The sequence below is a fragment of the Pteronotus mesoamericanus genome, unplaced genomic scaffold (genome assembly GCF_021234165.1).
Source record: "Pteronotus mesoamericanus isolate MK-2021 breed Mesoamerican mustached bat unplaced genomic scaffold, CSHL_Meso_final contig_94, whole genome shotgun sequence".
Taxonomy (NCBI): Eukaryota; Metazoa; Chordata; class Mammalia; order Chiroptera; family Mormoopidae; genus Pteronotus; species Pteronotus mesoamericanus.
Window position 1 is genome coordinate 36,723,373 of NW_026555285.1, and position 144,179 is coordinate 36,867,551.

Consider the following 144,179-nt stretch of genomic DNA (forward strand, 5'->3'; position numbering starts at 1 on the left):
TCATGCCAAGATTCTGTATCAAAATCTCTGACACAGTAGTTTTTGGAATCCTGAGGTCAGCTTCCAGTTCTCACAGTATCAGTTGCTGACCTTCTTTGATAGCAGCCCATACTCATTCAACATTCTCAGGCATTGTGCTTGTTGAAAGCATTCCAGAATGTGGATCACTTTCAACAGATTCTTGACCATCTTTGAAGCATTTGTGCTACACTTTTATTTGCTCTGTACTCATTGCATCATCCCCAAAAGACTTCTGAATCTTTCTAATAGTTTCCAAGAAGGAATGGTCAAGCTTAAAGCAAAATTTGATGCAGATTCATTTATCTGTTCACACAATCATTTTGAATGTGATGGCCATACAGTGCACATACTCACCCAATGGCCCCTACCACCCCCACTGACTAGTACAGTGAAGTCATCATTGTTCAGCATGTATATTCCAGACCACTCTCCTTCACTGCTAGGCTACATCAATGTTACACAAATCATTGTTGTTACATTAACAATAGCTGGATTTTTTCCAGACATACTTCATATACATTAGAAGAAAGTGACTGGATATGTGCATTCAAAAAGGAGTGAGTCTTTTAAATACGATGTCAAGATTTTAAAAAGAAATAAAAATAAATGAGCTTTATAATACAATTGCATTTATACATTTACATGAGTAAAACAATTAAATACATAAAAATATGCATTTTGTAAGAACATATAATAAGACACTAACTGCATAGCAGAAAACTTCTTACAAAATGACATTTACTTAGAGTGATAATTGCAAATAGAATAAAACAAACACAAGAAGGGTCTTACAGGAATCAATGGTCAAAATATCTCATTAAGAGGGTGCTGATATTGACTCAATATCTGTACACAATATGCAGTTAAAGGAGGAGGAAGAGTGAGAGGGGGTGAGAGAAAAGAGAAAGAACACACACCTTTGAGCTTGCCCAAGGGGAAGCCTAGTTAGAAATTTTCATGAGTTAAACCATAGCCAGCATTAAATGTCTATTTAATCTGGTCTATGCTCTCACAAAAATATAATTTTTCCATTATGAATACTTCATTCTGTGGAAAATTTTAATACTCATGTATATTCCTCAGTATATATCATACATTTAATTATTCCAAAGTCATACGTTTTGAATATGTTACGGATATTATAGTGATGCATATACTAATTCAGGGTTTTAATTTTTTATTTTATTTAGATGCACCACAGTTAGTAAACTATCTTTGATTCTCAATTGGTGATGTAAAGGAAAAGAAGGAGGCTGTAATTGAAGTGCTGGGGGAAACAAAAGCCCCGCCTGTACAGCCAAATATCCTTTTAGCCTATGGAAAGCCACAAGAATATTTATTGCACAGGAATAGAATTATAAGTTTATCAAATTACTTACTTTAAAAACAACTTTCCTAAAAAATGCAATATTTGTCAATGTGGGAAAAAGTCCAAAAATACTCTTTCACAGCTAGCCTCAGCTTACATGTAGATGCAGTAAAGATTTGATGAGTGAATAAATGAATGAGTGTGTATATTACAATATTTGAAAGTATATACCATCTTTTCTCTGTGTTAGTATTTGGAAGTACTCTGAACAAATTTAATAAATGACAAGTAAGGCAAAAGTAAGGTGAAAGAACAGTTGAATATTTAACCCTCTTTTTAATCAATTGTATATAATCTTATGAAATGCATTTTTGAGTGCAAAATTTTTTCTGCATTCATCTTATTGGCTAAACTTAGGGCAATAAGATAAATGTCCTTATTTTTCTTTTTAAATATTATCTATCTACTTACATACCTACCTATTTATATATCCACAAAACATATATCAACCTATTTTTGTATATATTTAACGGTCCCACTTCAAATTAGTTGCAACAATGCCAGTTAAAAATAAACAAGATTATATGTAAATAATAATGATTAACATTTTCTCACTGCTTATCATAATTTAGGCTCTGTCAATTTAAATGCACTTTTCTACTTATTTCTTACAAAATCCTTTGAGTAATGGGTTCTTATTGCCCTTCTTTTACAGATAAGCAATTGCACCTTAATGAGACTAAATAACTCCCTCACATTTCTCAATAGAGGAATATAGGCTGGAAGGACCACAATGGATTTTTAGTTAACACGAATACTAAATAAAGTTTAAGGTATGGATCAGGAAACCAGAGTGAATTCAAGTTGTATGAAGCCTCAGGGAGATGCAGAAAACTATAAAACAAACCTAAATAAAGCAAAACTAATACATTTATGAGAAGGTTGAAAGGGTCATTAGGTTATACATTCCAGACTGCTCAAACCTATCTAAATAAAGACCACCAGGGGCAAATCTGAAGCCTAGCAAAACATGATTACTTGATACATTGCTTTCAACATAGAATGCATGTCACATGCCCATGATGAACTCATGTAAGGAAGCAAGGGCAAGAAGCATTTTTGGTAAGTGTGGGGCTTGCCACGATTGATCCTAAGAGGTTAGGATAGGAAGAATCTGCTCTGGGTTGACTGCAGTTTCTAAGGTGGGAGTAAGAGAAGTAGCTGGAGCACAGGACTCATTTCTATCATGAGTGATTGGAGGCCAACAACTGAGAATCACACTGACGTTGATAAGGGAAGAACAGCAAAGTAGGGCTACAGTGCTCTCTCATTTTGACACCATGTAGCTACAGTTAGAGAAGTAGTGTTTCTTGTTATGTTTTCAGATGACTTTATGAATATGTTATAATAGACCAATTAATTGCTGAATTTACTGTCTCTGTACTGAAGAGTTTTTTTTTTTTTTTTTCCTCTATCGATTTCAGGCTGTTTTGCACTCCTTCAGAACTCACAATTTATTTATTATTTAAAAGGTGGAGTCCAAAGCTAGAGAGTCTAGAAGTGAATCCCATCACTGTTACTACCAGACTGGGTAACTGAGAAATTCACATCATCTCTTGGTGCTCCAGCTCTTTTAAATATAAAAATGGGTATAATAACTATACTTTCTCCATATTTAAAACATAAATTTAGTACAGTGTATGGCATTTAGTAAATGTTATTTAAGTGCTATTATTATGGTAACATATTCAATTGTAGGTAAAATATTTCATTTATTTATTGATTGATTTTAGAGAGAGAGACAGAGGAAAAGAGAGAGACACAGGCGGAGAGGGAAACATTGATTTGTTGTTTCACTTCACTTATGAATTCATTGGTTGATTCTTTTTTTTAAAGATTTTTAATTTATTTTTTGAGAGAGGGGTAGGGTGAAAAAGAGAAAGAGAAACATCAACGTGAGAGAGAAACATTGATCAGTTACCTCTCTTCTGTGCCCCAACTGGGGACGGCACTGGGAGCCAAGCACATGCCTTGACCAGAAATCAACCAGTGACTTTTCACTTTGCAGACAATGTCCAATCAACTGAGCCACACTGTTCAGGGCTTATTGGTTGATTCTTGTAGGTGCCCTGAGTAGATATTGAACCTGCACCCTTTACATACTGGGGCGATGTTCCAACTAACTGAACTACCTGGCTGGGCAGATAAAATATTTCTTAATGTCCACAGAATATTTGCGATGTAGACAATTTTTGCAAGGCAAAATTTTTGGAAATACAAGGCAATCCATTGTATATATAAGATCCACAAAATAAATGTGATGGGCGAGAACATAAATGTGATAATAGATAGACATTTAGCTTTTAATCTACTTTTCTGTATTTCAAATCAGTCTCACTGATAGAGCATGTTGTATACTAACAATGTGGGTAGAAAATCTAAGTAAAAGAGTAGGTCCATAGCCTACTAAGAACTCAAACAAGGCTAGATAGAACTCTTTTCATAGATGCAAAACTATGACCAAAGTGCACAGACTGTGGCTATCATGAATTTCACTACATTTCAAGTGAGGAAACTGAGGTTCTAAGAGGTTATATGAATTTTACTTTATGATCACACAGCGGTCCTCAATTTATAACATCAAAAGAGTAATGTGGTTGAGTACAAATATAAGAACATCTTGAAATTATAAAATTATTTTAAAAATTTGTACAAAGTAAAACTGGATCACATCTTTAGGACATAATAAGCAAACTTTCTAATTTGAAAGAAGACGTAATGTTGAGTTAAACAATAAACTCACTCTTTTACTTGAAATATCAGTTCTAGGTAAAAGCAATCAGGATCAAACCCACCAATTATACAGAGGTTGGAAAATCCATGTGAGTTTAAAGCATAAACAAAGTTATTTATAAGTATATATTAATTTTGTTAAAATTTAACTTGTAGAAATCCTTCTAGAATAAAAAATAAATAAAAACTAGATGATTAGCCAAAATATCTGCTTGAAACTTTTTAAAAAAGATTTTATTTATTTATTTTTAGATAACGAGAAAGGGAGGGAGAGAAGCATCAATGTGTGGTTGCCTCTTGCAAGAGGCCCCTACTGCGCTTCTGGCCCACAACCGAGGCATGTGCCCTGACTGGGAATTGAATTTGCAACATTTTGGTTCACAAACTGGTGCTCAATCCACCGAGCCACACCGAGCCACACCGAGCCACACCAAGCCACACCAGCCAGGTGCTTGAAAATTTAAAAATGTAACGATAAAACAGATGGACAAATGGAAACTGCATTAGATAGAATGATGACTGCAGAGTATGATGGAATTCTCTTAATATGATTCTAAGGTATAATAATTATATTTTACCTTGACATAAGTATAACAAAACTCTGGGAGGGATGGTGACTATATATCATATATTATGATTTAATTGGTATAACTTAACATAAAATAAGAGGCACTTGCTTGTCAGTATATTATTTTCTGTTTTCTAACCATTCCTAATGACTGTTATATTTAACTCAGATACTCCTCACAGTAGGTTTAAAGACCATAAAATAGTCTCACAATTCTTCCCCACATTTTGTTCAAGCTTTGATTATAGCTGCACTTTCTTGGGTTAGCTCACTTATCTATTTTTCAAGGAATTACTGAAATTGACATATCAAATAAAAAAATACTGCTTTGATACCAAATCATGAAGTCCTTGGATTTTTGTCCATCAATTCAAGAAGTTTAGAAAAAGAGAAAAGAAATATCTGTTACTGTGAAAATGTGTAGCACATTTAAGGAAGCATACAGGAAATCGATCTCATTATATTTTCCACTTCTTTTCAGGAATCCTTTCTTTTTAAAATTCCTGAAGATAATTTTCCACTAATTCCTTTTTCTTAGGATCTTTTTTCCTTATTAAAGACAGATTTATAGATTGCTCTGTTTCTGAAAATGTAGCAAAAAAAAAAAAAAAAATCTTAACAAGGCAGCAATTTTCTGACGTTTGCCTGAAGAACAGATGACTTATCCTTCAAATGACTCCTATGATTAGGGAAAATAAATGAGCAATATGTACCAGGCTTTCAAATACTCCATTTTCTTGTCATTATGGCACACTAAGCTTAACATTTCTAATTGTATACATCTATAACATTTATTCAAGGCTCTTATCCTTTAGTGAAAGAATCTAGCTTTCTCAATCTAGCTAGTGACAAAAAAATACATTTTTCTAATCTAATTCTAAATTGGATTAATTGAAAAACAATTGAACAACTGAATAAAAGATTCCATTCATCAAATCTACAATTGGATGAATCAAATTTTTAAATGTAAACTATGATTATTTATGTGATTATAAATTTTATTATACATGTACTGCTCCTCAATCTTAGAATCGCTACCTCTATAAAATATTTTAGCAGTTTTACATATATCAACTATTATAAATTTCATCAGAATTATAGCCAATTAGTAATATTTATTGACATGTCTGAAGATAGATACATTTTACCAGGTAACCAGCTTGGAAGTGAGGCAAGTGGAGTGGGCTTTTGAGTGTAGCTTACATTGATGCACTTTTTGTATTGTGCTGTTTAGGCATATGTATTTTAAATTAAATTACAGATTTTATAACATTTAGTTGACATATTGTGAATGAATCCTCCTCTGTAATAAAACAATGAAAAAAAAGCAGTTACTTATATTTTATATTAATTCCTTTTCCATTATAACAGTGGAATGTGTTATTATATAGTTAGAGATCATCCTTTTCATAGAAATCACTATAGATTATCCAGAGTTCATGCTTGAATATTGGATGGCAATACTGTAACTATATGAAAAAAACTAAAGGGTCAGTCAGTTAATAATTGTTTGTAAAAGACCTTCAAATGCTCACTGATTTTACAACTTATGGATGGGATTAATAAAAGAGAATCTAAGGGATGAGCTAAATCTGTTAGAGGTCTTGAGGAGGGAAATGGTGTGTTGGCAGCCTTGTCTATGTATGTAACTGGACATAAATCTAAAATATATAGCCTGAGACAGAAACCAAATAACTGAAATCCATAAGAATAGGTGCTGTCAAAGAGGAAGAGGAATCATGTAAGCATAAAGGATTGAAGCCAGACTGTCCAGGTCAACCTCAGATGCAATAACAATGACTAAGTACTTAGAAACCTATCAAACTCAAAGAATATGTACAGGTAGCAGGAAAGCAATGATCTCCACACACAGAAAATGATACAAATTCTTTCAGACAAGCAGGTCACTTTTTAGCTATCTTCATCCTGATTACTGACATCACAATGTTTTCACACTCTGATCCTAAATTTTCCTCAAATGGCCTCTAAGAGATAGCAGAATAGAATTAGCAGCCACAGGCAAATCTTGTTTCTAACAAATATAATTATTCCATGCAGTCCCTTTAATCTATTGATAAATTTCTACTGGAGAAATGGCTGCTTTTAGTACTTACACTCCAATTCAATTGATTTCAACCACCCTTGTTATTTGCATCAACCAAGACATTCAGTAACAATCTAGAAGTAGTTCTAACTGATACTTATTCTTTTGAGTCTTGACTGGGAATTAGATAGAAGTGATGAAATCATTTATATCTCCTTGGTAGTCAATGAATAGTGAAGTTAGAGATTGGTTTCCTTGTTTATAGTGGAGGCAAAGAGGTACCAAAATAATTTCTTTTTTACATAAGACCATTAACGTTGAAAAAGTGATCTATTCACTAGTCTTATTTTGGAGACAATTTGATTCAATTCCAATGGATAGTTTGAATACCTACTATGTGCCCACTGCATTAATCCCCAAAGTAAGATGGTAAATATGCAATCCTAGATTTTGAAAGTTGCATTTCAGCAACTAAATACAATATAGTGTCCAGATTGTTGGCACTGGAATGGCTTTATATAGTTTGGAAAAAATTTGCTTTTACAAGTTATTTGATAAATTCTAAATACTTTGAGTTTATCAAATTTAATATTTTTTAAAAAAATGGCTATCATGTGTTAAATGAGCTCTCATGGTATTATTACTCTGTGCTTATACAGTGATTAAAAAATTTAGTCAATCTGACAACTCCCTGATATGGTAGATATTATTATTCCATTTTACGTGCTTAGAGAGATTAAAGTAACTTTCGTCTTCACACAGTCAGCATTGAATAAAGGAAGTTAAGGTCTGATCCTATTTCCTATTACCATTCACTAAATCAATTTTTTTCTGACAAGTACATGTTAAATATCCAATATTTGTGGACACAGTTCAAGGAACTGGAGATACATCTACAAACAAAGACAGGCACAAAATACTGCCTTTCTGGAGCCTAACTCTGTGAGCATCACAATATTAAGCAAGAAGCAAAATAAATAAATAAATGATTTGTTAACATTAGATTATGATAAATGCAATGAAAATAGTACAGCCATATATGTGGATTTTGGAAGGGGAAGATTATAGTTTTAAATAGCATAGCCATATTAGAATTCATTGAGAGGAGAGCTGTTAAGCAAAGATGTACAGGATAAGCAAAATAAAGCCATACATATATTTAAGGGGGATGTTTAGGCAAAGGAATTAATCAGCACAAAGGGTCCAGCTCGGGAGTTTGTGCAATATTAAGGAATTACAAAAACAGAAATCAGTCTGGGCCCAGGTGCAAAACAGACAATTAATTGGAGGTAAATAATGCAGGAACTTTCAGTATACAGTAAGGTCTTAATAGGTTTTTCAAAGAGCAATGCCAATACATGGAAGCATTTTGAGAGTCACAGGCATGGAACCACAGAGACAAATTAAAGTCTACTGCATAATCCAAGTGAAAAAGCTATAGTGGTTTAGGTCAGGATGGTAATAGTGTAGGTGGGAAGAAATCATTAGAGTCAGGATTTATTTGAAAGTAAAACCAATGGGAAAATTTGACCAATTCATTTTGAAATGAAGAGATGTGAAATGGGTCCCCAAACTGAGCCAGGTACATTATGAAATTGTGAAGTCTGAGTAATAGCAACAACTAAATAAGATGAAAACCAGACAACGATGGCACCAACGATGGATGCCCTGGAAGCCTAGGAAGATAGTTTGTCAAGGGGAAAGGGTTATCGACAATGTCAATACGACTATTGGGTACTATCCATTGAATTTAGTGACAGAGAGTTCATTCGTGACAGTGAAAAAGTGATTTCAATCAAGAGATGAGAGTAGAGTAGAAGACAGAATAGCAAAGCATCAAACTACAATTGGAAGAAAAAGAATAGAATCTCTAAATATAAACATTTTTTCAAACTATTATACTATCAAGGGAACCAAAAAATAACAGCACTCTATATAATGAAAGAAATGATTGGTAGAGAAGTAAAAAATAATAATATAAGTGAGATGAAGAGGAATTGCTGGAGCAACTCCTTTAAGTAGGTGTGATCGAGATTACAAGTGTATCAGTTTTGATAGGAGTGTAAACAGCTAATCTGCAGCAAGAAATAAACAGAGGATGGAAGTGCATTTGTGGTTAGATGTCCTTGTAAGAGGCTATGGAAGTTCTCTCTTGACTCATTTTGTGAAGAACAATCATAATATGGTTGAGGATAGAACAGGAACTGTTACAGGAACAGATGCCAGAGTCATCTAGGAGAAGGGACCAGTAATTGGAACAGGGGAATATAGAACGACTACAGGACAACCAGAAGTCAACATGAGGTTTATGATTATGAATTTAAGTGGGAAGAGTGCCTGTGGGGGCAGGTTTCCCCGCAGCCACAGTAAGCTGCATGGTGCAAGGATGAGGTAGGCAGAGAGTAGGGTTTAAACAGGGCTGTGGTTTTGTCAAGTGAGCGTGACAGAAAATAAGAGAGGCCGTGAAGTTCGGGTGTAAGTAAGATCATTTTACGATTGATCATGGGGTGTGAACTGATTAAAGACAGAAGAAAGGACATCAATGAGTTGTGTGACAGCCAAAAGCTGATGGGACCACGTTCATGGCATCCTGGTAGAGAAAGGTCACAGGGATCAAAGAAGATGTTAATCAGAGAAAGAGCTGCATAGAAAAGGGACAGTGGAGAGTTGAATTGTTGAGAGTGACAAGGGCATGATAGAGGCAGACGCAGGGCAAAGGTAATGATAGAGGAGAGTTCGATAAACTGGAGCCGTAAAGCAATCACCCAGGTGTACTGAAGTTACTAAGATTTTTAAGGAGGAACATATGAGAATAACTTGAAAGCCAATATGAGGTATGCAGAGCCATCGATCCCACATTGAGTCATTACATTTTTAATTGCTGAGCTTGCTTAAAAGCAAGGTAGCCTGTTTAACATAATGTTCCTATTACAATGTAGAAATATGTAAGAGTATTGAATACCCTTTCACATATAAATATTATCTTATATTTTAAAATCTGTGATTTCACTCTTGTTATAGTTCTTCAAGTACCTTCAAGATTATTTTCAAAAAAGGCTTTCCTGAGCCTTCAGCCTTTTTACAGTTCAAATGGTTCCTACATTATTTTTTAGTACATTGCCATGAATGGCTCTGCTTTTCTAACCTGTCTAGTTAAACACGGGGACTGTGTATCCTTTCCAGTTCTCACGTACCTGGTTTCTTATGTCAACAGCTGTGCTTTGCTCACCTCACCTCCCTGCTGCTGTGAACAAGACAGCAAAGGCTAAAATGGAAAACACAGAGTTCCCATTCACACTCCTTTCCCATGAATACCGGCATATTTCAGCCACCAACTCTGTGGCAGCTCACAGTAATTCAATCTTACTCTACACAAAGAAAGGAAATTTTCCAGTTTAATTTAGAGTACAGAAGATAAGAAATAAGACACACTATACAATTAAAAAGAAGCAAACTTAACCGATTCAGTGAAGGAACTGACTGCCATCTCAAAGGGAAAATAAGAAGCTTACATCTTCTCCTGCAGTGTTTTATTTCATTCCAAAAAAAGGCCCTGCCATAGATTTCATTTCTCCATTAAGAAGTAAGTTTCCTTTCCAGAAGAAGAACAAATATATGATATGTGGTTGACAAGCTGCCCAATAACCCATAACTATTTATTACCAAGAATATCATGCAAGGCAGTCTAACACAATCACTGCTCAAGATTCCATGTTCTGCAAGATTGACGAGCTTTTTGGAGAGCTTCCTAAAAATACAGAGACATAATGTTTAATATATGCAGCCAGTTTCTATTTCTGGCTAGTTCCCTAATTACCTGGCTTGATCATTCTGCATTCTAAAATACATAGCAAACCTTCAAGAGTAATTCATAATAAATTCCATAGCTCAAATCAATAAAACATGTTTTAAACTACCCTGCTCTCTCGTTTCTTAATTTTGCATAGTTTATAGCCATGTAGTTCTATATTTGTCTATCTAAAAAGTAATACCACCCACTTCATGGATTTCACCACAAAATATCTGTTTTGTTTTTGTATCATGTCTGCAGAACTCTTTATCTTCCTTTTCTCTCTAGTTTTACTAATGAGTCAAAATCAGAATGCTTTAAATGAGTTTTTAGGTTTCCGCTCTTAGAAAACTTCATTCTGACAATAGTACCATGGCTTATTTTATATTTTCTGATTTAATTGTTTTCTTTTTCTTAGAAAATTACCTATAAATTATCATATGAATTTCAAATCTGTGTGTTTAAGTGGAGAAGGCTTATGGGTGCAAATGGGGCAGTGATAGTTTTCTAAATTAATTATCTCAACAGCGACACCTGGAACTTGGATGCAAGGCTGAAACTAGAGGATAAATATTCTCTTCCTGAGTTCTTGGCTGGGATAGAGAACACTATCTGTGCTTTGAATAAAAGAGGGGTGGGAAACAAAATTAGCAATATGCATTACCGTGGGTGCACGTACATCCATTTACTAAATGCTTGATCTCTGTTCTTGTGAGGTAACATGATGATTCCATTCCAAGGGTTTTGATCCATTGCTCTCCCCTCCCCAAGGATACAATAGAACAAGGAAGGAAGAAATCATTTTTCTTCTTTTTCATTTTGCCTATTTAAGTATAGTTATTAAAAAAACAGAATTTTGTCCTCCATATAATTAGAAAAGCAGATGACTAAAGACTATCTCTTCTTTTCATGGTATCCGTTGGTAAAAATACCCTTCTAGGATCCTGATAAGCTACTGTGAGAATGAAAGACCTGTCTGCACTGGAAACCCTCAGGGTGAAGGAGAGAGGAGACGCCATTCCCACTCTGTTTTAAATTTGACTCTGGAGGGTATTTGCTAGAGCAGGAGCTGACTTCTATATTCCCATTTTTCTTATGTGGAATATCAGTAGTGCTCCAACTTTCTTTTTCTTTTTTTTTTTTTGAGACTATTACAAATGCCCTCCATCCACCGCCCCCTGCCCTCTCCACACAACCACCTCCTCCCCGGCCTTCACCACATTGTGGTCCGTGTCCATGGGCTATGCATAAATGAATGTATGTTTTTCGGCTAATCTCTTCCAGTTACCCCCACTGCCTATCCCTTCATTGCTGCAAAATAAATTACCCCACAATTTAGGATCTTAAAACAATAAACACTTTTATTATTATTATTATTATTATTGTTCATTATTTTATTCTCACAGTTTCCGAGGATCAGGAATGTGGAAGTGGGTTAGCTAAAGTCTGCCTCAGGGTCTCTCGTGGGATTTCAGTCAAACTATGCCCCAGGGCGGCTGTCATCCCAAGGCCGGTCCGGAAACCAGTAGAAGCTCTTTGTAAGCTTACTCAATTATCTGTTTGTTAGGCAGCACGTTCCTACATGCCTACGTATCAGAAAGTCCTGTGCCCCTTCCTCTCAGCCTCTCTGTAAGTCTTCCTGTAACAAGGAAACTGTGCTTCTTCCAGGAAGGGAAAGAAAGATGGAGGAAGGGGAAAAGGGGGAAGAATGGGGAAGGGGGAGGGAAGGATCCCAAGATGGAAACCAAAATCTTTTATAACCTAAGTTCAAATGTAAGATATAGTCATAAAATTATATATCACATATATACAATATTTTAAGCATATGCTGTTGATCACATAGATCAACCATAATGGAAGAGGGAAACATTACACTACAATATGGAAACCAGGAGGTAAAGATCCTGGAGCCATCTTGAAGGTTGGCTATTAGAGTTACATATGTAGCTAAGCCTGCTCCCTTTATTTTTAAAATTAGATAATTCATATTTATGACAAAAAGTAGCAAAATAAAAACTTAGGTATGTGTGATCAAATAAATAACAAGTGGAGTTAGAACCACCTGTAAAATTAAAACATTTTATAGGTATTAAGTGTATTTACTTAATATGCAATAAATTTTAAATGATTTTAATGAGATATAAACAGCAATAAGCTTTATTCACAATTTTGAATCTGTTTAAATAGAAGTCAAATTACTTATTTAAAATTTTTAATATAGAATTATATGAAATATATATATGGATTCTAGATAAGTCAAACTCTTTCAATCAAGGGCAAATTACAATCTTCAGATTGCTATGAATTCTATTATTTACACTCCTGGCTGCAAAATTAGCAAGTTGTAATGAGGTTATAAATATACAATCATACACATGCATATAAATCTCACACAGAGATATCTGAAAAAGACCAAAGATGCTGCAGGTAAAATAAAAATATTCTATTTCATTGTAAAGATAAAAAGAAAAAAATATTACACAATTCTAGAAAAAAAATAAATGTCAAATTTTGCATAATATCTATATTCAATCCAACCATTATAGAAAAACACTTCATTTTTGTTTTTAGAAGAACTCAGTATAAAATATTATAAATCAGATAATATTTAAAATTGAACTTATTTTTCTTATTTTAATTTTGATGAAAAATATCTCAATAGGAAATATATCAAAGTATTATTTTTTTCTATTATAAATTTTGCAGGGTATTAGTCTCCAACTATTTCTCCTTTTGCTAAACACATATTGTCTTGCTAATAGGTTTAGAGGGCAGTCAATTCTTGCTGCTTCCCTTATGCCCTAAACTGGAGCAAATGAAGACTATGTGTCTTCATAACTTCTGAAGGTGTGAGTAGTGAAAGAGTTTAGGAAAAGTTTGACTTTTTAATGGCATTCCTCAACCTATTCCATTTCCTCCCTTCAGGATATTTTCTATCTCTGCTCTCACATTGTAGTATTTAATAAAGGCTCAAGCTTCTGGTTAGTTTTTATCCTCCCATATTCATCATGCATATTAGGATACACATAATACACTCAACTCAATCACAGTTATACACACACACACAGACAGACATGGATTAGGTATATAAAATGCTTAATCTACCATTAAGTAACAGTTTTTATACTCATAGCTAGATCACATTCTTGTAACAACTTTCTTTTTTTCATTAGCCTAGACTACCCTTTTTGAATCATTAATCTTGAAAGATTACTTCAGTCTTTCTCAGTCATATTTTAGCTGCATTTCTGAATTCTTTTGTTTTAGTTATTAAAAAAATGTAACCCGAAATTTCTGTATAAAAACAGCAAGTCGTTTTTTGGGGGTTTTTTTGTTTTGTTTTGTTTTACTGCTACTGCTATATTCCTGATCCGTTTGATATAATCTTGACTATATAATTTGTAATTATTTTACCATGTTTTCCTTTGCCTCAATTTCACTTGCTTTTTTCCATGGTATTGAGTGTGTGTGTGTCTGTGTGTGTGTCTCCGTCAGCTTCTTTACTGCTTCGGGCATTTATATTCTCTATGTAATTCCTAAGTGATAATCTTTAAATTTTTAAACATGTACATTAGATTCAAGACAAATGAACAAAATTAATATTTTATTATCCTCCCTAAAAAACAAATACCTTAAAATTATATAATCTTATACTGTTTTCCATTCCTAAGTTCCAGTTTTAAGAAATTCCTGATTTGTCACTATTACATAGTCAATATTTATGTGTAACTAGATGTTTACCGTTATGTCTTATTCAACATTGCTGTTCATACTCCTGACTTCAATTTCCTTTTTCTGGGGTTCCTGTCCTGCAGTGCCCCATCAGTAGTAAAGGCTTTACTCTTTGTTTTTGAAAATGTTTTAAACTTTTCTATCACACTTTCATCATTTTAGCTGAGCATATAATTTTCAGTGTCTCATATCACCTCAGAAGTCTCATGACCAGGCTCTGCTTTTCTGCGGGCTCTGCTGTGGATGACGAGAGATCAGTTATCAGTCTGTCATTGCTGTTGTATAGCTTTTCTCTCTGATTGTTTTTAACATTTTCTTTTTGCCTTTGGTGTTCTAGCTTTTCAAAACAATATCTGAGAGAAGATGCAATTTTATTTTATGGACTAAAGACATCTCGATTTCTTGTTCCTCGTACTGAATTGGAGACAATTTCTTTAAGTGTATTTCTAAGCCACCAATTTGCTACTCAGCTGTTTATTCTACCAGTTGAGTTTTTAAATCCAATAACTATATTTTTCCACATCTAGATAGCTTATATCTTTTTAAATTTTGATTGTTTATAATGTGTTATTCTTTAATTATAATGTGCCTGTCTTCGATTATCTCTTTAATAATGTCAAATATACCCAAATTATATGTATATTCAAATTAATTTATATGTATAGTTTTGAGGGTACCATAACTTATATTTCCAGTATATCTTTAGTTTAAAAAATAAATTTGATTTATTTACTTTTTTTAGAGAGAAGGGAAGGGAGGAAAAAACAGAGGGAGAGAAACATCGCTGCCAGAGAGAAACCTCCATCAGCCGCACCCCCCAGTCCCTCCTCCACCCCTAATGTACCTCCAACCTGGACTGAGCCTGTAACCCAGCATGTGCTCCAACCAGCATCAAAGCAGTGGCCCTTCTCTTGGTGGAACTGTCACAGGTGGGCACAGGTAACCAGGTTCTTGGTGATCGCAGACAAAAAATGGAACCGAACACACAGAGTTTATAGCAGAAAGCGAGAAGCAGATTTATTAAGCCACACAGAACTTGGGAACCGGCCAACTCTGAGCAGAGTGGATCAGAGAAGAAAGGAGAAGAGCCTGACAGCAGCAGCAGCAGCGCAGCAGCAGGGGCAGCTGGAGCAGCTGGAGCAGGGCAAGAAAAAGGGCGGAACTCAGGGGCTAGAGGACTTTTATTCCTTAGGGTGGGCCTTCCTGTCCTTGATTGGCTACTAGGAGGAGGGTCCCACAATGCTAATTCATTATAATGAACCAGGGGTCAGGTAGCATCTTCTGCACAGGGGCAGTCCTGATTCACTAGGATTCAATGCTTCTCCAGATGCAGAAACTACCAGACTTAGGACAGGGTCTCAGCCCTTTATCCATGTTCTTTATCTCCTGGGGCACCTCTGGAGTTTCCTCCTTCCTGACTATCTCCTGCCTCAGAATAACTCATAGCTGAAGTATCTCTTTACTTTTATTACTACTGTTGTTTCTTCTGCAATGCAATTTTTTTGTTTTGTTTTTGTAAGCACACTTTCAAATACTTATCTTCTCCCCCCACCATGGAGACTCTCCAGCAACAGGACTGTATCATTTAAGTTTATACCTCCTCACTGCGGACTGCACACACCCAATGACTGGCTTTTGCATGGGGTACACAGACCTGGATTTCTCCATTCAATTTTAGTCAACTCTGAAGTGTTATCTCAGCTTCAGTTATAACTACATAATGGTTCAACTTCTCCCTAGTCCAGTCTTGCTTCCTGTGCTCCCTCATTGGTGTTGTTTCTGAGAGCACTCTCTAATTTCCCTGTAAAGACATCATCTTTTAAGGTTTTTTTATCTTGGGTACTCTGACCTAAAATGTTGAGAAGTGATTTTAGGATGTAGACTTTAAAATGGGACCTTAGAACTCCATCAAAATTGGTCAGATGGCAATGAGATTTCTATCATTAGTAACAGTTGTGTATGGGAAACCCCTGAATGTTGTATCAGTGGGATTGTAAAAACTTTCCCAAGTAGTGTCTAGTATGGAGTGTAGGTGAAAAGCAATATACTGGTGGGTGTAATAGCTCAGATATTTGATAGTTTAGGGAAGAGGTACATTTTAATTTAAATTCTGTAAAATCACATGACTCACCTAGTACCCATCAGTACAATAGACAAAGACTTTGATCAGTGGGGGTAATTATTTGAGAATTGTTGGTGAGTTTATTTGAGCCACACTAATGACAATTGCTGGGAAGCAACATCTCAAAAGATTGAGAAATGCTCCGAAGAACAGCACTTTAGCACCTTAGGAAAGATTTTATACGTAAGAATAAAAGGAGGAGCTGTAAGGGAGTTACATGAAATCCATTGGTGATAGATTAGGGAGGCAGGAGAAAGCAAAGTGGGGAGACCTATGGGCTTGGATAAAAGGTAAAATGATAAGCACATACTCCTTTTACATAGGTGGGTAAAGGACAGTTAACAATCAACAATTAACAATAACAATGAGGGGATCTGTGGTCTCAGTTTGTGGCCAAGGGGATTGGGAAAAAAGGGAAGTTACCTTGACATTCCAAAGGGGTGTTACCATAGATACAAAAAGACAATAGACAGGCTCAGTTAAGGTAAAAATTGACCTTTGTTAGGGAAAAGTACTGGCTGTGGACATGACTATCCCCCATGAACTGCTTTTAGTTAGTAAGCTTTTATTTTAAGCCATCTTTTGTGGTTACTTTAGGTCTCTGAGTTTGTAAGCTTGCCTTGCAAGCCTTCCTTGAGCTTGTCAGGTTAATATGTGGCCCCCCTTTGATGGGGGATGCAAGAGTTGGAAAACACTTTAATTTCAGGTAATAACTGATAATCTTAGCAATCAATGTATGTAAAAATTTATTGTTTCAAGAACTGAAGGTATGACCTACCTTGACTCCAGGAGACCAAAAGCAATTCCACCTTTGTGCCTCAGGAGGACTGCAAGTAATCAAGATGGTATCTGAGTCATTATGCTCCAGGGTGAGATGTCCACCACCCAGAGCACAGATAAAGGCCACACCCCAGGACACAGATGAAAGAATGCTGCAGCTTTTATCTGATTAGCTTTTCCCCTGAATACCAAACCCTTTACCTACACTTTTCTTCCCCTTTTATAAAAAGGGTCAGTTTAAAATGGAATTTAAGACAGTTTGTTAGGGTACAAATCCCTAGTCTTCTCAGATTACTGACCATCTACATAAAGCACCCACAAAGATTCAATCCCTGTCTGCTTACTGGGTGAATGCTTGCATTTCCAGTTTCATTTTCTTCCAAAAAAAAAAAAAAAATGAGGCAAAATGTGACTATTTTAATGGCTCCACTGGTGGTATATAAACTGATATTCATCTCTGTATCTGTAAGTAACAGAAATCTGTGTCTAGACTTTATTAGACTTCATACAATGTTAAATTCCAGAACCTCGAATATTGGTTTTGTCAAGATTATGGACCCAGTTGAGTAGGAAGTATATTTAAAGACTTGAGATGTGACCATAAATACTGATGTGCTCAATAACGTGAAAATTCAGATTTCCTAAACCTTCCAGGCCAGTAGACATAGACTTCTTTTTTTTTTTTTTTTTCCTAATAAGATGAGCATATTCTCTTGCTTAATGATACTGCAGAAGCTTATTTCTGCCTTGCAAGACAGGTGGCATTCCTCTCTAGATTAAAAACCATCTTAAACACTGCACAGCTATCAGCACAGCTAAAGTCAAGTCACAGTGTAGCTAAGCCAAGGAAGTACTGGGCCTATTAAGCTAAGAAAGAAATTGTAAATTGAAGTACCTATACGACCCAGCCAATGCATACTGGTAGAAGCTGGGAGAGTATATGTGAAAAAAATCTTGGTAGCTAGAATACAGAGAATGGATTATAAATTTGGGTAATTATTGACATAGAATTACTCTCTTATCATAGAATTTAACACCTTGCATGTCCCTAGGAGATAATGCTAATAAATAGTTAATTTGATTCCTAAAAACTTGGAAAAGGCAATGGTCTTTCCAATACAAAGAATGCAAGAATTACCATGAAATGGCGCAGATAGAAATAAAATGGTTCAGAGAAATGACAAGCTATGGTGCATATACTATGAAGATCAGAAGAGCCACTACCAAACTCTGTTCTTTAGGAGGAACTGAACGTCACTCTTTATGAGGGTGACAAAGAATATCCTGATGAAAGGGGCACCAGCAATTTTGAGAACCTCAATAGCGAATGCCTTCTGTGCTCTGCAGTTGTAAAAGAGTACTACTGCCTCCGGATGCTGACTCCCCGAAAGTGTGAGAGGGAGACAGGACAATCATAATAAGAACAGAGATGGCATAGTAGCAGCCAGTGGGGACAGGCATGTGAAGAGACATGAAGATGGTTACTAAAATCAAGGCATCATAGAGAGAGCCATCAATACTATTTCCCAATTTATACTCAAAATAGTAAATTATGGAAGATCTGAGGCTGGGGAAAAGCCAATGCAATAAAAATCAATTATCCTTTCTCAGATTCTGTGTTTGAGCTCGTTTAAGACCTGGTATAGCACTGACTAATTAAATGACCAAGTGTCCAAGAGGAAGGAACCTGTACTACCACAACAAGTGCATATAGTTATGACTCACCATCCTCCTACAAAAGAGACCTATGGACATTCATTTGGCCAAACATATGCTAGAGAAGTGAGAATACAGATATTTCAACAGAGGCTAAATCAGCATCGACACCCATGGACTCAAAGTGTCATCAAGTGGCATTATGGCACCCCTCAGAGTAGAAGCCTATTAGAACAAATGACAAATAGAATCCAGCCATGTCCTGAGTATCTGCTTCTAGTGAGTCCATGAACGCAGTCAAAAGTTATTTCGCCAGTAGATATGGTTGGGATAAGGATACACAGTCATTGCCCAAACTCCCCCTCTGTGTCCCTTGCCCTGTGGGTAACAGCTATCATACAGGAGAGGTCAAGCAAAACATCTGTATCCACCCAGCTAACAGGGTAAATATACATTGAAAAAAAATCTCATTCTAAGGCAGAAATGACTGGCACCTTTAAATGTCTCAAATATGCAGGGGGAGTGACTCTTATTCCTTATTCCTGATTTAATTTATCATTTATAAAAGGATCTACCTGGCACTTATAAAAATCAGGATTCTGAAGGATTATAACGTATTACTGCAAAGTAGTCAAAAGCATATAGTAGCCTCAATTGCAGCCGCTGTGCTAGATGTGGTATCCTTATTAGAGCAATTAACAAGGCCTCAGGAATATATCTGTAGCAACTGCTAGGTGAAGGTGTTCTTTATCATCTGCATCATGAAGGAGGGCCAAAATAGTATATATTCACAGATCAGACCCAGAGCAAAATTAAATCCCTCTTCCTCTGTCAGTCATGATGTATTTTCAAGGGACCTGACCCTCTTAAATATTCCCCAGGAATTCCCATCAGTTTGCAGTTTTGATAATATTATGTTAATCAGAATAGAGAAGCAAGTAGACATGGACTCATAAGAAGACTTGTAATGAACAAGCACTTTAGAAGCTGCAAGATAAGCACTCTGAAAATTCAATAGCCTGCTACATTAGAGACGATTTTAAGAGTCCAGTGGTCTGGGGTATTCCAAAGTCTCTCCTGCAAATTATAGGACACCGTGTGTTTTAAGTCTCTCCAAATGCCCTCCACATATAGTTTATTTAATTTTTTTTCTCTTACTCATTCCACACAAGGAAGTAAACAAAGCCACACTATCTTAAAATTGGATTCCCAAGAAACAAACTCTGATATCAAGTCACATGAAGAGAAAGTGTCCTGGGGAGTTCTCTAAGGAGCACGTGTCACAGAGTGAGCGAACACAGGAAGTGACTTTGAACCCTGATGCTCTATTAATAAAGGTCTCCCCCTATTAGTTCTGACGGTCCCTCAGAGTTACCTCACACAGTGGGCTGGACCATTCTCTCTCATCTTAACTTGAAAATCTGTACAACGACAGAGGCTTCAGTGATAAGATTTAACTTTAATACTAATGTATCAGAATGGAGTTACCTTACAGATTACTTTACACACAGAGTGGATTCCGGGCCATGAGATTTTCTCATAACCTACAATGATGATACATCTCTGAGGCTAATTTAAAATGATAACATTAAAAATTGAATTCCTATTATTAACGCTCATAATTTAATTTTCTGCTCACCAAGAAATCTTCCAAATGTGAAGTCTGGCCTTTTCTACTCAGTGCCTTCAGGAAGAGATTATGCATTGAATCCTTTCCTATTTTATTTTTCACTATAAGCTAATTGTATTGCTATTTTTGTTAATTATAACAAGCTTGGTTTATCTGCAACTATCTCAGAGAATTAGAGACCCTTGATGTTTACAATTAGCCAGCCTTAGCCTCATAAGAATTCTGTACTGCGGTTAAAGGTTTAAGTTAAGGCTTAAAGGGGAGGCTTTTCTGGGCAGCCAGCCAGTCGCCCTCAGGTATAACTGAATGCTCCAAACAACTTTTCTTGAATGTTCTCCAAGCAGAACAATCATAAATGATTTATTTAATCAACACTGATAAACACTGATAAAGCCTGTCTCCTATGACAGAGTGATTCCGACTAGAGGCTCCGGACCTCCTGCTTGCTGCTCACTTAGCCCAATGTGTCAGCAATTGGGGGACATGGGACGTTTCTGCATGGTTTTATAAATTATCATTCTAATCTTTAAATATTTTTTCCATAGCATTATGGGAAGATTAAGTTGTTAGCGGTGAAACACTTAGAATAAGAAATTATACTGCAAAGAGATTCAATGCACTCCAAGCTGCGGAAGGCGCTGAGGGAGGCTCGTTGTTAGCATCATCCTCCTTATCATCATTATCACCATCACCATCGTTCTATTATTAGTACTATTATTACTGCACAAAGCCCAAAGATTGACATATAAATAAATCTTTTCCCTTAAGAACAGATAACCACATGTTTATTCTGGGACAAAAGGAAAAACAGTAAGTTTAAAATGAGAATAAACAGAGTATTATAAAATGCAGATAATAGTGCCTACTTCACAGGGTTCTTATGAAGATTAAATCCAAAAACTCCCTGACAAATGGTGGATACTCAGAAATAGTTATTGTTATAACGATTGCATCCAGTTTTATTATAATGTCACAAAAAAATGGTATCAGGTTTTTTTTTAAAGTTTTAAAATGACAGCCATAAATTGCTTTGGCAAAGATTAGCCCTCTCCCATAATATGTTTATGTCCGTGGATGCTTCTCTATAGGCTCAGGAAAATAAAATAGAAAGTGTTCAGCAGCAGAGACTTTGTTCTGCTGTGGTGCCTACACTTCCCCTGAGGACACAGGGGTTCTCACACAACCTGGGATCAGCTACTATAAGAAGGAGCAACGCAGTTCCCACAGCACATCTGTAGGCTCGGTCCGTTATCAGTGAGAAAGCAAAATGAGGTCTCAATATCCTGCTCCAGACCAGGGTTTCTCAACCTCAGCACCTCTGACATTTTGACAGGATCCTTTTTTGTTGTGGGGAGACTGTAATGTTGAAACTGGAAAAGTGGGCTTTCATGCAGTTTGTCGCTACCCGAACCAATAACTGGAGATGAAGACTGAATCTTTACAGGCGCTTTATTCAGAGGCTGGTGATCTGAAAAGATGGTTCTTTGTGTACCCTCAAAAACTGTCTTAACATCTCATCTCAAGCCAACCTTTTTATAAGGAGAAGAAAGGGTAGGTAAGGTGTTTGGAAAAAAAATGGTTAATCAGATAAGAGTTGCAGTTCTGTGACTATTTTCTTAATATTTATCTGCTGAACAACAATTCTTGATCTGCATCACAGAGATTCCCTCCCTGGAACACAAAGGCTTGGATACCATCTCCATCTCTTGCAGACCCCCTGGGGCACAGAGGTTGACTTGCCTTCCGACCCCCTGGAGTCACATAGGTCACATATTCCAGTCCCTGGAATAACAGCCCTCCATGTGCATTAATAACCTAAGCCTGTCAACTAGGATGGAAGCTAAAATCTTCAACTCTTGAGTTCCCCTCTCCATGTGACTTACAGGATGTTCAGCAGCTTCTCTGGCCTCCATCCACTAGATGTCAGTAGCACCTTCCCTCTCTTTGAGAATGGGAAGCAGAATGACTTAAGATTGTCAACTTTTCCCCAGGGGACATAATTACCCCTAGAACTTTTATTCTAGGCACATATGTCTATAAACTTGTAAATGTTTGCTTCTTTCATTACCAAAATAAGCTGTTCAGTTATCTTCACCTGGCATTCCAATTCACTATTATTATACGGTTTTGAATCATTTGAAAAGTAAGTAGTTTAGATTTAGATCCACTAGAAATAGTTTTTGCAAAAAGAGACATTTGTGTGAGGCTGGCAGGATTTTGTGAGGTAAAGAGCAGGAAGGGTAGAGACTGGCTGTGTGAGGGGAAATACAGCCTTGAAAAGACAGAGCTAGCAAAGCCCAGGATCTGGGAAAATTCTTGCCTTGTTTGGTATATTCCCAGTAAATATGTGTGATCAATGCTTAGGAAGTGTGGGATCCACAGAGGCAAGTACATGTACTATTAAGTATCTGAGGAAAACAGAGTAACGCAAAATCTTCTTATTCAACAGAATATGTTCTGTAGGATACCTGCACCTCCCTCCCACAAAAAAAGGGCAGTGAGCCTTCTCCAGAACAGAGGTTGATTCTAATTTATGAATCAAGGTCAATCCTGACTGGGTCATAAGGAATATTTGATCACTTCTATGTCTTGTTAGACAAATCAGTTAAACATCACATATCCAAGACTTACCGTAACCATTTACTGAGTAGATATTATATGCCAGGATATGTTTATTAATGAGAGAGAGAAATATCAGTGTGAAAGAGAAACATCCATCAGTTGTCTCCTACATAATCCCTGATGGAGGATAAAATCCACAACCTAAGTATGTACCTTAACCAGAAATTGAACTTGAGATCTTTTAGTGTATTTAAACTGAGCCACCTGACCAGGGCTTAAATAATCGATTTTTACTCACCTTTCTCCTCCTTTCTGAGCCACCACTAAGACATTCAGAACTTCTAGAGTACTCTGAGATTATCTTTTTTCTTTATTAATAAGCCCCCTTCATCATGTTTGGTTCACAGAATTTATTTGTAAAGAGTTCTGTTCCTTGGCACCAGATATTTATTAATCACAGAAAGAAGATATAATTTTATGTATAAGCCAATTTAAAAATTGGCTCCCACAAATTAAGTCTTCCCCATGTAAAAATGTCCTACAAGAGCAAGGGAGGTGGAATCAAAAGTTTAACAGAAAAAAATCTATTATATTAAATAATGAAGGATAATTGTTTAATTATGAGGAATGTTAGATTACGTCCATTCACAAGAACATTTTAAACTACCTTCTTTGGATTTGTAGTCTTTGGTTTTTTTTTTCTTCTTTTTTTATGTTAGTTTTACTTCAACCTAATAATGCAAACAATTATAATAACTTACCCCAGATTTGTAGCAATTTGGGAAAAGAATATTTCAAACACACAGTGTCAGGCCAGTTTCAGATTTGGTATATTATGTTCATTTTTTTGCCAAAACCTAAAGCCACTATTTTAGTCCTGCTTCTCATCATTGATTCAGAAATAAACCATCTATATTTTGGGGTATTGTTTGTGAGAAAAGACAATGCCTTAGGCAAAACACCTCTTTTTGTACTTTTTGAAGCCAACAGTTATTTAACTCTATAAAAAACAAGCAGCCTGAATGAAATACTACCCATAATAATTACTTTAAAAAGCCTATGAGCCTTTATAAGATGTTTTGTTTGACTGGTAAGAATTATTGTAAGAGAAATTAGATCAGAACAGTAGTAACTAAATATTTCATGGAAGACAAGAGATGTGAGAAGTCCTCTAGGTCTAGTCTGACCAAAGGGAGTCAGCATGAGTAAGAAATGACTAAGATGAACAGCAAACATTGTGCACTGGAGTAAAATGTGAGTTAATGACTTTTTATGAAATGAGACGAAAAAAATGTGAGGCAGAATTTTAGAGAGCATGAATCTAAGTATAGTTTTGCTATTTAGATAGTGAAGGATTTATATTTTATTTATATTCTGAATGTTTTTTCTTTGAATTTAGAATTTTGACTTAATCATGCGATTTAGAATGTGATTCCTGAGATTTCTTCATAGGAAGAACTATGGGCAAAAGAATGAAAGGGATGTTTGGGATACACAGTATTGGGCAGATTTAGTCTTTTATTTGTGTTCTATCCATAGACAAGGTAGTGAAATTAAATGGGTCATTTTTTCATGCTAACCTATCCTCTTTTGTTTCTGCTTCCCAACATCATAATATAATGCTGCTTTAATTGTTCATGAGACCTAAATTTGGAAAATTGTTCACAATTGTTTATTTAACAGGGCTGTATTATAGGGTTTGTATATCTCTGATATTATGCCTTATATTAGTCCTTTTGTGACAGATTTATGTCATTAAGCACAATGTTCTCTACATTTATGCATGTTATCACAAATGTTAACACTCTTTTTAAGACTGAATGATATCTCATTGTATGTATATACCACATTTTCTTTGTCTATCTATCTAGATAGACATTTGGATTGTTTCTGTATCTTGGCTATTGTGAATAATGCTACAATAAATGTCAGAGGGCAGATATCTCTTCAAAATCCTGATTTTAATTTTTTGGCATATATAATCAAGAGTCGGTCATAGTAGTTCTATCTACTAATTAAAGATAGTAGTTCTATCTTTAATTTTAAAGTAATTCCCATAATAGTTACATGTTGTGTTTGTACCATTTTACATCCCCAGCACCACTGTACGAAGTTCTCAATTTCCTTATATCCTCACCATCACTTAGTATCTTTAATTTTTGAATAGCCATTCTAATAGGTGTAAGGTAATGTCTCACTGCAGGTTTGATTTGCATTTCTCTAATAATTAGTAATGTTCATCACATTTTTATATACCCATGGATTATTTGCATTTCTTCTCTGGAAAAATGTGTATTCAAGTCTAAACTTGTCAAATTGCAGACATATATATATACAATTCTCCTTAACAGATTATAAGCTTGCTGGATTCCCCTCAGTCTCACAGAATTTAGTATTCTCTTTTTATATTTTACCTAAAATAATGATTAGAAGTGGCATATTTTTATTGATATAAGTATATTTATTTGAACCTGAATATTAGTCAGGATTGATGTAAGTTTCATAATAAGAATATTAATCTTCACAATAATCAGTTTTTTCTTGTCTTTTAGTTCAAATTTTAAAATTATGTTAACATTTTAATTTGTTTCTATAATCAGAAAAAACTTAAGTACTCAAGTTTTGTTTCTGTAGGACTTTGCAAAGATACTCTATTAGCTTCTCCCTTAAATAACATTTACTAGCACATAACAGCTGTTACCATTTACTTAGAATCTCTTTGAATTATGTTCATGCGGATTTTCTTTGTGGAAGCCAAAAGAAATAAGATATGCAGGAATATGAAAAATTATGGTGGCCCCAAAATCATGTATTTTGGATAACTGATACATCTTTTTGTTACTTTAATGTTACCAACAGAGAAGACTTCTATTTAAATTCTTTTGAGTCAAAATTATCTTTTCTATGTTAATTAGTTCAGTCCACTAAATTGGTAATGGTAGCACAATAAGAATTTTTCATTCAATTAAAAATTTTAGTTGTACTTCATGTAAATGCTAGTCCATTCAAAATCCTTAATTCATGATCATTCTAAACCCAAAACAATTTTTATTTTCTAAATTGCCTAACATTAAAACATTAAATTTAGACACCACATTTCTTTTACTCAAACACCTCGTTTATTATTGAGTTTTTTACAAATTCTCACAACTTATTATTTCTTACAAAAGTACTGAATTTAACTACAAAAATACTAATATTGTTGATAAGTGGTATTTATTGAGCCTGTATTAAGTGTAAGAAAATATGTTAGGTATTTTCTTGCATTAACTAATTTAATCTACATGGAAAATTTTTTGTGGCACACATAAATACCCTTTTCCTTTTTCAGATTCAGAAACCAAAGGACAGATGTTTGAAAAAATCTTGTTTTTTAGTAGCAAAATTTAAAAAGTGTGAAAGCTGAACTCTAAGTCCAATCAGTCTGAAGTTTGAGGGTATTTTTTTTTCTTAAATTCTGTAGAGTGATATAAATTCTCATGCTTTAACACTATTTCCTTTTCCATCTTACTGGCTGGTCTCCTACATCGTAGGTGTTTTAGGCAGAGACACTAGTAAACCTGACAGACAAGAATTGATGTTATGAACAAGAAAGCTTTCCACATATTTTGATTTTGAGGTTGCATGTCTTTTTCATTTTCCCATTCTCTCTTCTTCTGTTCTTGTTCTTCAGAAATTTGTCTTTCTCTTGTCCTTTTTGACCGACAGGGAGAACCTACTTTGCAAAAGTTGTCAATGTAAGCAGACGTACAAACTAATAGCAAGGAAGAAGCATGACTAGATTTACATCAGAAATAACTGAAAACCACTGAAAAGAATACTTTAGAATCAGTTATTTGTTTCTGATGGTAAAATGATGTGAAGGGAACAATTCAGTAATCAAAATGCTGATTTTTCCTGCCTGGACTGGCTGAAACAATGCAGTGATGAACCCCATCTCAGCCTTTCTTTTTAAACAGATCTATAGAGTAAGCTGCTTCATTTGGATACAAATGTCTAGCTAAATAAGGAACAGAAAGAAGGTGTAATAGTTAAATACCAATTCAAGTACTATGGCATTCTTGACTTAAAATCAGAATACAATTTTACACATGAAAATAAAACAATAACTTATGTATGTCTTGATATACGGGTTCAACATATCATTATTCAAGTTGTCTTAAAGGTCTGTTTTGATCTTAGACTCTTTTGACATGAGAATGATATGTTCTGTTTCAGTAAATTAAGGTATCTTTCAATTATCATGCTCAAACATTTACTGTCTATTGCTCTTCTGATTCATCATTTCTATAATGGTATGCTTATAATAATAATGCCTAACATATGTTCTTATGAAAATTAGTGATGTGATACATGAATAACACAGGATTAATATTAGATAGTATTTTCATTATTACTGCTATTTAATTGCATGAAGGACAACACAGTATGGCAATGTAAGAAATCATCTGTTCACTTGCACCTATGACCTCTCAGAAGGCAAAGGGAATAAAGAAAGGGATGCAAAACAATGACAGCAACTTTTGCTATTATAACAGCAGAGGTTGTCAACATAGTAAAGCAAACTCTGAAGAGCTGGGGGCAGGGAAAATGTTCTTAAAATTTTTAGTTACCTCTCTCATGTGTTGCCCAATCTCAAACTAGGAAACAAAATATCCTTCAAAAAGCATATGGTTCCATGTGTCTTTCAATCAGGATGATATTTAAATTAAGCCTAGAGGCATAAAAACATACATTGTTGAAAAACAAAGCAAATCACAACAAACAAAAGCAAAAGAAAACAGAAATCAGAAAAAGAAGGCTAATGTTCTAAATCCTTTAATGTTCACAACCTAGTCCCATATGCTAAAGTATGTTGTTTTAATCTAAGAAAACATGCAGAACAGATGGTATGTTGGTGGCAGCCCCAGTTAAGCTAATCTTTTGTTAAGAAAGATTGCTGCTGCCCATATTTCTGGTTTATTCCACCCAAGTTTAATATGCATTTTAAATGGCAAGTGTGACAGTAGAAGCAATTAAATATTTGTGCTACTCTAAATCTTGATGACCATTTAAGGACAAATTTGCTATATAAAAAATAGAGCTATTTTCAAGTATGGTTTTAAAATCCAGTCTGTCAAAATTTTTTCTCAAGATAAATCCCAAATTATTCAGTGCTAGATATAAGACTTGTTTCTGCACGTTTTAGGTGTGCATGACCAAGATATGCTCCTCATATTTTTATAGAAGGTATCCTTTGAATTTTAAAATAATTATTATAGTCTCTGTGGTTGCAGCATACTGTCTTACTGCATGTCAGCCACTTGGGAAATCTGCTTTTCCAAATATGTCAGATGTATCAAATATCTATTTTTGTATCACAGTTACTATAAATACGGGCTATATAAGGGGAAAGAATCATTCCTCAAAGTCACCCAAAACTTTGATAAGATAGTGCCCTTGATAGATTCATATCAGTTAAGAGTGCCCTAAACTAATTGCTGAAAAAGAAGGACTTAGATTATAGATTTTCTTTTTCCCATATGATATTTTATATATAACAGCACATAAAATACAAAAACATTGTGATCCTTTAGAAATAGTTTCAAAACTTGGGTTTTCCATTTACTTATCTATACATTAAGAAAATTTTGTGATATTTTCCACATTTAGTATAGTGTACTAACTGGAATTGTTTTTTAAAATAAATTTATATATTACATAAAATTTCTAGTTTATGTCATCATACAATTAAATTACATTAGTTTTTTACATTTCTCTTTTTCTTTTAAGTGCTTCATGCTACATCCCTTCTAAGATTTTTATTAACTTAATTTTCTATTTTCAAAATATACTGAAACATATCAAAACAAAAAATTTATTTTATCTTCAGAATATTTTCTATGAAAGTTCCCAGTAATACATTATAGCTGCTTGGAATTTTTCCTAAAAAGTCAAATATGTGATAATGAAAGGCAACTAGATTTCAAGTGATGGGCACACAGGGGAGTATATTGATGTTATATTACAAAGTGTACACCTAAAATATATGTAATGTTAACCAAAGTTACCCGGATAAACTAATTTAAGCAAATAAAAGTTTGCTTGCATAATTTTAATTAATTTTATCAAAAACTATTAGAATGTGTCATTAAAAAATTTAAACACTGTTGAATAAAAATGATTTCAACCAAGAATTCTATACCCAGCTTAAATATCAATTAAGTGTAAAGATAGAATAAAAAATTTAGGTTGAAAAAATTTAAATAATTTTAGAAATTTATATAAATTTTTGTTGTTATACACTATCATTTTTATTGTATTTTTCCATTATCACTCACACCCTCATACCCTCTTCCACCTCCACCCACGGCCCTCCCCCATGTAATCACTACACTGTTGTTCCTGTCCATGAGTTCTTTCTCTTTTTTCATTTTTGTTTAATCCCTCCATCCCCACAACACTCCCCAGAGCTCTCAGCCTGCTCCTGAGAGTCTGTCTCTATTTTGCTTGTTTGTTCTGTTTGTTCATTAGATTCTATATATGAGTGAAATCATATGGTATTTGTCTTTCTCTGGCTGGCTTATTTCACTTAGCATAATGTTCTGCAATATCTTTTTTAACAGTTTAATAAAATTTTCTCAAACTCTGTCATAAAGAGCCAGATAATATATATTATAGTCTCTGTAGGTCCTATGCAACTCTGTCACAGTTAACATCTACCACTGTAGCATGAAAACAGCCACAGGCAAAACATAAATTAATGGTACAACTAGGTTACAGTAAAACTTTATTTAAAAGCAGTTTAAAATAATGAGATATCACTATACATCTATTAGAATGGTGCAAATAAAAATTTTTTAAAAACTGATAATATCAAGTGCTATCTTTGAAAAGTAACTGAAATTCATTCATTGCAAATGGTACAGCCCATTTAGAAAATAATTTGGCAGATTCTGATAGAACTAAATATAGTCTTAACATATAGTCCAGTTGTCATGTTCTTAGGTATTTACTTAATTGGTTTGAAAAATTATGTCCATCTGCATGTGAATGTTCATAGCAGTTTTATTCATAATTGTTGAAAGCTGGAAGAAACCAAGATTTTATTCAATAGGTACATGGATGAACAATCTGTGTTATATTCATATAATGAAATATTATTTAGCACTAAAAATAAACAATTTATCAAGCCTTGAAAAAGTGTGAGTGAATCACAAATTTATATTTCTTAGTGAATGAAGCCAGTCAGGAAAACCTACATACTATAGGATTTCAATTACATGACAACCTGGGAAAAGTAAAACTACAGTGGCAGTAAAAAGAGAGGAGGGGCAGGGATTGAATAGGCAAAACATGTGATTTTTTTTTTTTTAGGATGCTCATCTACAAGTTCCTCACGTGTCTCGGTTATACTCACTCCATGTCAACTCAGGTGAAATCTCTGAAGAAAGAATTCCTGATTTCACTTTCTAAGAGTGTTCTTTCACATCGCATAATTTATTTCCTCCATAGAATTTATCATATATATATATTTCATATATATTTTTGCTCTCAGTATGTAAGCTCTGTTAGGGCAGAATCATTATCTCCTATTTTCACTACTCTTTTCCTATAATTTGCCATATATATATATATATATCTATATATACATATATAGATATATAAATTTAAACTTGAAGAAAAGTTGCAAGAATCATATAGAAAACTCCTATATACTCCCTTTACCCAGATTCATCAGGTTTGATATTTTGCAACATTGCTTTCTGTCTTTCTGTGAAAGTGCATGGACACAAGCAAAATTCTTAGAAGTTTTTTACAGCAAATTATAGGCATCATTAATCTTACCCCTTCAGTGTGTATCTCTTCCGAAAGATCTTTATCACTATAAGCAAGTGCAAAGAAGAATCCAGTATATTCAACATTATATGCTATTATTTTTCTCAGTAATGAACTTTGCAGCAATTTTAACATTCTTGATATAAAAATGCATTGCATTTTGTTGCCTGATGCATTTCTAGTTTCACTTTAAAACTGTTATAAATAGATGTGTTGAAAAGAAAAGGATGATATTTTTGTATAATTTTCCTGTTTGGGTTTATCAACTTTTCCACCAGATTCTATTCAGATTTTGCATTTTCATGAGAAGTACCACATAAAGGGTAAGTCATATTTACTAAAATGCATTAGGAGACACTTGATGACAATGTGTCCCATTATCACTGGTGTTAATTATGATTATTTGGTTAAGATGAAGTCTGCTGGTTTTCTCCATTGTCGTTAACAATTTCTTTTTTGTAATGTACAAGTGATGTGTGGTGGTATAGCCTGAAGTATTATAACTGTCTCGACCACCTTCAAGCTTTTATCCAGTGGTTTTATCGTCCACCTACAGTTTTACATTACTCTTTCTATATTTATTAGTTAACATTCTGCTATAAGGGACAGTCTGCCTTCTCTGTATTTATTCATATACTGAATGCATTTGAAACAATAGCTGGTATTATACATATACAGAGCACATTAGAGAAAGTTGGTTCATCAAAGAAAAAAATAACACAAAACATGAACAAATGACAAAGAAATGACCCAAGGTACATTGCAGGCATAAGGTCTAATTGGCATAGTGGTACTCAAGTAATTTGTTGAGTTAATTATATTTAAGGAGAATTAAAAAAGTAGTTTTATGGCAGTAAAAGAGAACAAGTTTTAAAAAAGTATTTATGTGGGTCAAATGTTATTGTTTTAGAGGATAATAAGGGTAGAAATTAGCTGTTCCACTTAAGAAAATGCTTGGTGTAACAAATGGAAAATTAGGTATGTGGAATTCGGGGAATAAAAAAATATGTTGAGGAAACCACAAAAGAGTCAATAATAGAAAGTTAAATCAATTAAATTTAGACAAATTTTCCAAGAAATATCATGGTAAGGATAAAGAAAATGGTTGTAGCTAAAAATAAGTGAAACAGCATTCTTTTTTTTTAAGATAAGAAAATAAGCATGTATGTAATCAATTTCTGGGTGTCTGTACAGGCAATGTACTATAGGTAATAAAGGAGTGGAAGGAAAATGCAAAAGCAAAGTCCTTCAGATGTTAGGGGATAAATGAACAGGACTGGCACAATTACAGTCCTAAATTACTTCAATCAAGTGGGAAGAGAGACTTCTAATGAATGTACTAAAATAGTTATATTACATTTAAATAGCCCAGTACAGTTTACATGGTGTTTTCTTTTATCTAAATAACCATATTTAATTACCATAAACACATAGTGAGGGAGGTACTATATTCTTATTTTTACCTGTGCAGTAAATTACACATGGAATTGTAAATCATATTTGGAGTTACAACTAATCCTACATCATATTTACATTTACAGACCATATACTCTAGATGCAGAAGACCTGGAACTTTATTCCATTTTTGGGAGGTGTGCTTGTACCTGTATTGGGATGGGAGGTGGAATCAAAGACAATTCAGCTTTTAAATTGCATTAGAGATGGGAACAATTTCCTGGAGTATACAATGATGGAAAACACATCGTAGAATAGGATGCTATGTGATGAAAAGGCACAGAGGCAGGAATGTGCATGGTGTGTTTGGAGAAGGACAAGGTGACTGCTGAGGCTGGGACACTCCTGCCTCTTTTCTATGCTCCCAGGAGGCTGGGAGTACACATCGGTCACAGTCCCAAAGGGCTGCACCCGCATCGCCCCAGCTCCTCTCCATGCTGAGCACTCTGCGAACGAGGGCTGTGTTTTACTTCTTCTTATCTCTATTGCCTAGCACAGAGCTTTGTACCCCAGGCATATCTGCTGAATAGATTAAAGTAGCAAGAGATGCAGCTGAAAAAGTAATTTGAGGCAAGGGCAAAGTTTCCAGCTTCAAACGTGATTGTGTCAAAAAGTCACATCCTTGCCAATTGTCTTGATTCTAAAGGAGACATTCATTTTAAACTTTACAAATGAGATCTATGGCTTGAGAATATATTTCCATTAAAAGGTAAGTGAAGTGTTCAGAACTGTGGTCCTGCCTATCTTAGAAGATTTTAGTGGATTCACAAGGCTGATGAATTTAGCTCAGTTTTTCTAGAATTCATTAACGATTGAACATGGGAGAATGCAATTTTTAAAATGATACCAAATTACAGTATACTAGTGTAACTAATAATAGTCTTAGAGGAAGAGAATTACATTTTGCCTTCTAATCATTCTTTTAAGAAAAGGCCCAGGCTACAGTTAAAATATAATGATTAAAGGCCATCAGTCTTGCCTGGCCTTTCCCAAGGCAGGGGAGGATGTAGGGGGTGAACTGTAATGAACCAAACAAAAATGAACGTTATGGCTGATAGTACATTGTAAAATTGATTTCAGTTTTCTCGGGATTTCTGCCTCACTTTGGAATTCAAACCAAGGGTTTCAATTAACGCTAAGGACAGGCAACAGAACAGGCAGCTATTTTAAGCAAAAATACTTAGTCTCCCTGGCTGTGTCCCTGCGAAGCGACAACGTGTTCTCTCCAAGGATGAGGTATCCCAATGCTCCCAAATCAACACTCGCAGTTCAGAGCACACCTTAGACGCTGCTGAAGATGTAAGTAGCCATTTTGATTATATTAAATACATCTAAAGTCAGGTAACTATCTATGTTGAGAGAAAGGAAATTACATTATTAAATGAAATGTTCACCTAATTTTGTAATATCTTTTCAATTAAGATAACCAAGGTCTTCTAGCAAAATATTTAATTTGAGATGCCTCTACTGTTGACTTAAAGATTAATGGAAAAAAAACAAAGCTGTATGACTGAAGAATAATGGCAGATACAAATGCAATTATAACTCCAAATATAAGTGACCAAAAGTTTTTATTCAAAGAATATTGACCACTTAGTAATTCAAAGGTTTCTAGATTCATGCTTAAGTATGCTTGAATATTAAAATTTCTGATAATACATTTCAAAGATTAACTGTTGTAACTTAGTTGTCATAAAAATGTATAACTTTGATTTATTAACCCAAAAAGTAGCCAGGGTGAATGTTTTTTAGGTTACTGTAGTAGGCTGAATTCTAAAGATGATACTCCAAGATTTCTATCCCTTGGAAATCAAATCAAACACAAATCTAGGTACTGCTGTATAGGTACTTTACAGATGGAATCAAGGTTCCTAAGTAGCTGATTTTAGGTAAGAAGTTTGTAGGGAATAATCCAGCGAGTCCAATGAAACCTTAAAGATGAGAATGGAGGTAGAAAATATTCCCAAGGAGAGAGAAGCAAAAGAGAGAAGGACAGGTGTGATATTTTTGAGGCTTGGAAAGGATTCGATGCATAATTGGTGGCTCTGAGGGCACCAACTATCATGCAGGTGGCCTGTAAAAGCTGAAAGTGAACCCTGACCAAGAGTCAGAAAGAAAAAAGTGGGTTCCTCAGGCCTAGAGTTTTGCAAGGAACTGAATTTGATAACGATCTCAATTACTTGCCTCCATGGCTCCAGTAAATAACCTGGTCTTGGCGTACTTGCTGAGTCCACATGGACTTCTGACCTACGCACATGGTGAAATAATAAATTTGTGTTGTTCTCAGCTGCTAAGTGCCTGGTGATTTATTATGGCAACAGAAGAAGACTAATGTAGTTACTTTTATTCTTGCACCTAAGAAAAATATGACCTAGTTGAGAATTGTTTCACCAATAAAAAATTGTGGATAATAAAGACTAGCTGATGTTATCAGAAACAGTTGATTATTTCTTAGGGAAAATGTATAAACTATAATTTGACCTCTATCAGATTCATTTCTGTGTCAGGGAGTTCATTTCCTGAGATTATGTAATATCCTTCTGAGATCATAAAAGTAGTGTTCTCATATGCAATGAATTTTTATGTTATTCTTTCTGGGAAACATTTAATAATTTCAAAATATTCCCTGAAATTTGTACTGTACTTAGAGAAGATATGAGAAACCTGATGATACTTAAATTTTTAGACATACAAATCATGAAACTTTGTATTAACAGTTATATTTACCAATAAGTTTTACAGAACACAAAGAATAATGTGTTACAAGTACAATATATGGGAAATAAACAACACTTTATTAATGTAGTATAAAGAATCTATAAGGCTTATACATATGCTCAAAACAAAGTTCTTGCAATAGAGAATTTTTCATTGTATCTAAGTGTTGTCTGTTTATATTATACAATCGGCATTTTAGCAATGGAAACCTGCATAGACACTGAGCTCTGCTATTAACGACTGAATGACATTGGACAAAATGCAGAACCTTTCTAAGATGCATTTCTCATTTGTAAAATGAACAGTGGTAATAGCTCCTTCCCTGGGTTGTTAGAAGGATTAATTATGGTAATGAATATAAAGTGATTAGCACTATGCCTACCATGAAGTAAACTAAACATTCAATAAATATTGTTGAACTAAGTATAATCACGATTAATCATCATTATCATCTACTTTGTAAAATCACCCTAACTTACAAAAACCTATTTTTTTCCACTGTCCTCTCACTATTGTTGTTTATGTAGTTCCATAATGGTACACAGTTGTAAACACAGCAGAGAAAACCTTTTGTATTGGTTTCCTTTTATTTATGTTGTTTTCCATTCTTTATAAATTATTGAAGAAACAACTTACCTCCAAGTTTCCAGTTGTCCTATGGACAGGATAATTTTATTCGTTGTAGGAAAAAAGAAAAAAAAAGACTTTTATAAACATGTCTACACATATACGACTTTGGAAATTGTATTCTAAAGGTAAATTGCTAAGAGTAGAACTTGTGTCTTTAAAAATATAATGTTTGTTTTCTCACTGTGAGAGGAATAGCATTGCTGAATTCCTCCCTCCATTGTGTGTTTTGATTAACATTTTTTGTAAGTACTAGCTTTGTTCATTTTACAGGAATTTATTTATTTTTTGAAATTTTCACAAAACATTTATATTATTCTTATTATAAATGCTATAGACATATATAAAAGGTTAAACGTAATTATATCAGTTGTTTTTCCAAACCTATTTTTATTTTTTAAGTTACTTTTCACTCTGTGCAGGTTTTACAGCTTTATGTAATCCAATTAGTACTTTGCGATTTAATTATTTGACAGTTATCACTGTCACAATACTAATGCAAATAAACTACAAGTGATTTTCTGCTTGTTTTTCTAAGTTTATTTTGTATGTGTTTATATGACTTTCTATATCAATCCTGCCTAACAAAACTTGTTTTTGTGATGGAAATATTCCATATTTGTTGGATTCCACAATCCAACAGACTCATCACCAACCAAAGGTGGCTATTGAACATTTGACATAATACTAATAACTTTGTGTTGAAATCCTTGGTCTTCTTAAGAATATTTACAGTGTGCAAAAAATGTGACTTTTATTTTCCTGATATCAACTCATAATTGATTTCCCCCTTTGAGTTAGAAAATAAATACTACCTTGTGGATGATTACATCTAACATTATACAACTTAAGTTTGTATTGATTGCTACAGTTCTAGCTTTTTCTTCATTATTGTCGTTGATTGGAACATCCAATATGCCTTTCATTGACCTATATGAAATGAGTGCTCTCTTTTATTTATGAAATGTATGCTGATTTATAGTTATGAAAGTGTGGATGCCTCGCAATTATGAACATATATTTTTTCATGTGTTTATCCAGACATGCAATATGAAAAAAATAGAAACATTTATTCAAGAAGACACAGAATCATTACACATAAGACAATGATGCCTCAGTCCCTCTCAAGGTAGATACCTTGGGACCTCACACAGCTCTCTCAATCACCGTCAACTGCCCCATCATATTTCCCTGAATCTCATCAATGGTCTGAAATCTCTCCCCTTTGAAAGGTAATTTTAGTTTTGGGAAAAGCCAGAAGTTGCAGGGCACCAAATATGGGCTGTAGAAGGGCTAAGTCACCTGGGTGATTTGATGTTTCACCAAAAAATTCTGCATAAGACATGATGCATGAGTGGGTGTGTTGTCATGATGAAGCTGCCAATCACCAGCTGCCCTTAGCCGTGGCTTTCTGAATCAATCGAATAGTTTCTGCAGAGGATTGTTCAAGCTTAAAGCAAAATTGGATGTAGATCAGTTGCTCTACTTGTTCAGTCATTTTGAATGCAACAGCCACACAGTACACATGCTCACTCAATGGCATCTACCACGCCCATGACTAGAAGAGTGAAGGCATTATTGTTCATGCATGTGCATCCCAGTGCACTCTCTTTGGCTGCCAGGTTGCATTGATATTGTGCAAACAGTTCTTGTTATACTAACAATGGCTGGACTTTTTCTGGGCAGACCTTGTCATATGTTTATACCAGTGTAGGTTTATATCTATTTGTGTAAGAAAGAAAAAGTAGATACAGAGACCTCAACACTCCAGATATTACAAACAAACAGCAAATATTTTATTTAAAAATAAAAGCTGCTCTGAAGTGGGTGGTTCATGTGAAATCTAGTATAAAAGAATACTAGTCAAATATATTGCAAGGAGGTATAAAAGAAAACTGTTTCCATAGAAGGAAGTATGCACATATGATCTTTTATCCCAAGAGATGAAACTCTGAATAACTTTATTCATTGTAATGAATCAATAATCTGACACAGCAGGATAAATACTGAGTGAGGAAGGAAATGCTGTATTCTTAAAAGTGCGCCTGTGTCCATCCTTGCCTTTGACCCAGAGGAGCTTAACAATATCTTAGCTTGACTAAACTTTAGATAAATTCTTTTTGAACCTAGGAGCCTGACCTTTCTCTTTCAATAATATTTACTTTAGAGAATTTTTAATTTAAATTCTTTCTCTGCCACTTTGAGATATTAATATAGTAATAACATAGTACCACCTTTACAACCCATGAAAGTTTTTTTCCCCCGCAAAGGACTTGGGAGCCATCCATTTAAATGTAATCTATTTCCCTCTTAAAAATTAAATTTATTGGAGTGACATTGGTTAATAAAATTATATAGATTTCAGTTCTATGATGCATTATCTCTATATTGCATTGTGTACTTTACTACCCAAAGTCAAATCTTCATCTATCACCATGCGTTTGACCCCATCTATCTTCAAGGGGGAGAGCGCCCCCTTCTCCTAGGTTCTATGAGAGGGGAAAAGCCTAGCTTTTGACTGTGGGGAGCATGTTGTTCCAAGTTGTAAAACTTTCTCCTGTCATGAAGATATGAGAGTGGTTACTTTTCTCCTCATTAAGGTCAATAAGTAAACACAGGTGGATTATGCTTTCCCCTCACCCTCATCCTCTATTCACCACACTCCAGGACTTAAAACTATCCAACCTTTTGTTTTAGTGGAGTAAAGATGAAACTGAGTTGTGGCCTCTCTCTATTTTATTGCCTTAAATAAAGTCTTCCTTGCCTGTTGCTATAGACTAAACGTTTGTGTTCCCCCCTGCCCAGTTCCTACACTGAACCTAAACCCCAGGTGGATAAGTATTTGAAAGTGGGGCTTTTAAGAGATGTTCCATTATGAAGGTGGAACCATCATGCACAGGGGTAGTTCCATTATAAGACTCCAAAGAGCTCTCGCACCTCTTCAGCCAAATGAGGGCATAGCACGAAGACAGGGAGATGACTTTTTATGAACCAGGAAACGGGTCCTCACTAGACACTGAGTCCACTAGCACCTTGAAGTTCCCTTCTCAACCTTTAGTATTGTGAGAAATGAATTTCTACTGTTTACAAATCACTAAAAATTTGTTGATCCAGCCCAAATGGACTAAGACACCTGTTTAATTTGTCCAGTAAAATTTTTGCTTTGAATGTTTTTCAAATCTACTTTCAATACCTGGCGAGCATGATCACATTAAAACCTAAATCATATAATGCCTGTCCTCTACTCAGTACTTAGAGTGTCTTTGCTATCATTCTGAGGGAAAAGCGACATCTTGAGCACAAGGCCCGCAGCCCCCGGGCGGCCCTTGCTGGCACACTCATAAACGTTCTACCTGCATCACCTCCCCCTTCGCCGCGCATGCCATTCTGTGTGGAAGAACTTAAGAGCCACCTTTGAAAATACCTTCCTTTTAACTCCCAATATCCAGACATTCATCAAAGTCTTGTCATTTTTACTTTCTGCCCTTGTTTTTTTCTTCCATTCACTGTTACCCTCCTGTACAAACTATGGTATTTCCTGCCTGAATGACTGCAGCAACCTTGTAATGTGCTCTTTGAACACTAGCTACTTTACTGCTCTGCACTCTACTGTTAATAGAATGTAGGGACAACATGTTATACTTTTTCAAATAGATATCTGGTCATGTCATACTCACATATAAACTCCTTTTGTACCTTCTCATTGCTATTTTCATAGTTCCTGAATTCTGGAAAATGATCTATAAGGTCTCCTTGTATCATCTGACCACTGATTACCCATCCTTCTCTCCCCCTAATTGATTTTGGGCTCCAGGTCTAGCTCATCTTAACGTCCTTGTAGTTACTCAAACCCTACCTTCAAAACGCATCCACAGTCTGGTTAGCAACACCTTAACTGACTAATTTCTAATTATCTCTCTTTTCTAAGCTCAGATATCATTTCCCCAGAAACATCATCCTCAGCCCATCTTTGCTAAGTCAGTCAAATCTACTATTTTTCCCATAATTTCCATCTTTCATAGCGCTTTCTTCTTCTAATCATATAATGCCATTATAATTTTTGTGATTATTTAATATCTATTTCTCTCGATAGACTATAAACATCTAGAGAAGATGCATTTTGTTTCTTTTGTAAAGATTTTATTTCACAGTAGGCTCTCAAATATTTACCGAATAAATACATCTCCATTAATTTTTACTTAAAATTAAAAATTTCGACTAAGGTGCCTGAAATTTATCCTCAGTGGGTTTTTTTTAACCCCTTTCTCTCCTGCGTTGCATCTCCATGCTGTGTGGTTTCACATGATAACAAGACTATGGGACTATCTCTGGAGGGAGTCATCTGTCTGTCTCTTTGTTCTTCATTCTAGGTTGCAAAGTCCCTATTCCTTCTGGTCCTTGGTAAGTGGTTCAATTGAACTGGCAATTGCTGAGGCATTGTCCCTTCTTCTCCATGAGGTTCCTTCAAGTGTAACCCGCTGTTCTATACTTGAAGATTTGAGACATATCTGTTATTTTGGGGCTCTGCTATAGCACAAAGATTATTACAGTTTTATTTCTGCTTAATCTCATAAGGCAGCTGAGTTTTTCTCACCTCCCAAAGTCTTTGACTGAAAAATGGTTTGCAGGTTCTTTTTGTTCAGGAGCCATCCCCTCTGGTTGGTTTGTGTCACTCTAGGAAAATCATTTCCGGGCTCCTAAGGGAATGCTCCCCCTCCCACTCCTCTCTCTGAATGATACAATTGAGAACAATTATTTGTATAATATTGTTATTACAGCACAATATCCATGATGGATATTAGACATCTTGTTTATATTCCTTACCAATTCCTTTCCTGGTTCCAGGTACCAAACCAAGAAAGGGAAGAAACCATGTGCCTAAAAAGGGCAGTTGAGAGCATGTTCAGTGGAAGAGAAATCATGAGGAAATAAGAAAACTTTATCTTACTACCTATTTATACTAAATGCTAAATTGCATATAGTCTTGCACCACTTTGTTACTAGGAAAAAAAAACACATTAATGCATATGTTTAATTAAAGAAAAATTCTGTTCATTGGATTTAGTAGGTCTCTAAAAATGGGCACCATCATTAGAAAACATAAAACCTGGAAAAGAGTGGGAACTAAGATTAAGCTTTGAGTTATCTTTCTGTTTTTCTAATGGAGACCTCTATTTCCATTATAATAAATGATGATATTATTTTTACAAAACTCATTCTAATGTGTCTCTTTGCTCTTCAAAGATAGACTGAAGATTTTAAAGTGAAAACCAGAGTTTTAAGACAACAAGCACTTAAACTGTTCTGCAAAATAAGAGAAAACATTTTCTTTGGTATACAATGATTTTTATCCCTACAATTTATGTGTTTTATCAAAAGTTTCCTAGAGAAAAGTTGTGATATCCACTGGACAATACCTGATGAGATTCTAATGGGCAAGACACTATATAAAACTCAACTGATGGCGGCGTTGCATGCTGAATACCTCAGACTCTGCAAATAGGACTAAAGAGAAGGATAAATATATCTTAATTGATAACTCTGGTTGCAGTGGTGAAGGTTAAGGGGAGAAGATGGTCAAATTAAAAGAATGGCTAAGGAGGAGAGCTCTTTTCCTAAGAACAGTTATTCCAACTTTCATTCTGGAAGGAAGGGATTTACAGAGAGTGCTGTGGACTAAATTGTGCCAACCCCGCCCCCCCAAAAAAAACTTGTTGAAACTCATACCCTCAATGTAATTGATTTTGAAGATTTGGGGGGCTAATTAGATTTAGGTAACATTAATGTGGATGGGCCATTCATGATGGGATTAGTGCTCTCGTAGGAGAGACGCCAGAGTGCCCTCCTCCTGTTTCCTACCCCTGTGACAACAGGAAGAATGTGGCAGTCTGTAAGCCAGGAAGGTAACCCTCTCCAGAAAGTGACTGTGCTTGGACATTCAGCCTCCAGAAGCGTGAGGAAATTAATATCTATTGTTTTAGCCACTCAGTCTATGTTATTTTGTTATGACAGCCTGAGAGGATTTGACAGGTGGACTATGAGGTTTGAATTGAAAGAGTTGACCCTGTGGAGGAGAAAGATGATGAAAAACTACTCAAAGGAGCAAAGAAAACCCCGCCAGGAGCCAGGCACCAGAGAGATACAGGAGAGTAGGGACAGAAACTTTATCAAAGGGGTCAAAATGTGTGTGTGTGTGTGTGTGTGTGAGCACATGTGTCTGCATGGTATTGTAATTCATTTATGTTAGTTACATACCAGAATTTTGTGGTCTTAGTAAATATTACCAATTTTACATGTTATGGGGAATAAATAATGAATGCATTTATAAATTTATTGTGAAAACACAGACATCTGCAAAATCCGGGGAGATAAGGCAGGAAGTAATCTGTAAATGTGTTCAGTAGCTGGCTGATACATGAAGCTGGCTGAGGTAGAATGCAGAAGTTCAGGTAAATTCATGTTGCATGCAATAATTCATCATGAATTAACTGACAAACATGAATCAAAACTGGAAATGGACTAGATTAGCTAGTGATAAGTGATATCAGATAAGAAGAATGGTGTCTGAGAGCTGAAGAAGCCCAGCATTTTTGGAACAACAAATAACAATCTTATTATTTCAAATCTGGCAGTCATCCTATCCTTGAAGAGGAGACCCAACCTGTCATTAGCATTACTCTCTGACTAAGATCGTGAGGCTGAACTTCACAGTCTGGATTTCTCTGGTCTGGTCTATAGCATTGTCAACTAAGTATAATTTTAATAATAGTGGGCTTTATTTCCATGTTGCTAACCTTTTATTTTTTGGTCAAAGTGAAATATTAAAAATAGATAAGTATGGAGAAACAAAAAGCTCATAGATTTCTGAAGGTTATTTTGAGCCAGGAATGATTACCTGACACTATATTAAAACAGATACAATGACAGTGCAATAATATTAACACATAGAATGCTTTTTGTGTAAATATAGAGTATATAGACTAAAAATGTGCAGCCAGAAATGCTGAATTATTCCATAAAGTGACAATAATGTGTGAAGAATTTTGGGAACAGGATTGAATTTTTTAAGGAAATGTTCATTCAATTCTTATGTTAATCCAGAAGAAAAACATTTTTATTTGGTGAATGGCACATTTGGATTAAGAGTTATATTCTAATTCTACTCTGATAATTCACTTCTCTCTTACTGTGAAGAATAAACAGAATTTGTCAAACCTGCTGGACTGATTCCCTGCCTTTTCTATAGCTATGTCTGGAAGAACAATTGCTAATACAATTCCAGCAGGAAAAGCATATTTAGTCAAGTTAGACATCTTCTCATAATAAAAATAGTTTAGACATAACGATAAAAAAGATTTCAAGCCTGACATCTTTATAGCAATGGAATATTCCAATATGGAATATGTACCAATATTATATTTCAGACTAATAAAAATTTCACACTGTTATATGACCTATAGGAATTTAAATAAATTAGCATCATTAATAATGATAAATTTAAAAAAGAACATTGCAGGCAAAAGAAATTTCATCTACTAAATATCTGATAATACACCTAATATTACATATCTATTTCTCAATGATACATGGACATTTAACCACAAGGTCACATTACTTAAACTTATTGATGAGATTTTATAAGAGAAAAAATGTACTAATACAAAATTGTCAATGTTTTATTCTATTTCTCATTTAAAAAAGGGAACATATAACTTTCATAATACACTCGATATCTATATAATATTCTAAAGGTGATATATTGGAGAAAAGAATATTAAATTTTAATAACTAGGTATTTAAATGTATTGAAAATTATAACATAATGTGATAAAAATAAAAACATTACCTTGGCTTCATCAAACTGGTGCAAGATTCTGACTTGTGTGGAGAAGCTTCTAATAAAGTGCAATTAAGTCAATATTTAAAGAATGAAATGAAACCACTCAACATGATTACTGAGACAGTAGTGGCATATGGTATCATTAACGAATGCCTTACATATGCTAGATGAAGTGCATTATAATTTTCCCTGTAATAATAACCAAAACTCATTGGAAAACCCTATTATTTATAGAGGAAAACAGTAAAAGTCAGAGAGGTATTCCGTGCCAAGGACATTTATATTATAAGTGATAATGTCAGGTATGTTACTGTAGATCAGTCCCCCATAAAATTCCACCCTCCTTGTTGTACATCATATTGTGTGTACCAGTAGGCATTGGAAAATGTCATTTGCTTTAGTCTATATCTGTTTTATGGTTCCCTAATTTGTTTCAGACCAATAGCTTCTTTCTTTTTTTCCATTTAAACTTTGAATATGCAGTGTCAGTTTTCTTTAAGCTTCATTCATAAATAATGATTCACTTATTTAAAGTATATAATACTAGTTTTTAGTATATTCACAGATATGTGCAACAATTACCATAATCAATTTTAAAACGTATTTATCACCTCAGAAGGAAATTCTGTGCCCTTTAACTATCATCCTCTACTCTTCCAGCCTCCCTGCCAAGTTGTCGGCAACCCCTAATCTACTTCCTATGTCATTATGTTTTCCTGCTCTGTACATTTCATATGAATGGATTCATATAATATTGAATATGTAGTCTTTTGTGACAGATTTCTTTCACTTAGCATAATGTTTTTAAGGTTAATGTATGTTGTAATTAGTATTTATCCATTCTTAATTCCTTTTTAAGGTCAAATAATATTCCACTCTATAAATACACTACCTTTCGTTTATCCATTTATCATTTGATGGAAATTTAAGTTGTTTCTACCTTCAGCTATTATGAATAATGCCAAGCACTCATATACATGTTTTTGTGTGATATAATTTTCTTTTTTTAAAACAATTGTTATGAGTTTGAGCCAAACTGACGACAGTTGCTGGGAAGCAAAATCTCAACGGATTGAGAAAATGCTCTTGTGTGAATAATTTTCATTTCTCTAGAGTATATGCGTAGGAATTGCTAGGTCATGTGGTAGGTGGGTGGCCTACATTAAACATTTTGAGAAATTACCAAACTGCTTTCCAAGGTGGCTGCACCATTTTATATTTCCACCAGCAGTGTACACTGATTCCACTTTTTTCCTTATCTTCAAATTGCTTGTTATTATTGTCTTGTTTGATTATAGCCCTTAGCTTCTAAAGAATGCAGACTACAGTTTATCTCTATTCAATTATGCATACCTAGCAAGATTCTTAGCCTGTAAAAATGGCTCAACAATAGGTTCTGAAAAAACGTTTTGGATAGTTCAGCTTAAGAAAATCTCTGAAAGCAAAAGAAAATTTTATCAAAATTGTTATAAAACAGCTTGATGATATGGAGCATGCAAGTAAATGGACTAATAAATTTTATGCATTAGAAAGGATAGTACAATGATAAAACACATTTTGAAGAAAATAAATGAGATTGTTCTAATAGATAACTCTGAGCTTTGTAACATTTACAGAGAAATTTGACTTATGTGTTCCTCTTTTACAGAAAGTACACTGTCCAAAGTTATTGCTGTGTGATCAGGTGACACAAAGAATGGCAAAATCTCACCTCCTCTTTGAATCTGAACTAAATTAATCCATTCTATACTCAAAACAATATTCATGAAGAAAAGCATAATGGCCATAAATACCACAGAAGAGGAGACTATGTTTGTAGAGAAAAATAATAGGTACATTTACATTAAGTCTGTAAGTGAGCCAGTCATTAAGAAACAGATGAGCACCCTGACCAGTATGGCTCAGTTGATGGAGTGTCAGGTTGCAAAATGCAAGGTGGCCAGTTCAATTCCTGGTCAGGACATGTGCTTGGGTTGTAGGTCCAATCCCAGTTGGGTGGGTGTGAGAGGCAACCAACTGATGTTTCTCTCCCTCCCTTCCTGTCTTCTTAAAAATAAATAAGTAAATAAATTCTAAGAAAGAGTCAGGACAGAATAGGAAAAAAATATTTGCAAATCACATATCTGATAAGTGATTAATATACAGAATGTAAAAGAACTAAAACTCAGCAACCTAACAGAAATTTAAAAATGTACAAAGAACTGAATATACATTTTCCAAAGAAGCTATACTTAATCAGCACATGAAGAGAAGCTGACCTCACTAACCATTAGGATAATGCAAATCAAATTCACGGTGAAATACCACTTCACAGCTATTAGGATGACCATTAAGGAAAAAAAAAATCAGAAAAAAAAGACACGTTGGCAAGGATGCACATGCAGAAATTGGAACATTTCTGCATTACTGGTGGAAATGTAAATGATGCAGCTGCTATGAAAATCAGTATGGTGGTTCCTAAAAAAATTAATGATAGAATTGTTATGTAATTCATCATCCACTTGCATGTACAGAGCCAGAGTAATAAAAAATGAAGACTCAAACAGATATTTGTACACCAATATGCATAGCAGAATTATTTTAAAAAATAAAAGAAAAAGTGTATAAAAACCAAATGTCCATTGATGATGAATGATAAAGTAAACTGTGATATATACCACATTTATATTAAATATTATTAAAACAATAATTTTATGTTGTATCTCTTTTACCACAATTGAAGTAAAAACAAACTGACCTTTCTTGAATAGAGAAGAATATGGTCTTCAGTAGGTTGCAATTAAATTAAAAAAATCATCAGTCCTGGCCGGTGTGGCTCAGTGGATTGAGTGCTGGCCAGCAAGCCAAGAGGTTGCTTATTTGACTCCCAGTCAGGGCACATGTGTGGGTTGTGGGTCAGGTCCTTGGTTGGGGGTGCACGAGGCAGTTGATCAGTGTTACTTCTCATGCACTGATGTGTCTCTATCTTTCTCCCTCCCTTTCCCTCTCTCTAAATAAAATCTTTAAAAAAACAAAGAATCTTCAATCATTTAGCTATGTCAAATATAAATATTTAGCAAACACTACTCTTTTTTTCCCCATTCCCTTCTCTATTCCTATATTTTATTCTGGTTTCCTGAAATGATATTCCCTGTTCACAAGGGGAAAAATGCAGACATAAACACACACACACACACACACACACACACACCAGTTATAGTGCGCAAACAAAAAAGTAACACATGGATCTGTCAGTTTATAGTCTGCCACTGAAGAAATAAAAATATACCACCAATACATCTGATAAGGAGTTAATTTCTAAAATTTATAAAAAACTTTTAAAAGTCAACACCAAAAACAAACAATCTAACAAAAGCATGAGCAAAGGAGCTGAATAGACGCTTCTCCAGGGAGGATGTACTGATGGCCAATGGACATAGTGAAAGATGTTCAATGTCACTAATCATCAGAGAAATGCAAATTAAAACTACAATGAAATTTCACTTTACCTCTGTCAGAATGGCTACAGCAATAAATCAGCAAACAAGTGTTGACTAAGATGTGGGGAAAAAAGAACACTTGTGCACTGTTGATGGGAATGCAGATTGGTACAGCCACTGTGGAGAGCTTACCTCAAAAATTAAAAATGCCTTATGACCCAGTGATTCCACTTCCAGGAATATATCTGAAGAAATCTGAAATATTAATTTGAAAGAATATATGTACCCCGATGTTCATTGCAGTGTTATTTACAATAGCCAAGTTTTGGAAGCAGTCCCAGTGTTCATGAATAGAAGAGTAGATGAAACAGTTACGGTATTTTTTACGCAATGGAATACTGCTTGGCCATAAAAAAGAAAGAAATCTTACCCTTTGCCAAAGCATGGATGGACCTGGAGAGCATTATACTAAGTGAAATGAGTCAGCCAGAAAAAGGAAAGTACCATGTGATTTCATTCATATATGAAATCTAATGAACAAGATGAACTAACAAGCAAAATACTGACAGACTCATAGGTAAAGAGCAGGCTGAGAGATGACTGGGGTTTGGGGGCTGGGTGGAGTGCAGAGGGGTTGAGCAAAAAAGGGGAAAAGAACTCATGGACATGGACAACAATGTGGCGATTGCTCGGAAGAGAAGGGGAGAGGGTAGTGGAGGAGGGTGTAGGAGGGATAAGCGGTGATGGACTGAGACTTGACTTGGCATGGTGAATACACAATACAGTGTACAGATGGTGTGCTGTAGAATTGTGCCCTTGAAACCTATATATTTTTGTTAACCAGCGGCACTCCAATAAATTCAGTACAAAGGAAAAATATCACTAATAACTATCAGCAATAATAAAATAAATCCAAACTGTCAGCCATATGTGACACTTACATAAACTTTTATCCCAAGTAAAATTTTATTTTCCTCCTGAGTAAATATCTATATTTTGAGATAAGAGGAGTTTTGTTATTTTATTTTTTTTGTTTGTTTATTTAAGGTATAATTAACAAAATAAGTAAATGCATATAGATGAAACATGTAAGTTGATATATTTTGCACATGTATACTCCAATGAAACAATCATACAATCAAGACAATAAAACTCTCACCCCAAAATGCTTCCTCATGACCCTATATAATCTTTTTCTCCTGCCCATCCAACACTCACTGCTCATATTCAGGTAGCTACAAATCTTTTCTCTGCCACTTGAGGTTAATTAGCATGTTTTAGAATTTTTGTGTCAATAAAATCCTTGAGTATGCATTCTATTTTTTGTCTGACATCATTCCCTCATCATAATTACCTCGATATCCATCCAGTGCAGTAACATGTATCGATAGTTCATTCTTCTTTGTGGCTCAGTAGTATTCCATTGTATGTATATACCATAATGTGTCCCAATATCTGAATAGACACATCTGTATATCTTCTTTGGTGATGTGTGTATTCAAATATTTTGAACTTTGTATTGGGTTATTTTCTTATTATTGAGTTCTGAGATTTATTTATGTATTAAAGATGTTAGTCAAGTCCTTTGGCACGTATACTTGTAAAATATTTTCTCTCACTCTGTTGATTTTTTTCCTCATTATTTTTAACAATGACTTTTAAAACAATTATTGGAGTGATATTGATTCATAAGATTAATAAGTTTCAACAGTACATATGTATGATACATGATCTATATATTTCATTGTGGGCCCACCACCCAAAGTTAAATTATCTTCTGTCACCATATATTTAACCTCAATTTATAAGCCAACATTTTTAACATTAATGAATCGAAAGTCACAGAGATTACCTCTTTTGTGTTTCTTCCGGAAATATAATTTTTAGTTTTCCATTTAGTTCTACTTTTCTAATGAAAAATAATTTTTAATTTGTTTTTTATGGACATTCCATTACTCCAGCACCATTTGTTGAAAACAAAACTATTCTATTTCCACTGAACTGTACTTTTATCCAAAATCAGTTTTCCATATACAGGGTATAGCAAAAGTAGGTTTACAGTTGAACGTGTGGAAAATAATACAATAATTAATATATAATAACACAAGAATAAACTCTGTGTTTCACCTGCTCAGAACCATAAAACTACTTTTGCTCTACCTTGTATATATGTATCTATTTCTGGACTCTCTATCTATTCCATACTTATCTTGGTTTAAAAATCATTGTCATGATTACTACAGCTTTTTCATAAGTTTTGAAATCAGGTAGCTTTCACCTTGAAATCAGGGATCTTTCTTGTTCTTCAACTTTATTCTTTCCTCACATTGATTTTGCTATTCTAAAAAATATGTGCTTTGTATTTCCATATCAATTTTTGTAATAACTTTGTCAAGTTCTACAAAAATGCATGTTAGAATATTTTAAGGTGATAAAAAATGTAACAATAAATTTATTATAACTTTTTGAGCGCACAGTTCAGTAATGTTAAACATATTCACATTTTTGTGTAACTGATATTTAAAACTTTTCATTTTGAAACTGACACTCTATACCTGTTTAAACGCTAATTGTATCACCATCGCCCTCCCCCACATTTTGGCAACAATCTTTATTTTTTCTGTTTTTATGATTTTGATTACTTTATTTTTTTAAACTTAAAAAAAACATTGTTGTTCAATACAGTTTTGTCCATTTCCCCCATCACCACTCCCCCCACCCCTCCCATCCCCACCTCCCACCCTGGATCCTACCACCTCTTGGCTTTGTCTCTGTGCCCTTTACACATGTTCCTTCATTCTCTTTCCTATTTTAGATATGTCATATGAATGGCATTATACAACATTAGTCCTTTTGTTCCCAGCGTATTTCACATAGAATAATGTCTTCAAGGTTACTCCATGTTGTAACATGTAACAGGTTTTCTTCTTTTTTATAACTGCATAATAGGCTATTGTATGAGTACACCATGTTTTCTTTACTAATTCACCCACTGAGGACATTTTGATCTGCTTCTACCTCTTGGATATTGTAAATGATGCTGCAATGGACATGATTATGCAAATATCTCTTTGAGATCTTGCTTTGAGTTCCTTTAGATATATACTCTAACTTGGGATTGCTTGATCATATGGCAATTCTATTTTTAATTTTTTGAGAAATCTTCATACTTTTTTTTCCATAATGGCTGCACCATTTTACACTCTCACCAATAGTGTATGAGGGTACTCATTTCTTTACATCCTCTCCAACACTTGTGATTTGCTGTTCTTTTGATAGTTGCTAAAGTAATGGGTTTGAGGTGAGATCTCCCTGTGGTTTTGATTTGCATTTCTCCTATAATTAGAGATGTTAAGTATCTTTTCATATGCTTTTTGGGCAACCTGCTAGGTTTTTGATCAGGATTTACTATAGGCCAATTTAAGGAGAGTTAATATCTTAACAATACAGAATCTTCAGCCTCATGAACACAATTACAGTTATCCCCCGTATCGCTTTACTTTTCTTCGTTTCAGTTACCCAGCCAACCATGATCTAATAGAAAATGGAAAATTCCAGAAAGAAGCAATTTACTAAACAATTCCTAAGTTTTAAATTATATGCTTTTCTACATGGCTTCATGACGGCTTACGTGGTCCCAGTTCATCCCCACCAGAGAGGAAGCACCCCTTTGTCCAGTGGATCCACACTGTATATGTATCCCACCCATTAACCACTTGGTAGCCATCTAAGCTCTTACCTCAACTGTTCTAATATCACAGTACCTATGTGCCAGTGAACCACATTTGATTCGATGTTGGCTCCAAGGTGATAGAGTGGTGATGCTGGCAATTCAGATGTGCCAAAGGGAAGCCTTCGAAAGCCGCCTTCAAAGGAAAAGGTAAACGCTCTCAACTTAAGGAAAGAAAAAACATTAAAGGCTGAGGTTGTTACGATCTAAGGCAAGAATGACTATTCTATTTGTGAAACTGTGAAGAAGGAAAAAGTAATTTGTTCTAGTTTAGCTGTCACACCTCAAACTACGAAAGTGGTGGCAACAATGTAGGACAAGCGTTTAGTTAAGAAGGAAAAGGCATTAAATTTGTGGGTGGGAGATGTGGACAGAAAATAAGCGCTGATTGACTGTAATGTGTTGCACCAGAAAACATGGAGCCTGCGTAGAAACTGCAGTGAGGGGTGCCCTAAAGTGAGTGACTGCGTTCACATAACTTTTATTACAGTATCTCATTACAATTACCCTATTTTATTATCTACTATTGTTGTTAATCTTTTACTGTGCCTAATTTATAAATTAAAAACTCCTTCATAGATATGTATATATGTATTCATGTATAGGAAAAACACGTAGCACATCCAGGGCTCATTGCCATCTGCAGTTTTAGTCATCCACTGGGTACCTTAGAACTGTCTTCTGAGAATGAGTGAGAACTACTCCATATTCATTCGGGCCCTCTTAATTTCTCTCAGCAGTGTTTTGTACTTTTGAGTGTACAGGTTTAGTACATATTTCATCATATTTATTCCCAAGTGTCATATATTTTTGTTGTAAATGGTAACACTTTTAATTTGGTTTGGGATTTTCTCCTTAATACTATACAGAAAATTCTTAATTTTTTAAATATTGATACCACTACCTTGTTAAATAGACTTAGTAGTACTTTTTTAATTAATCCATTGGATTACTACATTGATGCTCAAGTAATCTATGAGTAATGACAGTTTATTCCTTCCTTTCTATTAGGTAAGACATTTTTCTCTTCAAGTACAAACTCCAATAGAATATTGACTGAAAGCGGAGAGAGGAAATACCTGTCTTCCTTCTTTTTTTGTAATTGTTGTTTGATAACAGTTGTCTCGGTTTCCCCCCCATTACTCTCCCCTGCCCTGCCCACGTCCACCTCCCACAACCGGTCCTCCCTCCACCATTGTCTTTGTCCCTGGGCCCTTCATACACGGTCCTTGATTTGACCCTGTCCCTTCTTTGTCCCATTATCCCCCTCTCTCCTCATCTCTGGTGCTGTCAGTTTGTTCTTTATAGCCTTGTCTCTGGTTCTATTTTGCTCACTTGCTTGTTTTGTTGATTAGGTTTCACTTACAGGAGAGATCATATGGTATTTGTCTTTCACTGCCTGGCTTATTTTGCTTAGCATAATGCTCTTCAGTTCCATCGATGCTATTGTGAAATGTGGAAGTTCCGTCTTTCTTTCTGCTGCATTGTATTCCATTGTGTAAATGTATTACAGTTTTTTGATCCACTAATTTACTGATGATGGGCACTTAGGCTGTTTCCAGCATTTGGCTATTGTAAGTTGTGCTGCTGTGAACACTGAGGTGCATAAGTTCTTCTGAATTGGTGTTTTAGGATTCTTAGGGTATACTCCCAGCAGTGGAACTAGATGATTTCACAGGAGAATTTTACAAAACATTCAAGGAAGAGCTAACCCCTATCTTTCTCAAACTATTCCAAAAAAAACAAAACAAAACAAAACAAAAAAACAAGAAGAGGGAAGCATCATTACTTTTTATGAGGTCAGCATGATCCTAATCCCAAAACCAGATACAGACAGAACAAAGAAAGAAAACTAAAGGCCAATATGACTGATGAAGACAGACACTAAAATTCTCAACAAAATATTGGCAAACTGCAACCAGCAATACATTAAAACGATCATACTACATCATCAGTGGGATTTACCTCAGGGGTGTAAGGATGGTACAATATTCACAAATCAATAAACATAATATATCACATAAACAAAAAGAAAGACAAAAATCACATGCTCTTCCTTCAGATCTTGGAGGAAGAGCAGTAACTCTTTCACCATTAAGTAGTAATTAGCTGTAAGGTTTTCATAGATATGCTTATCAGAATGAGAATGTTCTTTTTCTATTTATAAGTAGCTGGTATCTTTTAGTAAGACTAAATATTAGTTTTGGCAATTTTTTTCTGTGTCTCTTAAAATAATCATATTTTTTGTTTAGTTTATTAATATAATAAATTATATTGATTTTGATTATTAAAACTTCATTCCTGAGATAAAACATACTTGGTTATGCTATATCATCTTTTCTTTTCTATTGTTAGATTCAATTGTCTAAAATATTGTCTGCATTATTTAAATGTATGTTTCTTTCAAGTAATAGTAATTTGTACCTCTTCATCTAATTCATTGCAATGACTTTGGTATAGGGTAAATTTTACAAAAAATTGAGAAATACTCTGCAAATTTCTGAAAGATTTTATGTCTAATTGATATATTTTTCTTGAAGTTTGAAATAATTGACCATATTTTTCATAATAATTACTTATCTTCTTTCGATTGTTGTGTATATAAGGATGCCATATCTTTCATTTTTAATGTTGGTAATTTTTATCTTCCTGCTTTTTTCTTGTTAGTTTAGCTAAAAGTCAATCATTGCAATTTTTTCAAAGGTATACAATTTCCTTTTCCCAAATTCTATTTTATTGATTTCTCCTTGGGTTTTTATTATTTCTATTCTGCTGTTTATTTTAGGTTAGATTTGCACTTTATTTTCTAGTTTTCTAATGCACAATTGATGTTAATGTAAGACCTTGCATCTGTATGTGCATTTATACTATGTGTTTAGTACTATAAATTTTTCCTAAAGCATGGTTTCACCACAACAGATTTTCATTCAGTTAAAAATATTTTCTAAATTGAACACTGGCTTATTTAAACTGTATTACTGTTATCTTCAAATATTTAAGGTAGATAACTCAAAGACATGTTTGTGGATGATTATTAATTTAATTCCACATGGTCACCAAAAATATTTCATAGAATATTTTATAGAATACTTCAACAGGATCCTTTTTCAGTTGAGATTTATCCTCTGACCCAGGGTATATTTATTATGCTGGTGAATGTTCCATTTGCACTTGAGAGACAAGAAGGATTTCTTCTGCTATTGTATGGAGTTTTGAATAAATGTCAAGTAGGAAAATTTGACCAATAGTGTCTTCAAGTAACCTATAATTTCACTGACATCCTGTCTACTTGTTCTACCAGTATTGGAAAGAGGGTATAGAAATCTCCAGCTATAAATTTGAAATTTTCAATTTTTTTCTAACAGTTCTATTAGGTTTTGCTTCATGAATCCTGAAAGTCTATTATTAGGTGCATAGACATTCAGGATTTTAAATTTTATTTATACATTTTTTTCATTTTAAAATGATGTCCTTTGTCCATGGTAATATCATTTGCTCTGAAATCTATTTTTTCTGATTATAATACAGCTATTCCATTTTTTTTGATTTGTTAAATCATATTATAATATTTTTAATGTTTCTATTTTTAATCTATATATGTCTTTATATCTGAGGTGTTGAAAATGGCATAGAGTCTGTCCTTGATTTTTCATTCAGCCTGACAATCTTTTCCTTCTAACTGGGGGTTTTAGACCAATTACATTTAATGTTGTTATTGATGTGATTATGAGAAGTCTATCAGCTTCCTTTTTTTTGTATTTGTTCCAAATAATGTTCCAACTTTATTTTTATTGTTTACACTGTTACAGATGTCCTCATTTTCCGCCCTTTGCTCACCTCCATGCAGCCCTTACCCACCCTTCCCCCTGGCCATCACCACACTGTGGTCTGTGTCTATGGGTCATGCATATGTGTTCTTTGGCCAATCCCTTTACCTTCTTTCATCCACTCCAAATATATGTTGTTTTTTTTTTTCTCTTGCTGTCTTGTGGATTGAGCACTTTTTATGATTTTATTTTTTTCTATTGTCAGTTTATTAGCTCTATAGTTCTTTATTTATTGCAACAGCACTATATAATTTATAGTATATAACTTTAATGTCTCATATCACACATGTGATATTTAATCAGATACACAGCATAAGAACATTTGAACAATATTATTCCATTTCCCCCTTTCCCATTTTTATGTTATTGCTTACATACATTTTACTCACACATATATATTTACCCCAGAATGTGTTTTTTTATTGTTGTTGTTAAATAATAATTCATCTTTTAGAGATAATTAAGTTATATGTAACTAGCTGGCAACTATACACCATAATCATTTCTCTTGCTATATTTTTCTTCTTGGGAATCCATATTTACATCTGTTATATTTTTCTTCTAACCAAAGGACTTCTTTAACATTTCTTATAGAGCATGCCTGACAGGGAATGATTCATTCAACTTTTCTATGTCTGAAAATGACTTTTTTACTTTCATTATTAAACACATTATAGATATCTATAGAAATCTGTTGATAATTTTCTCCTTTTACAGTAATTGAAAGATGTCTGTTCAGTATCTGTTTAATTACAATGGTACTGGTAAGAAATCTGCCTTCTTTTTCCCTTTGTTTCTCACTATATAATGTATCATTCTTTGGCATTATAAAAAAAAATTTAATTTATTTATTTTTAGAGAGAGAAATGAGTGAGAAAGAAAGGGAAAGAAACATTGATGTGAGAGAGAAGCATCGATCAGTTGCCTCTCACATATCCCCTACCAGGCGCCGGCCGGACAACCCAGGCATGTGCCCCAACTGGGAATCAACCCAGTGAACTTTTGGTTTGTGGAAGAATGACCAACCAACTGAGCCACACCAGCCAGGGCTCTTTGGCTATTTTTCAGACTTTTTATTTATCATTTGTTTTGTGCAATTTTACTATGAGGCTGCAATTTACTTTTAAATTTATGCTGCTTGAGATTCACGGAACTTCCTGTATCTGTGGTTTATATTATTCATCAAATTTGGAAAAAAACTTACATTTATCCCTTCAAATAATTTTTTCCTATCAATCTTTCTTCTCTTCTTCAAGGATTTTATTATACTTAGGCCCTTTTCAATTTGACTGATTTTTTACATGTTATTTTAGTTTTTAGCAAGTTTCTCTTGTTAGGTTTTCAAATTTATTAATATTTTCTTTTGCAATGATTAATATTCCATTAATTCTACCCATTTCATTTGCATCTTAGATATTGGCATTTGCATCTTTAGTAATTAGTGAATTTGTTTTATGTCTTCCATGCTTTATACTTGTTTGTAAGTATGTAAAATATAATTAAACTGTAATAACTCCTTTATTCTTCGCCTGCTAATTCTAACATCTGTAAAAGTTCTGAGTCAATTTTGATTGACTTTTTTAATTACAGGTTATATTTTCTGGCATTCTTATGTCTTGTAATTTTGGTTAAGGGTTATATATTTGTGTTTGGTGATAGATATTTTTAAGTACTACTATATGATACAGTTAGGTTACTTGGAAACTGATCCTTTTGGGTTTTGTTTTTTAAAAAAATTATAGGGTAGTTATGAACAGTTTTTACTCTAGAGCTAAACTATTTCCCACTACAGAGACAAGATGCTTTTGAGTATTCTACTGGATACTGTGAGAATTTTAAGATATTTAGTCTGGGTAGTAGGGATAGATAATTATCTTGGCCACAGTGAGCTCTGAGTATTGTTCCTCAGAATCTTTTTGGTGGTTCTCCAATGCAGTTTTGTTGTACAAATGTGTGAATCAATATTCTTCTCAATACTTATTAGAGATCCTCTTAGATCTCTGGGGTTTTCTCCCAATGTTGGTCTCTTATTTCCCATAATCTGCATTGCAGACTGTAACTTGTTTCTTGCAGACCCTTAGTTTAATGGCCTGTCCTCATGGAGACTGCTGAGCTCTGCCTTTGTTCCTCCTTTCTGCATCACAGCCGGAAAACTCTTTTAAGTTAGTAAATTGGGCCAGTGGCTTAGCTCTCCTTGTTTATTTTCATCCTCTGGGCAATCAGTCTCCTCTATTGATTTATTTACATTCATTATCTTGAAAACCATTGTTGTGTGTTTTGGTTTGAGATGTTTCAGTCATTGAGGGCTGAATCTAATCACTGTTTCTCTGTTTTGGCCATATGCTCCAAGTGACTTTATTGGTTGAAAGGTTGAGTGTGGATGTTAGTTGTTCTGATTGAAACACTCACCTGTAGACCAAATCTCTCTTTCTTAGAATAGTCAATGACAGAACAGGGGAAAAGCCTTGCGTTACTCACAATAGATACTGCTGAACTCCATTAGTGCCTGAGCCAACCTACCACTTAGGCAATAGAAATCTATGTTGAGGCACTTTGCTTGAAAAACCCTGAGTCATAAAATTAACAGTGCACTTTTCAGTTTGTCATTTTTACATGCCTTATTTTTCAGAACTCAGTACACATATTTTTAGCATGACATTTTGATTATTCTTGCTTTAGAGCTTGAGTAGTTAATGTTATTAATTTGATTTCCACCATTTGACAGTAAGTGTTAGAGCTAGGATTGAAGGATTCAAAGCCATGACATTCTTTTCTATTTTTTTCCACAGTCACTTTCTTTTTATTTAACACAATTAAGATCTACTCTCTTAGCAAATTTGAAGTATACAATACAATATTATTAACTATAGTGATTATGCTGTGTATTAGACCTCAAGAATTTATTCATCTTATAACTGAAAGTCTGTAACCTTTGACTAATACCTTCCATTCTCCCCACTCTCCTTGGCAAACTTCATTATACTTTCTACTCTCTGCTTCTGTGAATCATGGGCCATTCTTTCTTAACAGCTACATTCTATCTTGGATTTTGAAATACTGCTGTGACATCCTGATTTGGGATATCTTACAATGTAAAAATACATAGCTTACTGAATACATGCTTGGACAGCTGAGGACACAAAAATGATTGACTAAACATTATGACATTTCTAGTCGAGTATAGTTATATTGTGTCCTCTCCTGGTTTTAACATCAGCAGGATTGCTAGGAACACTGAGATGGCATTAATACGGATGTTTTCTTATGCAGACATGTATACTGCCTGGTTGCCTTTTTAAACTTGAAGGACATTTTTACAGTTTTACAAACATCTTTCCTTTTAAAATAAACTACCTTGTGAACACCTTGATGCTTAGTTTATGCCTGTGGCATTTTTAGAAGCAGACTTACAAACCTTTGGGAATATAAATTTAATGGAAATCCTGACAGCTTCCTATCTCTTCCTAAGAAAACGCTGTCAGTGTTAGATGGCATTCTCCAGGTAATACTGATGAGGTCAGCTCTGCATGCAAACTAATTGCAAGGTGTGTTTCTGCTGACAAATTATAAACTGTGCTTATACATGCTATACAAATATAATGTAGTTCAGAGCATTGGAGGGATGCAGAACAATCAGTAAAAGTCATTACATATATTGAATGAACTGAAAATTGCTCTTCCTAGCAGTTTTTAGACAACTGATATGAAATACACATAGTATATATCTGTCACTATGAAGATACAATCATCTTTGTTCCTTCCTACCCTAAAACTAATTTATATACAAATTAAGCAATTTTCTGACAAAAATTTCAGGTATAGTAATGAGCTTATCAATTATAATAATTATTCATTTTCCTGTAGTAACAGCATAAATGATATTTGCTTAAGTAAAATTCACAAAGAGTACAAAAATCTGTTGAGTTTATCTGTTTTTTATTTTTATCAAAGATAAAGGTTTACTTTGTTTGGTTTAGTTTCCTTTGATATAATAAATTTAGATATTTAAGTTTTTTCATAACTTTCCTCCTAATGCTTATCTAGTGATGGAGATGGAAAATCAAGAAAAAATAGACAGCAAAAGTTATCAAAACATTCAAAATCTAAATCCTGATTACTGATTTCTTGAAATTTAAAAACACCATGGTATATTCAATTTTATTAAAATGATCTTAAATAGAAAGTTATCATAGTCTTATTATACTATAAATGCAGATTAGTTCACTCTTTAGTTTTAAATGATATAACTGTCTTCTTCCTTCAAGATACGTGGAACATATTTTATATTTTTTGCCCTGTTCTTTCAGTCTATTGCACTAACTTTCAAACTTTTTGATCCAGAGTGTGAAACTACTTTTACAAGTCCCAGTATGCACTTTGTATCCATGTATAACAAATGTATCACACGATTTTTATACTTGCTTTATGGAATATATTTTGATATTTTCAATTTTATTTCATTTTATCTTATTTTAATTTTTACCATATTAAAAATACTGTTTAGGATGTATTGAATCACTCTTACAATCTTGTGACTACTTTGATCTATAAGATATGTAGAATAATCCTTTCTAGATGCTTTCTGATACAAGGAGAGAAGAGATAATAAATCTTTTCTTTGAAGTTAGGAAAAAGTAAGTTTGAAGTATGTGTGAATTTATTAAGTATGTATGAATTTACTAATAAAGTCACATATAACAGTCATTACTTTTTATCAATCTCAGGGAGTTTGATACAGACATTTATTGCTTTTACATATTTTATTGTACCGAATCTATTTTATAATCCTTAGGCCATTATTTTCACACATTAATTTTATTTCTGTTTCTAGTAATATGGCTAAAAAATGTATTTTAAATCTTCCACTAGTGGTTACCAGGGTTTGGAGGGTGGGTAAGAAAATTGAAGAGATAATTAAGGGTACAATCTTGCAGCCAGTAGATAAATTAATCCTAGAGGTTGACTGCCTAACATAGTGTTCACAGTCATTACTGTATTATAAACTTCGAAGTTTCTAAGAAACTACACCTTAACTGTCTCATAACAAAAGAAATAAATGATGTCTTGGCTAGTGTGGTTCAGTGGTTTGCACACCGGCCTGCAAAGCAAAGGGTCGCTGATTTGATTCCCAGTCAGGGCATATGCCTGGGTTAGGGGTCAGATCCCCAGTAGAGGACGCTCAATAAGCAACCACACATTGATGGTTCCTTCCTCTCTTTCTCCCTCTCTTTCCCTCTAGAAAAAAATAAATAAAATCTTTTTTAAAAAAAGAAATGATAATTTTGTGATATGATAATAGTGTTAGCTATTGCTACTATGGTAATTATATTGTAGTAGATAAATGGATCAAATCAACATGTACACTTTAAATGTACAAAATCTTATATGTGTATATGTGTATATTTATACCTGTATGTATCTATATTTATATCTATCTACCTAACTATCTATTTATCTACTGCAAGGAAGTGGCTTCTGTAATTGTATGCTCGAGTTAGGCAAATCTGCTATCTTTAGTGCAGATCATCAGGAAAAGTAGTCTTGAAGTTCAGGAAATGGATGAAGCTTCTGTCCACTTGACTGTGCACACACACACACACACATAGATACATCTATACACACACAAGTGGAAAATAATTTTTAAAGAATCTGCATAACTAATGTAGTGTTGAACATAAGACATGCCATTTCTGTAATATACCTATAGACTTTGATGTAAACTTATGCCAAATATATATCACATACTATAGTTCATTTAAAATACAATCAAAATGTAGGTGTTTAAGACATAATTGCTCTTGTTTTCATCGTGACAGGTCTCAGATGTTAATATGCTGTTTATTGGACAGGACAGTCTCATTATGGATTTTTTCTGTTACCATACTTCTATTTTTTATTTTTTAAATATATTGTATTTTTTGGAGTACCATTTAATCCCTTTATACTCCCTCCACCCTGCAATAACCACACTGTTGTCCATGTCTATGGGTCTTTTTTTCCTTTTCTGTTCAATCCCTTCACCCCTGAACCATGCTTTTAAACTTACATGCACTCTTACGATTTATTTGTGAATGTAGACTTAAAGTGCTTATAAACGCATTAATTTCAAACAGAGAGTAATTCCAGTGGTAAGAAAAAACTTACTAATTCATCATACATTAAAATATTTAATATTTAAGTATGTTTAATCCAAGTCATGTATATGGTTCACATTTTAGATATTTTCTCACCTAAGTGCACTCAGAGAAACATTCAAATTACAAATCTGTTATAGATATTTCCCTGTTTACATGGACTCAAATTAAGAGTCAATATTACAGTGGATTTCCTGAAATGCATTTTTAAAATGTCAAAATATAAGAATTTACATAGATACCCAATTTATATTTCAGATATACACACACACACACCCCCCCCTAATTATTTCTATCTGATCTTTTAATATGATTAGTCAACTATATGGTTTTATCATCAATAAAAAGACACCACAATTATGCCATCTTAAGGTTTTCTTAACTGACAACTAAATGCAACATCTTCAAACATTGCTGTGAAGACCAAAAACAATTGAAATGTATATGTTACAAATATTTTACTTTGTGCCAAGTTTAATCATTATTTAAAATTACATCTTTATATTAGTTATTTTATTTTCACAGAAATATTTAAACTAATATAATTTATATTGTGGGAGTATAAATGTTGACATAATTAAAGTATAAATATAATTTGTATTCTTATTTGGAAATCATTATTTTTAATACTTACTTTGAGACTTAGAATGATTTGACATTTGGGAATTCAGATAAATTTCCTTTTACCTCAAGCAATAGTTTCCTTGCAATGTTCTATTAATATTTGAAGATGATTTGGAGAGATTAAAATTGTACAACCTTATCAAAATGACTAGTTATCAAGAAATCCTACCTGTACGCCCCATAAATGAGCATTGTTACACTCTCTTTACAGAGTGGGAGGAGGCATTTGCACGCTGCCTTTCAATTTCTTCCTGTGGTGCAACCCAATTATGGGAAGTAATTGTAGGGGAAAGAATGAGGAAGGAAGAGCAGACAGAAGGGAAAAAGATATGTTCCATGAAATCATAGCTTCTGCTGAGAATCCAGTGTATTTTCCAAGAAATTATATTGTTTACTAAGATTGAGGCCCAAATTCAATGTGGAAGCTAGTTGCCTTGGGTATCTGGGAAGCCCCTATGAAAGTATTCATTGCTACGAAAGTATACCGAATGCAGTGTTTGGGACATACAATACAAAGTACCTGCTGTTTATCTAAATTTAACTGAGCATCCTATATTTCTTTCTGGCAAAATATTTTCTACATCTTAATGAACCAGCTGTCTTCAGCTGATATCTAGATTTTATCAGAGGGAGTATGTTTATTTCCTCGGTGTAATCTTGTACACCAAGATGGGGCAGGGGAGATCAATGGGAGAAAACGTAGGCCAACTGTAACTGAACAACAATTAAAAACAAAGAAAAGAAAATAAGTCTACGTGACTACCAAAAGATCTCTGTAAATTACCAGGGCTGTGGGAAGGAAATTCTGTTTTCACCTTTGCCTCCAAAATCATTCTCTCTCCTTGAAAACTCACTTCTGAATATTTCATAGAGATAGATAAAGAGAGAGGGAGACAGAGAGAGAAAGACATTATCAGATCGAGAGATTTCATGGGAAGGCTGAGAGTTGAAGGTAGCAATCCCATAAGGTACAATCTTGTAAACAGCTCAAAGCAGGATTTTATTCCTCTTTTCTTTAGTGTCCTTTCAGTCACCTACCGCCAGTGATTCCCCATGGCCCTCTGCTACAATCCCTGGGTCTAGTTTACCTTCTTAATGTATGTTTTCCTCTCTTCTGTATTCTCAACATTTCCCAACAGCCAAGAATGTCCCTCCCTTATAGAGTAAATTCCCAAACTAAGCAGTTTTGATACCTTTGCCAAAGCTTTGCCACAGCTGATTACCCAGACATCAAAGTCTTGATCACTTACTGAGGCATCCTTCCAAAAACAAGATAGTTTGATATTCTCCATAATAATAATTCTGATGCCAGCAATTGATACAGTAAACACATTTTCTTGAGTTGTTGCAATGGTATTGCTTTTTTCCAGCATGTAAGAAAAAGGACGATATCTCTTTCAGTTCTATCCATTGGGGCACATTTTTACTAGGTGCATCATGATTTCCTTGGAGCCCTTCAATTGCATTTTTCCTTGTGACCGGATACATCAAAAGTTCAGGAAAAACCTAATGGACAGCCTTTTGGATTCTATTATGGATTCCAGATAAAACTGTTTCTGTTTTTTTTCCTCTGCTTCTAAATGTGATTCAAAATTAAAGCTGATAACTTTTTTCAGGTAAAAAACAGAAAGTTGTGGTAAACACATCATAATTTGTTAAAGCTGGAAACATAGCTGATATATATATATATATATATATATATATATATATATATATATATATATATTTTGATAAAAAGCAAATGAAATGTACTGTCAGGTAAGAGTGAGGATGAAAGAGAAGGCAGAAAGCTAAGAAAAAGTGGACTCTGAGGAAGCTCAGCCTTGGCTCAGACCCGACTGCAGTATCTTTTCCAAGTTTATCTTCTAAGTTTAACTTTACTTTTCCGTTTTCTAGGTAGTTCCCAGGTATTGGAAAAACCTACAAAGAAACAGATATATGAATCATGTTACTTAATAATAATAATTATATAAAGATTTCCAAATTCATATTAATACATAGTTTTATGAAACCATTTGTAGCAAAGTGAAGTAGGGAATTTGGTCAATCATGCTGATACATTTAAAAATAGTTTTGCACAGTTATCTGTATATTCATAGTCTATTGATCAGTGCTTGAGTGGATTTTTTTAACTAGCCAAATAAAAGCCTTAATGTAGTTCTACCTTTAAAAATGTTATGCAGAAACTTTTAATTTAATATAATTCCATTCATTTATTTTCTGCTTCTACTTTCCTTGCCTTTGAGGTCAAATTCTTTAAATCCTCTCTAAGAGTAAGGTCCATAACTTTAGTACTTATGTTTTCTTCTATCTGATTTATTGTTTCATGTCTTATATTTAGGTCTTTGAATCAAATGAATTCTGCATGTGGTGACAAATAGCAATCTAGTTTTGTTATTTTTCATGAGACTTCCAGTTGTCCCAGCATCATTTACTGAAGAGGCCTTCTGTTCTCCATTGTACATTTTTGGCTTCTTTGCCAAATATTATTTCCCCATATACATCTGAATTTATTTCTGGATTCTAAATTTAACTGAGCATCCTATATTTCTTTCTGGCAAAATATTTTCTACATTTTTTTTTCTATTTCTTAGAAATACAAATGCCATTGGGATGTTAATTAAAATTTCAATAAGTCTAGAAAAGAAAACATAAGTCCTCAACTTATGGACCTTGTCCTTAGAGAGGATTTTATGAATTTGACCTCAAAGGAAAGAAATGTAAAGCAAAAATAAGAGAATGGGACTATATCAAACTATAAAGCTTCTGCATGGCAAAAGAAGCTGTCAACAATATAAGAAGACAACCAACCAAATGAGAGATCTTTGCAAACACCTTTGATAAGGGAGTAAGATCCAAAATAAAACAAAGAACTCATAGAACTCAATGACAAAAGAACAATCAATATAATTAAAAAAATGGGCAGAGGACCTGAACAGACACTTCTCCAAGAAGACATATAAATGGCCACAGATATATAAAAAGATGCTCAACTTCACTAGCTATTAGGGAAATGCAAATCAAAAGTACAGCTAAATACCACCTCACACATGTTAAAGAGGCTGCTATCAACAAGACAAGTAATAAGTGCTGAAGAAATTGTGGAGAAAAAGGAACCCTCATTCACTGCTGGTGAGAATGTAAATTGGTACAGTCACCATGGAAAATAGTATGGGAGTTCCTAGAAAGTTTAAAAATAAAGTTACAATATAACCCAGCAATCCCTCTTCTGGTTATCTACCCCCCACCTCCAAAGTTCAAAAACATTTATTTGCAAAAATATATACACCCTTATGTTCATTGCAGCATTATTTAGGGTGGCCAAGATATGAAAACAATCAAAGTGCCCTGTGATAGATGATTAGATAAAGAATATATGGAACATGTTTACCATAGGAACACATGAAATACTGCCATTTGTGTCAACATAGGTGGATTTTGAAAATATCATATTAAGCAAAATAATTCAGATGAAAAAAGTCAAGGACCATATGATTTCACTCATTTGTCAAATAGAAAAAAACAAACAAACAACAAATCAAACAAGACAGACAAACAAACCAAAACTCAGACACAGATAACAACAGTACAATGGATACCAGAGGAAAAAGAGGGGGGCATAATAAAAGTTAAAGGGGGTCAAAATTTATGGGAGGAAATTTGACTTTGGTAGTTAACAGCTTTAACATGGATGATCTATTGTAGAATTGAATATGTGAAACCCACATGATTTTTTAAATTATTTTTAAATTCCTCACCTGAGGGTATATTTATTGACATTAAAGAGAGAAGAAGGGAGAGAGAGAAACATTGATGTGAGAGAGAAACATCGTTTGGTTGCCTCCCATAAGAGCCCTGACAAGGGATTGAACCTGCAACCTAAGTACGTGGCCTGACTGGCCACCAAATTCACAAGCTTTTGGTATACAAGACAACATTCCAAACAACTGAGCCATGCAGCCAGGGCATAAAACCTATATAATTTTATTAACTAATATCACACCAATAAATTCAATATTTTCAAATATTTTCAAAAGAAAAATGTTAGCTCTTGTTTTATTTATAATGTTGAAAACAAATAAAATCATCAGTTCCTTTCTGTGTACTAAGCAGGCTCCACCTAGATAAGCACATCATATAAGTTTGAAAATAGTGAGAACCTTGGTTAAGGGCTTTTGGCATATTGGTGGAAAATAGATTTTAAAATATTAAAAAGGTTTTGTAATCAATAAATTTGAATTATGAGGCTTTGGTTCTCAGTCAGAAAAATGCTACCATGGAGATAAAAGTCCTCTGTTTCAGGTAACACCACAGTATTCATGCTTCCTAATCCTTGCTTGTTGTTAAGAAAAGTGAGTAAGTTAATAAGGAAAATGAAACTTTAATAGAATATGTGAAATATTATGATAGATTCACATTTCATATCTTAAACACTAAAATTGTGATATTCTTAAGGATTTTAGAGAAGAAAAAAGCTACATATTTTAAATACTTTTTAAAAATTTTACTTGGATACAACTATTCATTACCCTACACCAATAACTGATAGGAAAATTACTCCACCTGTGGTAACATACTAAAAGTGGAATCAATTATCCATTTTAGAAAACGATGAATAATTGTGATGATTCAAGGAGTTCTTTTATAAAGCTTTGTCAGTTATAATCTTAAATATAAAATTAAATTGAAATTCAAATTAACATGTTGGGCACATATTGGGTATACATGTCATACTAGGCAGATGAAACCTAAATTAGTCATCGTTTTGGTTGTTAAAAGATTTTATATTTTTATTACTTTGAATGTAGGAGCATATTAAATGTAGAAATTGTCATTGTAAGAAACATCCAAAACCGTGGATTTTTTAAAAATATTTTATTTTTATTTTTTTAATCTCAAATTAATCATTGCTTCCTTTATTTTTTTTTTCAAATACATTTGTCTCTGCCTACCCCCCACCACTTTCCCTTGCCCCCTTCCTCCTTCCCTCCCTCAGCTCTTCCCCTTTGGTTTTGTCCATGAGTCCTTGCTATTGTTCCTTGACATTCCCCTTCCCTTCCTTTTCCCTGCCCCCGCTCCCTCCTTCCCTCTTGTCTCTGTTGATTTCTCTTCCTTTCAGTGTTGCTGGTCTTATTTTCCTTGCATCTTTGTATTGTTGGTTAGGTTCCACTTATAGGTGAGATCACATGGTATTTGTCTCTCGCCCCCTGGCTTATTTCGCTTAGCATAATGCTCTCCAGTTCCATCCATGCTGTCGCGAAGTTTAGTAGTTCTTTTTTTCTTTCTGCTGCGTAGTATTCCATTGTGTATATGCACCATTACTTTTTGATCCAATCATCTACGGATGGGCATTTAGGTTGCTTCCAACACTTGGCTATTGTAAACTGTGCTGCTATGAACATTGGGGTGCATAGGTTCTTTTGTATTGGCGTTTTGTGATTCTTAGGATATAGTTCCAGCAGGGGAATCACTGGATCAAAAGGCAGTTCCATTTTCAGCTTTTTGAGGCAATTCCACACTGCTTTCCACAGTGGCTGCACCAGTCTGCATTCCCACCAACAGTGGACTAGAGTTCCCTTTTCTCCACAGCCTCGCAAGCACCTGTTGTTTGTGGATCTGTTTATGATGGCCATTCTGACCGGTGTGAGGTGACACCTCATGGTGGTTTTGATCTGCATTTCTCTGATGGCTAGTGATGCTGAGCATCCATCCTTTCAAATGTCTCTGGGCCCTCTGTATCTCCTCCTTGGAAAAGTGTCTGCCCAGGTCCTTTGCCCATTTTTTGATTGGATCGTTTGTCTTCTTGAAGTGGAGTCGAGTGAGTTCTTTATATATCTTGGAAATCAAACCTCTATCTGATGTATCATTAGCAAATATATTTTCCCATACGGTTGTCTCCCTTTTCATTTTGCTGATGTTTTCTTTAGCCGTGCAGAAGCTTCTTATTTTGATGAGGTCCCACTTGTTTATTCTTTCCTTTATGTCCCTTGCTTTAGGAGACATATCAGTGAAAAAATGGAATATCTGAGAGTTTCCTGCCAATGTTCTCCTCTAGGACTTTGATGGTGTTGCAACCTATATTTAAGTCTTTGATCCATCTTGAGTTTATTTTTGTGTATGGTGTCAGCTGATGATCCAATTTCAATTTTTTGCATGTAGTGGTCCAGCTCTCCCAACACCATTTGTTGAAGAGGTTATTATTGCTCCATTTTATGCTTCTGCCCCCTTTGTCAAATATTAGATGCCCATATAGACCTGGGCTTATTTCTGGGCTCTCTATTCTGTTCCACTTGTCTATGGATCTGTTCTTGTGCCAGTACCAGATTGTTTTGAGTATAGTGGCTTTGTAGTAGAGTTTGATGTCCGGTATTGTGATCCCTCCTCCTTTGTTTTTCTTTCTCAAAATTGCTGCGGCTATTCGGGGTCGTTTATGGTTCCATATAAATTTTTGAAATGTCTGTTCTATTTCTGTGAAATATGTCATTTGTATCTTAATAGGGATTGCGTTGAATCTATAAATTGCTTTAGGTAGTATTGGCATTTTGATGATACTAATTCTTCCAATCCATGAGCACAGTATATGCTTCCATTTATTTGTGTCTTCCTTAATTTCTTTCCTCAATGTTCTATAGTTTTCTGCATACAGGTCTTTTACCTCTTTGGTTATATTTATTCCTAGGTACTTTATTTTTCCTTCTTGCTATATCGAATGGTATTTTTTTTTTCTGATTTCTTCTTCTTCTATTTCATTGCTGGTGTGCAAAATTGCCTTTGATTTCTGAATGTTGACTTTGTATCCTGCTGTTTTGCCAAATTCACTTATTAGGTTGAGGAATTTTTGGTAAAGTCTACAGGGTTCTCTATGTACACTATCATATCATCTGCAAACAATGATAGTTTTACTTCCTCCTTTCCTATTTGGATGCCTTTTATCTCTTTCTCTTGTCTGACCGCTGTGGCTAGGACTTCCAATACGATGTTGAAAAGAAGCGGTGAGAGCGGACATCCTTGTTGTGTTCCTGATCTTAGTGGGAAAGCTTTCAGTTTTTGCCCATTGAGTATGATGTTGGCTGTAGGTTTTTCATATATGGCCTTTATTACATTGAGGAATGCCCCATTTATTCCCATTTTGCTGAGTGTTTTGATCATAAATGGGTGTTGTACCTTATCGAATGCTTTTTCTGCGTCTATCGAGATGATCATGTGGTTTTTGTCTTGTCTTTTATTTATGTGGTGTATCACGTTTACTGATTTGCGTATATTGAACCATCCCTGCATCCCTGGGATGAATCCCACTTGATCGTGATGGATAATCTTTTGAATGTATTGCTGGATGCGGTTTGCCAATATTTTGTTGAGGATTTTAGCATCTATGTTCATCAGCAAAATTGGCCTGTAGTTTTCTTTCTTTGTAGGGTCTTTAGCTGGTTTTGGGATCAGGGTGATGCTGGCCTCATAGAAAGAGTCTGGGAGTCTTCCCTCCTCTTGGATTTCTTGGAATAGTCTGAGAAGGACAGGGGTTAGCTCTTCCTTAAATGTTTTGTAAAATTCTCCTGGGAAACCGTCCGGCCCTGGGCTTTTGTGTGCTGGGAGTTTCTTGATTCCTGCTTCAATTTCCCCAGCTGTTGTCGGTCTGTTCAAGCTTTCTGTTTCTTCCTCCTTCAGTGTTGGAAGATTATACTTTTCTAAAAATTTGTCCATTTCATCAAGATTTTCAAATTTCTTGGCATATAATTGTTCATAGTAGTTTCTGATGATCATTTGTATTTCTGCGGTATCAGTTGTTATTTCTCCTCTTTCATTTCTGATATTATTAATTTGGGTCCTCTCCCTTTTTTTCTTGATGAGTCTGCTTAATGGCTTGTCAATTTTATTTATCTTTTCAAAGAACCAGCTTCTGGATTGGTTGATCCTTTGAATTGTTCTTTTCCTCTCTATGTCATTCAGTTCTGCTCTAATCTTGACTATTTCCTTCCTTCTACTTGCTCTGGGATTTATTTGTTGTTGTTTCTCCAGTTCTTGAAGTTGTAGTGTTAGGTCTTTTATTTGAAATGTTTCTATCTTTTTTAAGTAAGCCTGTATTGCTATAAACTTCCCTCTCAGGACCGCCTTTGCTGTGTCCCAAAGGTTTTGGACTGTTGTCTGTTTGTTTTCATTTGTTTCCAGAAATTTTTGATTTCTTCTCTTATCTCATTATTGACCCATTCATTGTTTAATAGTGTACTGTTCAATCTCCATGAGTTTCCAAGTTTTTCAAGTTTCTCTTTGAGGTTGATTTCGAGTTTCAAGGTCTTGTGGTCTGAGAAAAAGTTTGGTATTATTTCAATTTTCCTGAATTTGTTGAGGCTTGCTTTGTGTCCTATCATGTGGTCTATCTTTGAAAAACTGCCATGAGCATTTGAAATGAATGTGTATTTTTCTTCTTTGGGATGTAAGGTTCTATATATGTCAGTTAAGTCTCTTTGATTCACTGTGTCATTCAGCGCCACGATATGTTTATTAAGGTTTTGTTTGGAAGATCTGTCCATTTTTGACAGTGGGGTGTTGAAATCCCCTACTATCAGTGTGTTGCTGTCTATATCTTTTTTGAAGTCATCCAACAATTTCCTTATAAACTTGGGGGCTCCTATATTGGGAGCATATAAGTTTACAATGTTGATGTCTTCTTGATAGATTCTTCCTTTAAGTATGATAAAGTGCCCCTCTGGGTCTCTCTTTATGGCCTTTGCTTTGAAATCGACTTTGTCTGATACAAGTATGGCAACGCCAGCCTTTTTCTCATGTCCATTTGCTTGGAATATTATTTTCCATCCCTTTACTTTCAATCTGTGTAGGTCTTTTGCTTTGAGGGGGGTCTCTTGTAGGCAGCATATGTGTGGGTCATGTTTTCTTATCCATTCAGCTACCCTGTGTCTTTTGATTGGGGCATTTAGTCCATTCACATTGAGAGATATTACTGATAGAAACTTACTCATCTTTTCTCTTTGTACCTGTGTTCCTCTCTCTCTCATTCTTTTCCTTCATCTTTTTAAACCAGTCCCCTTACCATATCTTGGAGTGCTGGTTTGGTAGAGATGGATTCTTTTAGCCTTCTCTTGTCTGGGAAACTCTATTTCCCCTTCTATTTTAATTGAGAGCCTTGCTGGGTAGAGCAGCCTTGGCTGTAGGCCCTTGCTTTTCATGGCTTGGAATATTTGTTGCCATTCCCTTCTGGCTTGTAGTGTTTCTGTTGAGAAGTCAGCTCCTAGGCATATCGAAGCCCCCTTGTATGTTACTTTCTCCTTCTCCCTTGCTGCCTTGAGGATTCTCTCTTTGTCTTTGACATTTGTCATTTTAATGATGATGTGTCTTGTTGTTTGTCTGAGCCTTCCAGGAGTCTACACTCTGTGTCTGACTCCTGCTTGGGGCAGCTCTGTGACCTCTTCGGTCAGGGATGGACTATTTTTCCGGATTGCTCTGCACTCTCACGCTGGCTCCTTGAGCGCGCTCCCAGCGCGGCAAGGTCCCCCACCTGCCTGGGCTTGCATGTGCTTGCCCCAGACCAGGGGGCTTATTCGCGACCTCGGGTACTCATCTGGCCCCCTGGCCGGTGAGCTCCGCGGCACTGGTCAGTTTAGGGTCTTCTATTGTGTATTTTCCCCGCTTTTGGCTCTTTGGGTGCATTGCTTGCCCTTGCCAAATGGGGACTACGGAAATGGGAGGAAGTCAGCTCCAGGACTCTCCGGTTAATCCTGTTTCTGGTCTCTCCTCCAGGGACTCTGGGCAGCTCTACTAATTTTGTGGGCCGCTCCGCAATCGCAGACGGGTGGGTCAATTTACGCCTGCCCTTGCCCCTCTGTGCACTCCCTCGCAGGCCGTATGGGTGCCAGTCTGTGTGAGGCCTTGCCGGCGTGACAAGCGTTTGCCAGCCCGCGTGGGTCACACCTCAAGTGTGTGCGCCTGCCCTGGGTGGTTTTGGGGTGTCTATGTGTGCTTTTCGGCTTTTGGCTCTTTGGGGGTGTGGTGTCTTCCCGCACAATGGGGACTACAGCGAGGAGAAGGAGTCGGGACTCCCCGGTTCCTCCTCCCGTTCTTTCCCCAATGCCTCCGTTTCCAGTCTCTCCTCAGGGGCCTCTGGGCAGTTCCGTGACCCCTTCTGCCAAGGATCCACCCCCTGTGCGGGCTGCGTTTCAATCACTGGCAGTCTCTCCTCAAGGCTCTCCCAGCCAGTCTGCACTCAGCCCCGTAGGTCACACGCGCACAAGCTGTGTGCGGAGCGCACAAAAGGCAGGTTAACTGATTCCCTTATGCCTGAGCGAGGTGGTAGCTGCAGAGTGGGAGGTGCGTTATCACGGGGCTCCACTGGCTGCGGTGTCATTTCTCTTCACAAAGTTTTCCTCACCAGTCTTTTCCCAGGCACCAGCCCACCCTGCTGCCGCCTCTACCCAGCGATCAAGGAGGGTGGCTGCCACTGCAATTTTTGCATTGGCCCTTTAAATGTCTCTTTGCATCCCGAGCCACCTGTCTCTGGCAGAGAGCGCCCTTATGCTTTTCGGGGTTGCTTTTTGTCTGTATTTTCTTGGTTTTAGCTGCTGTAGTTTAGGGGTCCCTGTTTATGATTCAGACCCCGTTCTTCTCGGGGGGAGCTAACTGGCCATTTCAATGTCCCTCTGGTGCCAGTGCCCGTGGGCGCCCAGCCCACCCTCTCGAGCCTCTACTGCACTTCTCACCCTTTGGGATGTGTGAGAGTCGAATCCACTGTCCGCGGCTCCAAGGCTCTTCTCCCACTAACGTTCCATTCTTCTGGATATTTTTTTTTAATGAGAGTTTATTTGAGCCAAAATGTTGACATATGCTAGGGAGTAAAGTCCTAAATGCTCCCCAATGTAACAATTTTTCAGCTTCTTTTCTGCATTTGAGATTAAGGAAGCAATTCAGGAAGATTACATGGAGGTGGGAGGAAGCAAGGTGGGGACCGGATTACAGGGCAGGTAACAAGGTTCTGTGTACTCTTGAAGGTAGTTAAGGCAGATTTAAAAAGGTGTGTTTCCTAAATGCACAGAAATAATAGATAGGGATTGCTTAAGGCAACAACAAACCTTCTACTGAAAAGTTATATGCCTGTGGAGTGACTACTCCCCATGACCTGCCCAGTTAGCAATTTGTATTCAGATCATTCTTGGAAGTTACTTTCCATAGAACTCCGCTTTTTTATCCTTGCCCTAGGATGTGTTCATTGATTTTAAAGACAGAGGAAAGGAGGAAGAGAAACATCGATGTGAGAAACATCATTGGTTGCCCTTCATATGTGCCTGACCGGGACCAATCCACAACCTAGGCGCAGGCCCTGACAGGAAGGCGAACCTGAGACCTTGCGGTTGCAGGTGTGCCCTACCTTTTGGTGTCTCTGGGCCACACTCAAAGAAGAAAAGTTGTCTTGGGCCACACATTAAATACACAAACGAAAGCTGATGAACAAAAAAAAAGAAAAAAAGGTTTTAAGTAAATTTACAATTTTGCATTGCGCTGCATTCACAGCCATCCTGAACCTCGTATGGCCTGCGGGCCAAGAGTTGGACACCTCTGGTTATAGGATGATGCTCCAAACAAGTGAGCCACATCAGCCAGGTCATAGACATCCCCTTTTATCATCCTTAAATTTAAATTAACTTGTGTGAAAGCTTTATTGAATCCACAACTTTACTTTTTTCCTTCCCTTTATTACTTTATTATTTGTGTTTGTATGTGTGTGTATGAAATTTGTGTTTTGGGGAAGAGAACATGAGGAGATAAATGAGGACATGAGTCGAGGGTGATAGGTAACAAAACAATGAGTGATGTGGTCAAAGGTCTAGCATTCTCTATGATACTGAAAACATTTTGGAGAAGTAGTAATAGATTCAGCAGCAGCTTGGAAAAGTAGGAGATAAAGTAGAAGTCAGGATTGATGGGCATATTGTAGAGACTGCTCAGTTACTGATAATGATGTTAGCTAGGTTAGTTAGATGGGTGTTCTTTAGAAAGAAGAAGATAAAAAATATGACCAGTAAAATTTTAATGAATACATATCTATCAATAATTGAATCTAAAAAAATAAAAAACAAGCAGAACAGAAACAGAATCATAGATACAGAGAATGTCTTGATGGCTGCCAGATGGGAGTGGGGCTGGGGAGACAGGCAAAAAATGTGAAGGAGTTAAGAAGTACAGATTGGTTGTTACACAGTAGTCATGGGGATGTAAAGTACAGCACAGGGAATATAGAAACCAAAGAAATTATATATGCATGATTCATAGACATGGACAATGGTGTGGGGATTGCCTGAGGGATTGGGGAATCGGAGCAGAGGGGGCAAAAGGGGAAACACTGAGAACTGTAGTAGCACAAACACTAAAATATAATTTAAATTTTTTTATAAAAGAAAGTGACAAGAAAACACATAGAAGAAGTCAGGAATATGCAAAATATTGAAGATGATGAAATGTGTTCTAATGAGGGGAACATTTTGAATGACAGCCAAAGGTAGGGAATTAGATACCTATGCTTTAAATAAAGACTACAGTCTGGATAATTATAAAATGCCTAAGAATATTTAGCTTCTGGTAATGAAAACAGCTCTAAACAAGCTTTTACTGCATGATTGTATTAGTTCTGTTAATTTTTAGGGAATCTGTTTAGTCTTTGTGGATGATATGGAAAAGAGTAATTGACTGATCAGAGCAGATTAAATTATATAGACATTCCATGGTTCCTGCTGATTGGTCATTTAAACTAGATTTGTCCATATTCCCTGTTCCTGTCAGAATTCTTTTTAAAAGTGAAAAATAAGTGTCAAGGCAGAGATGAAGCAAGGTTAATTAGATTAAATGAGAAATATTTTTTAAAAATGCTTATATATTATGTCATACTTATTTTCTTTCCTAAAAATCAATTTTGGAGTAAATGTGTATTCTTAATGGGTGAAATGCATGAAATAAATTACATATTCAGTATGTATTTTTGAAATAAAACTGTGAAATACCCATTATTAAATTAGAACAATGAATACTCTCAGAATCATTTTTGAACCTAAGCTCATATTAGACAAGGAATTCAATTTCTCCAAAGTTGAAATTGGAATGTGTGTATACATACACACACATACACACACACACACACATCTCACATTTTTAATTTTTAGCCATCACTTTTAATATGACCGAGGAACCAGAGACTATATGGTATGCTAATCTGTTTATACTTTTTCTATATAGTTGAAGCAAACTCTAGGAAAATCCTAGAAGTGTTAAGGGAATGGAATTAACACATATTATGTTCTATCAACAAGCCTATCTTGAATTTGGAGGGAGGATTTCTGTTTCTTAGAGAGACCATGCAGTATGCAATCAACATTTATTTAATAAAATAAAATTAATGAACTTGTTTACAAACAGATTTAAACCAAAAGTAAAAGAGAGAAAGAATGAGAAAGAGAGAGAAAGAACAAAAAGAGAATGTTAAAAAATAAGATAAAAAAGAACTATGAGAAAAAGAGTTAACAGAAGAATACAAACAAGAAGAAATGTGACAGGGGGAATGACAAGAATAACAAGAAAAATAGCAAGAGAAGAAAAAATACAACAGGAAAAAAGGACCAGGAACAACAAGCCATAAGAGGAACAAATAAAACAAGAATGAGCGAAAGGGTCATGAAAAAAGGGAAAAGGACACAAAGAAGTAAAATAATGGTGGGCAAACCTGAAAAATTGCCTGACCTGATGAATACCAAAAGTATTAAATCACATGGAGTCTAAATATTCTTGATAAAAAAAAATATTCCCATGACTAGAATATAATTGTGATTAGTAGATACGATAAGGATAATTTATTTTAATATACAATAGTTGCTGCTTGATCGTCTTTTGATATTTTAAAAATATTTTACAAAGTTAATGAATATAGAATTTGTACCAAGCTCTGTCACAATGTTCTTCTACTCCTTGTTCATAAAAATTTACCTTTAAATAAGTCATGTTTAGTAAGGTTTATACTGTGAATATAATTGGAAACGAATTCTATAAAAATAAGTCTGACTAATAGAATACTAATATGCTTAATTTTAATTATGTTTATTCTAAAATTGATCTAAGAAATGAAATTTATGTACATGTTTAACTTATTTAAAAATGCTGAAAAATCATGAGCACATATTATAATTTGGAGGCATGATTTCAAATATAGATTATCATTGACTGTGAATCATAGCAGCTCTAAATTGAAAGGGTTACAAATAAATTCTATATAGTAGGGATTATTATCTCAACTTTCACTGTCCAGTCACAGCCCTCATAAAACTACATAAACTTAAATCATTGAAAATTAAATGCAATTGAACACTCAGTTCCTTAGACACACCGGCCATATATTTTATGGAGTAACATGTACACGACAGTAAATATTTGTTGTAAAGCTGAACGATGAAGACGTTAGCATAACACAACTTCTGTAATTAGATCTTCGGGCAAAAAGATGGAAGAGAGTCTCGTGAACTGCAGAGTTTATCCTGAAAGTCTCAAGTTCTGTACAACAAATAGCAAACACGGGTAATACCAAGACCTAGGCAGTCTCAGTCATTGGTTGCAAAATTCAATTACATTTCCCTGGGCTCTCTTTTGCACCCCAATTGAATCTCAGTGAGGTGGGAGTCCTGGTACACATCTGAAGGTACCAAGGGAGTTTTCAGAAGCCTCCTGTTACCCAATGCAGCCACATGTTCATAGCTCGCTGGTCAAAAAGCCACTGTGGAGAAACAAGTAACTATTTATTAAAGTATTTATTGAAGATGCAGCTAGAAAAGACAGGTGAGGCACACTGAATTTGATCCAATTCAATGTGCTGATATGCCAAATACTATAGTAAGCCCTGTAAATATAAAAATAAAACATCATATAACAGTATTAACTTGATTCGTACACCATGGTTTGTGACCAGTGGGACAAAGCATGACACAACATAATGGTGTTTCCTAAACCCTTTCCAACTGTGTGCCCAGTTTTGATGGATGTATAACATGTGTTTTAATTTTGAACTCTATACACCTATTTTTACGGTCACATCTGTCAGGCTGAATGCTACAGTGTTTGCGGAGCAAAGTACAACTTGCTTTGTGTCAGAGGTAAGGGAAGAAGCATAAAATTAAGTGAATATCAAAGAAAGTGTTCCCTGGAACATGCAAAAACTTGGTCTCATGAGAACCTAGAGCTTATTTAGGGCAGAAAACATCCCTAAAAGAAGCATGATATTGAAAGGCAAACATTAAATAGTGTCGCAACTGTGGATTCTTTTATAGACACTCTGAGACATTGTTATATTGCAGAGATTTTGTTATATTATTACTAACTTGTGGGCAATATTGTTTACGGTCTTAATTCTCTCAAGCACGGCTGCCAAACTTTCTAGTAGAGTATTTACAAGTAATCTATACGTATAAACATAGTAGGAAACGAAGATGTGTAAATACAACCTCAGTGTATATTATGATAATAATCCAGAGGCTTCAGGGAAAGTACCATTAAGGAGGTACTACCAACAAACAGCAAGAAGAAATTTCTTGGAAAAGAGGCGGTGAATGGTTGGTCATGAAATTGACAACTAGTATAGGTTGCGCCATAAAGTAATTTGGAATGTTGGGATGCTGGATCCATGAAATACAAGCCTGTGAAAGTGAGCAGGAGGCGGATCTTGGGTGGCATGCCGAGGAATTCTATGTATCTTAAATGCTGATGAAGCAATTCCAGTTAAAAAGTGGCTGTGCATAATTACATAATAGTTTAGAAATGATAGACTCAGTAAGGCAAAGATTTTGAGCTGCTGGTATGAAATAGATTAAAAAGTAAACAGTTATTTGATGTAATATATAGAAAAGATGGAAATTGTCATGTTCATTTAATAAGGTTTCAAATATTTTCTGAAATAAATAATAAAGGTTATTTGCAACATGTTTAGGAGTTAGTAAAGTTATGTCACAGAATATAGCAGTTCATAAAATCATGTTAGTGAAGGCAAGCAAATAGTAAAGTCACATTAAGCTAGGCAGGAATTTTGAGAGTTTCGAGGGGGTTTTAGTGCTTGGTGCCCTCCTCACCCTTTGTAATCACTCAAAAGCCTGACCAGGATAGGCCATTAATATCTGGGGATATTATCAATCTTACTCTTCACCATTATTTAAGGTGTCTCAGTGGTCTACCAAATTGGGGAACGGGTGGCTGTTTTTCTTCTCTGTCACGTTTTTCTGTCTTTCTTTGTGATGATTATTTCTTAGAAGAGTTGATGGTACAGAAGCTACACAGAAGCTCTTACAACAACAGAGGTCACACACATAAAGCATAACAGACAAAAAGTAAGAGGAATTATTATCAGAGTTCACAGTTTGCTCCTAAGCCAATAGCCAATAGTGCCTACATGTAAACCTAGGGAATACATCTAATTCCTAATCCAAAGTGTCTTTGGAGCCAGGTACTGTTACACTGGCCAACTTATCTAATTAAGTTTTCTTGTTTTTCCTCTAACCTTTTTATTAGTATTAGAGACCCTAGATATATCTGCATAGATATAAGCAGACCATTTTCCCACTAAACAGCACTTGTTCTCCTTAAAGAGGCTGCCTAAACAGGCTCTATTCTGAATTACTGCCTGGGACACCTTCTCTTCTCTGGCTCGTGCACATAGGCTTTCACCACTTCTTGGGGCAGTTTGTAAAGCACAGAGTGAAAATGTTCGAAGAAAGAAGGAAATGAACCAGAATTCAGCTTGAGGGGATAGGGTCCCTCTCCTGAACCAGAGGCCCAGCACCATGACGCTGCCCATCAGGAACTCTATGATCCCAGGAAATCACATTTTCAGAATCAAGATAAATAGATAGACATGAAGCAGAACAGAAGCAGTGGTTCTTGCTCATAAGATGAGTAAAAGGGAGATAGTCTCCAAATGTACACCATCTGTTCTATAATTCTCTTCCAAGTTTTATTTCTATGAAAATATATTAACTATTTTTTAAAAGCCAGCTCTAATGAAAGGTTCTGAAGTATTGTTCTGATGGAGCCAGGAACCTCCTTTTCTAATAATGAAGTGAAACAGAATTTTAAAATTCTGGCTATGTGGCCAGTTGGAGTCTATGCCATTTTAAAAATTTACCTAATGGTTGAGTCAGTTACACAGAAAACCAACGAAAACCAAGTAATTCACCACCAATGCACATGCATGCACACACACACACACACACACACACACTCTTTACCAAAGAAAGCCCAGTGACTTGCAATGGAAAATGTTTACGAACTTAACAGTCCATTTTATTGTGTACTTTAACCAGGTCACAAATAAATTGTGTCCATATCAAGGAGTGAGTAAAAATGGAAAAAGTGATTTTAAGAAAGATTAAGGAGTGACAACTTTCATGCCATATATTTAGGGTAGAAGTTGTATACATCTCATAGGGCTAACTGTTTGTTTAAAAAATCTTGGGTAGAAATTGTCTCCTAAAGAAAATTTATTCTAGGTGGTTTTTGATTGTTCTCATCTCAAAACTTTAAGCAGGAACCACCTTCCAGTAATTTGAGGATGGTTTTGTCTTCTTCAGTGAGGTACATAAATCTAAGTATCAGTTCCTAGAATTTTCTATCAGTGTTTGAAAACTGTTATCCTCTAGGTTCTCCTCTGCTTCTCCAGGTTTTTGGTCATTAAAAGATGGTCGAGGAGGACATTGAGGAAAAGCTGCCTGCACCCGTTTATAAGAATAGGTGCACTGGGTCTCCTAAAATATTTGGTCATGTCTACTTGCCAGAACGTGAGGTATAAAATAGAAGATTATATTATTAGATATGTAGCTGACCTGCTATTAATTCTTAATGGGAAATTTAAAGCATCCCATTAGGAGTTTAATTAAAACCAAAGTAATAGGCCACAGAAGTTTCAGGGTCTGAGAGAATGACTACTTTGATTTGCCAAATTCCATATTTTTTAAAACATTTATTATTTATCTTCTTTAAAAATTGTTGACACTGTTACAGATATTCCCAATTTTTCCCTTCTTTCCCCCCCTCCACTCAGTCTCTAACCCCTGGTCTTCACCACATTGTGCTCTGTGTCTATGGGCTATGCCTATATGCATGTATATTCTCTGGCTAATCTCTTCCAGTTCCTCCACACCCCTCCACTCCGAGCTTTATCAGCTTGTTCCATGTATGCATGCCTGTTTTTATTTTGTTTTGCCGTTCATTTTGTTCATTGGATTCTATATATGAAAGAGATCATATGGTATATGTTCTTTATACATTTTCTGAAGACTGGAGGTTATATGAACTATAATGTTTCTGAATAGTGATAAGGCTTTACAACTCTCTATGATAATAATCTCAGCCATATGGGTCTCCCTGTCACTAAAGAGCTAGCATGGAATTCACCACCTTGGGAATACAATAGCAAGTAATTTTTTTTTTTACTGCCATTTGTGACATAGCCTTTTGGCAAGGAAAGGCTACCTGACCAGCACGTCCATCAGGGGTTAACTATATGAATTTCATTTGAAGATGTTCAAAGGCATCCTTAGTTTTGAGCTTCTGTATGTCACATCTTTAACATTTACCAGGACTATGGTAGTGGAAGATACATCAGAGACAAACTCAACAGTTTTAACGGAACTTTTCTCACCAGTGCTCTTTGAGTATAGTGGCCAATTGTTCTCACTGTCTCCATTTTTACAAGGCTCCACTTGAGGTCCCCTGGAGCTAATTAATCTCCAATCCTAGGGTGCCAAAGGTTATTCTTCTGCTTGGCATTTAGAGTTTATGACTATTCCTTTTGAATCGAGAGACAATTATGATAGTCTAAAATTGTCTCTCTAAATGTCTCCAAAGATTTGGCCTCTTGGTATATGATAAGAGCCAGGCTTTTATTATAGTAGTAGTCTGTTTGGGAAAATGATCAGCCAGGGAATTTCCTTTTGCTTCCATGTCTATGCTTTTTTGTATAAGCTTCTATAATTATAAAAGCCACCACCATAAAGTCCATTAGAGCACTCAGCATTTCTTTAATCTCTTCATCATTTTTAATTGTGTTGCTGAGGTTAGAAAACTTTGTTTCCAAAACTTTCTAAAATCATGCATGATCCCAAAAGAATATCCACTATCAACGTATATAATATTATTCTTATCTCTAACTAATGAATAACCTAGTGAGCCTGATTTATTTCTGTCACCTTGGCAGAATTTTTCTTATAAGGGATTAGAGCATATCCTACTATATTCTCTGTTGTTTTATTTGTAAGGTATAACCCATCTACAAATAATGTTCTGTTTTAATTTTACTAAAGGGATTTCTAGTAAGTCTGAAAGCTTTTTGCGTCTGCTTTTTTGGTGGGCTTGTTCATTTGTTTGTTTTTGCATGGGAGAATAGTAATAGAAGAATTGATAAATGGTATGAGTGCCTATCAGGCTTTGACTACTGATTTTAAATCTTTTCTTAGCTCCTGGTATTTAAGAGTATAGCAGTTTATTTAGTTTCTGGTTTTAAAGTGCACTGTGAACATTTTAGTAGCGGCTTTGTAAGGTCCATATGAACCTTCATGAGTTCAGCTCCAGTAATATGGTCTATAACAGAAAATTATTGTCTACAAGTCACCCAACACCTTCTTGAGACATTCAGTCTGGGCTTTGTACACAGGGTACCTGTAAGTTAACATCCAAGTGAGATATAACCACATTATGAACAAAGCAACCCTCAAGGATGCCAAGGAAGAGATCATGAGGGTAGTATTTAATAGGGCAATCCCACTGACAAAGTAAGTTGTTTCCTGTAAAGTTAATGAGTGTGACATAAGGAAAAGGAAAGGTCCCCGGTCAAGATGTGACTGTGAATGATATAGGCCAGGATACAGGGAATGTCTGATGACTACTGGAGATCGCTGTCACCAGAGTAGTTTGCTGAGCCCAGGATAAGTTCATATGACTATAAGGCTAAGGTCAATATTAAAGCACCCATATCTATTAAAATTTTGCTCATTTGTTCTTTAGTATATGGAGAAATCTCCTAACACTGATTATTTGATTTTTCCCTTCATTCTCTTAGTTTATGTAGGTTATTTTTTCCAAGATCCTTTTTCTTTAGAGTATCTATGGCTACCTTTATCAAGAGACTCCCTGCTCTGGTGTTTAATACATATGGTAGGAGCAGCCATTTGATTTATCTGAACAGCCATCAGGTTTTTCTGAGCCCTATTCTATTCTGGTACTGAGGTTCTCTGAAAACATTCAGTGAGACATTGGAAGTCTGTAAATTCTTAGCTTTATTTACAATAAGAATCTAAAATCATATTCTTGTAGCACAAATATAATTTTAAAAATTGTTATAACTATTGATGCAGAGATACAGGATTTTTCCAGAGTATTTTTATATTCAAAATTGTGTTTCAATGGACTCACATCTATTTCCCTTTATACACTATAATTACTTTAGTATCCATGATATACTGCAATGTTTTTCAACTGTGTATCCACACTGTGGTGAAAACAAGATAGAGGTTCGCAACCAACTGAAATAATCAACTGAACAAAAAGAATGTAACAGGACAGAATGTAGTAGAATGTGTTCAGAAAACAAATGTCTGGGAGCCAAATTACAGATCAAAAAAGTATCCAATTTTGTCCCTATAAATGGAATTGAAGAAATCAACTTAAAAATTAGATTACGATTATGGAATCTTACTAGGGTTCTCTTTTGAAAAGAGGGGAGATAATCGAGGACCGTAGTACAACGGACGTATATTCTACTTCTACAGGAAAAACTGCGGGGCAATAAAGTCAAAATATGCTTCCGTCGAAATGGCACAAGTTTCTCACAGACGATGACAAATGAAGGAAAAACAAGGTGCTGAGAAACCCATTGCCCGCGTACATATTCATTCTGTATATGAGTACATATAAGTTTTGGAGGGATACTAGAACAATGATTATGGAATTATCAGCAAAAGCTTTCTGTTTAAAACATGCTCAGATGGATTTTTCAAGGAAAATGAAAGTGTGGACAACAACGATGCCTTCTTTAGGAAGCAACGGCCTGCAGTCCCACAAAATACCGCAGCAGGAAATTATAGCAGCCGTTAGAATATATTACCAAAATAGCCTTCAGAGTTCTTATTCGTGATGGAACAATATGGAGGTTGGTTAAGTGCTTGTGCCTTTTAAAAAGGTAAGCAAAATATTTCACCTGGGTTCCCTGGTTGTTATTACACATATGCATCATTGGAATGCCAGAAATACAGGAATCAAAGAAAACTGAAAATGTAGTGGGTTTAGACATTGTTGGCCACACACAGAAAACGAAAATCCCAATCAGAATAAAAAATTAGGAGTTCACATTGTAAATTTGTTTACAACAAGGATAATTTAATGTTATGCTTTAAGAAAAATGCGCTGCTCTGCCTCTAAAACATTCTATCTATCTATGTGTCTATGTGTCTGTATTTTGGGAGACAGTTCCTTATGAGGATTTCATATTTCTGCACATGTTGTAGACATGTGATTGTTCTTTGTATCAAACTTTCTTTTGAAGATTGTATAGCAAATAAAATTAAAACATATAACCTCCCTCATAAACCAAGGACATACTTATTCAAAGCCATGAAAAAGAGAAAGTATCTCCTCCAGGACCAATGGGCAGGCGTGCTTACCATTATCCTCAACTCACATATCTAGGTATCACCTGGATTTCTTTATGTCGTGCTGTGGGAATTAGGGTCGGTAAAACTGGAACAAAAACATTCACGTTCTGGCTACTGCCATTGCTGTGAACATATTCTCCTGACCTAGGCATCTTTTTTTCTGCCTGAACCCATGAAACCATGGCAGGCTAATTTGTTAGCTCGCACGTTAGGTCAAATCTCAAATCCTTAAGTCTTGATATCTATTATATATGGCATTTGAGAACACAGTTTTATGGTTATAATTATTGCAATGACAGGGGACGGGCTTGTGTCTTCATTGTTTTCTAACTTTGGGATATTGTGGTGATCCTCACACTGTGGTGCCCGGTTGTTCCTTGTAATCTTTATAAGAGAGGATACTTGAGAGAATTCTGGTCGTATTAGTACAGCTTTGCAAATGCTAAAGAAACTATACTCATTCCAATTTAGCTGGTCTCAAAGAATACAAAGAAGTAGAGTTGGTTTGAATAGAAAAACTTCAGGGATCCAGACTGGCCTTATTTTCTGTTGCTGTTTTACCCCACAGGAAAAATCACATCATTGGTTGACTACAGGCTTGTTCTTCATGTACAAATCTTAAGAGAATAAAAATTGGAGAATGCTGGCAAATAGCCTTGTTCTTATGGTGCCTTAAGAGCTTCTGATCTAATTCTCAAGAGATTAAAATATCGAAGGAATGTTTGAGCTTTTCTTTTCCTCTGCCCGAATGGTAGGCGCTGAGTCAATCAGGAAGTATACAATCTCTGCATTGAAATGTCAGCCCTGAAAACCAAAATGCAAACCTTGCTTCATGGATTCTGTGTTCAGATATGCAACATATTAACATGTAAACTGCTCAGCAGAAGCCTCAGCCATGAATCTGTTCACCTAGTTCCCATTTCTCAGTCAGAAATTGGGTGTAGTAGTTTGGAATTGGAAAGGCACCAAAGGTCAGGCTTAAGGAAAAAGAAATAGGAAATTCTGCTAAGACTTTAAATTTTATCTATTAATTAAAATCAAACAGATGCTATAGGTTGATCTACAGTTGAACTTTTCATTTGTTTTTCATTTGTCAGGAATCCAGGTTATGAGACGTGATTAACACCATAACCAACCTACAGTAAGAACATAAAGAAAGCCTTGCAATGTAGTTCACTTTATGCCAAATGAAAGCTTCCTATGATTAAACTCTAGCTTAAGCTTTTCTGATGGGATTTCCATGATGTATTCAGATCAATATTTCCAATTTAAAAAATGATCTTATTAATGTCCTGCAGAGATACTTTACATTTCCTCCTGTATCCTTTAAGATAAAAGCCAGTTTCCATAGGAGAGTGCAGAAAGTCTTTAGGTTACTGATGCCTGTTCATTTTTTGTTTTTTCCCAGTTTTTGTATTGTATTTTTTCCATTACCCTTTATGCCCCTTGTACCTTATTCCATCCCACCCACCCTCTCCCCCTCTCCCCGCCCCCATAATTGCTACACTGCTATCCATGTCCAAGAGTCCTTTCTCCCGTTCATTTTCTTAGGCTCATTTTCCCTCCAGCTTTATTAAATGCCTTCCCCTTTCCAGCATCCTTCAAGAATCAGGTCAGTATCTTTCCTTCAAGAGCATGCTATACCCTTCTCGTCCTCAATTTAGTTTAAGTACTCTCCTGGTACATGGTCATAGCACTTACCGTATTAAATTGCAGACATTTGTCTACTTCTCTGCTTCCTTCAGTGCACTGGGTTCCTCGAGGACAGCAAGCTTAACGCTCATTATTTGAACTCCCTCCAAATCCCAAACCTCAGCGCTGAATAAATGTTTTTGGAATAATAGCACCTCCATAGCATGGTGTTGAAATCACTGGACTACTTTCTAAATCCTGAGAAAGTGGTGAGAGTTAAGAGAGAGGTTTCTGAAGTAGACCTGCGGAAGGTGGAGCCTGGCGTCTGTAGTTTTAAAACTTTCCCTCAATGATTATGATAACCCGCAAGATAGAGGACCTCTTCTCTAGCTCCTGCTGTTTGAATCATTTAACTTTTGATTTTAGATAACTAGTTTTAACTTGGTCGTTCTCTTGTTGTTTATAAACAGGTGATTGTATTCGATGTTCCAGGTTGAACATCTAAAATTCTAATATTAATAATTTAAAATTAAATATTTCAATTAACCTGATTACTATAAGAGTTTCTTTTTCTAGGCAACAAAAATGACTTCTTCAGGGCACATTTTTGTAGCTATTTCTCCTAACGAAACCTTTAAACTGATTAAACTGTATTTATAATTTGTATAGGTATGTTGTGTTTACATTGCTCATGTGTCTAGTATCCTGTTTGTTGACTATTTCCATAGCAAACAACGAAGATAGTTAACATTTTCTTTGGAGAAAAAATGGATGTAGCAAGTAAACTTTAGAATATACAGTACAATAAGTTATGCTACCAACTAATCAAGTCTGCTACATTGCAAAGTCATACTTAACCAGGTACCATAAACACTTTTGTAAAAATAATGAAATTATGATATATATTTGGGATTACTGTCAAGCATAGATAAAAATGCATAAACATAATCTCATAGACATAGGGCATATGTTAGTATTAAGTATTAGTATTCATTTTATTTTGTTTCTTACAGTTTTCTCTGCTTTATCTTCACATGTATTCATAACTCTATGAGCCAGAAATAATATATTGTTATCACCAAGTTAGATGAGACCACAAATCATGGCTGCAAGTATGCTGGGCTGTTTTTTTTTAAATTTGTTTTTGTTTATTTGTTTTGTTTTGTTTTTTACCTTTGATAATTCTGCTTATTAATCCAATACAAAAAAAATTTATAAATTCTGAAAGGTGTCACGAGTTGTTATTCTTTACGCTTTCCAACTTCACTGAATGCCATTTCTTTTTAAACCATTTAAGAAGCTTATTGAAAGCATAACTTTTCTAATATTTTTAAATACTGGTGGTATGAACTGGTACTGATGAGTCATACAAGTATATCAAATCACAGCACCATGACAATGATATTTACAAATTTATAAATTAAGATATTATTGTAACCAATGATAAAATGTTTTTGCCTGGGTTCTAGATGCCTAACTAAACTAAGAAATCTCATTTTTCCTGACAGAGATCATATTTGGCAGTACTTTTGCTATACTCTTTTTAAATTAGAGCTCTTCAGCCTGGGAAAATAAAATAACAAAGTAAAAACAGTGAAGCAGCTGTCGTTAGAGGAAAGTTGAATTTGGACAAAATGTTCTTCTATGATAAGACTTAATACCATGACTATCTTTAGAGTATCTATAAGTATGCCATACGATTCTTTGATATTACTGCCTTCAGGTGGCTGGGTTACTGTTCCTTCTCCTTCAATCTAGACAGCCTTGTGACTGCTTTGACGAATAGACTATGGTGGAAGCGACTTTATATGAATTTCAATACGGGGTCATAAAAGTGATGTAACTTCGGCCTTGTTCTCTTGACTGCTCTTGCCTGAGATGTGAACTGGGAAGACTGGCTACAGTGAAGCCAATCCACATGGACAGGACACATTTAGACATGCTTTTGGCAGCCACAGTTAAACTCAGCATTCCAATCACTCTACACTAGCTGGTAGTCATGTGAGTGAAGAAGATGATTTCAGGCTCTACCCATCTAGTAAGCCGAGCTTTTGAGCATTTGTAATTGATGTACAGACATAAGGCGAAGAGACAAGTCATCTCCTCTGCAATAAATTCTTCATCCATGCAATGTGTGCGCATACTGAAATACTTGTTTTGTGCAGTTAAACTCTTAGATGGCTTGAATACCATAATTATTCTGGATACTTGAGGCAGAAAAAATTCTAAAAATAATAACATTATCCCTAACATTATTATTTTTGACACTTAGGCAAATGTAAAAATACTTACAAAATGAAAATAGAAGCATATGTATCATTATAACAATATATATTAATACAATAATTATAATTATGGTTAAGACAAATATATAATTGTTTTAAACAAATATATTAATTTGATGTATGAGGATAAGTGCCCATAAATGTTTTATTATTTGTATGTTCCCTTAGTATAGTTTTAAACTATATTTTTAATTTCTGGAAACTAGTTGGAATACTAAACATAAGTACTTGCTGCTAAAGTCTTTTAGCCCTTGTTGATAATCTAGTATAAACATTTATCATGCTAATGCCTGTATTTCTGATAATCTTAGTTAACATAGACAGAGAGCAGTTGTTTTTTAGTTCTTATAATCACAAACTTTCAGAAGCTAGTAATAATGATGGAAATGTGAAACAGTTGAAAACATTCACAAATTATTTTCCTAGAACTAAGAGTTTCTACAGAATACAAAGAGCGATAGGATGCTTGACCTGATGGTATGAACTAGGTTACGTTTGCACTCACCAGAATATCTTCAGTATCTAGAAGACCTGAGTCATATAACTCAGAATTAAAGCCCTGATAATTAGTTAACAGATTGGTAACCTAAATCTCAGCTTGACTCTAGAGGAACATATACACTTTTTTTTTGTTTTGTCCCCAATTTCAAAATATCAAACAAGACAATGACAGATAATGCTGTCTGAGTGGTAAAAACCAAACGAAGTGAACACTGTTTTCATTACTGTTCAAACTTAAGAGTTTTCAGGCGCTAGCGTAGAAAAAGAGAATTCAGGCAGGACCTGTAGACTCTATGCGATAAAGAAGCAAAGTCAAGTGTCCTGGGAAGGAACTCTATGCTCAGAATACTGGAGAGAGTGAAGAGACACACCCGCAGTGTGAAGTCTAGAGATCTACAGGTACGCCCTCTCACGTGTTTGCATGAGCATTCATCAACATAGGCATGGGGGCAGGGGAAGAACCACCCTTTCAAGTTAGAGATAATAGTGCCGGTGCCAGGATAGTGTTTATGCCCAACATTTAGAATGAAAACTTCATATTTCGCTGGTGAAGAGGCTACTGGAGGGCTCTGCCTCGGAGGTAGAGAACAGGGAAACTGGACTGAGCACATGTTCTGGCCCCACCTAAGACTTCAGAAGATAAAGCTATTTTTTAAGTAACTAGCTGTTTCACAAAGGAATGTTCAGGAATAGCCCTAAGAAAACAAAATACTCATCTCCCAACATGGTAAATTTCACAATATCTAGCATCCAGTAAGAGCTCAGCAGGCATTCAAAGTACAAAGAAGAAGCTTGTAACCAATAATAAGAAAAATGAAATTTCATCAATTAAAACTAAACCCAAAATGACATAGGTGTTAGAATTAGGAGGCACAGATTTTTGAATGGTTATTTTTACCTATATTTTATATATTGAAAAATAGAGTCAGAAGAAATGAAAGAGCCTGATCTACAAATCCCAGAGATAAAAAATCATAAGATCTAAGGTGAAAGATACACTGGAACATATTGAAAGCAGACTAGGCATTACAAAACAAAAGATAATTGAACTTGAATACATAGCAATGAAAAATATTCAAAATCAAATAACAAAATAAAAAGAATAATAAAACGAACAAAGAATTAACTAGCCATGAAACAATAACAAGAAACCAACCATATGTGTAATTGGAACCGTCAAAAGGAAGAAAGGAAGACATAAGAGAAAAATACATTTGAGGAAAGTATGGCCAAAAATTCTCCAAAGTTGTAGAAAACTTAAACACATAGATCCATGGAACTCAAAAAACAAACAAACAAACAACAATAAAAACAAGCACCAAAGTGATTAAAAAACTACAAGTCACAGTTACAAAAACAGCTGAAAAGAGAAAATTGAAAAAGGAAATGAACTAACCTGGGAAAAATCTGAACAAGATCAGTGAAATAAACCAATGTAAATATCCTTAATGGGTTAACGTCTTACAGGCTTGTAAGTTGTCATCATTAGGGGAAATAATACAAGGTAAGTGAGCTATTTTTATATAATTTCTTACAATAACATATAAATCTACAATAATTTCAAAATATTCAGTCATAAAAAAGCTACCAGAATACAAAATTCCTTGTGTACAAAGAAAAAATGGGAAGGTTTAAAACAGAATTTTTATTGGGAACACTGTAAAGGAAAATAGAGTGAAACAATATCTTTGAGGTATTGAAAAAATGTCAGCACACAATTATATACCCATTCAAAAATAGTTGTTTTTTTAAAAATTTAAAAAGAACATTTTAAGTTGAAATTCAAAAATGAATTCTCTTAAAAGACACTCTTTTGGAGCATGAAAAGGAAAGCCACAGGCTAGGAGATAATATTTAAAAATAAGTAAATAGATGTCACTGGTGTGACTCAGGGAGTTGGGTGTCATTCCCTCAAACCAGAAGGTCACTGGTTAGATTGTTGGTCAGGGCACATGCCTGGGTTGCAGGCCAGGTCCTGGGTAGGGAGCATGCAAGAGGCAACCAATTCATGTTTCTCTCACACATCAATGTTTCTCTCTCTCTCTTTCTCTCTCCGTTCCTCTCTCTCTAAAAATAAATAAATAAAATCTCTAAAAAAACCCAAATAAATAAAATATCCTCTCTAACTAAAAACTCGTGTTTAGAACATATAAAGAAGTATCAAAACTTATTAAAAACAAAATATATTTTTTAAGTGGACAAATAATTTAAATAGACATGAAAATAGATGGATATATGGAAAATAAGTTCATGAAAATATACACAACACTATTAGTCATTAGAGAAATCGGACACATCTGTTATAATAGTTAAAATTGAAAGGACTGGCCACACTAAGTACTGGTGAACACATGAAGAAATTAGAACTCTTATACATTTCTTTTGGGAATATTAAATGTTATAAATATTTTGGTAAAGCTTTACATTTTTGTAAAAAGATAAATATGTACTTACCATTTAATACAGCCATTTTATCCATAGATTTTTATTTTTAAAAAATGGCAGCATATATTCATATAAACCTGTATAAGAATACCCACAGTAGCTTTATTTGTAATATCCAACAACTGAAATTAATCCCTATAAATCCACAATTGGCATTAGTCCTTCAAAGGATAAATAAGTAAATAAAATATGATATATCCATAAAATAGAATGCTACCTAGATATAAAAAGATATAAACTGTGATATACATGCATCTTAGATGAAACTCAAAATTATTAATCCAGACTCTCTCCCACAAAAAAGAGTACATATGTGTTATTTAAGTTAATAAACTACTAGGGATTGCAAATTAATCTATTGTGACAGAAATTATGTCAGGTGTTTGAGAAGAGGGGCATGAGAACCTTGCAGAAAGAGGAGTTACAAATAGGCATGTGGAAACTTTGGGAGTAAGGAATACGCTATTTGTTCATGCTCATGGTTTTATAGGTGTATACAAACATCAAACTTAAATTATGCACATTAACAATGTACAGCCAATTATACCACAGTAAGGCAAATTATAGAAAAAAAATATATATATATATTTACAAATAGTAAATTTATCAGCTTCACAAAGTTTAAGTCCTCAATAATAGTACTAGATTTGAGGAATCCTACATCAAACTTCATGAATTTGAAATATTTCCAAATAATCTATTTTATCACATTAACATTGCTACTCAAGAATTTTTTAATTAATTTTTCTTTGTTTTTAAAATCATGTTTGACATTGAAAATAGGCCAACCTATTCTACTTCTTAAAGGGTTCAGAAATGGTTTATGAGCTGCAAATCAATTTTATATGCTCCTGAAGTCATTGAATTAGAAAGTTTGGGGTATGTTGTTTTTTTTTTAGTATTTTAGGTATGTTTTTGTTTTTTAACATTATTTAACTGTCATCTTCTAAAAGTTTCTCCTGATATGAAAGCTGTATTCCTTAATTAGTTCAGTCAAAAATAATTAGGATATATTTGTATTCCACTGACAAGCCCACTTCTACAGATGTTTTTCTAGCATAAGAGAAGTAAAACTTTAATGCCCCACACTCTTACTATATTAAAATGCATATGATTTCAATCTATATGCAATTGTCATTTAATTTTGTAACTATGGTACATATACAACCAGGATGAATCCATTTAATATGCATCAAATGATAGGCTGAATTGCTCAACGTATGTACCTCCTTTTTTTTTTTTTTTTTTAATAAAAATGAGACCATCAAACATTTTCTGAACCCTTCCTTTGTTCAAATCACTTTAAACTATTTATTAAATTTTTCCTGCTCGGGCCTGTTCCCTTTAGTCTTTGTTAACAATTTTTTCTTCTTCTTTCAAACAGTCTAATTACTGCAGTGGGGGTTTCCGTCAGCCATCAAGGAGCATTCCGTTTAGCGGGCTGGAACAATAACTCAAGGCAGCTGATGGACAGAGGCCGCTACCAAATTAGCATTTCCATGGAGGCCAGCTTTAGTTATTGTCAACAGACATTATCCTCTTCTGAGGTTCTTCTGAACTGCTTTCTCTACAGGCCAAATCACTCAGCATGTGCTCAAACAAAATAAACTTTGTCTAAATGCTTTATTAGGACGGAAGCAAGAATCTTGCATTCTTTCACACTATACAGTGTTCCTTAAATTGTAAGAGATGAATCAGAATGGATTATTTGTGTTAAACATTACCTTTTGAGTCGAATAATTGAAATTTAGCATATATAATAAATAACACACATTGAGTTGAGAACATTTAAGTTTTAAAGCTGATTGACTAATGAATTATAAATACATCTGTCATGAAAATAATAAATCATGTTAACATTAGATTTGAGCACGAGTGAAATGCCAAGAAATAACACCTTATGATAAAGAATGAGAGTGGACTGCTTCTATGTTAAAGCTTTTGTAAGTCAAAGCAATAATGCATCAATATTTCACTGCTGAATCTGAAGGCTAAAGAGGAATTTAGATGTGACCTAGTACATAAATTAAATCCAATGTGTCCATCACTTAACCAGTGTTAAACCATCAAATACAAGTAGTCAGGACTAGCACCAGGGTATCGAACTTTATATTTTAGTCTTCTCCCCAAATCCAATCACGCACTCCCCCACACAAGTCTTCTCTATATCTGATGTTTTATTTGTATCTACACCATTTAAATTTTGCATCAAGAGCCACGTGGTATGGGTGCAGGACACAAGCTCATACCCTGCGCTTGTGGAGCTGCTGCGGCTGGACATACTGAGGTTGTGAGCTAGGCTGGCCACACCTCCACCCCTCTCCACCCTTCCAGGACCACGCGGTGTGGGAGATTGGAAACTATCCCAGCTCAGGAGTCACAGCAGCACCCTCAGCAGCAGCAACACCAGCAGCAGCAACACCAGCAGCAGCAGCACGGCACTGAAGGTCCCAGCTCTGCTACTATCAAGTCGCACTCTGACTTCTAAGACTATGTTGAATAAGGGCGGTGAAGGTGGACACCTTTGTCCTGTTCCTGATCTTAAGGGAAAAGCTTTTAGTTTTTGCCCATTGAGTATGATGTTGACAGCAGGTTTTCATATATGGCTTTTATTATGTTGAGGTAGGTTCTCTCTATTCTCACTTTGCTGAGTGCTTTTATCATAAATGGGTGCTGGATTTCATCAAATGCATTCTCTGCATCTATAGATATGATTATGTGATTTTTGTCTTTCATTTTGTTTATGTGACATATTATCTTTATTGATTTGCAAATATTGTGCTATCCTTGCATCCTCGGAATTAATCCTGCTTGATTATGTTGTATGATCTTTTTAATGTATTGCTGGATTCAGCTTGCTAACATTTTTGGTATAGTATGTTTTTTTTTAATTTCAAGAAAAATAAAAACACAACTGAAACACACACAAATATATTTGTGCAATGCATGTAGAAGGCACTGTGACTGATTGAACATGTCAAAAGTGGTTTGCAAAATTTCATACTGGAGATTTCTTGCTGGATGACGCTCCATGGTTGGGTGGATCAAGTGAAGTTGATAGAGGTCAAATTGAGACATTAATTTAGAACAATTAACATTATACCACACAGAAGATAGTCGACATACTCAAAATATCCCTATCCATAAAGTTATTGGTGAAAATAAAATGTGTGTTTTATTTTATGGAAAAAAACATACAGACATTTTGACCAACCCAATATACAAAGAACTCATACAACTCAACAGCAGGAAGACAAACAGTCCAATTAAAAAAATGGCAAAGACCTTGAATAGACACTTCTCCAAGGAGGACATGCAGATGGCCCATAGACATATGAAAAAATTCTCAACATCACTAACAATAAGAGATATGCAAATTAAAACCTCAATGACGTATCACCTCACACCTGCCAGAATGGGTATAATTAATAAATTAACAAATAACACTTGCTGGTGAGGATGTGGAGAAAAGGGAACCCAAATGCACTGTTAGTGGAAATGCAGACTGGTGCAGCCACTGTGGAAATTAGTATGAAGTTTCCTAAAAAATTTATAAATGAAACTGCCTTTTGACCCAAGGATTCCACTGCTTGTAATATACCCTAAGAATCCTGAAACACCAATTCAAAAGAATTTATGCACCCCTATGTTCACAGCAGTGTTATTTCCAATAGTTAATATCTGGAAATGGCCTAAGTTCCCATCAGTAGATGAGTGGATTTAAAAACTATGATGTATTTATAAAATATAATGCTATGCAGCAGAAAAAAGAAAGAATCCCTACTTTTGTGACGGTATGGGTAGAACTGGAGACTACTGTGCTAAGTGAAATAAACCAGTTAGTGAAAGACAATTATGAGATGATCTCATAAGAGAAATCTAATGAACAATATAAACTAATGAGCAAAACAGAAGCAGGGACATAGAATCATGGAATAGATTCTAAGAGGGAAGGAAGGATTTGGGGACTGTTTGAAAGAAGGTGAAGGGATTAATCAAAGAATGTGTGAAGGGCCTATGGACTTAGACAACGGGGTGAGGAATGACTATGGATGTGTGGGGTGGGCAAGTGGAGTGGGGGCAAAGGAGGGGAAATTAGGACAACTGTAATTGCATTAACAATATAAATGTACATACATACATACATACATACATACATACATAAATCATGCTCTGGCTTGCTGGGCTGCTTGGGGCTACCAGGACTGCGAGTGCTGACTCCATCTTCAGAAGCAACTCTGTGGATGAAAATGGGGCCAAGATTCCTGTTGAATACGACAGTGATCCAATTTTGATGCAGCAGCTTTGCCAGACATGCAAACATTCCAGAGATTATAGACAGATGTTCACTGACCCCTGGTCCCAGCCCCTGCCTTTCCCAGACCCTCTGTGGGAGCCATACTACCAGCCTCCCTACACACCTGTCTTGGAGCTCACCAGCGCCCTGCTGCATCCGGAGTAGTCGCTGGTCACTGGCTGGAAGTTTAAGAAGCGTCCAGGCATCAGGGCCTTATTTGAGCAGTTTGCCTATTTGTATAAAATCGTCATCTTTATGTCAGAGACTGGCATTTCCACTCTTCCACAATGTGGACCTCCCCCGCCCCTAATGTACTGCCTTTTCCGAGATGTGAAGCAATACATGGATGGACAGGACATTTCCTGTCTGATGTTTCCAAACTGGATAATTAGATGTTTTAGTATCACCTGAGAACTGGCACTTCCATATTAATTTAACCATCATTATTTGGAAATACTTCAGTTAAATCTATTTTGATAACTGAAATTCCATTACTCCTCTCACTGTGTCTAAAACTCCCGTGGCTTTTTTTTTTTTTTAACTAATCCTTCTCACTCACTGTTAGAGGAACTTTCTTCAGTCACCAAGTTTTCAAAAATATTATGTCTCTAATATCATGTCATATCATGTGAAGTATTTTGTTTTCCCATTTGTTAGGGAAACACACATAATTTTATCTAGCTGTCATCATAATTTTTTAATCATATGCATACAAAAATAACCAGTATAAGGAATAAAGAAATCCTAGGAAAGGAAGCTTGTTAGAATGATGAAAATCTCTGGGGTTTTGGCTTAACTTTTTAAAATTTGTCTCACTTGTATCACTGCAGTGCCCATTTGAATAGCCACATAGTAGAGGAAAATGAGATGTTTTCCATTTTTAGTGATGCTGGCGGTTCTCACCACAGCCAGGGTCCTCTAACCAGACTATCACCCTCTGATCTGGCAAAGGGTGCTCTGCAGCACTGATGTCAGTGATCTGGCTGACAGGATGTGGGCCACCTGGTCCAGGTAGAAATAAAGATGGTCACTGCTCTTTCCTTTTGTAATTAATTGCTAAGTACCTACTCTTAATAATAGAAAATCTACTATTGCTACCATAATTTATTCAATATTTTTTTTTTAATTTAGTCAGTCAAAAGGAATAAACCCTACCTTTTCTCCACCACACTGATGAATCTTTGTGTTGTTTTGACACTGGCATTGAAAACGGGTCCAGCTCATTCTGATTTAATGCCTTCGGTCTTCTGCTTCCTTCCTGTTCTGGCATCTCCAGGTGTCTATACCTACTTCTACTAACATCTCACATTTGGACTCACAGGCTATAACCCTTGAATACAAGTTTAATGAGAACTAATTTAGTCAAGATGTCAGAAATAGAACAAGCTGACCCCCCAAAAATTAGAATGAAGAAAACAATAAAAAAATCCTAAAGACAAACATGAGTAAATGTGGGACGACACATGTTATGAGAAACTGCAGAGGAGAACTGTGATTAATATTTCAAAACATTTTCCTGCCACACTTATTCCCTTTACTGACTTACGTGACAGTACTTGAATCACCTTTTACTTCAATCCTCTATACTCATTTCATTCACAAAAGAAATTCTTCCCATAGAAAATCCTTTCAACCTCTACCACTGCTATGCATTCTTCAGAATGCAGACAGTTCAGAAAACATGTCTTGTTGAAAATTAGAAAATATTAAATAATGACATGGCATGATAAAAAGAGAATATTCCAAATATGTTAAAATAATGTTTGTTAAATTTAACACAATATTCATCTTTATTAGTTTAACAGAAATGTGATAAACATTGAAAAGAAAAGAAAAGGAGTAACACCAACTCTCTGTGCTCAAGGAATTTGTAATGAAGGGAGAAAGGTAAGAAAAATAAATAAATATATTCCAATGATTATATTCATGGATGTCATGATTAAAAGAACCACAAACTAATGTCACAATTTAATAGAGAGGAAAATTATTTTTGCTTGAATAATAGTGAAAAAAGTCTAAATTTAAAGTATTTTTGAATAAAAACTGATTATATGCCAGCAAAGACTTTTTTTATGAAGAACAAATAAGACATCTATCTAAAAATTGTGTGCATTCCAAGAACACACTGATGTAATATATTTAATCAGTCTTTACCAAAAATAGAAATCATGATATACTACATAGAAATATATAAAAGTATACTTATACAAGCAATCTGTGGGGAGCCAAAATCCTGAATTAATGGGAGATAAGCAATTTTCAAAGATGCGATTATTACAGGTAATGGCTTTATACATGTTAGTCCAAACATAGATTCTTATCATATTAGTCAGCTTGTGCTGCCCTAAAAAAAAGACTGCAGACTGGATGGCTTACAGAACACAACTTATTTCCCCACATCTGTAGGCTTTGAGCAGGTGCAGGCAGTTTGGGTTTCTCTGGAGAGTCTGCTCTCCTTAGCTTGCAGGTGGTTGCCTTCTTGCCTCCTCTGCGCATGGCCTGTTCTCTGTGTGTGTGTAAGCTCTCCTAGTTTCTCTTCCTCTTCTAATGACACCAGAACTGATGCATTAAGGTTACAACCCTGCTTTTATTATCTCTTAGGACCTTCATTACCTCCTTAAATGCCCTTTCACCAAATACAGTCTTCTTGGTGTTAGAGCTTCAGCCTATTAATTTTGGGGGATGCAATTCAGTTCATAACATCTGTTAGATTTTTTCCCCCTGAAAACAGAGTGTATGGTGACATGTAGGCAGTAGACATGGATGGAATGGATGTACCTCAGATTTAGTAGCAGGATTAAAAACCCAAGTCTTCTGCTTGCACAAGCAAGGAGCCCTTTGCAAAGATGTGGATCTTACTATGTTAACAACTATGAAAAAAGACATGCTATAAAGTTTCAAAAAATAAATGTTATGCTGTTAAAATTTAAAAAGTACTAACCAGCTACATTTTAGTGAAAATTTACTGAGTTATTAGTTCGGGTAGTTTATTAGATGAGTATCTCTGGATTTTAGAAAGGCATTTTCAAGGTTACACATGATGTCCTTGGGAACAAGAAGTCATTTTGTTGCAAGGCAGAGCATTTGGGCAGAGCTGTCAATGACTGATCATTTTTCAGGAAGAGCTATAATTACTGAAAACTCTGTCAAGAGATAAACAAATTCTAGTAGCATGCAAGAGCAGTTTTTGCCCTTGCTCCATTTTATATTTTTATCAATGGCTTGGATGATTAAAATTGCAGACAACACAAAACTGGAAGTGATAACTATTATTTTGAAGACAGACATCAGATGCAAATAAGAAACAAAGGATATCAGATGCCCTGAGAGAGTTACCTCTGAAAATCAACACATTGTAACAAAGCAGATTTATACAAAGTTACCTCAGAGGCTGGCAAGGTCCCAGGTTTCAAAGACTTAGCTGTAATTTGACTACATTATTCTACTTCAAAAAACAATCTGTCAGTCAAAAGTATGAAGTGTCCATCATGGAAATATAGAAAAAGGAGAGCCACAGAGGCAAACATTGGCTGTTGCCAATCTCATCCCTTGTCAGGGAGAGTAGAATCTTAGTCAATAGGTTTCAAGTATTCATATGTCATTAGCAAAGTGGTAATTATTAATATTGTGGATAAACATATTAATTTGTTATCATGATACCAATAAATGAGATTCATCTAACTATGCTGTCCTCATAAAATGTTCTTAAACAATCTTCTGTTAATGCTATTGCTTTCCCCAAGGTTTGGCTACAGGGAAAGAATAAACTGCTAATACTGAGTCAAAGATCCTCATCTTTTTAGGAGTTATTTTTTGTTTTGAATAAGTAAATTGTTGTTCCAGCATCATAGGTCAATTCTAAAAGCTTGATTAAGTTATTTCATAAGTGAGATGTGAGTCTATTCAGGGATTAATTATAGAATCAGTTTTCTGACCCTGCAAATATGAGGGTTAGATCCTGAACCAACGTAAATTCATGAGCACCATAATGAGAGGCCTTTTCAAGGATAACCCCTGGCCATTCCCAGGAGACACGCCACTCAGCATAACTATTTTAGTACTCAAGGTCAGCATTTGTTCTAATTTATTTTGACTTCTCACATGTACTCAGAATGAACTACAAAAAATAGTGACAGTAAGCCACTTCAATGCACATGGATATGTTTAAAGATTCTTTGATGACAAGATCAGTAAAACAGTAACACTCAACATGAAAAGAAAAAAAACTATTGTACTTTTAACAACATTAATATACACATAATCAATATACAGATAAAGGAATATAATAGACTATGTTCTTAAAAGCTGTATTGTAATATGTGGGTCTGGTAAAATATTTTAAGACATTAAATAAAATCCCACTAAAAAAAGAACAATTACGGTGGTAAAATAAATTTAATATATACAGTGAGAATACATTGTTATAAAACATTAAGTACATGCAAAATATTTAAGGACTAAAGCAATATACACCTGTATACTATTACTTAGGTTATTTAGCATTTCAATACTATTAAAGCACTCTCCCCAATTTATTTTCCTTAGGATCTTCACAAGAGTATCTTCTATCCTGAATTTTATGTGTATCATTCTGATTCAACTTCTGTAACTTCGCTATATATAAATACATTTATAAAGATACTGTGATGTAGAACACAGAAGCAAGAAATTAAGCAGGACACAAATAAATGGAAGCATATACTATATCCATGGACTGCAAGAATTAACATCACTAAAATGTCCATGCTATCCAAAGCAATCTATAGATTCATCACAATTACTATTAAAATCTCAAGGGTGTATTTCACAGATCTAGAACAAATATTTCAAAAATGTATATGGTACTAAAAAATACACCAAATATTCTCAGCAATCCTGAGAAAGAAGAACAAAGTAGGAGGGATCACAATACCCAATATCAAACCATGCTACAAGGCCACTGCAATGAAAGCAGTCTAGTGCTGGCATAAGAACAGACATGTAGATCAATGGAACAGAATAGAGAGTACAGAAAATAAACCCATTTCTCTATGGCCAATTAATATTTGATGAAGGGGATAGGGACATGCAATGGGGAAAAATAATCTATTCAATAAATGGTGTTGGGAGAACCAGACAGGTACATGGGAAAGAAAAAGAAAGAAAAAAAGAAAGAAGAAACTAGACCAACTTACACTGTACACCAGAATAAACTCAAAATTGATAAAAGACTTAAATATAATTTGTAGCACTATAAAAGTCCTAGAGGAAAACACAGGTAGGAAAATTTCAGATATCCCACATAGCAATAATTTTTTGCCAGTATATCTCCCAGGTCAAGGGAAATAAAGGAAAAAATAAATAAGACTACATCAAAATAATAAGCTTCTGCATAGCTAAACAACGATCATCAAAATGAAAAGGGAACTGACCATATAAGAGAACACTTTTGCCAATGATACATTGAATAAGGGTTTGATCTCCAAAATCTATAAAGTTCTTACATGACTCAACATCAGGAAGACAAACAATCCAATTAAAAAATGGAAAAAAGACCTGAATAGACACCTCTCTAAGAGGACATAGAGATGGCCCATAGACATATGAAAAGATGCTCAGCATCACTAGCCATCAGAGAGGTACAAATTAAAACCACAATGAGATATCACCTCCCTCCTTTCAGAATGGTCATCATTAATACATCAACAAACAACAAGTGCTGGTGAGGATGCAGAGAAAAGGGAACCCTAGTGCACTGTTGTTGGGAATGCAGACTGGCACAACCACTGTGGAAAACAGCATGGAATTTCCTCAAAAAACTAAAAATTGAATTGCCTTTTGATCCAGCAATTCTGCTGCTGGGAATATAAACCTAATAATCCCAAATCACCAACTGAAAAGAATTTATGCACCCCTATGTTCATAGCAGCACTTTTTGCAATAGCCAAGTACTAGAAACAAGTAAGTGCCCATCAGTAAATGAGTGGATCAAAAAACTCTGGTACATTTATATGATGGAATATCACACAGCAGAAAGAACGAACTCCCACCTTTTGTGACAGCTTGGACGGAACTGGAGAGCATTATGCTAAGTGAAATAAGCCTGTAGGTGAAAGACAAGTACCATAGGATCTCACCTATAAGAAATCCCATGAACTAAATAAACTAACGAACAAAATAGAGCCATAGACATGGAAACATGGCACAGACTGAAACTGACCAGAGGGGAGGAGGGGATAATGGTGGGAAGAAGGGGAAGGGACTAGTCAAAGAGCATGTATGAATGACCCAGGGACATGGACAGCAGAGTGGGAATTGACTGGGAGTGGGGTGTGGGGGGTGGAGGAGGACAAGGGGGAAAAATTGGGAAAGCCGTAATAGAAAAACAATTTTAAAAAATGACAAATAAAATAAAATACAATCTTTAAGAAAATAAGTTAATGTTTTCTTTTGTTGTGCAGAAGCTTTTCATTTGATGTAATCCCTCTTCTTTACTTTTTCCTTTATTGTTTTTGCTCAAGTTTCAAATAAAAATAATAATAATTGCTAAAAATTTAAAAAAATCAAAGAAGTTACTGTGATATTATTTTGTGAATTTTCAACTTTGGATAAGTTGCACTTAGGATTTTCCTCGACTTATTTTTCCAAGAAAAAAATAGGTCTGTGAAGTTCATAAACAATATGTGTTGTGCTATTACGTTTGTGTTCACTTATTTGCAGTATCCCATCATGGGAATTTACTTCACTTATTATCCCTTCAATAGATACATAGGTAGCCCTCGCCCTTTTTGCTATTACGAACAACGCTATGAACACCGGTGTGCATGGATTCCGTGTACTTTGCTTTTCTCTAGTGTACATACCAGGAGCAGAATGGCTGGCCTATTGCTTATTCACATCTTTGATTTACTCCACTTTTCCAGTCATCTTCTGATGTGTAATTCCATTGGGTGCTCTAACCACAAATGAATATGGCTACTGTTTTGCATTCTCACCATCACCTGATATTGTCTATCACCTGATATTTTCTGTCATCATAAGTATGAAAATATATCTCACAGTGATTTGAATTTGCAATTCTATGATTGGTAATGAGATTCAACATCTTATCATTTTTCATAATATAAACCTTTGATGTTTTGCTGTCTGTATATTAGTGTTTATAACTTTTGTCCTTTCTATTTGAGCTTTTTCCCCTGGTGTTATGGTGCAGTTATTTATGCTCACTATATATTAATCTTTTGTCACTTTTTAAGTGTTACCAAGATTTATTTTTTTATAAAAAACTTTCTATTGTTCAATAAGTGTACATTTACAGAAAAGTTGCAAAGGTCGTAAAGAAGTACTTTATACCCCTCGTGCAATGAACCCAGTATTACCATCTTACACATTTATGGTGTATTTGTCAAACTAAAACTGACATTGATACACTATCGTTTGTTATTTGGATTTCGCCAGCGTTTTCATTCATCCCTTCTTTCTGTTTCAAGATCCAATCCAGAATATCACTTTACATTTGTCATATCTTCCCAGTCTCCCCTGACTGTGACAGTTTCTTAGTCTTTCCTTTTGCTTTACGATTTTAACAATCTTAAGAAGTACTAATTAGGTATTTAGAATGTCACTCCCTGCTGGACTCCCTGCTCTTTACCTTGCCATTAGGCTACATTATGGAATTTTGGAAAGAGATGGATTGCCCTTCTCATCACATCTTACAAGGTGTTCATAATATCCCATGACATAACTGTTAACATTCATCACTCAATCAAGGTATTCGCCAGGCTTTGGCACTGCAAAATTATTGTATTTTTCCTCCTTCTACATAGAAGGGCATTGATTTAACCCCTGTCAAGGAGGAAGAGGAAGTCAGCCTTGAGTTTCATCTCATGCAAAGGGCAGTGTATGCACGTATTACTAGAAATTTATATTAGGTAAGAATAAGCTATCTTTCTCACCCATTTATTAATTCAATTATTCATTTATATCATTATAAACATGCACACTTATTTCTCACTTTGTGTTATAATTCAAAACTATTTTTCCTATTTTTCTTTTGTGAAAGTTATTTCAGCTTTAGCCATCGAGAACTTGCTTAGGTTGGTGCCTGGGTCTCTTAGATGTGCCTCGTCCTTATTATTTTTAAACACTTGATTACTTTCTGATCCTACAGGATACTCCAAGGTGTCATAGTGTATTTTCCTTACCTCAGTACTGGGTTCAGCTATTTCTCCAAGATGCTCTAATCCATTTGATTGGGAAATAGCGTTTAGAAATAAAAAAGCTGATCAGGGACTGTGCTCATTGCCACTGAGTTGCTTCTCAGTCCTCTCAGCAGACATGTCTAGAATCATGTGTATCGTGTATGAGCATGTGTCTATGTTTGTTTCTGTAGCTATCCCTCTGTACAATCACTGAGTTAAAGATGAGTTTAAATTTTTGTCTCCAACAGAGTATATTAAGCTTCCCTAGTCATGAATATATCTCTCCATTTGTTTGAGTATTCTTTCATGTCTTTCAACACAATTACATTTTCCCATAAATTGAATGCTTATCTTTTGTTATATTTATTACTAAATAACTTATTTTATGTGATAAATAATATCTGGTTATATAATATTCTAAGTCTTGCTACTGTATAACACTAAGGTTTTATTTATTTATTTATTTATTCTGTGTCCAGAAACCTAGCTAATCTTTCTTTAACTCCTACATAGACAACCTTAAAGCATTCAATTAGTGACTTTTAATTATGTTTTTATTGTTATAGTGGCTGCAACTTTTAGTAAATTAAGAATGGGATAGAGAATAGTGTTATGTTTCATTTCTGGTTTCCATAGTAAAATTGAAACATCATCATTAAACATTAAAGTCTATGTGTGTGTGTATGCATGAAATACTGCATGAAAACACACACAAATGACACATATTCTTTATCAGGTATATTAATTTTCAATCTACTCTTGGTTTATTAAGAATATTTAAAAATCAATACAGAAGATTAATTTATGTAGAAATATTACAGTGAGATGATCATATAGATTTTTTTCCATTAAAACACTATTTTGATAAATCACATGTGCAGGTTTTAATTATATTAATAGATTTTCTTGCATTACTGAAATCCTCACTACATATAGCTGTGTTTTTCAGTTTGCTTATATTTAGGATTCCTTTTCTAAGCTTGTAATTTATATTACATGCTAATTTACCTTAGTTTTACTCATTTTTCTAATATGTTTAAAAATATACTCTAGATTTATAAATATATACAAGTACCTTGTGGCTTATCACTTGTCTTAATTTCTTAAAATGAATTTAAAAATAATTGGAGTTATTAGTTCCTTGAACATTTGATAAACATTTTTCAAAACCATATGTACTTAGTGAATTTGATAGATGAATTTTAAGCTGTTGATTAAATTTGTGTGTGTCATAAGACAATTCATGGTTTCTATTTTATATTGAATGCTATTAAATAATTATGTTAATGTTTTCTTTTTTCAAATATATTAATTCACTGATTATTTTTAATATCTCTGTTATATAAAGTTATGTTCTCTATCTCATTAGTATTATTATTACTATTGTCATTACTAATACTAGTGTATTGTATCAATTTTTCTTCATCAGCAGTGCTGACAGTTTATCCATTTAATCAGTTTTCTTTCCATGATACAACTATTATATTAAAGCTTTTTATTTTATCTTTGAGTTAGATTAGATTAGCAAACATTTGGTCCACATCAAAAGGCTCCTGAAGTGAGATAAGGGGAACAGCAGAGCCATGAACAAATTATCACCCAGGTTCTTGATGGTCACACTCAAATACAGCTGCCAACCTCACCATAACACTGACAAAATCAAATTTGTACCATTGAAACATTTCACAGAGAGAACACTATCAAGCCAATAATCATGTCAATATATACTTAAGAGCAATTGCTCACTGATTTTAGAGTAACCCTAATAAACTTCATGAGGAAGAAAAACAAGAATCAATGTGAAATCCAGCATCCCTCATGAATTACAAGAAAAAAAAATAATGTACATACGATTTGACACGGTTCAGTGTTTTTGTTCTGTAAGGGATCATAGACCAAATGGCTCTGTGGCCGTTTTGAGATAGAACCAAAACTCAAGGACATTTTGACGTGGACCTAACGTCTCCATGGACATTTCGAACAGGACCAAATATCCTCCCATGTTACATTACATAAAAATTATTTTATTACTTTTCTCCATTTTACTTTTATTATGAAATAAAAGCAACAAAAAGAAAAGCCTTAATTTAAAATTTTAATGCTTAGCTTATTGATTTTATCTTTTTGGAATTGTAATAACATGTCAATGATTTCAATCTCCTGACACAATATGCATCACATCTTTTATGTTTGATATTACTGTAAAACTTCTCATGCTTGGTAATTTTGATGAATACACTTTAAACTACTATGTTATTGCATTATGATTTTTCTTAAATATTTAAGAAATCTCTATTATTACTTATCATTTCTTTTTTGACCCACTAGTTATTTAAAAGTGGATCTGTATATTTCTTAATATGTTTTGCTTCTACGTTTGTTATTGTTGTTATTACTGATTCTCTTTAATCATATTACAGTGAGAGAATAGAATCTGGTTCTTTAAAATGTATTGACACTTGCTTAGTAGATAATCAATTCTTATAATTTAAGCTGTATGTCTAACCCGAATGTGAACTATATCAATATAGTATGCATTGTACTCTATATACCTTTCAAACCAAGTTTTTTATTTTATTGTACATCTCTTCTTTGTACTTACTGGCTTTGTATTCATTATACCTGTCAATTATTCAGAGACATATTTTTAAAATCCCTACTAAGATTGCAGGTATTATGGATTCTCACTTGTGTTTCCATCAACTTTTGTTTCAGATATACTTTAAGTATAAAAATTTAAAGTAAAACACACAAACATGAAGTGTAAAAACCACATGAACATACTTAAAGGAATATAAAAAGGGTGGTTAACATCTATTTTACATCAAACATGTAAAAGAAGAAAATAACATTATCAATACCACAGAAACAGTTTTTTTTTACTCATATTTAAGGGATCAATTCCCTGTGTTCTAACTCAGTCTATTGATGATATATGATTTTAGTTAATTTATTAATGCTGAAAAGATCTTTGCCTTCCCTTTTACCTTAATGTTTGTTTTTCTAAAACTAGCTTTTGAGGGTTAAGTTTATAGTTATTTTCTCTGGATACTTTGAAGATTTTGTTTCAGTGTTTTCTATTGAAGTTACAAATTCTAATGTTAGCTAAATTATTGTTCATTTTTACATAATCTATTAATTTTCCCTGGCTGTTGTTATTGTTGTTTTAATTCACACCTGAGGATATGTTTTTTATTGATTTGAAAGAGAGGGAGAGCAACATTGATCAGTTGCCTCCTAAAGGCTCCCTGACGAGAGATCAAACCTGCAAACTAAGTATGTTCCTTTATTGGGAATCAAACCCGCAACATTTTGGTGTATGGGATGATGTTTCAACCAACCCAATCACCTGACCAAAGCTTCCCTGGTTGTTTATAAATATATATTTGTTTTAATACATTTTGGGAAGTTTAGGGATATACTTTGTTGTAAACTTCTTTTTATGGAATCTACCTAGGTTTCAGTGTGTTTTCTGAATTTGAAAATTAATGACATACACCAATTGTAAAAATGCCTCAGTGATTTTCTCACTGGCTGACTTCTACAATATAATTCTATGTTATCTATACTTCTGGCAATCAAATTAGACTGATGATGAATATTCCATTTTTTCCCCTCCATGCTTCTTTACTCTTCTATATTTTCCTTCCTTTTTATTTGTTTGTTGAATTCTTGGTTAAATTATTCTTATTAGATTAACCTTTTCTGTTTAAAATTATATATCTTATTCACTCAAGTATCAATAAAGATTTAATTGAAGTGAGAAAAAATTTGGAATACAGAAATAACTGAATTGAATATTAAATTTCTCTTAACAGTTCTTTGTTCCCTTTCACGACTTCCATTTCTCTTAAGATTACTAAATTAGAAATACTTTTAGAATAGTAGACTTTATAGTACCCACGACATTCACAAATATGAATTTTCATTTGATCCTAGAAGAAGCTAACCTCATCACCATTTTGTATTAAAAAACATATTGGCCTCATTAAGGTTAGCAATGAGAATGGATTTTACAGAATATAATCTGAATCTTATTCATACCCTTCTAACTGTGCTAATGGAATTATTTTGAATTTTGGTTGCCAGAAGCATTTCAATCTGGCTATCTGGAGCGCAGTACTTTACATGAACTGCCAGGAAAAAAAACAATTTATTTGCACTTCTGGACAGAAAGTGTGGGTGTCTACAGGCTGCCACACAAAATGAGTACAACCAATTGAACAATAAAAACCTTTAAAGTGTCTCTCCAGATGGCTAGGCTGCTGTTCCTTTATGTGGAGCTGCAGCGCCCTGCTTTAGGTGATGGCATTTCTGCCTGTGTATGAAAATTGAGAAGAAATGATTAAAATTCAAAGAACTGTATTCAGCTTTTTTTGTGATCAATATTTTTAGTCTATGTTTCAGAGGTGTAATATTTATCATATCTTTGATGGTAGGAATATACAAGTTTCTTTAAACAACTGAGGAAACATGAGCTTTATTTACCAACAGAAGCAAATTCTTAATGTCACACAAAGGTATAAAAAGTGGCAAAGAGACCCTAAGATTAATGAGCTTGATATGCTATTAATAAACAGTCTACAGCATTTTTTAGAAAAAATAAATTGATGACACATCCCTTGCGATTTACATGATAAAAGTTATTTGGATGACATTATAGCTTTTTTGAGAAATGACTAAATGATTACACAAATGTTATTCTCAGAGACTGTGGTCTGAAATGGTAGCCAATAGCTTCTGGATATATTGGATTTTATTGGTATTGTACAGATGTGTATAATTATTGCTTTGGTTTGCTTGAATAGAAGCCATCTGTTTATGTAAGATGATTAGAATATTTAACTAATTTTGTCCCTTTAGTGACAGAATCTGAATTGCATTTATTTATTTATTCATTTGTCCTTTATTTCATTAGATGTTTGGGATCATTATGAGGAAGTTTCCTTGGATACCAAAACTTCGAAAAAAACCCTCAAACTACAAAAAATATTGACATTAACAATGAAAACATTTTTTTCTACAAAAGGTTATATTAAATTCATTTTGTTAAAATGTTACATTAAATATGGGTTTGTTCTATGTATACGTTGAACATATCAATTTATTCAGTTATACATTAAAGGTAAATTTTATTGAATTGTTATCTATTCAGGTGAAAAAAATAATGTCTTGCTTTAATCTCTTAATGTGGTAGACTATAGTAACAAATTTTCTAATACTGATTTTTTAGTTTGTAAAAAAAATCATCTGATACATTTTTTAAAAAACAATGCTTGTTCCAGTTATATATTGTTCTATAACAAAATAACCCAGAAGATTAAACAAGAAACATTTTGTTATATTTCAACATTTTTTAGGTCAAGTATTTGCGGACTATTCTGTTGACTGATTTTATTCCTCCAGGTGCTGTCAACAGACACCATTTTGTGGTGTTCAGCTGGTGGATGAATCGAACTGAACCCAAACTGGATGATCACATTGACATTCTGGGGCCTTGGGAGGGATAATTAAAAAGTTGAAGTTCCACTGGAACACCTTTACTTGATTCTTTATGTGTCTTGGGCTTCTTCAGATCATGGTGGTCTCAGGGTAGCTGGACATTTTACATGGCAGTTAAAGGACCAAAAAGAATAAACACAGAGAGTGTTAGTGCTCTTAAAGACTAGGTAATAACTGTCTAGCATCACTTGATGATACCTTCTTGGTCAAGCAAGTCATTAAAACCAGGACATTTTCAAGGGAGATGAATGAGAGTCCACCTTGGAATATGACAAACAGCAGTTAACTTGTGGACACATCTGTCTTTCCATTTCTCCTTTTCATTTTATTAGTTAGAGTTGTCTAACCTTCAGTTTCAGCTTTTCTAGGGTACAAGAGTTAGCCATAATATTAACATTTATTTAAAATATTTTTTATTTTACAGACATGAATTAAATTCGCCAATGTTTTTGTCATAATCAGAGCTTAGTTTTTTAAATCTCATTTCTTCCTTCATATGCATTTTTTTTCTTGTGAAAGCCTGTTTTATTACATCTTTCAGCAAATATCTGTGTCTAAAAGTCTCTTTATCTTTTCTGTAATGGTAAATAATAATGTACCTTAATTTAGAATTCAAGACCGATAATTATTTTCATGTATCACTTTTTTATTAATTTTTATTGCCTGTTGGCATTTAATTTTTATTAAAAAACTTCTATCAGGATAATTGCCATTCTCTGTATATATCCTGTATTTTGCCTGCACTAAGTTTTAACATATTCATTTTATCATTTCATTATGAGTCTCATTTCAGTCTCTTGTACCTAGATTAGAATTTATTTTTCTTGCTTAGTGCTTGAAGTGTATCTCATATTGAAAACCTAAGTTACCAAATTTCTGTGATCTCTTTAGAAATTTCTATTAAACATTTAAAACAAACCTCTTCCTAGCATCACGGTTTTAACTGAGCTTTTATTTGTTTAACATTTACCTTCTTCTGTATTGTATCTTAATTTCTCAGCATCATCTCCTTATTTGGAACATTTTAATTGTTATTGTTTATAGTCAACTGATATCTGTGCCTCTATCTTTTTTGTAGGTGTTGACTTCTATTTCTGCTATTCCTTTATTTATCTCTTTTAATAAATCAAAATAGTCACTTTAAAGTCTATTTTAGACTAATCTTATATTTGAAATTCATATGGGAGCATATATATTCTGTTTATTTTATTTCTGCCTAGCTTTACCTTACATATCTTTATATACCAGCTACTGTTGGATTTCTTTGTGTGAAATTGCATTTGATCAGTTTTCCACTATTCTCTTATCCTTTCTATACCTTTTTCATTCAACATTTTTTTCTTCAGTTAGCTCATCCATTGTGGCCTCCTGTCCAAAATAGAGGTCTTTAATCTTTGTTTGGGCTGACGCCATGTGCTTATTTTAGGGATATAGAAAATCTATTCTTCAAAACAGCAGGTGGCTTGGCTTACTCTCCTGTCAAGGATTTGTGAATTTCTCTTTCCAACCTCCTAGACTATGGTTTTATAAAAGCTCTAGTTCTGGGCAAAGGTCACTGTCAGCTTTATGAAGCCCTCTGTCTGAAGTTGGGGGGAGAATATGAACTAAACACTTGACCTCAAGTTTCTATCCTTGGGTCTAACACCAGTCATTTTCAAATTTTGAATGGAGGAATATTTTTTTCTCATGGTTACTGTGTAAGGGCAAAACTTCTGGAAACTCCCACCTGCTTCCTGGTCAAGAGGACCAGAGGCTGTGGTTCCAACCCTGCTTTCTCCTCTCTGTTTCAGTTTTGGTTTTGATTCTCAAAGACCTCATTTTGGAGAGTTGACTCTTGCATTTTTATTTTATATTTTATCTTGGATTTCAATAATTTGGAATAGAAATGGGATGCTTTAAAATTATATTATCATAAGTGAGAGTTGAAATTTAAGCTATATAAATCCTATAATTATTAATTAAATTTTATATTCTCAATCTTTACACAGTTGGCTTCATAAAGTCATAGGGAATATAATTGATATGATGCTCATATAATGCTTTTGTTTCAATTTTAGATATTGCAAAAAATACATTTTACTTTTAAAAAATTCCACCACAATAATGTGACTTATTAAAAGGTACAACACTAAGAGAAATAATTAAGAAGGTAGCCAGGTTAAATATAGCATCCTGATTCAGTCTCAGTTGAGAGGTGGCAAAAAGAGTTAATGCTAAGTAGAAGCACTAAATCTTAGGAGATGATTAAGGTAAGAAGAGATTGTGAGTTGACATCTGTTACACAGAATCACAGAATTTGGCTGATAGTGCTACATTCACATAACAATCCATGTTCTCTTCATTTGCTGAGTATCTATAGATCCAATTCAATCTTGGAAATGTCTCTTTAAAATGGCAGAGTCTCAACAGACTATTATCGCTGAATGATTGCATATTAGAATACCACATCAATACATTCAATGGGCAAATGCTTTTTTTGTGAACAATAAAAGTAATTTTATTTGAGACATTTTACATATTTGGATTATTAGAGCAGTCAGTCTGTATTAAGTAATACTTTACTCTGCACTACCAATTCAAATTAATATATAGAAAACAATCTTAAGCATTTGTCTAAACTACTACTTGCATATAATTTTTAACAAACTATTTTTAAGACCAGTTTTAGGCACACAGAAAAATTGAGCAGAAGGTACAGAGATTTCCCATATACCCCATTTTAAAGAAAAATCACAGTTATATTACATAAAGTGACCCTAATTTTGTCAATTATTCTTGTCAATACAATTTTATACTCATGGACCACAAATTAAATCAATTAAACAGAAGTGGTTTGTGTACAGGTACTATATTCTATTTCTATGAGGTATTATAATGAACACAACTTATATCTAACTGGTCAGTGATAAGTTAAATCTAGACTAGTGTCTTTATACTAAAAGTGCATCCCAAGGGTCTCCTTCCCCTCGAAAATATAGTTAGCCTACAGCTCTGCTGGCTGTAAAAGTTAATGATGAATAAAATTACATAAGGTGACCAAGATCCTTGGGTATTTTTAAATATTAATTAATATTTGAGGATAATTAATTCTAAGAGGAAAACAGAGAGGGAGACAAATAAATAATATTTTAATAATTTACATGTGAGATTGTTTATTCTTTCTTATACATTCAATAAAATGTACTAAAAGTATTTTCTAGGCACTAATATATGAATGATGATGGGAATACAAAGGTGTGAAATGACTTCAGAGATCATCATATAATGACAGGACATCAAAACTGATTAATATTAAGAAGAGTTATAGAGTGGTTTCAGATCTTATATTTAAATATGTAATAAATTACAAATTAATTTTGTGTATGATGTATAATAAAGGCTCAATTTTATATGTTTGCATGTGGATATCTAGTTTTTCCAACACCACTTACTGAAGAAATTATCCTTTCTCCACTGTGTATTCTTGGCACTTTGCCAAAGGTTAATTGATTGCATATGTGTGGGTTTATTTCTGGGGTCTCTATTTTCTTTCTTGGTCTATGTGTCTGTTTTCAGGCAAGCACCATACTGTTTTTATTCTCATAGCTTTGTAAAATAACTTTAAATCAGAAAGTGTGATGCCTCCAGCTTTGTTCTTCTTTCTCAAGGTCACCTTGGTTATTTGGGGTATTTGTGGTTCCATAGGAACAACAAATGCATTTTAGATGATGGATGCTAACCTGATTTCACTATATATAAACATATATTATTTAAATATATATACACAAAATATATACATAATATTTTATATATTGCATATATAAAATCATCACATTGTATATACATAAAATACATATTATATTATATTATATTATATTATATTATATATAAAACATCACATTGTACACCCTATTACATTTCATTGTATATCTATAATTATTAAGGTTTAAGAGTTTAGTAACTGGGAGGTGGATGTTATCAGAATGAACAAAGACAATTTTAGAGAGGGATTTTTTTTCCCAGTTTGTCATTTAATGTTTAACTTTTGTCAAATGGCTATTTATATCTGTGGGAAGGTATATGGTAATAAATTTGATTAAAACATTGGGAACAATTTTATCATGCAATTTTTTTTTCAATACTACAGTTTCTATCAAAATAAAATTTGAAGTAAGACAATTTATCTTTCAGTTTGGAAACACTGCATTATCTAAGAGGTAAGAGGGAGGGAATACATGTATATATTTATACTCTGTATATAAGGTATCTCCTACTTTGTATAACATATGATTTGCCTAAACTTATTTTTAATGTTCGCTCTGGGGTAACTGTTAGAAATCAGTTTTACTTTTAGATGCCCTTGTGGGTTTCTTTGAATTCTATTTTATAAATATTTAAATAAATCTAAATTTTATTATACTGCACCTATAGGAATTTCTCAGGTTGATTGGACTATTAAACTATATTTGGTTATGACTTTATAATTTTTTAAAAATACATTCTCTGATTTTTTAAAATTTAAGATGGATTAATTTATATATTTTGTTTCTAGCATAATAAAATTATTTTAATACACAAAAAAGCAATGCAATTATATTGGTACCAAATCACTCTCACTTTAAATTGTCAGTGTGGGTTGTTACAAGTAATTGATCTATTACATTTCTAAATATATTTTAAGTGTATATAGCATATTTTCCTGAATATTAGTTGTATCTATTCTTACTTTAGATAAACAAATTTTATATCCAATCAAACAATTTGAAATAAAAAATAATATGTTTTATAAATTCTAAATAAAAGGTCAAATGTTTAAAACTTTGTACTTAAAATTTACATTGTTTTTAGTTATATTCATTATAAAACTTAATTATTTGAATTAATTTTCCAAATATGTTTTAAAATGTTGGGTTTCTTTGTAATTTTCCTTTCAATTTTCTAATCAGTATTTTTGTATTCAGGTGATTTTAAATAATACATTTTTAGGGCACTTCTCAATCTCTATAATATGTTTGTGATTAAAAAACAGCAAACATTTGTTTTCTCTACTTAAATAGCTGTCATAAATCTATTAGACTTTGTGAGAATAAGAAAATGTTCTTGTGTACAGGTCATGAAAGGCTACTATACAAGCTGGTTGTGTATGAATTATATATGAATTCTTCTAGGGCAACATTAACTTACAGTGAGTTGTTCTGCAATGTGTATTATAACAAAAAAGTATCTATGGTTTTTGCAATGCACAATTTTGTTTTCCTAGCTACATATAGAGTATATAAATTCTATCTATTTTAAAGTAGTCAAATAAAATTTATACCCTTATTTTCTATTTAATATTTAAGCAAATGTGTATGATAAGAGAGTAGTTTCTGGATATCAGAGAAACAATATAACCAAATCACAAACTAATAGTAATAACAGCAAATTCTCAGTATATTCAATACTTAAATTATATAATGTAATCAGAGAAATATATGTAATTTTATTCACTTTAAAAATTAAATGTTCTAACTACAAACTACTATATATATTTTATTCCTTTCATTTAATCACTTATTTTCATAAATTGTTTTAAAATGTTATAATTTCTGGTGATAATATAACAGGTTAAAGAAATACCTAGAAAAAGCTTTATTTCTTATTTCTTCAGCTTCTAAGTGGGACAAGGTAGCACAACATTAAAATATTAACTTTAAATACATGGTGTAATCTTTACCCAGTTGAAATTCTGAAATAGAAATGTTTTGGTATAAATAGCTACTCATATGAATACCAAGCTCCTAATTGTTTCAATTCTATATTTGCTAGTCAATGGTCATATAAGAAACAAAAACTCCAACCAAACAAATTATTTTTCTGTTCAGAATATCCTGTTTATTAACCAGAGAAAAAGGCAATTAATTTGTATGCCGCATGGTTTGGAAAGAATTCAGTCAATTCACTTAAGAAACCATTATTTATTTGTTAGCCTGTCTATCGTCTATCTATCTACCATCTATCTATATAACTTCCTATCACCTATCTCTTTTGAGATAAGGGGTGGAGGGCTCCAGCATAGATTAAGTAGAGTGGTCATATTACACAAGATTAGACAAATAAGCATTCACTAAAAGGCATTGGTTTTTATCACAGAAATGTGATATTTAGTTGTGGAAAATGATAGGAATTTTCACACACATTCCAGTATTCCCCAAAAGTATATATATTTTGGGTTATTTATGAGGAGATAGATGTATATAGTATTATAATGAAGACTGTTTAATTATTATTATAAGATGACACTGTTGTCATTAAAGTAAACAATGGGATTTTTTAAAAGATAAGTATTTCCCAAAGATTTCCAAGATCCTCTGAGATCAAGCAAGTAGAGACAGACTCATAGACAGAGAGCAGGCTGACAGCCCTGGAGCGGTGGGGGGCTAGCCGGGGGAGGGCTCCAGCAAGAAAAGAAAAAGGGCTCATGGACCACAGTGTGGGTATTGAGGGGTGGGGCGTGGAGATGGAGGAAGGTATAAAGGGATAAATCGTGATGGGGAAAGTACAACAGAAGAAGAAAATTAATATTAAAAATAAACAGACACTAGTTTCTTCTCGGAAACAAATTTAAGTATCTTAAACCCCCTCTATTAAGACTATAAAAGAGAAAACCGGCCCTAGATTGCAAAAGATTATCCATTATTAGGTACCCACAGTTCTGAAAGCCATTATCTGTTCTTGCAATAGTGTTCTTAATGTTTACACATCATTACTCTACAGTATCCTTCCTAAAAGTTAACTGCCTCCTAATTTTCCATTTGCTTTGTGCACTTCTTAGACTTTCACTTACAATTCTTGTCTGCTGCTGAGTCTACATAAACTTCTAACCTAGAGTGTCCACATTTTGCCATTATCACAAAATGCACGCAATCTTCAACATGGCTACTCTTTCCAATGTTTTATTTTCAGTTTCACATAAACAGCTATCATAATTACCTCCAGAATATGGGTTCCTGTATCCTATAGTTTATTTTAGTTTATGAGAAATGTCAGAAGCAAAATACACACATTTATAAGATCCTCTGATTTTGAAAATAAGAGATCAAGCCAAAATATTGGTAGTCTTTTATAGCACTCAAACTTTCACAAATTTCATTATTATTTTCATTATTATACATGGGCTTTTGGGTACTTTAGTAAACAGTGTTAGAAGAATATTACCCTTATATTCTATCTCTATAGAAATTTTATCCCAGCTCCTGCTGTTGCGTTCCTTTAATTTTGCATGATACAATCTGCTCCGCCATGTAACATTACCTTTCTTGGTGTTTTTACCTTCTTCCTGAGCAACCCAGCTCCCAAAATCATGCACAGATTTATTTTCCTAACTAAGTTCTTAAAAGTATTAATATACTTCACTGGAATATGAAAGAAGAAGCATGCTTTTTTAACACATTTTTTGGCACTGTTGTCTGTGATTTCCATCTGGTGTGTATCTATCCCTCAAATATTTCACTGCACAACACAACAGCTGGTTGTATGAGGGGATAGCATCATAATATTCTTGGATGAATGGAAAGTAAGATCAGAGGAAAAGGACAGGGGAATAAGAATTATTATAGATGAAAAGAAAACTGTTTTTAAAATTTAATATTCAGAGTATGAAAAATTTCTGATAATATTTAATGTATATACATTGTATCTATTTCAAATATGTTAGAAATATAGTTATTAAATGTCATTTATATTTGTAAATAATATTTATCTAATTATTACTTATAGTATTAATTACATATAAGGTTTAATTAGATATAAAGTGTATTAATTAGATAAAAAGTTTAACATATATCCATCTCTCTTGTACCCTCCCTGTCAACAATATAAGAGATTTTGTTCTAATGTGCTTAAGAGTAATTGCAATAATTTTTCTAATACTGGGCAGTGTTTCCCCATGTATTATGTAATTCATGTGAACAAGACTTTAGAAATGTTACAATATATGGCTATATGTGTTTCCAGTGCTTAAGTCCCTGTCAGTAACATGGTCTCCGAACAATGTGTCACCATGTCTGTCTTTATTCCTCCTTCTTCCTGCTAACACAAGAACAGGATCTAGTCTTTTCCTGAGAGCGTAGCTCTGGAAACACTCTTTAGCTAGCTCTCCTGTTTTGATTACACTTTTACAGGTGAAATTTTAAGTATTAGTAGTTAGAAATAGAATTTTTAATCAGTCGTTTCTTGTTTTTATTTTTTTCCTCTAGTCCCATTATTTTTTGGTCATAGATTTGTCAGGCCAACATGTTGGAAGATACTTTTGGAGATACTGAAGAATATCAAGTTTGTATTAGCTGAATTAAAGTTAGCATTTGTCAAGTGCTTAAATCTGAACCTCCAGTTGCAGCCTAGTCTTAACACACATTGCTGTCCCATTCAATCTTTACAAAAACCCTATGATCAGGTATCACTGTAAGTATACAATGAAAATATAATGTTCACAAGACTTCCACCTTGTGCTGAGGATACCCAAGATTCTGAGCCTACTCTGCATCTTCACGCTCTATATAAACTTTGTCCAGGTCACTTTATATAGACTGATAGCAATTAAATGTACATTTCTTGCCACAACATCTTCCTTGCTAATACAGACTCTAAGTTTTATGGTAATAGCCTTCTTGAACTTAAAATATCCCAGCAAATTGTTTTCCTAGATATAGGCTGCAACTGAATATTCCTATTTCAGAATATAGCAATTTCATTTATTCTGTTGTTCAAGGCAAAGATGTTAGAGTATTTTCTTTCTTTCTTGTCCCACATACAAACTATCAGCAAATCTTCTAAACTTGATGTTTAAAATATAACTTTAGTCCAATAACTTCTCATTACCCTCTACAACTTAATAGTATTGTAAACTCAGGCTACCTAAAGTTACCTTCTTGTTCTGTTTTCCTTCTCCTTTTCTTTAGATTGGCTATTTTTTAAACTTAGAATTTTTGTATACATTTTATAGTACGTCTTCAACAACAACCATACCAACTCTCAAAAACAACTATAATTTTGGCAAAAATTTTACTGTGTGTATATATGAATTGGAGAAAAAGATATTACCCTTCTTTCCAGGAATATAATATATTCTACTTATGTAAAATTTTTGAATAACTATGAATATTGATTTATTTGTTAAGGTCTCAAAATACTTTGCTAGGAAATGAATACCTACATATTTGATTTTTAATGATAAATCATTTATTTTTTTTTACATTTTATTCTCTATTTGCTTTTGCTGAAATCCACACAGCTATACTGAAGAAAGAAGCCTTGCAAACATACTTACTAAGGTTAATAGCTTACCTTTATACAATATTATTTTATATTTTCATCATGCACAATCAAATCATGTCATTTGCAGTTAATGATTTTTTTGTTCTTTACAATCCCTGTATATTTTATTTAATTTTTTATTAAATCATTTTTACTGTTATTCTATTACCGTTGTCCCAATTTTCTCCCCTGTGCCCTCCACTGCCCATTCCACCCCCCACTCCCACAGTCAATCCCCACGCTGTTGTCCATGTTCATTGGTCATTCATACATGTTCTTTGATTAGTCCCTTCCCCTTCTTTCCACTATCATCCCTCTCTCTATCTCCCCTCTAGTCACTTTCAGTTGATTCCACAATTCCATGCTTGTGGTTCTATTTTGTTGTTAGTTAATTTTGTTCATTAGATTCCTCTTACAGGTGAGATCATATGGTGTTTGTATTTCACCAACTGGCTTATTTCACTTAGCATAATGCTCTCCAGTTCCATCCAAGCTGTCACAAAAGGTAGGAGCTCCTTCTTTCCTTCTGCTGCATAGTATTCCATTGTGTAAATGTTCCACAGTTTTTTGATACACTCATTTACTGAGGGGCACTTAGGCTGTTTCCAGCACTTGACTATTGTCAAAAACACTGCTGTGAACATCGAGGTGTGTAAGCTCTTTTGGATTGGTGATTCATGATTCTTAGGATATATTCCCAACAGTGGAATTATTAGGTCAAAAGGCAGTTTCATTATTGATTTTGTGAGGAAATTCCAAACTGTTTTCCAGAGTGGTTATACCAGTCTGTATTCCCACCAACAGTGCACTATGGTTCCCTTTTCTCCACACCCTCAACCGCATTTGTTGTTTGTTGATTTATTAAGCATGGTCTTTCTGACAGGTATGAGGTGATATCTCATTGTGGTTTTAATTTGCCTCTCTCTGAAGGTCAGTGATGTTGAGCTCCTTTTCATATGCCTATGGGCCATCTGTATGTCCTCTTGAGAGAAGTGTCTATTCAGATCCTTTGTCCATATTTTAATTGGATTGCTTGTCTTCTTGGTGCTGAGTCATGTGAGACCTCTAATGATTTTGGAGGTCAAATCCTTGTCCAAAGTATCATTGGCAAATATGTTCTCCCATGCAGTCAGTTTCCTTTTTATTTTGCTGATAGTTTTGTGAAGAGCTTTTTAGTTGACGTAGTCCCATTTGTTAATTTTTTCCTTTATTAACCGTGCTCTAGAAGATATATCAATAAAAATACTGCTACATGGGATATCAGAAATTTTCCCACCTATATTTTTCTCTAGGACTTTTATGGCATCATAACTTATATTTAAGTCCCATTTACTATAGCGACAAGAAAAAATAAAGTACCTAGGAATAAATTTAACCAAGGAAGTAAAAGAACTGTACTCAGAAAACTATAGAAACACTGAAGAAAAAAATAAAGGAAGACACAAATAAATGGAAACATATGCCATGTTCATGGATTGGAGGAATTAACATTACTAAAATGTCCATACTACCCAAAGCAATCTATAGATTCAACACAATTCCTATCAAAATACCAATGGCATATTTCACAGATCTAGGACAAATATTTTAAAAATTTATATGGAACCAAAAGAGACCTCAGATAGCCTCAACAATCTTGAGAAAGAAGAACAAAGTAGGAGGGATCACAATACCTGATATCAAATTTTACCACAAGACCATTGTAATCAGAACAGTCTGGTACTGGTATAAAAACAGACACATAGATCAATGGAACAGAATAGAGAGCTCAGAAATAAACCCATGTCTTTACGATTACTTAATATTTGACAAAGGGGGTATGAGCATACAATGGAGTAAAGATAGCCTCTTCAATAAATGGTGTTGGGAGAATTAGACAGATATATGCAAAAAAAAAAAAAAAGACCATCAACTTACACCATACACTAGAATAAACTCCAGATGGATGAAATACATACATTTTATTTATTTTTATTATTATTATTATTTTTATTGGCAGTGGCAAGGACCTTCATTCAGCTCCATAGAAGAATTGAAGGTGGCAGTATTTATCTTCTTTCCAATGTTAATAGAAAGCTTCTATTTTTTTTACAAAAATACACATATTAGCTACAGAAATTTTCTTGATATTAAAATTCATCTTGAATTTTATGTTTTGTTCTTAAGTGTATTAAAATGATCATATGATTAATTAATTTTTTTATATCACTAATATGTAATCAACTGTACCAGTTTGGTTTGGTTGGATGTAACATATGTTGCTCAATCATTTGCATTGCAAATATTTTTATTACAATGTCTGGCAGTGTGATTCTTTGCATTTTTCTATAAATTGCTCAATTTTATCTAAATTTTAAAATGTTGTGGGATAAAATGTTTTATAATTTCATATATTAACCTTTTAACATCTGTGAAGTCTATAGTGACATCTTATTTCTCATTCCTGAATACAAAATCACTGATTTTAGACTGTTAAATATACATATGTCTCCATTAAATTTAGCTTTATTTGCAATGCACATTTTAAAAGTTGTATTTTATCAGACATGTTCAGAATATTTAAATTTAATTTATTGTGCCAATGTGATTTTAGATGCATATATTTTAATTGCCAAATGCTTAAAGATTTTGTTGTAGTTATCTTTTCAAATATAAATCAGATAGATTAATTCCCCTGTGATAAGACTGTCTTTCTGTTTTATTGAAATTTATTGAAACTGGTTTTATGACTAGAACTTTTTACAAAACCAATTCAGCAGTTTTGGATACTGTTTGTATGTAGTGACTTAGCACTTAGTTTAATTTCATTTACCATGTTTTCTTAATCATTATATTCTTTTTCTATTACTTGTTAGATAGCTATATTAAAATATGATGAATATGAATTATATGTTTTTAGTTTTGCTTTACATATATTGCTTGTGAATTTTAATCTTCATATTTTCTTCTTTGTTTAGTTCATTAATTTCCTTATAATTAATATTCAATAATTAAACCTATCCAGTAATTACTTAATTTCAGGTATTTTATTTTTTTACTTATTAACATCACCTGATTGTTTTATCAAATTTCTAGTTCTCTCCTGAAATTTTTCAGCTTGTCTTTTAAGTTCTTGATAGTATTAGCTAGTTGTTCCAAAGTATTTTTCGGATATAGCCAATATCTTGGACACTATTAATCTGATATTACCTAATTATTTCCTTTTTGGTTTTTTTTTTTAATTTTTAAATAAGTATAGGACATTTGCTATTAAGAATTCTAGAGATAATTTGAAGTACTACATTCTACATCCTTCCTACATAGAAAATTTACTGAAAGAAATTATGGTAAGAAGATTGGCTTATTCAAATGCTGATGTGTTGCTGACTTTTAGAACCTGTGAAAACCATACTGCGTCCCTGTCATTTTCACTTCCCCTGTGTAGCTCTATAGACATCACAACTCCAGAATATAGTATGTGGAGAAGCATCTCAAACTTGCCATGTGTGATGCCTAATTGTTGCCTTCTGGATCTGGTGTCTACCAAGCATTTGATTTAGCTTCTGAGTCTGTCAGCTGCCAATCTTTCATTAGCAAATGCCTCCAAATGAAAAATGAAAATGATGAAAACTGCCAAGTCATGTCCCTGGGGTCCCCTCCTCACAGCGATCCCTGTCTCCTGCGTCATTTCTACTCTCATAGCTGTCTAAAATCTCACACAGGTTGACTTCATTTTCATATTTTTCTAAATTTTTAGTTATTTATAAAGGTATAATCATCCAAAACTATCAAATATTAATCACTAGTGAAAGTGAACTTCTTTTCTGAAAATTTTATCATGTAGACAAATATAAGTGCATTTTATACAAAATTATGTATGAAAATTGATTAACATTTTAAGGTTGTCATTAAAACAGAGGTTGCTTCTCTTCGATTTGAAATTCAACTGGAGATAAATCTAGGTAACTTGAAGCAAAATAATAGAATAGAAAGTAGTGTCTATTTACTGCCTGTTACAGTGTGGCAGGTGTTTCATGTAATAAATGAGTTAATATTTGAGTAGTTACCATAAGCAAGATTTTGTGTTATAACCTCTGCATTTAACTTTTTCTCACCACCCTGAGCAAAAAAATTCATTTACTCAGTGCTTCCAATGCACTGTATCTATTTCAAATTTAGAACTGTATTTATGAGGGTTAAACACCTTGTAGAACATCAAACTACTAGTAAGTTATAAAACTAGTACAGGCTTTTAATGTTTTCATTATTTTGATTGAGCTGAGGTATTTTATAAATGGTTTGATCAATTTATTCAGTTCTTGAAAAATACAAGTTACCTAGTAAGGATCTTCAAGTGAATGAAAATATTGTCCAATCCATTCACTTTACTCTTCTGACAATACAGCAAGCTTGATATCATGAATTTCAATTTGAGAAATTCTTATTAAAATGTATATTTTCAGGTGCTACCTCAGAATTAGCTAATCAGGTTCTTTGGCAGTGTGGTCTAGGAATTTGAATTTTTAATGGAGTTGATTTTTAATGGAGTACATTCAATTTTAAGAGATATTGTATTAAATATGAAAAATATTTTTAAACAGAAATTTGTCACTCTATACACCTTATTAGAATTAAGCCTTAATTGAAAATGTAGATATAAATCCCTATCTGACTACTATGTAAAATTAACAGATCTTTCTGATTTTACCGCTGCTAATATTTTATAGGCAGTTACTAAATCTGATATTTATGAATCCAAAAGGATGTATTCAAATATAACATTCTGCCTCTATAAAAAAGTTAGGTATCTATTTTCTCATAACTATTTCATCATCTTCTGCATATTTTGCTTGTCTAAAGTGGCTGCTTGGAAAATCAAGATTTTGAGAGCTCATGCTATATAAAGCACTCACAATATCAAGTTAATCAAATTAATCCAAGCTTTAAAAAGTTATTGGTTGAGAATTTACCTGGGAAACTCAAAAGATAATCAAAATTTGATTTATCTGCAATTATATCTCAGGAAAACTATGAAGTAGGGAAAGATTCAGAACAATCATCCAGGGACCATTTGAATTTATAAATGAATTTTAACCAGTTATCCTAATCATGAGGCTATCAGTATGTTTTGGTAACAGTATACAAATTCTCCTGTTAGACTAATGCTTTTCCTTATCTGAAACTTACAAAATGGCTCATTAATTTTGTTTTTCATCCTTAGGAAATATTTTCAATACACTTTAGTGTGAGAGAAACTTACTTTATGAATTTAATAACCAAGAAATTTTGTAAGTTTCTTATTAAAAGATAAACTTCTCTGCTCTTTCATCCCAAAGTTTTCAATATGTTAAACTAATGTACGTTAAAATCAAAATTGTTCAAATGTATCACAGAATTTACTCTTAACCTAAATGTCTATCCTTAGCTCTAAAATGTTATATTTAAATACTGTGAATTTTAATGATATAATATGGGAAGATGTCCCACCAGGCTTAGATTGCTTCTGCTATTGTCACTCTGTTACATTCTAAATAAGTTTCTCATATACACATACACATAGACAACAGAAGCATTTTCAATAGAGATTTACCAGATATACATGCTCTACAATGGGAAGATTAATTTATTGTAAAAAAAAAAAAAAAAAGAAAAGGACAATAAAGGCAATCTTTATAATTGCCTTGAAAAAGACAATTCCAGTTACTTTTAACCCTGTCCTTCCCTTATAATCCAGAACGGAACCCCAAGGATTAATGTTACTCTAGGTAAACGTGCTAACAAATTTACAACTTGGACATCCATTTACACAAAACACGTACCCTGTGATTCATTAAACTACCTCCAAAAGCAACAAATTTCCAGAAGACACCAATTACGAAAAAATTACGAATCCAGAATGTGACCTTAGGTTCCAGCCATTTTCCCTCCAAGATCTTTAATTGATTATTGCATGTTATCTATACGTTTTCATTTGTCTCTTTTCCTTTCCTTACCCTTGACATATCATTTCTCTTTTATTATTTCTAGTCACTAGACTGAAAAATTACATCTATAATTGTTTTCCCCTTTTTCTTCAACTTTTTACCTCTTTAAATTTTTGATCTCTCTGGTCCACCATTCTCAAGCAATTGTAATAGCTGCCATACTTTCCAACTGTGGACTGTATCCACAACTCTCTGATAGTAATTGGGTGAATTCAAGGCCCCTGAAAATAACTGTCAGGACTAATTTTTTCATATCATCAAAGACACTCAGGGGGCATTAGAGAATTGAACCCTAGGTTAATAAGATAAGCTATGACCAAAATTATTTTTTATCAAACCGTTAATTTAATTTTACTAAGGAAGTTAATTTGTCTTTTATAGTAAGACTGATGTGTTTAGAGAGTAATTTGAACCAATTTTATTTCGTGTTTACACTTCATTATAGTCCTTGAGATTATAATTTCGTGTGTGACTCAATGGCCTTAACATGCTTACCTAATCAAAACATGACACACACTTTACATGGCCTTCTTGCTTTTCAAGAATTTAAACAAATTCCCTATTTATTCATATGCTATTGCTTTTAAGAACTTAATGTGGTAATTTACCATTGGAACTCATTAATCTCTGGAAGGCTTTCTAGGTTAGACTAAAACATGTGCTTTATGGTTTATTTTTTATTATTGCGCAATTATCAAATGAAACACCTCAAGTCTTGCATGCTCAACAATAAGTCAGTACAATAAAAAGTTCGGTAAGTACTTTGGAAAATCAATCAATAGAGTATTCACCTAGGAAAAAAGGATTTTTGGTTATCAAAATCTGGCCAGACTAATCTATAAAAGTAATTCTTTTAGGCTGTTTTAGGCCACATCACAACAAACAAACAAAAAGCTAAATGAGAATTTCCCTAATGGTACTTCAGTTGGTTTTGATTATATAAGTAAGTATTGTCTCCCTCTGTTATCTGATATATGGTTGCTTACACATAAATTTTCATTGCTAATTCTGAGCAATCATCCAGCTGATGGTGTGTCAAAAAGAGACAGCGGTCTTCACAGTTGTTTTAACCCCTCGGGAAACTGAGTTTGACCTTAAGAAAAAAACAAGAATTAGTATTAGGGGAATGGCGTCATCCTTGCTTAACTAGTGGAAATGCTAACAGGTGGATGCTAGTATCACTTGCCAAGAGGTGAACAGAACATGCACATTTTACAGCTGAAATAATATGTTTAAGGAACACCCACAGATAATTGAAATTGTTTTCCCTAATAACTGTGTTAATCTACTTTAGAGAAGGTTATCATCCTTTATGACTTTCAGTCAGCTTGCCCAAGAACAAGAAATTAAAACAAATGCATAAGGGAAAAAAAATCTCAGGGTTCCACAGAATGGTTTATAAACTCTATTTTGCCCTTGTTCAGTTATTATTAATGAACTTATATCATACATGAATATATGCAGCTGTGCTTTTTATGAAACTAATTCTGAGTTACTCTTTGAAAAGTTAGATCTGAAATTGTCAAGCCTCTAGGGTTAACATGAATTAACAAGGTAGAGGAAATATTTAATGACAACAGAAACAAAAAAATATATAAATATAAAATTCGGGACATTCTAAAAGACATTAACCTCGCTTGGCAATAATCAACAGTATAAAGAAAGAACAAAAAGGCATTACTTTTCCAAATCAAGAGACTTATCTTGTGTAGAATGACCAAATATAATGTGATTTCTTTATATGGATCCTGATTTAAGGAAACTGATATATAATCATTCCTATGACAATCAGGGACACTTAATTATGATTTAGATATGAAACAGCAACAAATAAGTACTGTTAATTTTAAGTGCTTTGATAGTTGTTACATTTGTCTTATAGATATATGAGTGAAAACTTTCTACTGCTTCTGCTCTTGACTATTTTTGAGAATGCTCATGGTTGTTTTAACTAAAAGATGTATATATAGATTGATATCTACATATAATTGTGTTCCTCTTCTTAAAATTTTTCATTAGCTCTCTAAAAATTGTAGTGAAAATTTCAGTCTCCATTTCCATTAATACCCTTTATGGACTGGAAGTTATTTTTTTAAATTTGCCACTCTTCCTTGTTTACCTATTTACTTGAAGTTTAATAAGCACACCTTATATATCACAACTATATGCTGTTGTTTAAACCGTACTGTTTGTCTGACATGCCTCTATTTGCCATTTAAAAAATGACACTTTAAGAGCATGTGTTAAGGCTATGACAATCTTTCTGTTAAGGGAAATGGCCTATGGCTACATAGGTGAATATTCACTGTTTGTATAGAAAATGAGACTGTTTGATAATAATTATTAGATAAATGGAAAAATATCTAGTTAAAAACTCCAGACTGAGTGAAACAGAAAGCTGTAGAGATGGGTAGAGGTAACTAACACCTTTCCTTTTTGGATTCTCTTTTGTGAGATTATAATTAATTTGAAAGTCTGAATAATGCTTTATGGTGATTTATAACTTTACACCTAGCACAATATCTGGCCTACTCTGCCTATTAAATAGGCATTTGGGAAACTTATTCTGAATTAAGAAATTATTTAGAGGAGAGACCCAGTGTAAAACTTCCAGCAATATCAGGCTCTGTTAAAGTGATTTTTAGTAAAGAAATTGATGATTAAAATATATTTTAATTAAGTTTATATGGGTGAATTGGTTCATAAGGTCATTTTGGTTCCAAGTGTACATTACCGTGATACTTGAGCTGTGCGTTGCACTGTGTGCCCACCGCCCACAGTGAAACCATCTTCCATCACCATGTATTTGGCCCCTTTACCCTCTGTGTCCTCCCTCCCGCTCTCCTCCGGTGACCACCACGCTGCTGTCTGTCTGGGTCGCTGAGTTTCAGTGTTACGTCCTACATGAGTGAAATCGCATGGTTCTTAGCTTTTTCTGACTGACTTATTTTCTTTACTATGTCCTGGCGGCTGTAGAGAATTCTGCAATGGACACAGAGGTGCATGTATCTTTGAGAATAAATGTTTCTGAGTTCTTTGGGTAGATACTCAGAGGAGAGATTGCTGGGTCACATGGCAACTCTGTTTTTAGTTTTTTGAGTAACTTCCATATTGGTTTCCACAGTGGCTGGGCCAGTTTATATTTCCACCAGCAGTGAATGAGGGTGCCTTTTTCTCTGCAACCTCTCCAACACTTGCGATGACCTGCCCTGTTGATAATAAACCTTGGTAGTAGAGAACATTTTATAAATCTAACCCTAAATACAAAGGAAGTAAAGGCAAAAATAAATGAATGAGACTATATAAAACTAATAAACTTCTGGACATCAAAAAAAAAGCCAATAGCCAACAAAATGATAAAAACAACCAACCAAATGGGAGATATTATTTGCAAGCAATAGTTCAGACAAGAGGTTAATATCCAAAATTTATAAAGTCCTTCTACAACTCACCATCAAACAAACAATCCAATTAAAAGATGAGCAGAAGACTGTAACAGTCACTTCTCGCAAGAAGACAAACAGTCAAAAGATTCATGAAAAGATGTTCAACTTCACTAGCTATTAGGGAAATGTAAGTCAAAAATACAATGAGATACCACTTCACACCTGCTAAATTATTTTTTATGTGTACTTCTCCAGGTTGTGAGTGGCTTCACTATTCTCTTAAACATAACCAGCACTGAACTGACTGGGAACACTAGTCCTAGTTTAATTTTGCATATTTTATTGCATAAAATGTTCAAAAGCACAGTCGTTAATATTCACCAGTTTCTGTTTTCCATTTCAAAGACTTTGATAGTGGTTAACTCTTTGAATTGTAAAATTTTCCTAAGGAATTTGAAAAACATTCTTTGATGGTTTCTTAATCTTTTATTGTATCCTCAAGCAAAGACAAAAAGATGATTGAGTAGAAACAGATCCTACCAGTAATAGTACTTTACTTCATTGATATTGGATAGTGTGCTAAACTGAATTGAATAGGACTGAAGATTCATGTCTATCTATATGATCGGTAGGCTCAAAACTGAAATGAACATGGAAATCAATTATAAACCAATCAGGCACCATGAATTTTAAGGCTAAGAAAATTTAAAGAAATTACCTATCGTTTTTATTCAGAGGACCTTGGAAGGAAATGCTTTTATTGATACAAATAGTTATTTATAAAATATCAAGAAATAAGATTTTCAAAGTAATTTATAACAAACAGAAGAAATAGTTTAAATGATTAAGGAATTATCCCACAGGATTTTCAAGGATTATATGACAATACAGTAATCATGTGCTACAGGAAATAGCAGCTCCATGTTTTAGGGCAACTCAGGTACACGGAGAATAAGTAAATTGTTCAAGTGAATAAATGGTAGGTCTGAGATTCAAACTGGCATTCATGCTCTAGATCCATTCTTATTAATTATTGTTTTATATAATACAGACTTCAGTTAATGTCCATAATTGGAAAGAAAGCCGACAAAGCTTGCTTACCTGTTTACTTTGAGAATGATATCAAAAGGATCCTTAGCTTGTTTTAATTATGGTCCAATATTTATAGCCATGAACCAATCTCATCTCAGAGATTGTTAATGTACCCAATTATATTTATTTGCTTTTCTCTCCCTCACTACAATTCAAATTCTATCCACATTTTAACTTATAATTTAAATGCTACATCATAATTCATCACACTTAAGTCATCTTTCTCTGCTTTAGACTAATATAACACTTTATAAATTTAATAGGAAATATAGTAACTTCTATGATATTAAAAAAAGGAATGTGATTTAAAAACCCAGATTCTCATCCTTCAGCCTTCTGGAAATGTAAACTTACTCTTGGCCTCCCTGAGTTTTCATTTCCTCATCTTTGAACTAAGGTTTATAATCTGACCAGATATGGTTATTAAATTGTAAAAAGTATACTGCACAGAGACTAAAACACCGTAAGAACTGAATAAATGATGTTTTGCTTTTTTATCTTAATTAATCTGAGAATTAAGATACTCAATTCTGGTTTTGGTCATTGCTCTTAGAATTTTGGCATTCACGTGTACTTTCTACACCCTGTCTTCCTTCCTTTATGCATTCACTCCGTATTTATCGGATGTCTTTAATGTACATGACACGGTGTTGCAAACTAGAGAGAGAAATCTTGTACTCAACTAAGGTAGGGACCGTACACCATGAAGATTTGTGTATTATTTTATCCTGTCTTAATGTCTCAATTCAGTTCAAATGAACTATGACAGTTTACCACATTGTATATCAGGCTAACAATGTAAAGTGAAGAATTTTAAAACAGTTGAAAAATAATGAACAATAAGAAGAAGCAGGAGTAAGCTTGGTATAGAGGTTATGAACTAAAAATGTGTCCTTTATATGGATGTACTTGAAACGTCTTACCTCAGGTTGTGGTAACAAAATATTATAGGCTATACAGCTTAAAGAACAGACATTTATTTCTCAGTTTTAGAAGCTGTAGTCCAAGGTCCACATATCAACAGATTCAGTTCTTGGTTGGGGGCTCTTTTACCGGCTTGTAAACAAATATTTTTTCCTATGTGTTCACATGGCCTTTCTGTGTTGTAAGCTCATGGGAAGAGAAAGAACTCATGTCTCTTCTTTTTATAAAGATCTTAACTCCATCATAAGGTCACCACTCTGTGACCTAATCTCACCCTAATTACTGCCCAAGGACCTCACCTCCAAAAACCATCACATTGGGGATAAGGGCTTAAGCATATGATTTGGGGATGGGACAAAAACTCTCAGTTCATAGTATCAAGTGTGTTAGTGAGGTTCTAGAAACTAACCAAAGAAGGAAATCCAATCACTTATATATTTGATGTTTTTTATAAAAGGGAAACAAAAACAGAAACTGCTCAGTACTGACTTGGATTCTGACTGAAGTTAATTATTTTTTGTGCTCACTCATAGAAAGAACAAAGCAGTGTGTAGTGAACAATGGCCTCTAAAACATCACTACAGTCAATATCATAACAAGTTCCATTAGGCAATTCCTTAAAGTATCCTTGAAATAAGCCCGTGAGTGACATAATGCATGATAAGAGTTTAATAATTGCAATTCTATCCTGAACCAGTCTTTGACCTTAGGTAAATTACTTTTCTGTGACTCATTTTTCCCTTCTTTAAAAGCTTTTTCAGTTCAAAATATATTAAATAAATTTTATAATTAACTTTTCACAGTTACTACCCTACATCATGTATTCAGTGAAAAGGGTCCTGACAATATAGTATTACACCATTATTTTCAAACCACTTTAGCCACAGGATCAGTTCTTAAAACTACATTTAATTCCTATGACAGATAAATAGGTGAATGGAGAGAGAGATGGAGAGCTGGTCTGCTTGTAACTAGAGCGGAAATCCCAGAATTCAGTTTTTCTCAGTTTTCACAGTTCTGCGAAGCTAGTTCAACTGAACACTCAGGGATGCAAAAACAAGTCTGGAAAATAATTATAATGAAAGAAGCACACAGGCATTGAAATCAGCTATTCCCAGGTTCAAGTTCTGAATTTCATTTCCATCTGCTTTGAAGGGGCAGGCCCAGGTTCTGTGAGGCCTCACATAATCTGGAAACTTATCTTTTAAGACAGAGAATACAGGACCATAAATACAAAAATGAGAATAAGACCTCCAAAGAAGTTAAATATGAGAGGAGACTTCAATTTTAGCTGAATGATGTAGGATGATTTTCTTGATGAATCTAAACCTGTTTTCTTAACTGTGAAGTGAATAGAGTAAAACATTTCTTGAAAATGACCAGGAGAATTAAATTAGATAATATATGTAAAGCATCTAGCAATCGGGCAGGAAAAACAATGTGTATTAACTATACTATATTTTTGTTACGGTTTTGCCAAAGACCAATTGTACCAAAGTTAAACAGACAAGGAAGAATTTAATACTATCAAACAGGAAAAAGAGGTTGAATTCAATTCTACTGCAACTAAAGACAGGAGTGTTTTCATTAGGATAAGATAGAGGAGGTCGGTCAATGTTATCAGGTCATCTGTATTTGTTAATTGGCACTTAACCGAAGTTAGGCGCCTACCTCCCATGGAGTTTGGAGGGTAGTATTAAAGATTTCTCACTGAATAATTTATAAATGATGACTAATAACATGTCTAATACCAGCAAAGCAGAACCAGAAGATATCAGGGACAGCAAGGGCATTGACACATTTCTAGGAATCTTAAAATTCCTAAAATATTTATATCAATAATATTTTATCCACACAGATAACCAGGGAGTCCCTGGTTATCTACTAGCACTTTCAATGCAACTCAATATATCAAGTAAACCTAAATATTTTAGTACCTCTCTTTTTACAAGGTAAAATAACATTTTGCTGTTGTTGTTGTTATTTCTTAGGGTCCCTCCTGAGAATTCCTCAGACTGAGGTAGAAAATTTCACTTAGCATTCTATTTTGAGAAGGCAAAATATCAGAAGTTATCAAAAAGGTCAAAAGATTTGGACACAGCTGAAAATGATCATTGGTCACTAAGAAATAATACTTGGCTATCAATTTAGCCAAAGTGTCAAAACATTTTAGAAGCATATGTGGGTGGTATTTGATTGAAACAACAACTGTAGCTCTTCTGAAGGTGAGAAGGTTTATTATCATGTATTAAATAATAAAATACATGATAAAGTTAAAAAAACACAGGAAGTTATTCTGGTAAAATCATATAGTCTATATCCTTGAAAAAATTACTCAGAAGGAAAAGAAATATATTTTTTATGATCTATCATAAAGAGCAAATTAATAATCCAAGGAAATGTTGTCATTTTAACAGAAGGAAAACCAAACTTTAGTTTTGCATCAGTAGAGCAGTGATACTAAATGACATTTTAAAAAATAAATTAATCTATTTAATCTTAACTAGTTTTGGATACACAAAATAAAATTCCATTACCGCAGACCTATTTGTATCCCTATCCATTCAGATTTTGTATTAAATTTTCTTTTTCCTCATTCAGAAATAACCAGTATGTTTATTTTTTTAATTTATTTTTTATTGAATTTACTGGTGTGACTTTTTAAAATTATATTGGTTTCAAGTATACAATTCTACAACTTCTGTATATTGTATAGTGTGTTTACTATCCCAGGTCAAGTCTCTTCCCATCACTATATATACCCCTTTGATCCTTTCCTACCTCTCCCTCACAGTAACTTTAGGATAAAATAACTATTTTTACCTTAAGGAAAACACATTCTATGCTCTTCATATATTTTGCATACAAAGTTGTTTCTCTCTGCCCTAATTATTTCTAGTAGTTTCATTTGGATATATTGATTATAATTTTAAACACTCATGGTTTATATTTTGCAGACAAAAAGTAGATAATCATGGAGAGTGGTATATCAGTACTTTGTAGCAGACTAGTAAAGTTTATGAATATCCCATCACGATGTTTAATATGCTTTCTTATAGTGCAATTTCTCACTATGGCAACAAGAACATATTAACAGACCAAATATAGTTAATCTTTCTGTATGATGAAAATAAGAAGATAAGAATATGTAAACAAACTTATGCCTTATAATGAATGTTTCAGTAGATTACCTTAGAAATAATCTAGATATGTATTTTTATTTTTTTAAAAAAGAGGTTAATTTATATATTTGATATATTTCCCCCCATCTTAATAGAAATATTTTGTTTCATGTAATACTGGAGATTCTTATTTTTAATTGAATTTATTGGAGTGACAGTGGTTTGCAAAACCATACACGTTTCAAGAGTACAGCTAAGTAAAATATCACCTGCACACCGCATGGTGCCCCCGTCACCCCAAGAAATGTCTCTTTCTATCCTCATTTTCCCTCTCTTTGCCCACCTCCACCTACCTCTCACCTCACTGTCCCTCTGGCTGTCACCACACTGTTGCCTGTGTCTATGTGTTACATGTATATGTCTTTTGCTCAATCCCTTCACCTTCTTCCATCCAGTCCGCCAACTCCCCCTCCACCTGACAGCTGTCGGAAATTTCCATGTACCCATGCTCCTGATTCTATTTTGTTCATCAGTTTATTTTGTTCATTACATTCCACATATAAGCGATCCCACTTTTGGGACTATAACCGAAGAAACATGAAATATTAATTCAAACAAATATATACACCCCTATGTACATTGTAGCATTATTTACAAAAGCCAAGAACTCGAAATAGCCCAAGTACCCATCAGTAGACTAGTGGATAAAAAAAGCTTTGGTACATTTACAGTTGAATACTAATTGGTCATTTTAAAAAAATAGTAAACTATATCTTTTGGGACAGCATGGATAGATTTGGAGATTATTATGCAAAGTGAAGTAAGCCAGTCAGAGAAAGACAAATACCATATGATCTACACATTTTTGTATGATACAAAAAATATATTGGGCACTATTTTCAAGCAGAGATAGAAAACATTATTATGGTTAAAGTAAAATTTTCAAAATAATTTCTTAATTTGACGAAAATCAGATTTATAAATTTTGTATTCTTAAGTGTTTAATAAATATTAACTTCTTTGACTAGTAATCCCAAGTAGAATTAAAATGTATTTTTATTACACTTAATACTGATAACTCCAAAGATATAGTAATATTTTTATTAAATAATATCAAAGTATGAATGTCAAAGATTTACCTAATTTATGTGAACTTGAGTTTTAAAATATTGGAATTAATTTTTATAACAATATATTTTCATATTATAAGAATAGAAGCTGTGTTTTTAATTTGAAAAGTTAAGAAATGTTTATATAAACTTTATCTGTAACCCATTATAGTGGAACTCCTTTAACAGATATTATAATTTGGTAATTTTATCCAGAGATAGGAAAATATCATACACATGCGCACACACACATACACATAACATATACATAGAAACATGTGGATCTCACAAACACAGATCTTAAAGCTTTTGCTCTAAAATTATAGTCATGTTTTGAATATAAATATAATATTACCAAACAAACTAATTTATATAAATGATTTGGCGCTTGACTTTATTTTATACATTTATCAGAATTGCATTTCTAGCCCTGGCTGGTGTGGCTCAATGGATTGAGTGCCAGCCTGCGAGCCAAAGGATCACTGGTTTGAGTCCTAGTCAGGGTACATGCTTGGGTTTCAGGCCAGGTCCCCAGTAGGGGGCACGTGAAAGGCAATCACACATTGATGTTTCTCTCCTTCTCTTTCTCCTGTCATCCCCACTCTCTAAAAATAAATAAATAATAAAATCTTTAAAAAAATTTTTGTTTCTAGCAGATGAATCAAGTTGAGAAAGCATGTTCAATTTGAGGGATAAACATCAGTATGTGTGTAGGAATCTTCTAATATTGACTTTTGCCCCAATATAAAATCTTATGGAGATTTTCGGCTAAAGTTTAGGTATAGGACAAAAGGTACACCAAGTGAATGCCTGGGTGTCTCTTTATCTGAAAGACTAAAACATCCAGTCTGTATTTTTTAACCTTTTTTAGTCTCAGGTGGTTGCCTTGGGACTCCTTGACTCCTAGGCGGGTCAAAAGATTTAATGTTCAAGTGACTCTAGGGACTTGAAGGGATGGAGTGAGAAGGGAAATGTCTGGAGAGGAAAATAGGTTAAAGGGGATAAGGGCTTTGAAGAGGGACATATCAAAGGATTTAAGGGAGCTGAAGGAGAAAATCAAAGGTGATAAAGGAGAAAGGAGGAGCAGAAGTGATGGGATAGGAGAGGTCTTGGATGAGTCAAGATCTCTTTGTGAGATTTCAAGTTTTCCATAAAGGCCATTGAAATTCCAAACTATCCTTAGTAAAATTATGTCAAAGAGGAAGGACATGGACCAAATTAACACTATAGTGGCAGAGCATAGTCAGCAGGAATTTTTAAAGAAGGAAAATCAGAAGAGTTAAATTTTTCCATGAGGGAAAAGACACCAAAGGAACAGACTAAAGATCAAACAAGATCTCAGCACAGGGAAGGTCTCAACATACCCTGCCATCTCAACACAGAATAAGTACTCCAAATACCAAAACACTGAAGCTCAATCAAATGAGATGTTACCAATAAGAATACTCTTCTAGAATTAAAGTCAATCTCCTCCCATGCTTTAACGGTGGGATGCCAGAAGTGCTGAATCAGAAGATTCACCAAAAGTTTCCTTGAGCAATCAGTCAATCATGAGTGAAGACCAAAGTTGAAGTTCTAAACCAAATGTCCTGGGTGAGAAGCAAGGGGGTCCAATGATGAATGCTGACCAAGTTATGACACCAAAACTGTTAAAGAAGATTTGTGAAAAAGTTAAGTTGACAAAGTAAAAATTGAGAGAGATTAAACTCAACTCCATTGAAAAAGCTTGGGTAAGCTAGTGGAACAATACTAGAGGACATTAGTGGAAGAATACTAGAGCACGTTAGTGATAAGGTTGGTCAATATGACTAGGTTATCTGTGCTTGCTACTTGTCACTTATTAGACTCCCACCATCCTATAAAGACCTAGATAAAGGGGCACAATCTCCTTAAATGATTATAATTCAAAGAATGTGTCCAAGGTCCTTGAAGAAGATATCCCTGGACTGCAAAACAACCAAGAGCCTGCAATGTGTGTGAGTGTGTGTGTGTGTGTGTGTGTGTGTGTGCACGCATTACCTCCAAAAAGAATTTGCAGTTACAAGTTTTCCATAGGAAATGCTCTAAGAAACGGGTGGTCCAAGCCTAGAGTCAGTAAGATGTACGTGTAAAATTTAATCAATCTAGGGGAAATGTTAAGGCTTGGCCAGTTAATTTGAATCACTGACAGCATCAAAGTTAAGCATATCATAAATCATCATTAATTGAAACAAATACAATTATTAAAAGCAAAAAAAATCACACATTTTTTTAAAAATTGTATGTCATGGTTTGTTGCTTAAAAATAACTTATCAAATAAAATAATCAGTCTCAAATCAGCAAGAACACAGAAAGAGCATTCAGAGTCTAAAGGCAAATCAATGTAGCTGAAGGACACAAAATAAAGAACACAGGAAAGGAATCAGGTTTTAAACAAAAAAATAGAGGGAAAAGAAAAAGAACACCACTATTTAGGCTCACAATGCAGAAATAAAAAGAAACAACCAAAAAACAGCAGAAGGGGCAATGCCTGAGGGGTTTAAATTTTAGCATGAGTTCAGTGAAATTTTCCTCACCACACTAAGCAGGAGGAGGAAGAGCCGTTCATGACTCGACTTCAGGCTTCCATTGGACCTACATAAGGCGTATGCACAAGAAATTTTATGTTGTTCCAATTCAACTTAAAAAAAAACACTTAATAGTAATATCTTATTGATATATAGATATGGTATTCTCTCTAATTGGTTGTATCTTGATTTGTTTTAAACACTATATATTACAATTATGAAATTTTTCACTAGGTTGCATTCATAGACAAACAACGATTTTATGACTCACTAAGTATTTTTAAACAAGTTCTTCAATTTTTGTATTAAGACACTGCAGATTTTATTTTCTAGTGAAAAACTCAATCCAACTCATGGTTGACTCAAAATATATACAGTTGACAGGTCACCAATCACTAAAAATCCCCTGCTCTAATAGATCTTTCTTTCTACACATATATATTTAGTTAACATTTTTATAAGCAAATACTTTTATTTATTTTTATCATTTGTTGTGTTTCAGCAGCTTATGGGCATTTCACTAAGATTTTCTTAATGTAAAAACTTTCATGACCTAGAAATAATTTATCATCATCAGATTCAAATAAACTTTGAAAGGGAGGGCTGGAGGAGGAGGCTGCCCCAGGCAGCAATAAACAAGCTAATATGGTGTGTGAGGGCAGATTTCCCCACCCCTGGGCAGAAGTGCACAGGAGGAAGCCTTGCACCGAAGTCTGCACACAGCTGGAGGGAGTGACTAACAGAGGAAAAACCCTCCTGCTCCCTCTTGGTGCATGGTGGAGTGAGTCCTGCCAGGCTAGCCTGGAAAAAGGAGAGGACTGGCCAAGGAGCTCGCATGGAGGGATTCAAATGGGGGGAAGGCAGAGACTGCCCTTTCTCTTTCTCCGGCATCTGCCTGTGGGCCTGCGGTCCCTGCAAGCCATGTGGCCAGGCAATAGGCCCTGGGCCCCATGTGCAGGAATAGGTCGCCTCAGTGGCTGGAGACGTGGTTCACTCATGCAGACTCCAGAAAGGGGCCTGAGACCCTACAGTGATGGGGAAAGGAGCTGAGCAAAGGTGGTGATTTAAAATTGGAGAATAAACACCAGGCAGCCTTGCACAGATCTGGCAGAGGGCGGTGGGATTTTTCTTTGGGTGCCCTGATGGCAGCAGAGGTCTGCCATTCTTCCCCATTGCCTAGCTTGTGAGCAAACGACCTCTTTCCTTCTTCACCAAACCTCTGCCTCGGGAACTTGCCTAGAGGGTGGCAGCGGGCAGCAGGACCTTGTTTCTGTTCGGGAACAAAGGGGCTAAAATATGATAGAAAAAGGAAAGCTAACCGAATGTGGCATGCTAAAGTTTATTCGAATCTTGATGTTGATAAATTATTTCTAGGTCATGAAAGTTTTTACATTAAGAAAATCTTAGTGAAATGCCCATAAGCTGCTGAAACACATGATAAAATACTTCAAAAGTTAAAATACCAAAATTGAAAATTCAGTTATTTGGTATTTTTTATTTTTATAGTTTATTTAATATTTCTAATTCTATTACTTTTAAATAGGTATTTTCAAAATATTTTTATGAGCATGCATTAATACCTGAAAATAATAGGCAAGTACATTAATATAAAATATCACTAAAACATATTATTCATAGGAGAAATTTGCAATTATTCTATCAGTATAAACATTGGAGAGAGCCAGACAGAGTATAGTAAATTGCAAGCTTTCCCATGAAACTACTTGATATTATCTATGCTACAATTCTGGATTTATTGACTTATTTATTTTACCTCATAACCTGATAACAGAAGATGTTCAGAGGCTTTTCTGATGGACATACAAGTATATCCCTAAAGATTTTTTTCACGTCTGCTTGGAAATTTTTTGTGATATATACTGCCAGGGCTGTGGGTCTATATTTTACTTTTGTTTGTGATACACATAAATAATTAACTCACCTTCCAGTATCACTGATCCAAATTAATTTTTTATACGGTCCCTGTTTCAGTCAGAGATCTCTCTAATTTATTTATTTGACATTTTCCCCTACCTTGTCTATAATAACAATGAAGAAAATATGTAGACAGTCTGTGTATTTGGCAATTGGGTGTATTAGAAATGCAGGAATCAAAAATTGCATGTTGAGTCATGTCCGTGATTTATATGCTTTAAAACTTTGTCTCTCATTTTTTGTAAAATCATTTCCCACTGAGTCTCCCAGGCATGGCTCACTTTTCACTGACTATTGCTGTATCTTGAGATCACTGTTTTAAGTGCTATAGGCAATCATAAAGCTGGAGGAGGAATCTGGTGAGGGCCCAAAGATATTTTTGTTCATCCAGACAGGATGCATAAACCCTTTTTTAGTTAAACACCCTTGGAGGATTACCAGAGCAGTAGAGCTTAGATACCTTAAAGAGGTTTTACTGGAAAAAAAATTTTTTTTTAATAGTCATCCCCTTATTCTCTGGGTCACAGACATAAGTCTGTCAAAGCTTGAGACATACATAAACGCAAATTATAGGTAATTACTGCTCCAAAAATCACAATGCGAATCCTCCTAAAAGTTAAGATATTGACTTTTTTTATTTTTCATTGAATTTATTGGGTTGACATTGGTTAATAAAATTATAAAGGTTTCAGGTGTACAATTCTATAACACTTCATCTGAATATTGTACTGAGTGTTCATCACTCCAAGTCAAATCTCCTTCTATCACCATGTATCCTTCTTTTACCCTCTCCTACTTTCCCCATTCCCCTTTCCATCCAGTAATCACCACACTCTTGTCTGTATCTATGGGTTTGTTTGGTTTTTGCTTAATCCCTTCGCTTTTTTCACCCAGCCCAGCAACCTCCTTTCCCTGTGATGGCCGTTGGTCTATTTTCTACCTATGAATCTGTTTCTAACCTGTCAGAATAACTATTGTAAATAAAGCAACAAACCAGTGTTGGTGAGGACATGGAGAAAAGGGAACCCTCGTGTACCGTTGGTGGAGATGCGGTACAGAGTACGTCAAACAATTAAAACCCGAACTGTCTTATGACCCAGCAATTCCACTTCTAGGAATATATCCGAAGAAACCCTAAACACAATTTGAAATAATACATGCACTTCAGTGTTCATTGCAGCATTATTTACAATAGCTAAGGTGTGGAAGCAACTCAAGTGACTATCAACAGAAAAGTGGATAAAAATCTGTGGTAGCTTTACACAATGGAATGCTTCTTTGTAAAAAAGAAGAAAATCTTACCCTTTGAGACTGCATGGGTCAACCCAGACAGCATTCTGCTAAGTGAAATGAGCCAGTCAGAGAACCACAAGTACCACATGTGGAATCTAATGAAAATTGACTTGTTTTTATTTCCCTGATTTTCCTCTTAGAATGTATCCTTTCCAGGTAAGCTACAGTTTTTTCATACAGACTGATGCATGCCACTAGGTCACCCGAAAAGTTGAAACATCTTTATTTTTTTCTTATAGAAGTAACTAAGACACAAACTGAACAAGCCCTTATTAAAATTTTAAATGTATTACACAAGTTAACTTCTAATTAAAATTATCCAGTAGAATATTAAAAAACTTATGCTTAAATATAAGTAGTAAAACTTTTGGTTTATCAACAAGTTTTCTTTTTTATTTTGTTCCTATTCACAGATTGTGAATGTAACCAAAACTTGCCATTTATTTCTCCCTTTAAGTGAAGTAAATTCTTCTATATTATTCATATTTCCATTCTAAAACTATATGTAAACTCTACCACACTGAGGTAAAAACTAAAGGGGATTAGTTTTAGGTAAGATCACTTTCCACACTGTTTTGAGTGCTATACACATATAAATTTTGTTGTTTCTTATGTGAATTGAACTTGGGACTGTTTGATGCCACCTAGCAATATGTGGCAGAGCTGTGGTTGAACCCAGTCAATGAGGCTTCTGAGACCACTTAACCGCTGCACTATGCTACCTTGTTCTTACTTTCTTCTTGCCTAGAAATTAAGAATATCTTTAAAGTACTAACAAAAATTTGTTTCCTCTGCATGCTCCTATATACTCCCTACAGGAAGAAGAATAGTTAATTTCATTAATATTGAAAAAAATGTGTTAGTATCCCTTTGTCATAATATGTTAGAGGTCACAAGCATACTTGGTTAGCCCTTTGTCCAAGGTCTAATTTGGCAGACCTCACTGTCCTCACAGGTGACCCAAAATGTCAAGACCTGGAGGTAGAAGTGGCTTTAAGTTATGCAGTATGTTAAATATTTTTGCTGCTTTAGTTTCTAACTCAGACTCACTAAGAACACAGCTAATACGTTCCTCACCACTTTATGTTTGATTGGTTCAAAATTAAGTTTTGACTGTGGTGTGATAAATTTCTACCATTTTTTCACTGTGCTAACAATATTGAAAGCTTATGATGGTCCTCACAAGGATTTTTTAATAATTTCAATTCAGCGACATCATGATACAGGTATTCATATTTCCATTTTACTCATGAGAAAACAGTTTCTGACAGTTTAAATATCTTAGAAAAGTTATTTAACATACTATATCAAGTTAATAATAATGTTCTTTTCAGAGCCTCAAACACTCTATATTCTGTTTGAATATAAGTAAAAAAAATAGCTGATAGCTTATCAGAAATTCAGTTGAATATTTAACAAGACCCCTTCAAATTATTATAAGCTTGTATAAAATCTCATTGCTGACGCTTTGCTTCTTTTCATCCCTCTCTTCCAGGATGAAACGTTATGTAAAAGAATGTCCAAAGATTAAACATTCTTGGAAAACGTTGTCTTAGCTGGGGGAAGGTCAGAATAAACAAAAAGATAATGTAGAAAAAATTATATTCAGTGACACAAAATAATTTATTTCCCTTTTTCTGTTCTCCACTTTGTTTTAATTATTGAAATAGTTTTGCCAATGGTTTCTTTTCTTTTAAAAACTTGTGTTCTAGTAATCAAATTGTGTTCATACCACAATAGCAGAGGGAAAAATATATATACATATACCTATATGTATGTAAAGATTAAATGAATTTGTGTGCCTTCACATATACACACAAGCACACAAATTTACTCTTAAAATGGATTTATAAAAAACTATTTTTGTGAAATGCTTCCATTTTTCATATTGTTTTGGATTAGTGGTAGATTTTCAGATGCAAATACCCTATGGCATGCAAAATTATGTATGTCGAAGGATTTTTGTAGTCATCTAATCTATTCACAGATACTGTTTTTATGCAAGAAAATATTTCTTTAAACAATCTTTGCAGTAAAAAGCTGAAACCTTTTCCTCTAAGTTCAGGAGAAAGGTTTGGATGCCCACCCCCTCTCACCAACTTTATCCATATAGTATTGACTATTCTAGACAGTGCCATTAGGTGGAAAAAGGAAATGAAAGGCATCCAAGTTGGGAAAAAAGAGGAAAAATTGTCGCTATTTGCAGATGACATGATACCATATTTAGAATTCTCTAAATATTCCACTAAAAAGATACTAGAACTAATAAGAGAATTCAGTAAAGTTGCAGGATACAAAAATCATTATGCAAAAATCTGTTGCTTTTTTATACACTAACAACAATTAGAAAATAAAAATTAAGAGAAGAATCCCATTTACAATTGCATCAAAAGCATACAAATACCTATAAATCAATTTAACCTAGGAGGTAGAAACTATAAGCTATTAATAAAAATAATAGAAGACAAAAATAAATTAAAAGATAAATTATGTTCATAGACTGGAAGAATTAATATAGATAAATTGTTCATACCAGCCCAAACAATCTATAAATTCAAAGGATTCCCTATTAAAATTACAATGGCAAGTCACAGAAACAAGGCAATCTTAAAATATTTACGTGACCACAAAGGACAGAGCAATCTTGAGAGGGAAAAAAAAAGAAGAAAGGTGGAGGTATCCTACTCCCTGATTTCAAACTCTATCACAAATCTATAGTAACCTAAATAGTATGGTATTGGCATAAAAACAGACACACAGATTAATAAAAGAGTAGAGAGCAAAAATGAACCCACTCATATATACTCAATTAATTTACGACAAGAGCCAAGAATATGCAATAGGATAAGAGCCTCTTCAATTAATGGTGTTGGAAAAACTGGACAGCCACATGCAAAAGAAAAAAAAAAAACTTAACCATTATCTTACAACAAACACACACACACACACACACACACACAATAACTCAAAATGGATGAAATACATGAGTGTTAAGATCTGAAACTATAAAACTCCTAGAAGAAAATATAGACATTAAGCTCCTGATATCAACCTCAGCAAAGATTTCTAAAATCTAACACAAAAAGTTAAAGCAACAAAAGAAACAAGTGGGGCTAAAACAAAAACTTTCTGTACAGGTGGATTCCATCAACAAAATGAAAGAACCACCTACTGAATGTGAGAAAATACTTGCAAATGATTCATCTATAAGGGATTAATATTCAAAATATATACATAACTCATACAACTCAATAGCAATAATAATAATCTATTCAAAAAATGGACAGGAGATCTAAATAGATGTTTTCCCTAAAATACATACAGATGACCGAGAGGTGCTTAACATAAGTAATTATCAGGGTTATGCATGTCAAACCACAATGTGATATTACCTCCCACCTGTTAGAATGCTTAATAAAAGAAGATGAGAGATAAATGTTAGTGAGGAAATGGAAAAAGGGAACAGTTGTGCACAGTTTGTGGGAATAGGTTATTGGTGAGGCCACTATGAAAAATAATATGGAGGTTCCTTAAGAATATAAAAATAGAGTTACTCTATGATTCAGCAATTCCACTTGTGAATATTTGTTCTAAAAAACCAAAAACATTAACTTGAAAAGATATGTGCCCCTTACGTTTACTGCAGACATTCAAAAATGACCAAAAAAACAACTTAAGTTTTCATCAACAGATGAATGGATTTATACATATATATATGTATATTTATTTGTTTGGCACATGTTCAACTAATTTTTCCAAACCAATTATTTAACAAATTATTTTTAGCCCATTTTATGCTCTTTGCTTTCTTGTGAAATATCAATTGCCTATAAAGGTATAGGTTTATTTCTGAGCTCTGTTTTCTGTTCCATTGATTTATATGTATGGTTTTATGCCAGTATGATGCTGTTTTGATTACTATGTCCTTGTAGTATAGTTTGATATTAGGTAGCATGATTCTTCAAAATTTGTTATTTTTTTCTCAAGGTCACTGTTTAGATTTGGGGTCTTTCATTCTTTTATATAAATTTCTGGAATATTTGTTCAAGTTATGTGAAATATGCTGTTGGTATTTTGATATCTTGATAGGAATTGCATTGAATCTGTAGATTGCTTTGGGTAGCATGGATATTTTAGTGATGTTAATTCTTCCCATCCATGAACATGGTATATGTTTCCACTTATTTGTATCTTTGATTTCTTTAATGTCTTATAATTTTCTGAGTAGAGTTTTTTTACATCCTTGGTTAAAAATATTCCTAGGTATTTTATTCTTTTTGAAGCAATTGTGAGTGGAATTGTTTTCTCAATTTGCTTTTCTGACAGTTCATTATTTGTGTATAAAAATGTGACTGCTTTTAGATATTAATTTTGTATCCTGCTACTTTCTGAATTAATTTCCTACTTCTAATAGCTTTCCAGTGGAATCTTTAGGAGTCTCTATATACAGTATTATGTCACTTGCAAAAATGACAGTTTTACTTCTTACTTTTCAACTTGGATGCCTTTTATTCCTTCCTCTACATTGATCTAGGTCTTCCAGTACTATGCTGAATAAGGGTGGTGAAAGTAGATATCCCTGTTTTGTTTCTGATCTTAAAAAGAAACTTGTAATATTTGTCCATTGAGTATGTTGTTAGCCATGTGTTTATCATGTATGACCTTCATTACTTTGAAGTATGTTCCCTCTATTTCCATTTTGCTGAGAGTTTTCATCATAAATCAGTGCTGGATTTTATCAAATGCTTTTTCTGAACCTATTGATATGATTATGTGGTTTTTGTCCTTCATTTTGTTTCTGGTATGTCATGTTTATTTATTTGCAGATATGGTAACATCCTTGCACCTCCAGAATAAATCTCACTTGATAATGGTGTATGATCTTTTTAATGTATTGCTGGATTTGATTTGCTAACATTTTGATGATGACTTTAGCATGTTCGTCAGAGATATTGGCCTATAATTTTATTTGTAGTGTCTTTATCTGGTTTTATATTTAGGATAATTCTAGTCTCATAAAATGAGTTTGGGAGTCTTCTCCTCTTGAATTTTTAAGAATAGTTTGGGAAAGATAATAGCAGTTCTCTGAATGTTTGGAAAAATTCACCAGTGAAGTCATCAAGAATAGAGCTTTTGTTTTTTGTGATTTTTATTATTGCTTCAATTTTACTAGTTGTAATCTGACTATTCAGATTCTCCAGCTTTAGTTTTTGAAGATTATATGTTTGTAAGAATTGATGTATTTCACCCATATTGTCCAACTTGTTGGCATATTATTGTTAATGTTATTTTCCTACAGACCTTTGTTTTTCTTTGGTATTAGTTGTTACTTCTCTTCTTTCATTTCTTATTTTATTTTGGGGGTCCTTTATCTTTTTTTCTTGATGATTCTGGTTAAAATTTTTTGTCTTATAATATCTTTTCAAAAAAACAGCTCTTGGATCCATTGGTCTCCTGTATTGTATTTTAGGCTCTAGTTTGTTTATTTCTGCTTTGATCTTTATTATTTCCTTCCTTTTACACACTTTGGTCTTTGTCATTCTCTTCCAAATTCCTTTAGGTATAAAGTTAGATTGCATACTTGAGCTTTTCCTTGTTTCTTTAGGTAGGCCTGTAATGTTACGATTTTTCCTCTTAGGGATGTTTTCTTCTGCCCCACAGATTTTGTGTTATTGTTGTTCTAATTTTCATCTGTTTAGAGGTATCTTTTGATTTATTCCTTGATCTTATTGTTACCCATTCATTGTTTAGTCGCATGTTATTTAAAATCTACGTCTGTGTGTTTTTCTGTTTTTATCTTCTTGTGATTGATTTTTAGTT

General features: G+C 34.1%; 1 protein-coding gene across 1 annotated transcript; it reads left to right on the plus strand.

The window, feature by feature from the left end:
• The first annotated feature begins 9,237 nt into the window (after positions 1–9,237).
• Positions 9,238–94,444, plus strand: LOC129081178 (mitochondrial import inner membrane translocase subunit TIM50-like). The gene is given in 5 exon segments (XM_054586705.1): positions 9,238–9,328; positions 11,932–12,083; positions 18,401–18,549; positions 92,071–92,201; positions 93,900–94,444. Coding segments are annotated over 5 exon segments (1,068 nt in total).
• Positions 94,445–144,179: the final 49,735 nt, after the last annotated feature.